Source organism: Bos grunniens, chromosome 27, assembly GCF_055505025.1.
Source record: "Bos grunniens cultivar Pamir isolate PY7600 chromosome 27, Bosgru_T2T1.0, whole genome shotgun sequence".
NCBI classification, from domain to species: Eukaryota; Metazoa; Chordata; class Mammalia; order Artiodactyla; family Bovidae; genus Bos; species Bos grunniens.
In genome coordinates, this window is record NC_141191.1 from 39366431 (window position 1) to 39508615 (window position 142185).

The following is a 142185-nucleotide window of genomic DNA, read 5'->3' on the forward strand; positions in this document are numbered from 1 at the left end:
TAACACACGAACTGAGGACACTGGGAGATGCTGAGGTGTGCGCGCATGTGTGTTCTGTGCGTTCCTGTGCACGGCTCAGCTGGGTGCATTTTTCTTCATTCACCTAGGGTTTTTCCAGGATGAAGCCACACTTTAACAAATGTGCACGCCCAGCATGGGCATCCTCGGAGGCCTGTAAAGCCCAGAGCGTTGGGCTCCAGCCCTGGGTCTGGGATGCAGGCCAGAATTTGCACTTCTAAAACGTTCCCTGGCGCCGTGAAGCTTTGGTACCAGGCTGGAAGACCACCCTTTGGAAGCCGGGCTTTTCGCTGGGCGGGTCTAGAGCGTACCGGTCCTCATTGCTGCCGCCCCGCCCTCGCATCACCAGCCCGCAGCCGCATCACCACCCTCGCACTTGAGAGCAGCAGCCGGAACAGGGGCCGGCCCAGTGCGCGGGAGCTGGTTCCGGGTGCGCTCTGACTCCTGCTTTGCGTTCCGGCCTCCGGCGTTTCCGCGTGCGTAGCGGGAGACGGAGCCCGTGGGGCAACCTGGCGCTGGTCCTACCGGGAGCGCTTCCGGCCACGCAGGCGCAGGAGCCCGCGTGCCTGGCAGGAGGAGGGGACCGCAGGTAGGGGCGGCTGCGGACTCGGGGGCGGGGGAGGGGACCGCAGGTAGGGGCGGCGGGCCGTGGGAGGGGACCGCAGATAGGGTGGCAGAGGCGCCGCGCCAGCCCGCTCCCGGAGCCGCGCGTGCAACCGGCGAGCGGCTAGGGGCTGCGGGCGAGAACGGGGGCAGCTGGCCCGCGTACTGCCCGGCGCCCTCGCTTGACTGGAGCCGACGGACACTCCGCCGGGACGGACACCTCCGGCAGAGGTGGTCGGCGGCGCGCTGCCCCTGCCTCCGGGGGCGGCTCTGAGTCCGGTGCAGTCGTCTGCTGCCCCCACTTTTAAAAAGCAGGGTTGAGCCGTGTTCTTTGGTGGTCTCGTCTTCTCCACCCTTGATCTCTGCTTTAGAACCTTAAGGCTAAGCAGGCATCCAGCATATTTAAAATAATTATATTGATGTGCCTGTGCTTTGTTGGCAACGTGGGGTACAACCAAAGTTGTGTTGTGGAGCACGAAATCGTTTCTTCTCTGGTTGTAAAAGATATTCTATAGATGGCAGAAACCAATTTTGTTCCATTGCTTTTCTTTTTCTTCACGCTTCTCCCTCCCACTGCCGTCTCTTTCTTTTTTAAAAATTAAGCTGTGAGTGTATAGCAGTAGTTTCCACTTTTCCTGTTACCAGTTTTTTATTATTATTGTCAGAAATCCAGTGTGCCTTAAGCAGTGCCTGATCAGTAGCTTTCGCTATCAGTTTGCTTTTTTCTGGGCAAGAACATTCCCTCAGCCATACAACCTTATCCCTTAACCCTGGGCAGCCTACTCCAGAAATATGCCTTTAAAACAAACAAACAAATCAGGTGATGGGGTGAGTGAAAGACTTCTTTAATAAGCGGATGGACAGTCTCAGGGTCTCAGCATGGGTCCCCTAATCCTTGCAGTGACCTAGCTGTATTCAGTTCAGTCCATTGTCTGAGGCTGTAGGATTTAGAGGAAGAATGTTAATTTGAGGCCAGAAAGTTTGACTTCTTTGTGTACAGTTTTAGTCACCTTGGGTAATTCGCTCTGCCTCAGTTTTTCTTATCTGTAAAATGGGGATAATAGCAGTTATATCTAGCTCACAGAATCCGTGTCAGACTGACACAAAATGGTAGCTGAACTTCTGGATGCATGTCTTTCTGAGATGGGATTCAGAAGTGCTTGAGGGGACTTTGGGATCATTGAAAGGCTAGTGAGGCGCACGGCTGTCACGTGGACAAGAAATGCATTAAAAGGGTGATGAGAATCCAGCGCAGATTCGAAGATGTGAACGTGTCCTGAGGTTGGCAGCCTTGAGTGGCAGAGAAGAAAGCGATGTCCCTCCAAAAGAAAACAAAGTAAGCTTCAGACCTTGTAAGATCTGACTCTACCCCTGGAGGTGCAGGGTAGGATTAATAGGAGGTGAGGGGCTGCTCCACTCCGCGGAGCGGGTGGTGGATGAGAGCGACAGGGCGCCGGCACCGCGAAGAGAAGGAGCACAGGCACAGACATGGGAGGAGTGACGCAGAAGAGGGAGGCGGTGCCTGAGCCTGTGAGGATGGGGGCGTAAGGGATCCTGCCGCCTGCCAGCCTGGGTACACGCAGCAGGCAAGGGGTCCTCGACCTCATACTCAAGGAGAAAGGAACCAGCATCCCGCAAGGGGGCCTGCAGGGATAAGGAGAGCGGGGGGTGGGGGGAGGGTGGGGGCGGGGGGTGGGGTCAGGGCTGGGTCTGGAGAGGGGCACGGAGGCTGATCTTCTGAGGGGTAGGTATCAAGAGTCTGGACTTTAGCCTGAGGGCAGAGAAAGTGAAAGTATTAGTTGCTCACTCATGGCCTACCCTTTGCAGCCCCCTGGACTCTAGGCCGCCAGCCTCCTTTGTCTGTGGAATTCTCCAGGCAAGGATATTGGAGTGGGTTGCCATTCCCTTCTCCACGGGATCTTCCCGACCCAGGTCTCCTGCCTTGCAGGCAGGTTCTTTACTGTCTGAGCCACCAGGGAAACCCCCTGAGGGCAGAGAGGGGCTGTCAAATGTTTTTAAAGCCAAGAGTAACAAAATTTGTGCTTCACTGTTTATACCAGAGAGGAGGTCTTCCACACGGGCACAGGAAGTGTGTGCAAAACCTGCTTCACCAGCGGTGGTATAGTCAGTCCACAAGAGTGAACTAGAGTTTCATGTATGCGCTTGGGTAAAACCTCGGAAACGTAAGGCTGGGCTTTTAAAAGAAGCAAGTTTACAAGGATGTACTCTTGGCGCTCCGTGCATTCCGCATCCCTGATATGGGACTCTGTGCTATTTCAGAGGAGGGACTTGAGCCCCCACAGACGGTGTTCACGGGAGTCCTGGAACCAGGCCCCTGCGGTTACAAGGACAGCGCCGCTTGTGTAAAGCTTGGAAGCATTGGTGCGTTCTGTGTTGTTACTTAGGGGCACACATCTATGTGGTGAAAATAAAAAGCACGCGTGGAAACTGAACCTTGGGCAGGTGCCCGAGTCACCTTTGTGAGCACAGATGTCTGGACTCCACCTCCGGGTTTCTGATTCAGAAAGTCCAGGGCGAGGACTCAACAACTTGCGTTTCTAAGAAGTTCTAGATGCTCCTGCTGCTGCTGCTGCAGGTGCAGGGACCTCAGTTAAGAACCGCTGACCCACCCACTTGAGGATGGGGGTTACTTCTTGGGAGGGAGCAGAACAGGACTGCAAGGGCTACGTGGCTTCAGCCCTGTTGGCATTATTTCTTTACAAAGGGGGACGCAGTGTTACCTGGCAGAGCTGGACAGCTGCTCATGGTCTCCGTTTTCACTTTTTCTGTGCTTGCAATGTTTCAGGGAAGAAAAGAGATCCTGTTTGCTGCGGGGAATGGATTGGAAAAGAGAAAGCAGTGTTAGAGCCCGTAGGAGAGTGTTGCAGAAGCGCAGGTAGGAGATGCTTAGACCGGGGTGGGGTGGAGAAGCGAGGGAAGGGGAGAGCGAGCAGATTTGGGAGCTTTCGGGGGGGAGAAGCGACTCTTGATGGTGACGGTCGGTCGGGCTTGAGGGGGAGACATCAAGTTCCCTGGTTGCGACCCCCTCACAGTGGGGACCCCTGAGTGGCAGGCATGCTGGCGACTGGAGGGAGAATTCAGTTGTGGACGTCCCAGACCTTGAAGGGTCCCCGGCTGAGTGATGCTTTAGGAGAAAGAGCCAGGTTACAGCAGAGGCTAGAAACCATTGACGTGACCGTGGCTGCCTGAGTCGTGTGCGTGGATGAGACCACGTGGAAGGCGAATGGAAGAGGGGCCCGCGACATCACTCGAGGGATGCCATCCCCTGAGGCAGGCCGACTAGCTGCTCTTCCCGCCACCCATTCTTGGGTGGCCCATGAGCTAAGGATTCCTTTCATGTTTTTAAATACTGGGGGAAAGAAATCAAAGAAACAGTCTTTTGTGACGTGAGGCTCGAATCCCAGTGTCTGTGAGCAGAGTCTTGCTGGAGGAAAGCCACACTCGCCCACTGGTGCAGGAGGTCCTGGCTGCTTCTGGCGGCCGGATGGAGGGACCGTGACTGTCCCCCGGTCGCTCTGCACGGCCGCTGCACGCCCCGCACGTCCCAGTGCTGTGGTCCCTCGATTACCGCTCTGGCCCCTAAAGCTGAACTTTTACTGTCTGGCCCTTTACGGGAAAAAGTTCTTCTGGCCTCTGACCTCAGGTCTAAGTTGAGACACTCTTGGTCGCTTTAAATGCCGCAGAGGAGAGACAGCAGGGGTTTTGCCTGTTTCTTGTAGGTCAGCTTCTAAGAATCAGGCACTGAGGGAAGACGCTCCGGAGACTGTGAGGCCGGAGTGGTGAATGTTGTCGTCGCGTCCACCGGAGTCCTGGGAGACGCCTGGAAGGAGGGCGCTGTAGAGAAAGATGTGGGCCCGGGATCTCGAGGACGGTGAGCAGACAATGCCCGGGCCGTCACTGGGCGCTGCTGGCAGGACCCGGGCCGTGGGTGAGCACCCCACCTCGTCCCAGAGAGGAGGGGCTTGAGTGAGCCTGGAGCAGAGCCAGGGGTCCCTGAACTCCTCGCAGTGACAGCAGAGATGATGGAAGCCCTGCATTCTCTTCCGATCAGGGCAAAGTACACTGACCCGTGGCAGAGTCCTCCCTTCTCCCATCCACCTACTAACCCAGCCTGACACCGCTTAGCTTCGGAGGGGAGATGTGGTCTGGCATGTCCAGGGTGGTGTGGCTGAGACGAGCCCCTCCCCTCTGACAGTCCCTGCTCAGCAGAAGCGCTGTCACTGCTGACGCCTGCAGCCTGGTCACTGGGAGGTGACAGCTGGCACTTATGAGATTGCGAGCACTGAAGAGAGCGGATCTGAGGGGGGAGGGTTGAGTTTGGGAAGTGTTTTTTTATCTTTTCATGTTAAGATTTTATATATATATATACATAAAAATACAGCATCTTCATTCATTCTCTGTTGACAGACACCGTTCCTTTCATGTCTTGACTATCGTGAATAATGATGCTATGGACATAGGGGTGCATGTATCTTTTCAAATTAGTAGGGATTTTTTTTTGGATATGCACCCAGGAGTGAGATTGCTGGATCATATGATGGTTCTAAGTTTAGTGTTTTGAGGCACCTTCACATGGCTTTCCATAGCAGCTGCACCAATTTATGTTCCCACCAACAGTGTCAGAGTGTTCCTTTTCTTCGCATCCTCACCAACATTTGTTATCTCTTGTCTTTTTTGGTGATGGCCATTCTGACAGGTGTGAGGTGATAACCTCAAATTTATAGTATGTGAATTACATCTCAGCCTAGATTTTCAATTGAATTATAGGTGATTTAAACTATTTTGTTAGTTTCAAGCATACAACATAATGACTCCATATTTTTAAAGCTTATGTTCCACTTAAAAGTTACTACAAAATAATGGCTGTATTCCTGTGCTCAACTCTGGATCAGAGACACAGACCAACTCTGGGTCAGAAGTGGCTTCTCCAGGCAAAGCGACTTAGTTGCTCCAGACAAGAGTGAAGGCGTCAAGCTCCCTGCCAGGTCCTGGGGCTGCAGACTTTCTGCTTGTCTGTACTTGCAGAGAACAGTTTGCAGTGAGAAGGCAGGCATCGTTCAAAGAGGGTGGCCTGACGCTTGGCAGTGCCCGCAGTAGGGCATGTACAGGCTGCCTAAGATGTGTGGGAGGAGTGAGTTCCAGGAAGGAGTGATGGGGGTCAGGGGAGCGGCCAGGGACAGAGGGTGGCTGGCAGGGAGGCCTGGGCTGCCGGCTCCCCTGTACCGCCCTGGAGATCGGGAGCCTGGGAGACCCCTGGCCGGGAGGGCCTGGGGAAGGGGGCTGCTTAGACTGTGGCCGTTTGTCTGTGTGCAGAGTCATGAGTCTTATTCAAAATTCAGCAGACCTCCTCTTTGGTACTTAGAGGCAGAGCGCTTTCAAACCAGCGCACAGGGCCAGCCGGAGCCTTGACCGACCCAGGAGTCTGGCCAGAAACCTGAGCGGGAAGGAAGGCCCTCCCGGCAGGTAAGGCTTCGCGTCACTGTGTCCTCGGCCCCGAGACCCAGGGTCCGTCAGTCACTGTGTCACATGCCCCATGCTGTGGCTAAGCCCGCTTCCTCTGCTCTGGCTGCTCCCTATGGGTGGCAACCTGCGTCCATCCCAGGCTCCTGGAGGGCCCCCCGCCCGACATGCAGGTTCGTTCCCGCCCCTCGCCGCCCCTCTGCGGCCAGGCAGCAGCTCCTGCCTAGCGCCGGACCCACACCTGCTCCCGGGCCGTCGAGAGTCACCTGCGCCCCTGCCTCACCCCCGTCAGGCCGCCTGCGTTCTCATCAGCGCTCATCCTGATTTCCGGCCAGGCCTCCCACCCAGCCTCTCCCACCACCGCCTCTCCCACCACCGCCTCCCCCACCAACCTCCCAGGGCACCCTTTCACACCTTTGCTTCTTAAAAGCGTTAGGGGGCTTCTGAGCACCTCCCAAGGAGCATCCCAGCCCCTCAGCATCCCAGACAGCCCCCAGCCCAGCTTCTCTCTCCCCTGCTGTCTCCAGAGCCACGGTTTGCTTTCCTCTTAGCATTGCTAGCTGCACGGTGCTAGCCTGTCCTCAGTGCAGGCGGCTGTGGGGGAGACAGAAACACGGCCGGACAGGCCCAAGGCTGCCTTCTGCTCGACCCTGCAGGTATCGGGCACGCGACCCGTGGCTGCTTCTCTCAAACCCAGATGCTCACGGCAGCCCTGGCCCCTCCGTCCTTCCTGAGACCGGCTGGGCTGTGACCGCACCTCGTGTCTCCGTCTGAGGGGCCTCCGTCTGAGGGGCCTGCGGAGTGCAGCGCCATGGAGACGAGGCCCCTGGAGGGCAGGAAGGGGCCCGCGCCCAGGGAGCTGCCGCCGGCCGTGGGGCTGCTGCTGTCCATGGCGCTCATGAACGTCCTCCTCTACCTCTGCCTCGACCGGCTCGTCACCACACCCCGCGGCCCCGCGGTGCAGCCCGGCCGCTGCCCGCCCGGCCACTTCAGCATGGGGCAGGTGACCACCTGCTCCCCGTGGCTGTCCTGCGAGCAGCTGAGGACAGAAGTGAGGCCTCTGAAGCGCGTCGGGGAGGGAGCCGTGAAGACGGTGAGTCGCGCCCACCGTCAAGGGGGCAGGCAGCCCGGGGGAGGGCGCCGGCTCACCCCAGAAACCTCACTGCGGGACGTCATCCCTGTAAAGGGTGGGCCCACCCCCTTGCAGGGTGTTCCGCGGTCAACAGGGGTCGTTAGGAAGCCTGTGTCACAGCGTGAGAATGCTGTCCTAAGTAGAAAAGCAAAATGGAAAGCTGTGCCAGAGGCTGTCCTATCTGCACGATTACATCCGTAAAAGTATAAAAATGATAGAAATCGTGCAATGCTGAAGGAGGGTTTGGGGCAAGTTTTTCTGGTTCTTATTTTTCCAGCTGTACGGTGCTGTTTTTCAAAACCTTTTCATCTTACCTTGGAGTGTAGACAATTAACAGCGTTGTGATAGTTTCAGATGAACACCAAAGGGACTCAGCTGCACGTATCCATGTATCCATTCTCCCCCAGCTCCCCTCCCATCCGGGCTGCCACATACCACTGAGCAGAGTTCCCTGTGCTGTACAGGAGGTCCTTGTTGGTTATCCGTTTTATGTGTTTATTATCTATGTCTTTTTTTAAAAATTCATTTTGTTTGTTTATTTTTGGGGGCTGCGCTGGGTCTTCATTGCAGGGCGTGGGCTTTCTCTCGTTCCGGTGAGTGGGGGCAGCTCTGGTTGGGGTGACGGGCTTCTTGTAGTGGCTTCTCTTGGTGCAGAACAGAGGTCTAGGCACGCCGGCTCTAGAGCACAGGCTCAGCAGTTGTGGCGCAACGGGCTTAGTTGCCCCGAGGCATGTGGAATCTGCCCAGACCAGGGATTGAACCCATGTCCCCTGCACTGGCAGATGGATTCTCTACCACTGATCCACCAGGAGGCCCCGGAGGTTTGTTTTGATGCCGTTAAGTGTCATGCGAGCAAGCTGTTTATAAGTTTTGGAGACTAATCGCTTGTCGGTCACATCATTTGCAAATATTTTCCCCCAGTCTGTGGCTTGTCTTTGCCTTTTGTTTATTGTTTCCTTTGCTATTCAAAAGTTTTTTGAGTTTAAGTAGGTCCCATTTGTTTATTTCTGTTTTATTTCCATTATTCCAGGAGACAGATGGAAAAAGATATTGCTGTGATTTATATCAGCATACTATTACATTGATTAAGAAAATTTTTACTTTAAAAAGAGAACCCAAAGGGGCCAATTCAGTTCTCATTAGAAGCCTCCAGAGCCTGGTCTCATGGGCTGTTTCAGCAGCGGTTGTGCCCATGTTAACTGAGGCAGGATGACTCTAGAAGTCAGTTAAGGATGTGGCTTGTTCATTAAAATGAAGGGTGACGAAAAGGCCATTGCCCTGAGATTTTGTTTCTTTGGCTGAAACTTGCCCTTGGGGCAAGGAAGAGAGCCGTGGGCTTGTCATCCCGGGGGGTCAAGGTGGTAGTGGGTATCTGGGGACAAGGCTCCAGCAGGAAACCCGGGGACGAGCTGAGGCCTTGCCTGGCTGTCTGGGGACCAGAGGCAGGATGCAAGGAAGGAATAAGAGGTGAGGGCCCCGGGGGGCTCCCAGCCTTGGGCACGCTGCTCCTGCATGCAGTGGGGGGGGTGGTGCCGGCCTGGGTGGGGAGCATGGGGACAGGCAGCTGCAGCCCGACCAGATCCGGTGAGGAATCAGTGGGTTCTGGCTGTCCCTGCCAGGAGGAGGCCGCGGGCCATCCCGTTATACTGGCCGTGGGGTGTAAGGGACAGGGTGACGGAGGTGCCTGGCCCGGGCAGCTGAGGGACAGGGTCAGTGGTGCCGGGAAGGTCCTGTGTGCGCTTGAGGTGGCCCGGCCGCTGGGTGTAAAACCTGGCACTCGGGGTAGGGGGAGGTATAGATTTGGGTCAGTGTTGACAGCAGTGGGCCGTGAAGAAGTCGCCAGGGAGGGAGGTAGTAGAGAAGCACCTGAAGCCGGGTAACTTCTGTCTCCTTCGAAGAAGGACCCTGTGGCTCCCCACTTGTTTCTGTGTTATTGTGCTCACTCAGAACATTTTCGGCATTGGTTTTTACCCTGAAGGATGTCTTTGAGTAGCTTTGGTGATGCCAGGTTGTTGTTTAGGACAGACGTGATTTCAGGGGATCTCAGCAGACTCCCACTAGGTTCAGCAGTGTGCAGTGTGGTTTGTTTGTTAAGGTGAAGGGCACTCAAGGGCTGTTACTGAGGCTTTGTTTCTTTGCCTGAAATTTGCCCTCATGGCACAAGTATCCTGAGTGCATCTGTCCTGCCCACGTTGGGACCCCAGGGCCTGTGTAGGGTGGGGCCCAGGGCGGCCTCCTGACCTTCCATCCACCGGCTGCCCCCACGCCTCCCTCGTGGGCATCCTCCTCTCTGGCAGCCTCCGTGTGCCCGCCTCACAGACCTCCAGTAGTTTTCACAGCTGCTGCTTTTGTCCTTTAAAACCAAGGTACTTTCAGTTCAGTTCAGTCATTCAGTTGTGTCTGACTCTTTGGGACCCCACAGACTGCAGCATGCCAGGCCTCCCTGTCCATCACCATCATGAGTTTGCTCAAACTCATGTCCATCGAGTTGGTGATACCATCCAACCATCTCATCCTCTGTTGTCCCCTTCTCCTGCCTTCAGTCTTTCCCAGCATCAGGGTCTTTTCTAATGAGTCAGTTCTTTGCATCAGGTGGCCAAAGTATTGGAGTTTCAGCTTCAGCATCAGTCCTTCTAATGAATATTCAGGACTGATTTCCTTAAGGATGGACTGGTTGGATCTCCTTGCTGTCCACGGGACTCTCAAGAGTCTTCTCCAACACCACAGTTCAAAATCATCAATTCTTCGGCGCTCAGCTTTCTTGATGGTCCACATCCATACATGACTGTGGGAAAAACCATAGCTTTGATTAAACAGACCTTTGTTGGCAAAGTAATGTCTCTGCTTTTTAATATGCTGTCTGGTTTTGTCGTAGCTTTTCTTCCAAGGAGCAAGCGTCTTTTAATTTCATGGCTGCAGTCGCCATCTGCAGTGATTTTGAAGCCCAAGAAAATAAAGTCTGTCACTGTTTCCATTGTTTCCCCATCTATTTGCCATGAAGTCATGGGACCAGATGCCATGGTCTTAGTTTTCTGAATGTTGAGTTTTAAGCCAACTTTTTCACTCTCCTCTTTCACCTTCATCAAGAGGCTCTTTAGTTCCTCTTCGCTTTCTGCCATAAGGGTGGTGTCATCCGCATATCTGAGGTTATTGATATTTCTCCTGTCAATCCTGATTCCAGCTTGTGCTTCATCCAGCCTCACATTTTGCATGTTATACTCTGCATATAAGTTAAATAGGCAGGGTGACTATATACAGCATTGATGTGCTGCTTTCCCAATTTGGAAGCAGTCCATTGTTCCATGTCCAGTTCTAACCGTTGCTTCTTGACCTGCATACAGATTTCTCAGGAGGCAGGTAAGGTGGTATGGTATTCCCATCTCTTGAAGAATTTTCCAGTTTGTTGTGATCCACGCAGTCAAAGGCTTTGCCGTAATCAGTAAAGCAGAAGTAGATGTTTATCTGGAACTTTCTTGCTTTATCTATGATCCGTTTCCCCCATAGTCAGTCTCTCCCATCAGGAAGCTTCCATAAGCCTCTTATCCTTCTCCATCAGAGGGCAGACAGACTGAAAACTGCAATCACAGAAAACTAATCAAACTGATCACATGGACCACAGCCTTCTCTAACTCAGTGAAACTACGAGCCATGCCTTGTAGGGCCACCCAAGACGGACGGGTCATGGTAGAGACTTCTGACAAAACGTGGTCCACTGGAGAAAGTAGTGGCAGACCACTTGATATTCTTGCCTTGAGAACCCCATGAATGGTGTGAAAAGGTCCTTTACAGAGGCAGAGCGCTTGGGTTGGCGCCCATCAGAAGAACCGATTCGGTTATTTCTCTTCCTCTGGCGCCCTCCAGCTTTGTGTAACCCCAGAAAGGGATGGATGTGATGTTTTTCATGTGGAAGGCTGGCTGGAGCACAGATGTGTGAAAACGCAGTGTCCACCCTCCGGCCGCCTCCTCATCTGGGACCTCTCTCCTCCTCTGTGCCGATGCCTGGGTGGCGTCATCCGGCCCCATCCCTACCTTTATCCGCTGGTGAACTCGGGCCTTTTCTATCCCCTGCCTCCCCCACACCTTGGCTGTTGAAAGACTTCTCACTCTAGGTGTGTCACAGACCATCCCCTCAGCCTCCTCCCTTCTCCCCACCACCCAGCTACTCACACCACGGCCAGGAGGCCCCCTTTTTCTTTTAAGTTCAATTTTAATTTTATATTGGGGTGTTACTGATTTACATTACGGTGTTAGTGTCAGTCGTACAGCACAGTGAAATCAGTTACTCATCTGTCCTTCAGGTTCTTTGCCCATATAGGTTATTACAGAATAGTGAGCTCTACGGTAGAGTCTTGTTGGTTATCCCTTTTATATTTAGTGGCACATGTGTGTTAATCCCAGAGTTTCTCTCTTCCCCACCCCGGGAGGCACCCCTCTCATGCCCCTGTGTCCATGTCCACGCGCAGCCCCTCAGCAGGGTGCAGTGTCTCTGCATGTGGGAGAGAGCTAGGAGTTGGCCTTTCCGAGGCTTCTGCCTTGTCCCCTCCCCAGCCAGGGCTCCGTGCCTGGTGCCTGCCTGTCTCCATATCCTCCAGATGGGGCTCTCTGCCTCTGCTGTGGCCCACTTCAGCTGCTCTCGCCGCCGTTGGAGTGGCGTGTGTGTGGCCACGGGCAGCGGTGTCCCTCCTCTGCTCTGGCTCCACTCCCCACCCCCTGACCCCTCGCTGCTCTATCACGGCAGGCTGTGGACGCATCTCCAGAGGCCATTGCCTTGCCATCCTTCCTGCCTGGGATGTGGTCCACAGAAGCCCCTTGGCTCCTTCCTCCACCTCTGTCAGCTTCCTGTTTGAGTATCACCCCAGCGAGAGCTTCCCCAAACTAATAAAGTTATAAATTCTCCCCCTTCCCTGCTTAATTATTCTCCAAAGCATATTTTACCTTCCAGTGGACTTTACACACTTCCTGTTTATTTTCTCTTATCGTGTGCCTCCTGCACTAGAATGTAAATTTCACATGGCCAGGGATTTCCTTCAGTTTTTTTAATTGACATAAGTACCTTGTTAAATGAAGACAGATTAGACTTTGTACTGCAAAGGACCATTATTTTCTAAAATTTGTCTTTACATTTAAATAAGGATCACATGAATAATATATAAAGAGCTCCTAGAAATTAATAAGCACGAAGCAAACAACCCTAGAGGAGATAGTATGAAGGACAGTGATCAGACTTTCCACAGAAGACGCACAGAAATGCCCAGGGATGAGTTAGTCAGGAGAATACAGTTGAAAACAGGGAAATGATTTTCATCCAGTAGATTGGTAACACTTAGTAAGGTTGAAGGAAATGGCAACCCACTCCAGTATTCTTGCCTAGAGAATCCTGTGAACAGAGAAGCCTGGAGGGCTGCTGTCCATAGGGTTGCACAGCATCGGACACAACTGAAGCGACTTAGCATGCATGCGTGCATTGGAGAAGGAAATGGCAATCCACTCCACTGTTCTTGCCTAGAGAATCCCAGGGACAGAGGACCTTGGTGGGCTGCCGTCTATGGGGTCGCACAGAGTCAGACACGACTGACGCGACTTAGCAGCAGCAGCAGCAGTGTGGTTGAGGCTAGAACGTAAGATTCATACATGATTGGTGAAAGTGCATGTTGGCCCAGACTCTGAAGGGTGCGATGGTACATAGTGTTCATTCAGTGATCCGTCTACTTCCCTAACTTATGAAAACATCTGCACATGTGCACAGAGATGTGAATATAAGGCTATTCACTGTAGCACTGTTGTTAACAGGAAATAAGTGGGAAATAATTTAGATATATATCAATTCTTTAAAAATAGATTACATAAGGTCATAGTAAATGCCTATGTAAAATTACAGAACTGTGTAGAAAAAGGAACCCAAGCCACCCTGACAGCATCTGTCCCAAATTTAATGAATTTTTATTATACTTCAGTTTAAAAAAAAAAGGTCTTCTGCAAAATCTTACCTAACATACACCAGTATAGGTTGTACACCCATACTATGAAATGTTATGAAGCTTTAAAAAGAATGACCTGAATCTCTCTCTCTCTATATTATAGTACCATTTTATATAACAAACTCAAATGCTATTTTATAAATGGATATTAATACGTGTAAAAGCATAGAAAAATGTCTGGAACATTACTAGTCAAACAGTTAACTAGTTTCCTTTGGGCTGGGGATTAAATTCAGAGGAAGGAGTTCTACTCCCTCCGTATTTGAACTTTTATCAAGAGTATTCATGATTATTTTTATAATATTTTTAAAAAGGTAGATTGCTGAGAAATGATTCTTAACCCCTGACTTGCAAGTATGTAATATTGGAGGTTTCAGATATTTGTGAGAGATCTCAAAGACTAATAATATTTGATAATAAACATCAGTAGTATTTCATCTTTTCATTTATCTGAGGCACAAAAGTGAATGAGATGTAAGCGAGGTTTGGGGGGAAGTCATGAGGCCTGTGGCTGAAGCTCTCCCGCATTTCTTGTGGAATAAATGTATAAAAAAACCATAGCGGCTTCTCTTTAGTGATCCCCATTTTATATGGAAAAAAAAAGCTAGTTGCCAGTGAGGGGAAGGGGAGCCCAAGGGAGTGATGGATCTCAACAGAAACAGGATTTTTATACTGGAGTCAGAGATCAAATTCAGTGCTTGTGCAGCTCTGTGAAGAGAAGAAAATGTGTTCTATATTAAAATTTAAGAAATGTATTCACGAAACATACAGTGATTCCAGCAGCGAGGGCAACTTGACTTCTTAGTAGAAATTATCTATAGTGAAATTTCTCAGATTTGGGTTTTGGAGAATGTCTTAAAAGACAACTGTTTGAATAAATGATCAACGGCGACAGTTTCGTAGGTTTTTCTGTTAATGAACCTTCCTTCTCAGGCCCACAGTAAATTTTTGTAGTCCTCCAGCCTACCTCCTCCATTTAATGTATTTTTTAGTTCCTTAAAAAAATGTTTTAAAATATTAGAGTATTATATATTCTTTCTTGTTATACCAAAAGATATAAAGTTGGGGGGGTGGCGGGAAGCATGTAAAGAGAACAGAAAACGTCCTTAGATTTCTGTGTAATTTTGTTTTATGCAGTTAGAACAATAATATAAAAACACTGTGTCCTTTTCATGTGTCACATTGCTTGTATCTGTGAAAACCCCATCCGATAGCATCTGCAGTGGGCTGCACCCATAACCTTCCCTGAGTGGCCCTGCGTAACTGGAGCACTTCCCAGTTGTTGATGGGTGGACAGGTTCCAGTTAGGCTTTGATAAATAATGCTGGATTTTTATTTCTGGAGCTTTTTATATATTTTGGGTTATTGCCTTTAATTTAAGTGCCAAAGTCTCTAGAAAACTACACCCCCGCTTGCTACCATAACCTTTATTTTAACTATGAAGACATGGAAGCCAAAGGGACATGGGCCACAGGGTCCAGCTCAGCCCGGGCAGCCGGGTCCTGACCTGGAGGCTGTTTTCTCCTCTCCAACCCCTGCCTTCCCTTTGGGGACTCGAGCAGCGGGTCAGTGGTTCTTACTTCTTTCCCTGTGATAGAAGTGTGAGTGCACAGCTGTGCGGGGCAGCTGCTCGCCGGCTGGCGGTGTCAGGACGGCTGGCCTAGGGTGGAGTGCGTCATTTCAGCTTCTGCTGTTCCAGCCAAAGTCATGGAAAACCATGACCGTGTTAAAGGCGTGTTCCCTACGTACAGCCATTCCTATCTGTGCTTTACTCTGCACCTTTTAAAGCGAGTGGCAGTGCTGGTGTGTGCGGTGGGCTGGCTGGACTCTCTCCCTACTCGGGGTTCTCCAGCTTTCCACTCGCCCCTTCCCCAGCCTTTCCCCTCCCCGTCTTTGCACGTGCAGCCCCCTCTCCGGGGAATGAACCCCCTTCTCCACATCTGCTTTGCAAGCCCGTCATCCCACAGACCCGCTCCCAGGCCAGCTGCCCCACCGCCTGCGGGCCGAGCCTTCACCCAGCATCTGGTCCGGCTCCCAAGTGAGTCTGTGGAACAGCCCACGCTTGACTCTGTGCATCCTCTGCACCGCAGCCAGCACCTCAAAGCAGCTGCTTCCCAGCTCACCAGCTGCTGAGGGTTCCGGGTTGACGTTTTCTGTGGCTTTGTTCCAGGTGTTTCTGTCCGAGTGGAAGGAGCGCAAGGTGGCCTTGTCACGGCTTACTAGGCCGGAGGTGAGAGACGACTTCCTGCACGGGCTGCGGATGCTACAGGCACTGCAGAGCGAGCACGTGGTCACGCTGCTGGGCTACTGCGAGGACGACGACACCATTCTCACCGAGTACCACCCCTTGGGCTCCCTGGGCAACCTGGAGGCGACACTGAACCTCACCAAGTACCGCCGCCTGAACACGTGGCAGCACAGGCTGCAGCTGGCCCTGGGCTACGTGGCCATCCTCGACTTCCTGCACCGCAGCCCCCTGGGCACGCTGGTCATGTGCGACTCCAGTGACCTGCCCAAGACCCTGTCCCAGTACCTGCTGACCGCCAACTTCAGCATCGTGCTCAACGACCTGGACGCCCTGCCCCTGGTGAACCACAGCTCCGGGGCCCTGGTGAAGTGTGGCCACCGGGAGCTCCATGGGGACTTCGTGGCCCCAGAGCAGCTGTGGCCCTTTGGAGAGGACGTGCCCTTCCAGGACGACCTCATGCCCACGTATGACGAGAAGAGCGACATCTGGAAGATTCCTGATGTCTCCAGTTTCCTTCTGGGGCATGTGGAAGGGAGCGACATGGTCCGATTCCACCTGTTTGACATTCACAAGGCGTGTAAGAGCCAGGTGCCTGCAGAGAGACCCACCGCTCAGGCCGTCCTGGACACTTACCAGAAGGTTCTAAATCTACTCAGAGACACCGCGACGTCTCAGTCAAGAGAGATGCTGTGAAAGCCAGTGTGGCCGCTGACAGATGAGAGTCAGGGAACAGCTGGAAGAGTTGCACCGGTTTTGCCCTGATGGAAGGTGTTGGTGGTTCTGCCCCAGGTTCTTCTTCTCCTGACTGCCTGGCAGGAGTTGCTAAGCAGGAGCACATGGGCTTGCCGTGAGCCTGGCTGCAAGCGAAGGTGGAGAGAAGCAGCGAGTCTGCCCAGTATCTGAAGGAAGTAACAAAAATGGAGCTACAAAGAGGAGTCCCTAACAGCTGAATCTGTGGGCTTGTAAGAAATGTGCGTGGAGAGGTTTTTAAGTGGCAGTGTGGGGAAGAGACAAGCAGTAGTTCTCGCTTTGTTGGGTGAGCATCTGCAGTGTGCCTCACGGCACCAAGGAGACGTCGCTGTGTTTCGGGTGACTGCTCAGGGCCACACCTGTGTCATCCACGCCCCAGTGAGCTAGCGTGCATGCTCTCTGAAGCCTTGAGTGGATAAGGAACATTGAAAATATCACATATATCGGAAATCCCATCTGTGTTACTACTGCCTCGGATGGTGCTTGTGAAATTCCCCTTTACCTTCCAGCTGGTTATTTATTCTGTGCTCAACATTAATTATCGTGAACATTTTACACCAACAGTGTCTGTCACTCACTCATTACTGGAAGGCGTTGAAGACCTTCCACTTGAGTTGCATGATTGAATCCTTCAGAAAGCTTTCCTTGGCCTTGTCATCCTTGTTTGCAGGGGAGGAAGGATTTGGTGCATATTCATCATTACCAATAAGGGGATTAAAGCTGGCATTGAGGGCAGAAAGGCTGTGCACAGGCCTCGTGGTCACTGGAATTACAGAGAGCTGGCCCCACGCCGCAGACTCGGACTCAGTGTCTGGGTGGAGTCTCTGCATTTCGCACTGGTTCCCTGGTGATGTGCTGCCGGTCTGGGAACCACATTTTGAGAACTAGTGTCCTTACCTATCCAGGCAGTAGACAGGGAGTATGCTCAGTATTATCCTTGTTCTACCTCCCATGGTGAGGGTCCTGTGGTTGGTCAGAGAATGTGCTTGCCCAGAGTATATTAACCGCTGCTCTTTGTTATAAGCATGCTGCCAGAACCCACTAGGACGGCTGTAATCAAAAGCATGGATGGTAACAAATGTCGGCGAGGGTGTAGAGGAGTGGAGCCATCATACGTTGCTGGTAGGAATGGAAAATGGCCCAGCTGCTTTAGGAAACAGTCTGACTGTCCTCAAAAGGTCAAAAATAGAGTTACCATGACCCAGCAGTTCCAGTTCCCAGTATTTACCAATGAGAATTGAAAACATGTCCATAAAAGAACCTGGACACAAATGTTCACAGCAGCATTATTCATAATAGACAAAGGCTGAAGATGTCCATTTGCTGGTGAGTAGATAGTAGAAATTGTGGTTCAATGTTCACAGCAGCATTATTCATAATAGACAAAGGGTGAAGATGTCCATTTGCTGGTGAGTAGATAGTGGAAATTGTGGTTCAATGTTCATAGCAGCATTATTCATAATAGACAAAGGGTGAAGATGTCCATTTGCTGGTGAGTAGATAGTAGAAATTGTGGTTCCTGCGTACAAAGGGGTAACATTCACCCATGAAGGGAGTGTAGCACGTAGTCATGCTCCAGCATGGGTGAAGGTACTGAGTGAACGGAGCCATCACGAAAGACCGCGTGCCGTGTGGTTGCATTTGTAGGAAATGTCCAGAATCGACAAACCCGCAGAAACAGAAGATAGACCAGTGGCTCCAGAGCGGCTGGCAGGGGCTGGAGTTGAAGAATGGGGGGCTTACTAATGGGTACAGGGTTTCTTCAGGGGAGATGGAAATTTCCAGAAATGGTGACGGTTGCACAACTCTGAATACACTAAATAACACTGAACTGTATAAAAGGGGGCAGCTCCATGTTGAGCTGCTGAGCTGATGTTGCCCTTTTCATGTTGTAATTCTGGATTGAGGGTTTTCCTTGATTTTTGGACTTTGCATTAGAACAAAATTTTCAGTTTCAAACGAATTTCTTTTTAAATATTGCTGATAGAGCTAAAATGAGCAGCATGGTATTTGGAAAGGGCACAGTGCCAGGATCAGAAGACATAGTTCCAGCTCTGCCTCTGACTCACATGTGGTCTCAGACAGACCGAGTTCTAAGTGAGAGAGTCGGCGAGGCATTTCCAGCTTCTGCTCCTCTGAGTTCTCCATGATGCTTTATTGTGCCAGTGCCAGGCACCAAGCTGGCCCTGGCCCTGCAGTTTCTATCTTCAGTAACAACAGAGCCGCAGAATCGTAAGAGGAAAAGAAAGACCCAACTTTCTGCTGTGTAAAAAAGACTCACTTCCACTCTAAGAGCACACACAGGCTCAGAGTAAAGGGATGGAAAAAGATATGCCATGCACACGGAAGCCAGAGGAGAGCAGGGGTAGCTCTACTTTATTAGACAAAACGGGCTTTAAGTCAGAAAGTGCAGTGAGACAGAATTCAGTATATGGTGACAAAGCGGTCAGCTCATCAAGAGGGTATAAAAATCATAAGTCTGTATGCACCCCAAAATGCATACAGATCTGATGGGAGAAGTAGACAACAATACAATAATAGTTATGGTAAAAATACCCCACTTTAATACCCCACTTTCAACAATAGATTATCCAGACAAAATCAAGAACAAAACCTTGGATTTTTAACTGTATCTTGGACTAAATGGACCTAACAGACATACATAGAAAATTCTACCAAACAGCAGCAGAATACACATTTTCCTCAAGCACACATGAAACTTTCTCCAGGACAGATTATGGTGTTAGGTCACAAAACAAGGATTAACAATTTTGAGAAGATTGAAATAACATCAAGCATCTCATCTCATTTTCTGACCACAGTGGTTTAAAACTACAATAGAAATCACTAACAGAAGAGTGAAAACAACAGAAACCAATGAAACAGAAAATAAATAGACAATAAAGAAAACTCACAAATGTGTGGAAATTAAACCACACACACCTAACAAACAGTGAGTCACAGAAGAAATCAAAAGGAAAATCTTAAGTTCCTTGAGACAAAAATGAAAACACACTGTACCAGAACTTAGTTGTTCTGTTCAGGCACGCAGTCATGTCTGACTCTGCGACCCCATGGACTGCAGCACACCAGGCTTCCCTGTCCATCACCAACTCCCAGAGTTTGCTCAAACTCATGTCCGTTGAGTCAGTGATGCTATCCAACCATCTCATCCTCTGTTGCCCTCTTCTCCTGCCATCAGTCTTTCCCAGCATCAGGGTCTTTTCCAATGAGTCGGCTCTTTGCATCAAGTGGCCAAAGTTTTCGAGCTTCAGCATCAGTCCTTCCAAAGAATATAAAGGGTTGATTTCCTTTAGGATTGACTGGTTCGATCTCCTTGCTGTCCGTGGGACTCGCAAGAGTCTTCTCCAGCACTGCAGTTCAAAAACGTCAGTTCTTTGGCACTCAGCCTCCTTTATTGTCCCGCTCTCACATCCATACATGACTACTGGAAAAACCACAGCTTTGACTAGATGGACCTTTTGTTGGCAAGGTGATGTCTCTGCTTTTTAATATGCTGTCTAGTGTTGTCATAGCCTTTCTTCCAAGGAATGAGCGTCTTTTAATTTCATGGCTGAAGTTGCTGTCCACAGTGATTTTGGAGCCCAAGAAAATAAAGTCTGTCAGTTTTCCATTTTTTCCCCATCTATTTGCCATGAAGTGATGGGACCAGAGATCAAATTGCCAACATCTGCTGGATCATGGAAAAAGCAAGAGAGTTCCAGAAAAACATCTATTTCTGCTTTATTGACTATGCCAAAGCCTTTGACTGTGTGGATCACAATAAACTGTGGAAAATTCTGAAAGAGATGGGAATACCAGGCCACCTGACCTGCCTCTTGAGAAACCTATATGCCGGTCAGGAAGCAACAGTTAGAACTGGACATGGAACAACAGACTGGTTCCAAATAGGAAAAGGAGTACGTCAAGGCTGTATATTGTCACCCTGCTTATTTAACTTATATGCAGAGTACATCATGAGAAAGACTGGACTGGATGAAGCACAAGCTGGAATCAAGATTGCCAGGAGAAATATCAATAACCTCAGATATGCAGATGACAAAACTCTTATGGCAGAAAGTGAAGAGGAACTAAAAAGCCTCTTGATGAAAGTGAAAGAGGAGAGCGAAAAAGTTGGCTTAAAGCTCAACATTCAGAAAACTAAGATCATGGCATCTGGTCCCATCACTTAATGGGAAATAGATGGGGAAACAGTGGAAACAGTGTCAGACTTTATTTTTTGGGGCTCCAAAATCACTGCAGATGGTGATTGCAGCCATAAAATTAAAAGACGCTTACTCCTTGGAAGGAAAGTTATGACCAACCTAGATAGCATATTGAAAAGCAGAGACATTACTTTTCCAACAAAGGTCCGTCTAGTCAAGGCTATGGTTTTTCCAGTGGTCATGTATGTATGTGAGAGTTGGACTGTGAAGAAAGCTGAGCACCAAAGAATTGATGCTTTTGAAGTGTGGTGTTGAAGAATACTCTTGAGAGTCCCTTGGACTGCAAGGAGATCCAACCAGTCCATTCTAAAGGAGATCAGCCCTGGGTGTTCACTGGAAGGACTGATGCTGAAGCTGAAACTCCAATATTTTGGCCACCTTATGCAAAGAGTTGACTCATTGGAAAAGACTCTGATGCTGGGAGGGATCAGGGGCAGGAGGAGAAGGGGATGACAGAGGATGAGATGGCTGGATGGCATCGCTGACTCGATGGACATGAGTTTTAGCAAACTCCGGGAGTTGGTGATGGACAGGGAGGCCTGGCGTGCTATGATTCATGGGGTCGCAAAGAGTCGGACACAACTGAGTGACTGAACCTGAACTGAATGGGACCATGATTTTAGTTTTGAACACTGAGTTTTAAGCTAGCTTTTTCACTCTCCTCTTTCACCATTATCAACAGGCTCTTTAGTTTCTCTTCACTTTCTGCCATTAGAGTGGTGTCATCTGCACATGTGAGGTACTGATATTTCTCCCGGCAGTCTTGATTCCAGCTTGTGATTCATCCATCCTGGCATTTTGCATGATGTACTCTGCATATAATTTAAACAAGCAGGGTGACAATATACAGCCTTGATGTACTCCTTTCCCAATTTTGAACCAGTTTGTTGTTCCATATCCAGTTTTAACTGTTGCTTCTTGACCTGCATATAGGTTTCTCAGGAGGCAAGTAAAGTGGGTCTGGTATTCTCATCTCTTTAAGAATTTTCCACAGTTTGTTGTGATCCACACAGTCAAAGGTTATAGCATAGTCAATGAAACAGAGATAGATGTTTTTCTGGAATTTTCTTGGTTTTCTATGATGCAGCAGATGTTGGCAGTTTGATCTCTGGTTCCTTTGCCTTTTCTAAATCTAGCTTGTACATCTGAAAGTTCTCGGTTCATGTACTGTTGAAGCTGAGCTTGAAGGATTTTAAACATTATCTTGCTAGCATGTGAAATGAGCACAATTGTGTGGTAACTTGAACATTCTCTGGCAGTGGAATGAAAACTGACCTTTTCCAGTCCTGTGGCCCCTGCTGAGTTTTCCAAATTTGGTGACATTGAGTGCAGCACTTTAACAGCATCATCTTTAGGATTTTAAATAGCTCAGCTGGAATTCTGTCACCTCCACTAGCTTTGTTTGTAGTAATGCTTCCTAAGGCCCACATCACACTCCCATGATGTCCAGCTCTAGGAGAGTGATTTTTCATCATGGTTATCTGGGACATTAAGACTTTTTTTGATATAGTTCTTCTGTGTATTCTTGCCACCTCTTCCTAATCTCTGCTTCTGTTAGGTCTTTATCATTCCAGTCCTTTATCGTGCCCATCCTTGCATGTAATATTCCCTTGATATCTCCTGTTTTCTTGAAAAGATCTCTAGTCTTCCCCATTCTATTATTTTCCTCTATTTATTTGTATTATTCATTTAAGAAGGCCTTCTTATCTCTCCTTACTATTCTCTGGCACTCTGCATTTAGTTGGATATATCTTTCTCTTTCTCCCTTTTGTGTCTATTCTTTCCTCAGCTATTTCTATAGCCTCCTCAGACAACGGCTTTGCCTTCTTGAATTTCTTTTTCTTTAGGATGATTTTGGTCACTGCCTCTTATACAGTGTTATAGAGTTCTTCAGACACTCTGTCTACCAAATCCAATCCCTTGATTCTATTCATCACTTCCACTGTATAATCATAAGGGATTTAATTTAGGTCATACCTGTACGGCTTAGTGGTTTTCCCTGGTCCCTTCAGTTATGCCTGTTTTGCAGTAAGCTTGTGATCTGAGCCACAGTCAGATCTGCCGTCTTGTCTTTGCTGTCTGTATAGAGCTTCTCCATCTTCAGCTGCAAAAGAACATAATCAATCTGATTTCAGTGTCTGGTGATGTCCATGTGTAAAGTCATCTCTTAAGTTGTTGGAAAAGGGTGTTGACTATAACCAGCATGGTCTCTTAACAAAACTGTTAGCTGTCGCCCTGCTTCATTTTGTCCTCCAAGGCCAAAGTTCCCTATTACTTCAGGTTATCTCTTGACTTCCTACTTTTGCATTCCAATCCGCTATGATGAAAAGGACGTCTTTTTTTGGTGTTAGTTCTAGAAGGTGTTGCAGGTCTTCATAGAATGGGTCAACTTAAGCTTTTTCAGCATCAGTGGTCGGGACATAGACTGTGATGTTGAATGGTTTGCCTTGGAAATGAACGGAGATCATTCTGTCATTTTTGAGACTGCACCCAAGCACTACATTTCAGACTGTTTTGCTGATTATGAGGGCTACTCCATTTCTTCTAAGGGATTCTTGCCCACCTTAGTAGATATAAAGGTCATCTGAATTAAATTCGCCCATTCCTGTCCATTTTAGTTTATTGATTCCTAAGATGTTGATATTCATTTTTGCCATCTCCTGCTTGACCACATCCAATTTACCTTGATTCATGGACCTAACATTCCAGCTTCCTATGCAATATTGTTGTTTATAGCATCAGACTGAACTTTCACCACCAGACACATCCACAGCTAAGCACCATTCCCACTTTGGCCCAGCCACTTCATTCTTTCTTAGAATTATTAGTAAGTGCGCTCCATTCTTCCCCAGCAGCATACTGGACACCTTCCAGCCTGGGGGGTGGGGGGGGGGGCTCATCTTCCAGTGTCATATATTTTTGCCCTTTCATACTGTCCATAGGCTTCTCTGGGCAAGAATACAGGAGTGGGTTACCATTTCCTTCTCTAGTGGACCACATTCTGTCAGAACTCTTCAATATGACGCGTCCATTTTGGGGCCCTGCGCAGCGTGGCTTATGGCTTCATTGAGTTATGCAAGCCCCTTTGCTGTGACAAGGCTGCAATGTATGAAGAGGAAGCTGCAAGATTAGGGGGCTGTTCATTGTGCATAAAGCCTTAACAGAAGGTTTTTGCCCTTAGGACAAACTCTTTGGTTCATGGAGTTCACCTTCTAATGCCATGGAAGCAGATAAACACATAATGTCAGGTAGAGACAAGTAGAAGAAAACAAGGCAGATAGAGCAGGAGACAGAGAGAAAGAATGTTATAGTTTTAGGTAGGGCTATTGGGAAGGGCCTCCTTGAAGAGGATACCAAGTGAGCTGAGAACAGAATGAAGTCAGGGAAGGGCTGTGAGGTGTCTGGGGGAAGGACATTCCAGGTAGAGGGACCAGCCATGCCCAGCCCTGAGACAGGAATTCCAGCTTCCCCCCAGGGCACAGAGGATTTTAACGGAGCTGGGAGTCCTGGAAGAGGAATCAGAGAAGGCACATCCACCCAGTGGGCACTATGGCCCGTCTGGTTGTGTGGGACCATAGAGGCTGTTGGACGGCAAGTTGGCAGTGGTCTTGTTGTGCCACTTAAGACACCAGCATCCACTGACTGCCGGCATTTTGAGCCGTGGGGCGGGGCAGGGAGGAAAAAAAGTATCACTCAACTTCCTGACCTTGCAGCATAGAGGCTTGTTTTCTCAGAGAAAAGCCATGTAATTGACCTTCATGAGATGGTTCGTGACCATGACCTTCCTGAAAGTTATTCTCCACCCTAAAACAGCTTGGTATTGTCCTTAAGAAGCCCTAAACTCAACTCTATCGTCAGGCTTACCTCCTGTCTCCTCCTTCCCCCTGACAGAATTCTGTTTCTATCACACTGAGTCTCTTCCAGTTCCTGCACTGAGCCATGCTTTCTCGGAGCCTTTGTACCTGCTGTTAGGATTGCCCTCCTCTCTTCCTATGGCTCACATCCCTCAGGACTCCGTTTAAATGTCAGTTCTCCTGGGAGCCTTCCCAGACTAGCTTAGGTGCCTCCATCAAATGCTGCCTAAGCATTTCGTCCTATGAACATAGCACTCGTCACACTGTACTGTAGCTTTACAAAATTATCAAGTCATTCAATATACAGAAAAGTATAAAAAATAATAACAGAGAACTCAAAAGCCTATCGCTGTACCTAAGCAATAACTCTGCTGGCTGAAGCCCTCTGTGAAGCTGGCCCCCAACACTGTGCCCCTCCCTGTTCCCAACTTCAGCTTAAATTCAGCAATTAGCTTACCATATGTATCTTCATACTTTTATTAGGCATGCACATAAGCTTAAACAACACACATTATTTTGCTTGGCTTTACACTTTATGTGTTATTAAAGAGATACTTCTGCAGCTTGCATTTTCCCCTCAGACTTACTTTTGAGGTTCATCTGTGTGGATAGAGGTAGTTCTAGATCATTTCCACTGCTGTATACATACACTGCCGTCTATGGGTCGCACAGAGTCGGACACGACTGAAGTGACTTAGCAGCAGTAGCAGCAGCATACATACATTACACCACAATTTATCCATTTTCTTCCGTGGACATTAGATCGCTGGCAGGTTTTTGCAATTTCAAGCCACTCCGCCTCAAACATGACCGGACCTGCCCCTCCTACATATGACAGTTACGGTAGTTTATCCCAGCGCATAGCTGAGTGTAACCGCGGGGTCATCATGCCTGCGCGCATGATGGACTGGAACCAGCCTTTGCAAGTGGGGGGCAGCACGCGGTGGCATTTAGGTCGCAACTCTGCCTCTGGAGCAAACGCCTCCAAACGGGGATTTGGAGGCAAACGGGGGCTGGGACTCGGAACAGTGGACAGAGAACACTAACGCCCGTTTTGCAGGGCGAAGAATTCAGAATGTGGTTCAGAGTGTGGGGAGGGACCGCGGAGCACCGGCTCGGGGCCTGCAGTGCCCTCTCTTCCGGATGCGTCTCTCCTTCGATCTCGGGACAAAAAGCCCTGCACAGCTGGAGCGCTCTGGACTCTGAGAGCGTCCCCATCCCCCGGAAGGCAGGTCCCGCCCACGACCGGCCCACGTCCCGCACTGACCCCGCCCTCGCTCCTCCCCGGTAATGCCCCTCCGCACTCGCCCCGACCCCGCGGCGACTCGGCCCACAGCCCCGGCCTCGCCCCGCCCCCAGGCCTCGCCCCACCCCGCCGCCCTCGCTCCGCCCCCGCTCCGCCCTCGCCCCACCCCTGCAGTGACTCGCGCGGCGACTCGGCCCGCAGCCGGGCGATGACGGGCGCGCGGCTGCGCGCGGTGGAGCGGCGCGAGCCCCGGGAGCGCGGCGGCGGCGGCGGCGGCGGCGGCGGTGGCGGCGCGGGCGCGGCGGGCAGCATGGGCGGCGCGGGCAGCGCGGGCCGAGCGCTGGCTGCGCTGCTGCTGGCCGCGTCGGTGCTGAGCGCCGCGCTGCTGGCCCCCGGCGGCTCGTCGACGCCAGGTGAGTGCGCCCTCTGACCTGGCCCGCGGAGCCCGCCCGGGAGGCGCGGCGCCCGGAACTCGCGCGTCGTTTCCGCCGCGCCGCCCGTTGCGGGGCCGGGGCTCGCGCGCAGAGGCCGCCCCGCATCCCGCGGGCTCCCGCCGCTCAGCGGGAGGACGTAGGCGGGGAAGTGGGGTTCCCAGGGCTTCATGGAGAGCCTTCCGCCGGGGGGCCGGCGCGCCCATCCGTCTGCCACATGGAGGGGCTGCGGGACACCGGCCGGAGCCGCAGCCCTGAGCACGGCGGACTCAGGCCGGGGCCACGGGGCTGGGTCACCGCGGCCGGGGGCGCAGCGGCAGCGCAGCGGTCGGACACCGAGGAGCCTCCCTGGCCCGCTGGGCGGTTCCGTTTCCATGGTGACGGGCCGGGCGCAGCCGCCACGGTCTGCAGGGGATTCCGGGCCGGGTCTGCGGCCCGAGACCGGTCGAGTGGCGGGCGGTGCTGCTGTCCGGCCGAGAGACCGGGCAACTGACTCTTACTCCCGCGGGCGTTTCCCCGGCTGTCCGGGTCTCCGAGCTCGCCAGGGAAAGGGGAGGGGGAGGCAAATTCCAGAGCGTTCCCCCGGACCCCATGGACGAAGACTCGGGGCCCTCGAGGATCTCAGTCCAGGCCCCTTCCAAGGGGGTGCTGGTCGGGGCTGGAGAGATCGGGGGTCACCTGCCTCTCCCCGCCGCTCCCAGCCCCTCTGTATCCGAACACAGGGGGTTGAGGCCGGCGGGTGTGGTTCAGCCTTCCACCCCCTCCCCAGTCAAGATGCTGCAGGGCGGAGACAGCATGGATTTTGAAGTAGCGACTTAGCGGATTGCGTTTGGTAAACGGTCTCCCCGCCCCGCGTCCATCTCGTCCACTCCCCCTCTACGTTGTAACTGAGGAGCCCACCTCGCGCGTTATGTAATCTGCCCGGTCCCAATTTGTGAGGGCAGATTCCGCACAGCGCTCTACTGGTTGTACTTCAGCATCCGTTGATAATGATCATTATCGCAGGGAATCGGTGGTTTCTAAATGGCCCTCGCCGCAGCACCTTCACAGAGCCGTGCTGCCAGGCTTCCAGTGCTACCTGGAGCCCAGGTTTGGGTGGGCAGATTCCTACCATAGGAATAAAGAACTCCACCTTCATATGAATTGAGGACTTGTTTGAAAAGGAAAAAAATAGTAGAATAAGTCTTTTAAAATATGCTCAGCACAGACACGTATGCGCTGAGAGGGAGAACCAGAAATTAAGTATTTGGAAATTCAGTAAAAGCCCGATATATGATCACTATTGAAAGGCGATTTGTTTGCCTTACTGTGTGGACAGGAAGAGGAGGAGGGAATTGTTTTTGTGTGTCAAACTCCTTGAGGCTGCCCTGGGATTTCTAAGGTCAGCTGTTTGGAAGTTGGCAGCTTTTTCTAGAAACTGAGCATCGGTTTCAATTTTGGTGTCATATTGGATAGCTTAGGAATTTTGTCCTTTGTGTGTGTTTGTGATTCAGATGCAGACTTATTTTAAAAATTATTTTATTGAAATATAGTTGATTTACAGTGTGCTAATTTCTGCTGTACAGCAAAGTGATTCAGTTATATGTATATATACGTTCTTTTTTCATATTCTTTTCCTTTATGATTTATCGCAGGATACTGAATATGATTCCCTGTATTGTACAGTAGACCTTGTTGCTTTATCCATTCTGTATATAATAGTCTGTATCTGCTAATCCCACAAACTCATTGCTTTTTTAAAAAATGTTTGAATAATGCAAAAAAGGTACAAAGGTATCAGAATCCCCTGGCCTTGCGCTCACAGCGTCTTCAGCTGTTGTCTTCAACCTTGGCTGCACGTTAGCATTCCTTGCGAGCTGTTTTTGCTGCTGTTGTTGTGAGGAGGATAGAAAGTGTTGATGAGGTTGTGGAGATGAGGGAACCCCCCGCAATGTTGGTGGGAATGTAAATTGGTACAGCCATGATGGAAAACAGTATGGAGCTTCCTCAAAAGATTAAACATTGATCCAGCCTTTCTACTCCTGGGTATATAACTGAAGAAAATGAAAACATTAATTCAAAAAGATACATGCACCCCAGTGTTTATAGCAGAATTATTTACAGTAGCCAAGATATGGAAGCAAGGTAAGTGTCCATCAGCAGATGAATGAGTGAAGAAGATGTGGTGTGTGTGTATATATATGTGTGTGTATACACACCCACCCACACACATACAGTGGAACACTGCTGCTGCTACTGCTGCTAAGTCGCTTCAGTCGTGTCCGACTCTGTGCGACCCCATAGACAGCAGCCCACCAGGCTCCCCCGTCCCCGGGATTCTCCAGGCAAGAACACTGGAGTGGGTTGCCATTTCCTTCTCCAATGCGTGAAAAGTGAAAGTGAAGTCGCTCAGCCGTGTCCAACTCTTAGCGACCCCACGGACTGCACCCTACCAGGCTCCTGCGTCCATGGGATTCTCCAGACAAGAGTACTGGAGTGGGTTGCCATTGCCTTCTCCACAATGGAATACTACTCAGTCATAAAAAAGAATGAAAATTTTGCCATTTGCAACAACGTGGATGGACCTAGAGGGTGTTATGCTTAGTGAAAAAAGTTAGAGAAAGGCAAATACTGTGTAACTTACACGTGAAATCTAAAAATGATTGAATGTAACAAAACGGAATAGACTCACAGATACGGAAAACAAACCAGTGGTTGCCAGTGAGGAGAGGGAAGGGGAGGGGCAAAGGTAGAGATGGGGGTGGGCAGTTAAGAGACCAAACTGCTGTGCCTAAAATAAACAAGCCACAGGGATATATTGTATAGCATGAGGAATACAGCAAGTATTTTATAGTAAGTTTAAGTGGAATATAGTCTATAAAAATTTCGAATCACTTTGTGATACACCTGAAACTAATACATTGTAAGTCAGCTATCTTTCAATTTTAAAAATACAATAATTAAATCATACTGGTTAGGCAAGGAGGCCTGGCATGCTGTGGTTCATGGGGTTGCAAAGAGTCGGACACGACTGAGCGACTGAACTGAACTGGTTGGGCAGAGATTCTGATTTAATTGGTCTTGGTTGGGGCCAGGGCGTTGGGGTGTTTTGTTTTTTTTTTTTAAGCTTCTCAAGTAATTCTGATGTTCAGTTAGCATTAACCTTCCATACAACCTTTTATAAAATAAATAATGTTGATTATAATTAAGAGCTTTTAAAGTCTGAAATTCACATGGAAAAATTAAGCATGAAACAAGAACCTTCTTCTACCTACCACTGGAGACTCATAGAAATATGAGTAAAAACAGCAGTCATTACAACTCTAAAGGGATGATGCTATATAGAACAATTACGAAGGAAATTGTCAACAGCTAGTGACTGCAAATTTGCAAATGGGAGCTCTCAAACCTGAATAAAGGAAATGAAGGGTAATAGTTGAAAACACGACAAGTATGACAAAGGATTTACTATCACAGGGGCCAAGTGGTTAAGTAAACATTCCAACTATCTACAGGAGCGGAAAACAGTGATGGTCAGCATTTGGAGACATGTTCAAACTTGCTAATTGTTCATTCAAAGCAGAATAATATAGAAATTATATTTTCTATACATCAGGTTAAATAGCAAGGGGAAAAAATTAAGCTGCTAGGGAACAGTTTTGCTAAGTGTCAGGAGACTGGAAGCACAGAGGTTGGGTACCGGTCAGACTGGTGGGTCTCTGCAGGTCTCACCCCCCTCATCAGGCATGTCGTTGCTTGAGTCACTGGGGAGCTGGTAAACACCACACCTGCCTTTATAAATTGTCACAGCTCAACTGAGGGAGAACTTTGGCTAAATGTATCAAAAACTATTAGAAAGGCTATTTTTGGTTAAGAATTTCACACCTGGAAGTTCATTCTGAAGGAACTATGTCAAAAGACAATGTTGATTTTCAGATGGCTATAGTACCATTTTTGTGTAGGATATAGCATCATTTCTTTTAAGATTTTTTTTTTAATGTGGACTGTTTTTGAAGTCTTTATTGAATTTTTTACAACACTGCTTCTGTGTTATGTCTTGGTTTTTTGGCCACGAGGCATGTGGGATCTTACCCTCTCAATCAGGGATCAAACCCATACCTGCTGCCTTGGAAAGTGCAGTCTTAACCACCGGACTGCCAGGGAAGTCCCCAGCCTCATTTCTCATAACGGGAAGAAATGGGGAGTGAAATGTAAATAAGGTTAAACAAAAAAGAAGAAACAGTTTTAAAATAAAAAAAGTTTAACCACATCGTTGTCCCCTGCTTTGGTTGGATGTGGTCCAGACCATTATAATCATTTGTCGAGCACCTATGCCAAATACTTATGCATGTTATCGATTTTAGCCTCTCCAACAATCCTCTGAAGCACATACTGCTGTAACCCCTAATTTATTGATGAGGATGCTGAGGGTGGTGGAGTTCAAATTCAAGTTGGCTCATCTTGGAGTCCACACGCGTAACCCACCACGTTGTACTCCTGGTCCCAAACACCACTCCCACTGGCTGCTTTTGAGAGGGCCGCCAAAGAACAGACAAAGCTACTGGTAAAGCTTTATTTAGCCTGGGGGAGGAAAAAGCTTCAGTAGATTATTAAAAGATACATACTGTGTATTTTGTCTTCACAGGGAGCTAAATAAGGGTAAATTTGAGTAAACTCTAAAAAATGAGAGATTTATGTTGGCTGTAGTGAAGAATTTTCCAAATTAACCAGATGAGATACTGCATAGTCCTGAATTAAGTGTTCACATTACAAAAATAAGAGAGGTTAGATTATTTCCTTTCTAGTTGTGTTATCAAATAGGTTCCCTTAACCCTCGCACACAGTTGGTAGAAATGGAAGTTGGTGCAGCCACTGGGGAGAACAGTATGCAGGTTCATTAAAAAACTAAAAATACGACCCAGCAACCCCACTCCTTTGCATATACCCAGTTCAGTTCAGTTCAGTCACTCAGTCGTGTCCGACTCTTTGCGACTCCATGAATCGCAGCACGCCAGGCCTCCCTGTCCATCACCAGCTCCCGGAGTTCACTCAGACTCATGTCCATCGAGTCAGTGATGCCATCCAGCCATCTCATCCTCTGTCGTCCCCTTCTCCTCCTGCCCCCAATCCCTCCCAGCATCAGAGTCTTTTCCAACGAGTCATCTCTTCACATGAGGTGGCCAAAGTATTGGAGTTTCAGCTTTAGCATCATTCCTTCCAAAGAACACCCAGGACCAATCTCCTTTAGAATGGACTGGTACCCAGAGAAAACCATAATTCAAAAAGATGCATGCACCCCAATGTTTATTGCAGCACTGTTCACAATAGCCAAGACATGGAAGCAATCTAAATGTCCATCAAGAGAGGAATGGGTAAAGAAGATATGGTACATGTATACCAAGGAATATTACTCAGCCATAAAGAAGAATGAAATAATGTCATTTGCAGCAACATAGCTGCAACTGGATATTATCCTCTTAAGTGAAAGAAGTCAGAGAAAGATAAATATCATATGATGTCACTATATGTGGAATCGAAAATAAAAGAATGATACAAATGAACTTATTTACAAAACAGAAACAGACAAACTTCAGAAGCAAACTTAGAGTTACCAAAGGGGAAAGGTTGGGGGGTTATAAATTAGGAGTTTGGGATTAACATTGCAAACTATACATAGATAGAGATATAGATATAATAGTTAACAAAGTCCTGTATAGCACAGGGAACTCTACTCGTTTTTCTATAATAACCTGTATGGGAAAAGAATCTGAAAAAGAATGGATTTATGTATAATGAAATCATTTTTCTATATACCTGTTTGCTGTATACTAGCACAACATTGCAAATCAACTATATGCCAATATAAAAGTTTAATTAAAGTTTTTTCTTTTTTAATATTTTCATTTATTTTTTTGGCTTTGCTGGGTCTTAGTTGCAGCATGCAGGATCTTTAGCCGTGACATATGAACTCTTAGTGGCGGCATATGGGATCTTGTTCCCTAACCAGGGATCGGACCCAGGCCCCCTGCACTGGGGGTGTGGAATCAGCCATTGGACCACCAGGGAAATCCCATGCCTTTTTTCCTTTTGCCTGGAAGCTAGAGGGTAATTTCTCTTCCATCTCACAGATAATACGTGCCAATAACAGGTGACCTTGTTTTCCTAGCAAATGGGCAGAGTGAGGTGGAGAGTGTGCATCACCCTCATGGAACCCAAAGAGCATCTGGTGAAGTGATGAGCTCTAAGCCAGGGAGCTCTTCTGTCCTTCAGACTTAAGCTCTCTCCTTCTCCGCCTCACATCTGCCATGGGAACCAGTTGATCCTGAACCCCAGACCGAAGTGACCTCAGGCAGAGCTCCTCAGACTGTGAAGGATGTGCAGATCCCCAAGGGATGCTGACGGGTCCTGCAGGTCTCACGAGCTGCCCGTCCCGGCTCAGAGCCGAGTGATGTGGACCAGGAAAGCTGGGGCTTGGGAGTCACACATATGGAGTTCCAGTGATTTCACGGAAAAACTCTGGCTATGGGTCGTGATGCAATCCTTGTGAGCTGTAATTTCTTCATCTGTAGGGTGGAGGAAATTCCCAGCTCTCGAGGTTGTCAGTATCATAGAGAAGGTGCGTGGAAACTACCAAACCGGTGCCCCTCACACCTTAGCAGTTGTCGACTGTAAGGTGTGGTTGGCGTTAATTGAACCCTCGTTTGTAGTAGAGGCACACGTGTGGAAGGGGAGGGGACTGGGTGCATGTGTGTCCGTGTGGACAGGGCATGAGGGACAAGAAGCCCCGGCATTTGAGAAGCGTTCCTGGGAAGCCGCTGTTCACTCCAGTGCCGCTTTCTGACACAGCTTTCAAGTGCCTCGTTTTTCTTTTTTTCTATTTCTTATCAGACTTAGACAAAAAGAAGCCCGTGGAGCTGAAGATGGACCAGGCTTTGCTGGTCATCCATAATGAACTGCCCGGGACAAACCTGACCGTCTACTGGAATTTCGATCGCTGTTACCATGTAGGTGCCACGTGTGTGCTCACAGTTATGTTTCTTCTGAGGCTAGTCTCGTGACCTTTGTGCTGTCATGAAGCCAACAAACATGTTAGTTTGTTGGTTTTTTTTTATAATTTTATTTATCTGCTTATGCCTTTGCTGGGTTTTCGTTGCTTTGGACGGGCTTTCTCTGGTTGTGGTGCTCAGGCTTCTCGTTGCAGTGACTTCTCTTGTTTCAGAGCACAGGCTCTCCATCCACGGGCTCGGTAGTTGCAGCTCCCAGGCTCTAGAGCACAGGGTCGGTGCACAGGATTAATTGCTCCATGACACGTGGGATTTTTCCAGACCAGAGATCAAACCCATGTCCCCTGCATTGGCAGGCAGATCCTTTACCACCGAGCCACCAGGGAAGTCCCCACATGTTAGCTTTACAGGTGAGGAAGGCTAGATAAAGATTCAGAAGGAATGCCATCATGGAGAATGCCTGGCAGTGGGCCACATCTGTTCACCTTCTCTTTTCCGTGCCCATCTTTTTCAGACCAGTGAGATAAGCAAATCGATAGATCTGTTTTGGGGGTTTTTGGTTTAATGTGGCAAGTGCTCTTTCATGCCACAGTAAGAGCATAAGCCAGGTCTGGGCCGCTTGCCCATTTCTGCCACCTCTTAGAGCCTGTGCCCTTAGAAGCACTCTCCAGGGGCCTAGGGTGTGACAGGTTTTCAAGTTGTTGAGGAAAGATGCGCTAGGACTGGAGTCTCAGCAGGGTGTGCATAGTTCCCTTTGCAGTTGGTTCAGTTTGACCCTTTATGAAGCCTGAACTAATGGTGTTTTATTTGACTTCTCTACCTACTGCATAACCCTCTTGCTGGACCAGAGAAGGAAGGGATGAGATTCGGGGTTTCTCCACTGAGGGGTGGTGAGGGAGGCCCGTGCTGAGGCCCTTCTGATGATAAAGGATTTTATATGAAGGTGTTACTCCTGTGCTAAACCTTATTGCTTTTTCGGGACAAGGCTATTCTTCCATGTAAAATGAAATAGCCTACTTCCAAATTGAGAGCTTCAGTGTACCACCTTCAGAGGAGGAATTTTCCTGGATAGTGATCTGTTTAGTGTTGTTGTTTAGTTGCTGAGTCGTGTCTGACTCTTTGACACCCTATGGACTATAGCCCGCCAGCCTCCTCTGTCCATGAGATTTCACAGGCAAAAATACTAGAGTGGGTTGCCATTTCCTTCTCTTGGGGATCTTCCCAACCCAGGGATCGAACCCACATCTCCTTCATTGCAAGTGGATTCTTTACCTCTGAGCCACCAGGGAATCCCCTATTTAATGTAAATAGCTTTTTTAAAAAAGGCAAATTTTTAAAAGTCCGCAGTATGGGCATCAGCTGGAAGGTGATGGAGCAGTATGTGATACCTTCTGTAAAGTGGCATGAAACAGAACATTTGTGATAATAAGAAGGTAGGTCAAGACCAAGAAAAGGTTTATCATACAAGAAAGTTTATGTATTTAACAAAAGATCAATCATGTCTTGTCAAAAGAGACTAAATAAACACAACAGGCAGAAATGATACTTTCTGCAATTTCATCTCTCTACACACCAAAAATATAATGGAAGAGAGAATACAAAGGTAAATATTTCATGGAAAATCTTTGACCTGGCCAAAGCAATTCTTATGAAAATTTGTTTCTAAATGTTTCAAACAATAAAGATGATGTTAATACAATTAATATAAGTTGCAGCTTCTGTTTAATGAGGGCCTGCTCTTTGTTATGTGTGTTACAGCTCATGTAATCCTCACGCAATCCAGGATGCTACAGGCAGTGATGCTGAGATTAAGGGCAGGAAGGGGACTTTCCTCTGGGTGCCCCAGCAGTCACGTGGCAATGCTGGGGTCCACACCCCTTGTTCTAGCTTCAGAGTCTGTCCGCTTTCCATATTCTGCTGTATGTTTATCAGGAAGAAGAGGGGAAACGCAAAGCTAGTGAGTAAGGATCTCAGGGTTTTGGAAATCGGTGTCATCATCCAAACAACAAAAAAAAGGAAGCAATAAAAACAGTAACTATGGAAACTGCAAAGTGAGAAAAAAATGGGGATAAGAATGAGCCAAGTGATTTTTTTAAAAATAAAAGTCACACATACTCTGTAATGGTCTAGATGGGAAAAGAGTCTTTAAAAAAAAAAAGAGGATATATATACATATATAACTGATTCACTTTGTAGTATAGCAGAAACTAACACAACAGTGTAAATCAACTCCAATAAAAATTTGTTTTAAAAATCACACAATTGATAAATTACTGATATATTTAAAGAGCAATGGAAATTAATAAAATTAGAATTTGTATGTCAACAGAGATTAAAATAATTATGGTTCAATGAACAGTTAAAACTGATCAATTTAAAGTAAAAAAAATTCAATTTCTTTAAAAAATGTAATATGAAGATTAATCCAAGAAGCTGAGGACATGCGATTTCCCTGGTGATCCAATGGTAAAGACTGCCTGCTTCCAATGCAGGGGGCTTGGGTTCAGTCCCTGGTCTGGGACATTCCACATGCTGTGCGGTGTGGCCAAAAAAAAAAAGAAATTGAGGACATAAACAGATCAGCAACTGATTAAGAAATCTGGAAAATTATAGTAAATTTCTCCACATAAAAATAGATCATTTTTTCCTTCATTTTCAAATAATAAATAATTCTAAATCTATATAAGTGAAAGAGAAAGTGCTAGTCGCTCGATCGTGTCCAACTCTTCGAGACCCCATGGACTGCAGCCTACCAGGCTCCTCCCTCCATGGGATTCTCCAGGCAAGAGTACTGGAGTGGGGTGCCATTGCCTTCTCCAGGGGATCTTCCCGACCCAGGGATTGAACCCAGGGTCTCCCGCATTCCAGGTAGATGCTTTAACCTCTGAGCCACCAGGGAAGCCCACCTATAAATCTGTATAAACCCACCCTAAATATAACAACTATTAAAAAAATGATGGCTTGATACCTGATTCATTCTGCAGGGCTTTAATCTTAAAACCTATTGAAGAAATGAGAAGAAATGCAGGTCAGTGTTTCACCCTAACCCTAACCCTTAAACTTGTATCAGGTAGAATAAGTTAGCATACTGAGAGATTTAGGATGACTTATATTGTCATCCTTGAGGGATCTATAAGAAGTCATATATATGGACAACAATCAAATTTTAATGGAAAGATTATAGTCTAAATGGGGAGATAGCCATCGCACAGTGATGTGATGATTAAACATAGGAAAAATGGCAGAACTTCCCAAATTAGTTTATACAGTCAACACAGTTGCTGTTAATACATCAATGGATACTTTATAGAAGCTCCATAAAAAGAATTCCAAATTATATGAAAGAGTTTAAGTGGGCAAGTGAATCAGAGGATGGCCCGAAAGTGAACAGATGGTCCAGAGCCTTGCTCTGCCCTATGAGGTGCCTCGCAGAGCACAGTGGTGAGTGCAGCCAGAGAGAGAGAAACGAGGACCAGTGGGCCAAACTGAGTGTGACAGGTAGACTCTAACTTACGTATCAGTTTGACATACTACAGCACAAACCATGGGAAAGGCATCTGGAGTTATCTGATACCATCTATCAAATACCCCAAGTAGATTCAAGTAAAAAAACCTACAAATTAAAGAAAAAACGCAGAATACATCTTTATGCTCATGAAGCAACAGAAGAAATAACACACCAGAGTAGTGTGAGTGTATAGAGCTTTATAGACAACAGAATGTAGCAGCATGAAAGCGCTAGAGTGGGGAAGTGTTTGAGAGAGTTAGAAGCTTAATGTTGCAGTACGTGAGGAGAGATTTCTAAGATTATGTTTGAGGGAACTAGGTGTCTAACGTGGTTCACACCATAGGGAACATAAAAGAGTCAAAGAAAATTGAATTATTTAATGTACTGATAGAGGCTTCCGTGGGGCTCAGCAGTAAAGAATCTGCTTGACCATGCAGGAGATGCGGATTCAGTCTCTGGGTTGAGAAGATCCCCTGGAGAAGGAAATGGCAGCCCACTCCAGTATTCCTGCCTGGGAAATCCCATAGACAGAGGAGCCTGGTGGGCTACAGTCCATGGGATCGCAAAGAATAGGACACAACTGAAGCAACTAAACAGTAACACATCTACCGATAATTAAAAATGTAATCTGAATGCTGTGGTATTATAAACTCCTAAGGCACTGGCACCCCACTCCAGTACTCTTGCCTGGAAAATCCCATGGACAGAGGAGCCTGGTGGGCTAAGAGTCGGACACGACTGAGCGACTTCACTTTTCACTTTCATGCATTGGAGAAGGAAATGGCAACCCACTCCAGTGTTCTTGCCTGGAGAATCCCAGGGACGGGGGAGCCTCGTGGGCTGCCGTCTATGGGGTCACACAGAGTCGGACACGACTGAAGCGACTTAGCAGCAGCAGCAGCAGTGCCTGAACAAAAGGAAGAAGGATGTGACGTCCTGGTCAGGCTCTGAGAAATAAATCTGTTTTAGTTTTTTATTTTATGTGAATGTTGTTTGGCCACGTGTAACAAGAACCATTAAAATGATTTTTTTTTTAAGCCAATAATCTCATTTTTGGAAATTTATCCCAGGGAAAGAATTTAAAGGAATAAGAACATCATGTGTAGGTCTTTAAAAACAATATAATTTTTATAAATTATAGGTATACTTATATGTCATATCATTAAATTAGATCTTTCAAAACTATAATTTATATGTTATATACAAAATGATAAAGAAAAGCTTTGAAAGCAGCCTAAATATTCCTGACTATAGTATGTGATGGAACATGATGTATCAATTAATGCAACCTTGATAAATGTGCAAGTTGGCTAGAATCATATAAGTTTATTTGTTAAACAATATTAGGCAAAACCATAAAAGGCAATATTTAATGGACGCTCTGTTTGTTAATAACGTGAAGAATTGACCTGTGAATAAAGGTTTGTGTAGTTCTGTAGCAACACCTACTTACATAGACAAATTTTACCTAAATTATTGAAATTTAAAAATTATTTACAAGCATGAAGATGTTTTCTCAGGCCCTTCAGTTGGATATCCGACTACCGCAGACTGCCAGATCCCTAACCCTGGCCTGTGCTTGGATCTCTAGTGTCTGCTCCAGGTTCTGGCCACCGTCTCACAGAGCAGGAAGGCCGGGCGGCCGGGCATCGCAGCCGTGGCCGTGAGCACCCAGCACGGGTCCATCCTGCAGCTGAACAACACCGCAGAGGACAAGGAAGTCTGTAGGTTCGTACCCGCTTCGATGTGACCTAGTGAAATCCGCAGTTCTCTCTGCTTTTTTTTTTTCCTGTTTGGCTTCTAGCTCTTCCTTCTTTCAGAACATCTTTCTGTGTCTTCCCTGGTCTCCATCCAGAGACGCCGCTCACTCTGTCTGGACAGCATCACCAGTATCCAACTCCTTATTTCCTAACCTAATGGTGTTTCTTCATTTTACCTAATCTCTGTAGGCTGGAGTACAAATTTGGAGAATTTGGAAACTATTCTCTCTTGGTAAAGCATGTCCGTGACGGAGTCAGTGAAATTGCGTGTGACCTGGTCGTCAACAAGGAGCCAGTCGACAGTAACCTTCGTACGTACATGCTCTTGCTTGATTTCGAGAGTTTGCATTTTCAACCATTTCAGTTTTTGAGTATTGTTTGCAACATGTTGTGTAATTCAAACCCTGGATTACAGATTGTCTGTCTCATTATGGCATGTTTATAGTGTATTTATTGTGCCAGTGGTATATACTAAGAAAATTACGTGATACATAAAAATATTTGATATATCCACATATTCTCATAGTTGGTTTAATTTTGAAGCATAAATGAGCCAAAAAAAGTTAATGCAGTGGAAAGAAACTAGAAATTGGCTAGCAATCTGGCAGTTGACTGTCAAGTATCTTTCCTTGTTTTAGGATTTAGAATACAGTGTTTTCTGTATGTGTCTTTGACAGTTCAGACATCCTGTTGGGTTCTGAAGGAGTTGTTCAGTCTCTAATAACTCCTCTGGAGGAAATGAGTCATTCCGGGTCCCCAGTAGATAGTATCAGAAGTCCCTGGGGCTGTTCCAGACAGTAAGTACTGTTCGCAGTGATGCTGTTGAAGACTGGTTGGTTGTGTCAGAAGAACATTAGTAAGAGGCAACGTGAAAGGGCCAATGTGGGAAGATTCAGTCATTAAAAGAATAATGAAGTAATTGATGGAAGCACCCTGAACATAACAAAAACCAATGAGTTCACTATGAAGCTAAAAAGCACAAAGCCCCCATCCCCAAACAGAAACAATATTTTGGTTGCCTTTGGGAGTGACAGGGACACGTGGTGTTAACTGCTGCAATTAAAATAGTGGAAAAGCAGGATCATCTGTTCTGCCTTTCCTGTTTTTGACTGTATTTTAGGATAACGGAGTAGTCTAGGTGAAGAGGGTAAATTCTTTACAGAAGAATCCAGCTAATAGTGTGACAGAATATTTTGCAACACCCAATGAAATCATCTATTTAGGCAAAAACTGTGAGTGGATGGAACCATGCGATGAAAGGGGGACTTTACACGGGAGGGGTCAGGCCTCCACCCCCTGAATGTGGGCATCAGGTGCTACACGGGAGGGTCAGGCCTCCACCCCCTGAACGTGGGTATCAGGTGTACGGTGGGCAGCAGGAGTTGCTACTGATGGGACACGTTGGTGAAGACGCCGCACCTGTGGAGCATCCCTGCCGGGAAAGTGGGCCTTCTCGACCAAGGCTGAACAGGTGACTTCACATCTGCAGAACACTCAGAGGACAGAGGAGCAAGATCAGTGACACCGGGTGGAAGCGCCCTGGCAGATCTAGACCGAGAATGAGACGCCTGATAGGAGACGGCCAACCTCGTGTCAGTCAAGTCCGTGACTGTGGACGAACGCACAAGACTTAAGAAACATAACATGTGCAAGGTGTGAGCCTCGCCTCGGTCCTGATCTGAACACACGGACTACAAAATGTGTCTTCAAGACAACTGGAAAAATTTGAATATGGAGTCAGTATTAGCCAGGGAGTTATTAATTTTGTATCACATTGTGCCTATACAGCAAAAGGTCCATTTTTAAGAAACTTTTCATTTTGAAATAGCTTTAGACTCATGGAAACATTGCAAGGAAGCGTTCCCATATGCCCTTCGGCCAGCTTCCCCTCAGCCCCTGAACTGTATAATCACAGTACTGTGATCCCTCGTATAGTTTCTGAAACCAGGCGCCTAACGAGCACCCAGTGCTGTGAGCTGAGCTTCGGACTTCACAGGCTTCTCCAGCTGTCTTCTAGTGTCCTTTCCCCATCCAGGGTTCCAGGGCACTTAGTGGTCAGGTCTCCCAGGCCTCCTCTAAACCAGTCTCGTCTCTTCTAATCAGGCTTTCTTGATCTTTGACCACCTTGACGCTTTTGAAGAAGACTGGCCAGTTGTCTTCTTCCTTGGGTTTGCTTGCTGCCTTCCTGTGACCAGGGAGAGGCTGTGTGTCTTCAACAGAGTCCTGTGGAAGTGACGCTGTGTCCTCTCGGGGTGGGGGGGTCAGGTCAAGGGTTGCATGATGTTAAATATGTACATCCCAAAGATGTGGGAATGAAATAACTGACGTCAGGGATTTGCCTAAAAGACTTCAGGCAAAAGAAAAAGGAGAATGAAGATGAAGCAAGAGTGGCAATGCTTGGAATTCTAGAGTCTAGGCTAAAAGTGTATGTGGGCTTATTATACAGTTTTGAGTATGTTTGCTATTTCTCAGGATGAAAATTAGCACTTTAGTCATGAATCGTATTCTCAATTGTTAGTAAGAAATTTCACATAAGGGATATAGGCCTTCTCTTCATGTTGCCATTTTTATTTGTTTGCATTTTTTCTTTTTTTAACTTTTCCATTTATTGAAGTACAGTTGATTTACAATGTTAATTTCTACTGTACAGCAAAGGTGACTCAGTTGTACGTATAAATACATTCTTCTTCATATTCTGTTTGCATTTTTCATTCACAGATAACTGCAATGACACGATAGCCTTGCTGCTTGTGACCACACTTGTGGTGATGACGTGTTTCCTTTGATTTTTGCAGCTGTGGGTATCGCGTTCCTTGTCGGCATGGCGCTCGCCATCGTGGTGTCCTTCCTGAGATTCCTGCTGAGGTAAGTTGCTGCAAGCATGCTGGGGAAAGTAGTATAGAAAAAATGTGTTCAGAAAGGGTAGTTTGATCATTATTCCTGGATTAAATGAAAATTTACTGTGTCCACCACGCCATCCTAGGTGTTAGGGATTCAGTGTCGAGTAAGAGATGGCCTATGACTTCAAGGAAATAATAACCTAGTTGGCATGGATCTTTACCTTCAATTCTCCCACGTGGCTGAAACGTAGAAGAAAATGCTTGAGCAATCACTGTTTCCTGGAGGACTCACATCCTGCTTCGTGGCATGTGGAAGTGGCCTGTGATGGTTTTGGGAGATGCTGACACCCTGACTCTCTTCTTCCTCTCAGCTCTGAGCCCTGAGGCTGTGCCTCCGGCCCCAGCTCCTGCAGCCAGGACCTCCCACCTCGGGGTAGACTCTCCCTTGGTTAGGGTCAGCCAGCTTGGAGAGGGAATTCCTTCCCCTCTGCTGGTAAACGGCCATTCTGGTGAGTGGATCTGTGAACTGGAGAAGAAAAAGAAAGTGAACTAGACTCAGGCCCAGCATAGCTTCTTTCCAAGGGAAGGTCTTTCCTCTTAGAAGGAATAGGATTGCATTTTTGCATGCTCAGCTGGTGAGAGTCTCAGGAAACACCACATGATTCTCTTGGTGAGCTGGATCCAATCTGGAAGAAAGAACTTAGAAAGCATGTGCTTCCATGGCAGAGAACCCTGGCTGTGCAGGAGAGCTGCCTGCCACCGAGCAGATGGTTAGCCTCACTGCCTTTCAGGCAGCGCAGTCCTCGCAGAGGAGGTGCATCCCTTTGAATGTTGATGAGATACAAATAATGTTCCAGTTTCTGAGAGTGTTTTCATTTGGTGTGGGTTTTTTTTTTTTTTGGCGAGCTGGGTCTTCATTGCTGCTCGTGTTGCGACAAATGGGGGCTAATCTCTAGTTGCGGCACGCAGGCTTCTCACTGCGGTGGCTTCTCTTGTTGCCGAGCACTGGCAGGGTGTGCGGCCTCAGTAGTTGGGGCTCACGGGCTTAGTTGCCCCACAGCCTGCGGGATCTTCTTGGACCAGGGACCGGACCTGTGTCCCCTGCATCGGCAGGTGGATTCTTAACCACTGGACCACCAAGAAGTCCTCATTTGCTGCGTTTCATGTGAATGTGTCTGTTGCATCAAGTTTGAAGTAGTAGCTAGCTGGCATCAGGCTCCTGCAAAGACAAGAACTTCCCCTGCCCTGTAGTGGAACTGAAACTCCTTTCGCACTTGATTCTGCCTTTGCAGCCTGCGGGCAGATGCTCCTGTGGGCAAAGCAGAAGTTCCTTGTGTCTCTCCCATCAGCTTCCAGCTGCCCCTGGAAGCCCCAGAAAGTTCAGATGTATGTGAACTAGAAAAGAATCTGAAAAAGTAGTCAGAAAAGAGTATATTGTCTGTTTCCTTTTCACTTGGGGGAACAAGCATGTATAAGAAAATAAGTGCTTTATCTTTTTCAACTTTAGTTTTTAAACATCTTTGTTGTTGTTGCTCAGTGCTCAGTCGTGTCTGACTCTTTGCGACCCCATGGACTGCAGCACACCAGGCTTCCCTGTCCTTCACCATCTCCTGGAGTTTGCTCAACTCACGGCCATTGAGTCCGTGATGCCATCCAACCATCTCATCCTCTGTCGTCCCCTTCTCCTCCTGCCTTCAACCTTTTCCAGCATCAGGGTCTTTTCAAATGAGTCAGTTCTTTGCATCAGGTGACCAAAGTACTGGAGCTTCAGCTTCAGCATCAGTCCTTCCGATGAATATTCAGGGTTGATTTCCTTTAGGATGGACTCGTTTGATCTCCTTGCTGTCCAAGGGACTCTCAAGAGTTCTTCTCCAGCATCTCAACTTCTCCTTTTTTACCCTTAATTATATGGTTCTCTTTCAAAGTTTTTCATGTGACAGTGATATTATTAGTGCTGAATAAACGAAAAATGGGAGTTGACTTGTAGTGGGAAAAAAGAAGAAATTTAAAATATATGCATTGGATACATGGATCATATTTGGATACTGTTTTGAGCAATTAATTTGCAAAAAGGATAGGAAAACTGAACTGGCTGGGGTTTTTTTGGGGTGGGAGTGCTTGGCTTACAGAATCTTGATCTTAGTTCACCCACCAAAGATCAAACCCATGCCCCCTTCAGTGAAAGTGCAGAGTCCTAAATCACTGGCCTGCCAGGAGATTCCCTGTGTCCTACTTTAGACTTCCCGTAGCAGTGATAACCGTGTTGGGCTTTCTCTTTCTGAGCTCACTTCGAATGATCGTCTCTAGGTCCCTTCATGTGGCTGCAAATGGCTTTATTTCATTCATTTTTGTTCTTTCACGGCTGAGTGGCATCCACTGTGTGTATGTTCCACAGCGTCTTTATCTGTTCCTCCGTTGTTTGTTTCTTTGTTACTGAATTGTAAGAACTGCCTGTATATTTTGGAAATCAAGCTCTTCTCAGTCACGTCATTTGCAAATATGTTCTCCTAGTCTGTAGGCTGTCTTTCACTTTGTTCGTGGTTTGCTTTGCTGCGCAAAAGCTTGTAAGTGTAATTATTTTTGCTTTCATTTCTATTGCGTTGGGAGAGTAACCTGAGAAAGCTCGGGTGCAATTAATGTCAAAGAATGTTTTGCATATATTTTCTTCTAAGATTTTTATGGTGGCCTGTCTTATATTTAAGTCCTTAAGCCATTTTGATTTATTTTTGTGAATAGCCTGAGGGTGCCTCTAGCTCCATTAATTTACATTTAGGGTGGAGAAATATCAATAAAATCAGAATTGAGAGAAAGTCACCCGTTCACCTTGACACTCTTGTTTTTGCTGGTTTTCTTTATTGATATTTTTGAAACTTAAATTATTGAAGTATAATTGATTTACAGTGTGTGTTAATCTTTGCTGTACAGCAAAGTGACTCAGTTATATATACACACGCATATATAGACATTCTTTTTCATGTTCTTCTCCATTATGGTTTATCACAGGAGGCTGAGTGTAGTTCCCTGTGCCCTACAGCACTCCTTGCTGTTTCTCTGTTCTGTATACTGTGTACCAATTTGCATCTGCCGCTGCATCCCTCCCCTGCCCTCCATCCTCCTTGGCAACCACAGGTCTCTGTCTGTGAGCCTGTTTCTGATTCAGAGATACGTTCCACGTGGAAGTGGGGCCCCGCGGCGTTTGTCTTTCTCTGCCTGGCTTCCTTCACTTGGTGTGATCACCTCTGGGTCCCTCCTGCTCCCGCTCCGCTCCTGCGGCTCTGGTCACGGTGCCTCAGCCTCCCAGGGCCGCAGACGCTGAGGTCCAGTTGCTGCCTTGAACACGGTCGGTTGTTGCGCCCCCTGCTGTTCTAACTTTAACCAGAACTCCAGCCGCGGGGACTAGCGATGCCGTTTGCCCTCACGACGTTCTAGGAAGGCTCTTTTTTTTTTTTTTTTTTAACTTTACAGTATTGTATTAGTTTTGCCAAATATCGAAATGAATCCGCCACAGGTATACCCGCGTTCCCCATCCTGAACCCTCCTCCCTCCTCCCTCCCCTACCCTCCCTCTGGGTCATCCCAGTGCACCAGCCCCAAGCATCCAGTACCGTGCATCGAACCTGGACTGGCGACTCATTTCATACATGATATTATACATGTTTCAATGTTATTCTCCCAAATCTTCCCACCCTCTCCCTCTCCCACAGAGTCCATAAGACTGATCTATACATCGGTGTCTTTTTTACTGTCTCGTACACAGGGTTATTGTTAGCATCTTTCTAAATTCCATATATATGCGTTAGTATACTGTATTGGTGTTTTTCTTTCTGGCTTACTTCACTCTGTATAATAGGCTCCAGTTTCATCCACCTCATTAGAACTGATTCAAATGTATTCTTTTTAATGGCTGAGTAATACTCCATTGTGTATATGTACCACAGCTTTCTTATCCATTCATCTGCTGATGGGCATCTAGGTTGCTTCCATGTCCTGGCTATTATAAACTGCTGCGATGAACATTGGGGTACACGTGTCTCTTTCCCTTCTGGTTTCCTCAGTGTGTATGCCCAGCAGTGGGATTGCTGGATCATAAGGCAGTTCTATTTCCAGTTTTTTAAGGCTCTGTCTTTACTCCTGCTTCCTCCCCGAGGCAACCACGCTGCCCTGCACTTGAAAGAACCGCTGCTGTAAACTTTGGTTTCTACTTCTGTTTCGTTGAAAACAGAAAATGTTTGATTCTTTGACTTTATAGAATATGAGCTTTCATTTTCTTTCAGCATAATATTCTGAAAATTCTGCCCAAGAAAATAAATTAACCAGGCCTTTTATCTGTTGACAGTTTGGAAGACTTTCAGAATTGGATTTCTAAAGCAATCAATTCTCGGGAAACCGATCGCCTCATCAATTCTGTGAGTGATGAGAATGTGTCTTGTGCACTCTGGGTGTCTTCCTCGATTTGGAATTTACAGTCCCTCATGTAGTCATCTAGACTGTCTTACGTGTGCATGGCCAGGCCGAGTGTCCTGCGTTCTTGACCACCAGAAGGCCCCTCCAGCCCCTGTGAAGGGCGCCCCGTCTTCTTTGTGAGACTGGAGCTCGGGCTCTATGGTGATGCTCGGTGTGGACACTGTCCACTCCGCAGGCGGCACTGTTCAATGGACCCAGTTAAGTAGAGAGTGTCAGGATTAAAACAGAAGAATGAGAGACACGAGTATTAACTCTGTACACGAGACGGCCAGCCGTGGTGATGAAATGTCCTGTCCCGTGTTGATGAGTCCCTTATGGATGCATCGAGTCCGCTTGCGGGCATCCCCATGGGTGTTCTTGTCCCAGACATCCTTGTGGTTGTTTATCAGCCCAGCCTCTCAGTAGAGGTGCGAAACCCTCATCTCTAGGTGGGTCTTTACAGAAGCAAGTGAAAGCATCGTCCAGCCACAGTGATCCTCGGCTTTCACTCTGCTGATTTCTGCCCTAAAAGCAGAAAAGTCTGGTTTACTCTTTCACATCATGAACTGTTTGCATTTTTCTCCCCTTTTCTGGAAGGAGCTGGGGTCCCCGAGCAGGGCGAGTGACCCCCAACCAGAGGCCTGGCGTCGGTTGGCGGCCCCGCTGCGCCTCCGCTGCGTGGACACATTCCGAGGGTACGTGGGCTCCTGGTGGCGCGTGGCCTCCGGTGGCACGTTCACACGCACACACACTTGCCGTAGGAGGTATTTCAGGCAGCCTTTGCTCTTGAGGCTGGGGAAGGTCTCCTGCTGTAAAGCTACATTGGCAGCCTCTCCCAAAATGAGAGTGTCATGAGAGCCAGGTGGATGGGTCACTCGGAGCAGCGGGGGGAGAGGCCGAGACCCACCTCCTGGGGGCCCGGGAGCTGCTGGGGGTCACTCCTCCTTTGAGGAGCTGCCCCGGGCACCCTTGTCCGCTCAGCAGCTGCACAGATGGGCCAGTGCCCCAGGCTGGAAATGGAACGCGGGGCAGCCTCGTCCTCCTTCTCCACTCGCAGAACAGCTCAAACATCAGGCCCTTTTGATAGCAAACCCAGAGTCACGCGTTCCAGAATGGCAGCCAGGACCAGACGCTGACAATAAAGGCCTGAGACCATGTGGCCAAGAAGAAACCTCTAGGTGTGAGGTCTGGTCTTCTCTTGCTCCCCACTGAGGCCTTTCAGAACCCTTTCAGGGCTCCCCTGACCTCGCCTCCCCAGGGCTCTGAATGCCCCTCTCTGTGTGTCTGCAGCCAGGCAGCAGCGACAGTAACGATGCTAATAACCATCGTAACACGGAGTCCTCCCGTGCGCCAGGCCCGGTTCCAACTTGTCTTTATCTTTTCATCTCTCAGCAGTCCTGTGAAGTATATACTTCCTAAAACGTCCCTGTTTCTCATGGAGCAGTTGAGCCTCAGAGTTGAGTAATCTGTCCGAGGTCACACAGGGACCACGTAGGATGTGAATGCAGTCGGCCAGGCTCCAGTGTGCTGTGCTTCGTTGCTCAGTCGTGTCTGACTCTTTGTGAGCCCATAGACTGTAGTCCCCGCTAGGCTCCCCTGTTCATGGGATTCTCCAGGCAAGAATCCTGGAGTGGGGTGCCATGCCCTCCTCCAGGGATCTTCCCAACCCAGGGATCGAACTCAGGTTTCCCACCTTGCAGGCGGATTCTTTACCAGCTGAGCCACCAAGGAAGCCCAAGAATACTGGAGTGGGTAGCCTATCCCTTCTCCAGGGAATCTCCCTGACCCAGGGATCAAACCAGGGTCTCCTGCATTGCAGGTGGATTCTTTACCAGCTGAGCCACCAGGGAAGCCCAAGAATACTGGAGTGGGTAGCCTATCCCTTCTCCAGGGAATCTCCCTGACCCAGGGATCAAACCGGGGTCTCCTGCATTGCAGGTGGATTCTTTACCAGCTAAGCCACCAGGAAAGCCCAAGAATACTGGAGTGGGTGGCCTGTCCCTTCTCCAGGGGAATCTCCCCGACCTAGGGATCGAACCAGGGTCTCGTGCATTGCAGGTGGATGCTTTACCAGCTGAGCTACCTGGTGATTTCTGGGCTCCAGATTTCCCACAAATCACCCCGCTGACACACTCCTGTCTTTATTCCCCACATTCTGGGGAACTGGCATCAAACAGCAGCATAGGCAGAATCTGCCTTACTGCATTCCTCTCTCTTCTGGAGATGTGCCCGGGTGTTCAGGGCCGACACTGATTCAGTGTTGAGATGTTTCAAGCACGGGTTCGGCGCGGTGATGGATGTAACTCTCTGTCAGGGTCCCCGGTCGGGTGTCCTGCCTTCTCTCAGAATTGATGGGAGGCTCACCCGAGGTCCAGTGGATCCAAGAAAGAGGAAGCCAGGTCTTGACCCGAAAGACTCTCCCCTCGCACTGCAGTTCCTTAACCTGAAACGCTTAAGCAGTTAGCACGAAACGGAGTGACGGGGAATGTTTGCTCCGTTTTCAGATTCCAGGGTGTAGTGGCGCTTTTTCTTCAGGCATCGTGTCGGAAATGGCAGAGAGGACTTTGGTGCGGGGTCCTCCCTGCGGTGCTGAGAAGCGGGAGTTTCTCGCTCTTGAAGGGTCTGCCCACAGTCAGGGCGGCACTGCGTCCTGCAGCCAGGCGTCCCAGGCACACGCCGGGCCCTGAGCGCGTGTCTGTCGCTTTGCAGGATGGCACTCATCCTCATGGTCTTCGTGAACTATGGAGGCGGGAAGTACTGGTACTTCAAGCACTCGAGCTGGAATGGTGAGCCCCTGCCCGGGGTCGCCTGGCTGACTCGGGCCCCTCCAGCGCCCCCCAGAGGCCCCAGAGATGCGTCCCCACGGACGGCACCTTAGACCATTGCCTCAGCCTTCAGTTTCCTTCTCCCTTTTGTGTACCCTGGCTCCACAATGCTTCCTTGTCATCCCAGAGGTCTGCAGAGGTTGGTGCCAGGATGTGGCCTCTGCAGAGGGTGTTAGAATGTGGGTATAAGGTGCTCATCCTATTCTAGGTGCGCCTTATGCCACAGCCTCGTGGGCGCTCCGCCCTGAGACACATGGTCCTCTTGGGGACGCCGTGGATCTGGGGGTCTGAGTGATGCTGCCTCGTGGCTGTGAATCTGGCTGGGAGGAGGTGGGTTTAGGATGAGTTTTGAGTAGCACTCCCTGAGATCATAGACCGTCCGCATACTTCTGTCCAGGCTGGAAGTATGGAAGCGCCCCCGGCCAGCCCCCAGCCCGAGAGTCAGGGAGCCCGGTGCTGCTTGGAGGGGTTTTCCTGGGGACGTGCCCGGGCAGTGAGAGATGGACGCCGTCCCGGGTCGGGGAGCGCCACAGCTCCGGGCCCTTCCTCACTTTCACGCTTGTGTCCTTCTGCAGGGCTGACGGTGGCCGACCTTGTGTTCCCATGGTGAGTTGTAGACCCACCGCCCGCTCTTCGTGGCCCAGCCGCCAGCTTTGGTTTCCCGCTGATGCTGGACCTTCCTGACCCTGGCCCTGAGTTCCGGCGGCGGGCCTGTGCTGCCCCCGGCCTCCGTGTGATGAATTCCTCCCGAAAGCTGGGTTCCCGCACAGTTCTAACACCTGGCGTAGTGCTGTCTAAGACACGTGCGCATAAAAGATGGGTGACTTCAGAGGGAACATTTCGTTAGTGTGCATATGATGTGGGAGATGCTAGAATCTTGTGGAAAGTCATAAATTCTGAATATTCCACTGATCCTGAAAATACATGTGAAAATCTTATTTCCTAAAAGGTACGCAGTATATCGGTAGCAGGGATTTCTGATAAAGTCTGCTAATGTGTATAACAGTTAACGATAGTAGTGAATTAAACTCTAAAATGATAGTGGAGTAAGCCTGGCTGTCTGCAGCTGTTCCCTTGGTTGAAGGACCCTGACTTCCCGTACAGCGCGGGTTTTGTGTCTCCCGACACTTTGAACGACTTCCCTCCATCATTTGGAGGTGTTCGTAGAACCGGTCGTGGGTTCCTCTCTTTGGTCCTCGGTGTTTCCTTGCTGATATGAACGTAGGTTTCTCTGGGCTGGTGAAGAGTTCCTTTATGTTAATTTTTTAAAATTGAAGTGTAGTTGATGTTCAACATGATATAAGTCTGTGCTGTATATGTGTATACTATATGTACATATACGTGTGTATAGTACATGTACATATGTATATACATCTATATACTATAGGGATTCACAATTTAAAAATAGAGGCATGATAAAACACTGGTCACATTCCTTATGTTGCACAGAATATCCTTGGAGCTTATTTTATACATAATCATTTGTTTTTGGTGACCGAATGGGGGGATTGTCCATTGTTCCAAAGCGTTTGCTCCTAAGTCAGCATGAGAAGGGGTACAAACCTTTCAGCCCGACACTGGGATTCTTCCTCCAGCTCTAAGCTGATGTGGTTTCGAGAAATCATGTGTTGCATCTCTTACATCTTAGGTTATAAAATACTAATGATGTAGAGATGAAAAAGTTGGAAGTGGCCACCTAGTAAGAGCTGTTGTTTTTTCAGGTTTGTGTTTATTATGGGAACTTCGATTTTTCTGTCGATGACTTCCATTCTGCAGCGGGGATGTTCAAAATTCAGACTACTGGGGAAGATCGCATGGAGGAGTTTTCTGTTAATCTGTATAGGAATTTTCGTTGTGAATCCCAATTATTGCCTTGGTCCACGTAAGTATTTTTCCCCTATTAAAATATATTCAGGTTGAAATAGGGAAAAGATGTGTTATACTTTGAAAGAAACGCAGTTCCTCCGCCTCAAGTTTTGGCTGCAAAAAAGAACAGTACTCGAAAAGTATATCTAATGCTTGCATGACGTTGGGCGTTGTTATTTGTTTGTTTATTTGGCTGCACCACATGGCATGCAGGGTCTTAGTTCCTTAACCGGGGATGGAACTCGCGCCCCCCTGCAGTGAAAGCACAGAGTCTTAACCACTGGATGGCCAGGGAAGTCCCTATTATTATTATCTTGGAATTTTAGGCCTGAAAGGTGCCTCCAAGTCCAGGCAAACCCTTCTGTACAAAGGAAGGCCTTGGGGTGGGGAGAGCGAGGTGCTGTGTCCGAGTGTAGGGAGGGGCAGGGTCGGGCCAGACCAGCTGCTGGTCCCCGTTGCCGCCCTCCTGCCGCTTCGGTGTCACCCGCTCTCACGGTGAGGCTGCCCTTCCAGGGCTCCACCTGCGTGTGGCCGCGCCTCGCTGCGAGGAGGCAGTGACGCCTCTGCCGTGTTGGAGAGGTGTGAGAGGGGCAGGACGGCGGGGGAAAGGGTGTGAGCCCTGTGCTGGGGCAGCGCTGGAGCAGAGGCCGCGGGCTGCAGAGGGCTCACTCTCACTCGCGGAAGGGGACACACTCACCCAGCAGCTGGCAGGGGAACCCTTGGCAGGAGGCGCCGAGGCTTTGGGCGATGGGAGGAGGTGGAGCCCCGAGGGACGTGGGCTCAGTGGGCTCAGCGGGGCTCTGCAGGGCACACACCTGTGGGGCAGGGAGAGCCCGGCCCGTGCCAGGGCTGCAGGCCCCCCCAGGCTGGCAGTTGGATCCTCAGCCCTGACGGGAGAAGGTCGGGAGGGGGCCTCCCTGTGTCCCCACGCCGAGCGGGACCCTCAGCTGCTCTGCGCCCAGCCTCCCTGCTTGGTGCGAGCGGAGCCCCTGACCACCTGGGCTCCCATCTCTATAAGCTGAAAAAACAGACTTCCTTGGGTGCAGGAGAGGTCTGTCTGCCCCGCGGGAGAAGGTGGTGGTGTGTGGGGTCAGCGAGCGGTGCTGGCTGACGCCCCTGCCCGGTGCCCCACAGTGTCCTGGGAGAAGGCGCGCATCCCCGGCGTGCTCCAGCGCCTGGGGGCCACCTACTTCGTGGTCGCCGTGTTGGAGCTGCTCTTTGCCAAGCCCGTGCCTGAGACCTGCGCCTCGGTGAGCAACCCTGTCTTTATAAAGAAGGAAGGGTCCCTGTATAAGTGCCAGAACCTTCTTTAGTTCTCAGCACCTTACCAAAGAGAACGAGACTCTAACTCTGTTGCAAAGCATATTTTTTCTCTTCAAGTAGTTATTTTTATTTAGTCTTTATATCCCTCTTTTTTTTAAATTGCGATCAAGAACACATACCATGAGCGCTACCCTCTTAATAAATGTTCAGTTTCCATTAATCAGTGCACTTTGACGGCGTTGCACAGCAGCACCATCATCTGCTGCACCAGCCCAGCCTCTCGGGGCATCGCTGCCAGCGTTTCAGTCTCCTCGTGGAAACCTCATAGAACGTTCTCTGTCCACACAGAGGCTGCAGAGGTTCGACCTGGAAGGTGCCAGGTCTGCCCTGGGCTTCTTCCTGTTTCTTCTTTGTAAGGTGGATGTGTCTCGCCTCCTGCAGTATTACTTTCTGTCTTCTTATACATTGCCGAGTTCAGTTTACTCAGATGACAGCTATTTTTTTTGTCCCCCCTGGTGGAGGCAAAGCTGTAGGTGGAAATGTTTAAATCTTTCCATGTGGCTCCTACTTCCCAGTAAGCGTATTAGCTGTATAAGCTGTATTTGTTCCCGCTCCTTCCTATGTAACTAGCAAACGCATCCCTGAATCCGGGCTCTCTGGGTTCTTCCTGTAAGGCTTCCTCGGTGTGTGTTGCTGGAGTGCGTTTACCTGGCACTCCTTTACCCCACTCCCCCCAGCGGCCCCCTGCCCACGCCCCGTGCCCTCTGCTGCAGGCTCCTGAAGACACAGTGGGGCTGCCGTGCTCGCCTGGATGTGACCTTGGTAGCCTTGGGGGACTTGAGGGTCTGTGAGGCTCATCCAGGCCCCCGTGGTAGAGCCAGGAGCTGTGGGTACACCAGGAGCAGGTGGGCTGTACCCCTTGTTCCTTCAACCAGCAGAGCTCCCAAAGCTGAAATTTCATTTTCCTTTTTAAAATTCAGTTGTATTTCTTTTTAAAATAATAACTTTATTGAGATATAGTTCACATCCCATAAAACTCACACCCTCGAGGTGTAAAATTGAGGGATATTTGGTATAGTCACAGAGTTGTGCAGTCATCACCACTGCCTGATTCTGGAATAGTTTCATCATTACCCCCGGAAAACACCCTGTCTCACTCCCAGCCACTCCCCAACCCTAGGTCCCCCGGCCCTAGACAACCCCTAATCTGCTGTCTGTCTGTTGATCTGCCTGTTCTGGACATGTCATAGACATGGAATTACATGTCATAGACATGGAATCTCACAGTACGTGGCTTCTCATGTCCGGCTTCTTTCACTTAGCAGAATATTTTTTGAGGTTTATCCATGTTATGCCATGAGTACTTGACTCCTTTTTACTCCTGAATAACATTCTGTTTTCTGAATGTAACATATTTTGTATTCGTTCATCAGTTGATGGACAGTTGACCTGTTTTCAGTTTTTGGCTGCTATGAATAATGATTCCGTGTCCATTCGTGTACATGTTTCTGTATGAACATCTCTCTTTAAATTGCTTGGATACAAGAGTAGAATTTTCCACTAATAACTTCTCCACTAACATTTTACTGTGACATGTCATATGCTGTGCTTAGTCACTCAGTCGTGTCCAACTCTTTGCAACCCCATGGCCTGTATCCTGCCAGGCTCCTCTGTCCATGGGATTCTCCAGGCAAAAATACTTGAGTGGGTTGCTGTGCCCTGCTCCAGGGGCTCTTTCCCACCCAGGAATCGAACCTGGATGTCTTGCATCGCAGGCAGATTCTTTGCCAGCTGAGCTACCAAGGAAGCCCATGTCACAGAGGTGGCGTATCTGCGTTTGGAATAAACACACATCTGTTCTGTGTTACCACCATCAAGGCCACGAAGAGCCTCCCAGGAGCGTCCTGAATACATGTGCAGCTGCACCTTATTTCCCATTCTGCCTGAGTTCACACGTGTTCTTTATGTGCGGCCCCTCCCCCCAGGAGAGAAGCTGCTTTTCTCTGCTGGACATCACGGCCAGTTGGCCCCAGTGGCTCTTCGTGCTGATACTGGAAGGCGTCTGGCTGGCCTTGACCTTCTTCTTACCGGTTCCCGGGTGCCCCACGTGAGGAGCCCTGCGGGGAACCAACCCCGTTTGCACGGCTGTTTCTGCCAAGTCGGAGCCTCTGGGTTCTAGCTGTCAGCCTGCCCATGTCGGGACCTCCTTCCTCTCTGTCCTCCTTGAAGACTCCCTGGTGTCAGGGCAGGGGAGGAGGGGGTGGAATGCGTGTCCAGAGGCCCGTCTCTGGCAGGTCTCCCAGGGTCAGCGGGAGTGCGGATGGACTTTGGGCCGCCGCCTCTGTCTCACCCCTGGGGCGGCCAGGGAGTCAGGGGCTTTGCAGGGGTTGTGCACAGCACTCAGGGCGGGCGGGAGTTGGCGGCGCTTCGGGGGTGTGGTGGGCACGCACATGGCCCGTGCGCAGCCCTCCCTCATGCCTGGCGGGTGAAGCCCGTGTTCTCGCCTCCTCAGGGGTTACCTGGGGCCCGGTGGCATCGGAGACGGGGGCAAGTACCGGAACTGCACGGGCGGCGCCGCGGGCTACGTGGACCGTCTGCTCCTGGGTGACCAGCATCTCTACCAGCACCCTTCCTCCGCTGTGAGTGGGCGCCGCCTGGACAGGATGGAGCCTGAGGGGCGGAAAGGGGGCGGCCAGCCCCCAGCTGCAACCGAGGAGTAGACTAGGGCGGAGCCAAGCTGTGTCTGAAGTTGGCTGACCTAAGAGACCTCACTGTGTTGGCCGTGGGCGGTGTGTTTCTTTGGCTTTTAAAGGGGGGCTCCCCGGCACCAGGTGTGCGCGAGGTGCTTTCCCGTGGGTCTCAGGTCCAGGGTAGGGTGGGCGGTTCCAACAGGGGAGGCCTGGAGGAGCTGGAGGAAGTGTGGGGCTGGAGGAAGCAGGACCGGGCAGGGGGACTGTCACACGCAGACCCCGCTGGTGTCCTGGGGGCCGGGACAGCCCCTCAGAGGTGTTCTCAGTGGGGTGTGCGGGACCAGGCCCTTGACATCCCTGGTGGGGTGTGGGTGGCCCAGCAAGGGGGTGACTCTCCAGAGCTGGCTCCCTTCAGGGACAAACCCAGGAGCAGCTGAGAGCTTTCCACCATTACTACTTCGGGATGCTCTCCTCCCCAGAGGGGTGGGACGAGCTGGGGCGGGAGAGCTGGGTGATGCCCCCAGCATCCATGACAATAACTGGCTCCAAATTTCTGCCTTTTCTACAATAACCATTTCTTTTATAATGAAATAGTACAAATGTATTTTTAAATGTTATTTGCCTTGAAAGAGGAAAGGAAGAAGTCAAAGTCACAATAGGCTTGATCCCAAAGGATAAACCTGAAAAGTAAAAGATACCATAGTGTTTGAAGCTGGCTAGGGATGTGTTGTGTCAGGGGCATGGGTCCCAGTATCATCTCCTGGACCACCTGAGGTCAAGGCGGCTGCCCTGCACCAGGGCTCACATCTGCGTTTCCTTCCACACAGCACACACTTTCTTGGCCAGAAGTTGGCCACAAGTTGGCAGTGAATTTCTGACCACAAGTTGGCAGTGAATTTCTGCAGCAAAACCAAACACATTGACTGCTGGGGTGTATTGAAGTTTGTATTTCGTCTGCGAGTTGTTTGTGTGTGTTTTCGGTCAGTTAGTGAGTCCTGCCTTCTCGTCCTGTTCAGGTGCTTTATCACACCGAGGTGGCCTATGACCCAGAGGGCATCTTGGGGACCATCAACTCCATCGTGATGGCGTTTTTGGGAGTTCAGGTATTTGTTCATTTCATGAGAATGCGTGTTCCTGACAGTTTGTGACTATTGGTTCATCACTCAGCCACATGTCTGTTTGACTAAAAGAAGTCGTTGGAAGCACGATCTTCTGTGTAATTCAGGCCTAATAAATTCTGCTTTTGTTTGGCAGATCATCACAACTAGAGGGCGCTAAAAGTTAGTGCGCTCATATAATTAGGTGTCGTTCCGGTGGTCTCAGAAGTTGTTACTCACATGGCTCGTCTCGGCCGTGGGAACAGCAGCCCCACGGTGAGAGGTGTCCCTGCTGGGCTGGACCGCGTCTGGAAGGTCACCTGTCAACCTTTCTTCCGTGTGCACGTCACACAGTTTCAGATTACGCATACTCTTTGCCCGAGCCAGTACCCGTGGCTCTCGGTTTCTCAGAGACAATTATGTTAAAAGATTCTGAGCAGCCCAGACTTTCCTTCCTGAAATTCTCCTGATTTGGTGTCGGAAACCATTATTTGAGAGGAGATGACTGGGAGGGGAAAGACCACGTACCCCTTCCTGGGGGACCTCTGTGATGCTTAAACTGTTCTGTGTGTGGCTGCAGAGTCCTCCAGATGTGGCGGAACTGGTTTTTTATTTCATTTAAATTTACACTTGAACAGTCACAGGGGGCCACAGGGGGCCACAGGGGGCCAGTGGCTCCCGGGTAGGACAGTGCGGGTCTGCAGTATTTACATTTTGGTGGTTCAGTAATTTCCTGGGTGGGGATGCTGCCTACTGTAGAGTTTACATTGCTGCTTTTATTAGTAAATGCATTTAACCCCCCCATATGCTCTCCAGGTAAATCTGTGCGTGCCCTAACTCTGGTAAGGAGTGCTGACCGCCACCCGTGCCTGGACCCTGCACACCCACTGGGCCGTCCAGGGAGTGTTTCTGTACCCCATGTGCTTCAATAGCATTTATATAAGTTAATAGCACCCAAATAAGTTAATTCACATAAGGCTCCAAGAACAGGACATTCATAAGTTTTAGCTCTTATAAATTATTAACGCTTTCTTCAGTGTTGTCAGAAAATCCTAATTTGGGGGGTGGTTTATGCAAAGTGCAGATTTTTCTGTTTTTAAAGTGTTCCCTGCCTCTGGGTCCACACTGCCTCTGTCCCCCTTCTCTACCCCTGACAGACGGGGCCATCCAGCAGCCCAGCCTGAGCTGGTCTCTGGTTACGTGGCGGGGGGAGTGACTTTGCTTGGCTCCCATCGCCTGTGGGAGAAGGCTCGTGCCGCCTGCTCCCTCCTTCCCACCTCTGACCCCCTGGGCCTTTCCGAACCACCTGCAGCCCAGCAGGGCGGCCGTGTGTTTTCACCGTGCAACACGCTGCGTGCCTGCTGTTCCTGCCTCGCGCTCGTGGCCTCAGCCCGGCAGCGCGTCCTCTGCGCGGCCCCCTCCCCAGTGGTCCTTGCGCCTCTGGCCCCCACTAGCCAAGGGCAGGGGACCATTCATTCCCTGGTAACCGCAGTGCCTGCAGGCGAGTCTGTCCTGGAACACTGGGTGAATATGAAATAAGAATCCCCTCAGCTGGTTCTCTTGGACACCTGCATTTTCTTCCCCAGGCAGGGAAGATACTCCTGTATTACAAGGACCAGACCAGAGGCATCCTGATCAGATTTGCTGCCTGGGGTTGTCTTCTTGTAAGTCACCCCCTCCCTCACTGAAGTTCCTTCCCTTCACACATTCACGTTTCAAAGAAAGAAAACATTTAGCTCTGGGGTCGCAGCCGTCGGGCCAGAACATTCTTCACTTCATCATCCCGAGGCCTAAATGCTCAGGTTGGTTTTCTTAGAAGTCTCTTTAAGGAAGTCAGTGAACCCATGAGGTAACAGAGCGGAGGGGTGGATTCTGGGGGGGCCTTTGCCAGTAGGACCTGGCCCCCGATAGCAGGTCGGCAGGTGGCAGAAGAGAAGCCTAGCGTTCCTCTCCCCTCTGACCCTGCGGTTGTGTTTCCTCCGAGGATTCACTCCAGCTGATCAGCTCGTTTACCTTCAACTCAGGGCAGTGCTGAGAAGGCGCTTTGTGGAGAGTGTTTTTAGCTCTGTATCTTGTTTGGTTATGTAATTATTAGTTTTGTTCTGGCTGTGCTGGGCTCTCATTGCTGTGCTCAGGCGTTTCTCTAGGTGTGGCGGGTGGGGCTACTCTAGTTAGCGTCTCATCCCGGGGACTTCTCTTGTTGCAGAGCGCTGGCTGTAGGGTGTGTGGGCTCAGTCGTGTGGTGCGCAGGCTTATTTGCTCCACGGCATGTGGACTCTGCCCGGACCAGGGATCGAACCTGTGTCCCCTGCATTGCAAGGCGGATTTGTAACCACTGGACCACCAGGGGAGCCCATACTGATACCTTAAACATGTTTTTCTAGTTAAAAGAATAAAACGGAGGGCACACTTTCCAGCTTTCCCTAAGCGAGGAAGTCACTCCTGGTTTTCAGTTTGGAACCACCGTTGTTTCTGGAGATGAGGGAAAAAACTTTTAACATTTTTCTCCCCACCCCATCCCCACCTCCAGGGGCTTGTTTCTGTGGCTCTGACGAAAGCATCTGAAAATGAAGGCTTTATTCCAGTAAACAAAAACCTCTGGTAGGTGTGGAAGCCCCGCCGCCATCACACCTGGGGGTGGGGCGGGCGTCCGCCGCGCTCTCCGGGGCCCTAAGACGCCCGCTGTCCCCCAGGTCCATCTCCTACGTCACCACGCTGAGCTCCTTGGCCTTCCTCATCCTGCTGGCCCTCTACCCCGTGGTGGATGTCAAGGGGCTGTGGACGGGAGCCCCGTTCTTCTACCCGGGTGAGCCCCCCCGCCCCAGGCTGCGCGGAGGAGGGCACCCAGAGGACCGGCTGGAGGCCGCGAGTGGCCGGTGCGGAGCGTGTCCCGGGGGCCCAGGCAGGCATCGCTGGCTCTGTTCCCAGGCAGCCCCCCATTTTACCGTTTCGTTTGTGGGGTCGTAAACGCACCCGGCTGGCCTCCTCAGGCAGGTCATTGGTTCGGGGCGCTTCACAAAAGGGGCTGTGCCTTCTCATGGAACAACCACCCCCACACATGCACCCTAGAGATGACGCGTGAGTGATGCTAGGCGCCGCCTGGGGACGCTGGGGCCGGTTTAGACACGCTTCCACCCAAGACGAGAGGCGGCAGACGATTTCAGTGACTCGTTTCAGCCCCGAGTCCAGTAACAGCTACTCTGTCTTGTCCTCGGGTTTTCTGGGTAGAGAAGGTAAGTTAATATTTCTGACTTTCAGGTTTAGTATTCCAGAGTCACACTTGACAACAGGAGTATTTTCTAACTTTCGGTTGTAATTTACACTCAAATCCTTAACATACCCATCCCTTATATCTTTGGGCCATAGCCGATAGCAGAAGTGGGTGCTTTTTCTCTTTTTCCACTGAACCAAAGTCAAACGTCCAGAGTTAGGCGGATGACCACTGTGTCTCCCCAGGGATGAACTCGATCCTGGTGTACGTGGGCCATGAGGTCTTCGCCAACTACTTCCCCTTCCAGTGGAAGCTGGGGGACCAGCAGTCACACAAGGAGCACCTCGTGCAGAACATGGTCGCCACCACCCTGTGGGTGCTCATCGCCTTCGTCCTCTATAAGAAGAAGGTGTTCTGGAAAATCTGAGGCCCCAGCCGAGATGTGTTCCTGGCAGAATGGCTGGGCCCCAGGGATCACTGACAGGAGTCCTTGCTTATAAAACAGATGGGCTGTGTGTTTCCCAGCTAAGGGGGCGATGCGGACATGCTCAGGCTGGTTGACTGGGACACAGCTCGTCCGACTCGGCCTGTGTACACAGAGCTCAAACAGCTGAACCATAATTGTCTTTTCTCTCCATCTGCTGTGTGCACAGCTGCCTCTGGAACTTCATTCTAAGGCTGTGTGGTTGAATTTTTCACAAGGGATGACCAGGCGCCTTTGCTTCTGTGCCGGATGAAGCTGCCTCATCCATGTTTCCCTGCAGCCTTGTCTTCCCACGCTTGTCCACAGAGACCAAGATGCCACCATCGCTGCCGTGTCTGACTGTGAAGCTCACTGGGTGTCACGTGTAGTAACATAGTCTACTATATTTTGGTTACGTAGTTTAATATTCCAAGAAAGTCCAAGTAATATCCTTTCAGATCCGTAAGGTATGGGTGGGTCCAAAAAAATGCCTTTCCCTCAGAAGCCAATGTCTGCATTTCCCCACTTGAAAAATAAGTGAAACTGTAGACGTGTGATTCCTGGCCATGCTCACCAACAGTTATCTACTTAGGCACCTCCCTGAGCTCATCACCTCTCCATCTGTCTGCCCACCCGCCTCTCACCCGTCCGTCTGTCTGTGTATCTGGAGGGGGAGGGTCCCCTGAGCCATCCTCTGTCTCTAGGAAGAGAGGAGCCCGCTCGCTCTGCCATCCTCACCAGGCAGGTCCGCTCTAGCCCTGAGACCCAGTGGGGTGGGAGGCATCAGTGGCTTTCCTGAAATCCTTAGAAGAGATCATTTTGTTACCGAAAATGCTTCAAAATAAATGATGTTTAAAAAGCTCTCACTGGAGTGACTCCTTTCAGAATGACCCTCCACGGCAGAGGCAGCTTTCTTGCTTGGAATCACCAAACTAAAGCATCGTTTGTCGGGCGCGAAGGCGGAGAACACAGAGGACCAGCACTCCCGTGATGCAGGGTCCTGTGTCCAGGGCTTCTCTGTGGCAGAAAGGTCGCACTGTGGAGCATCCTCGTGTGATGAAGTGGGCTCACCTCAGCCCGTCCCCTGGCGTCAGCTGTCGCCCCGTGGATGACGTGTTTTCCAGCTACCCTGTCTCTGCCCCAACTTACATCCCAACTTGTACCTGCCCGCCCGAGGATGCCTCCACCTGCATGACCGCCAGCATCCGGGCACCCCCCGCCCCCGTCTTCCGCAGAACTTTCCAGCTCGGGCTGCCCCAGCTCTGCACACAGCTGACCCTCCGTCTCCCGGCTTCACCCGCCTTCCCTCCTGTCTGCCCCTTTCCCGCGTTCAGTCGTCGCAGTCTTCTCAGGTCTGTCCCCGGCTCCCACCCGGAAGTCCTCATTCTCATGGTCACCGCCTGCTCCTCTTGCCCAGACCCTTGGAATCATTTCTGAACTGGCCTCCCTCCCTGGGTCCCTCCTGTAAAGTCACTGTTCACTGCCCCAGGCCGTGCTGCACCTCACTGTTGGAGGCCCCGGCAGCATCGTGGAGTGGGCTGTGCTGGGAGGAGGTGGACAACTTGTCAGGAGGAAAACGCGAGCAGTGTAGGTGGGAAACTGCCATTATCAAGTGTCCCCCTCAGTGTAAAGCCAGGGCTGCCCCTCAGTCCTGTTTACCATATCTGTTCCCGCAGCATCAGAACCAGGTTCCTGTTACCCTTTGCGGTGTAGCCAACTGTCAGCCCCGGGTGGTGGAAATTCAGAAACTGGCACTTAGATGACCTGTTTGCAGAGTTGACTTACATTATTTTTTCACAAGGCCTGATCAGTTAGTTCATAGAGCTGTGATTGCTTTAATTTTCCAACAATAAAAGCCTTTTGGCGTTTGAGGGGTGGGGGGAATGGATTATACTTCATAAAGCAGTGTCACGGTGCTTAGTTGCTCGGTCGTGTCTCACTCTTTGTGATCCTGTGGACTGTAGCCCACCAGGCTCCTCTGTCCGTGGGATTCTCCAGGCAAGAATACTGGAGTGGGTGGCCATGCCCTCCTCCAGGGGATCTTCCTGACCCAGGGATCGAAACCGTTTCCTGTGTCTCCTGCATTGGCAGGCAGATTGAGTCATGGGGGACGCTCTCAGATCAAATGCCTTCCTTGCAAGAACTTCCCCTGGAGCTGGAACAGCGCTGTGGGCAGGCAAAACCGTCCCTGGCTGAGCCCAGAGCACCTGCCTGGCTTCCTCCCAGCCCTTGGATGTGCCTCCTAGTTCCAGCACCACTTCCCACCTCCTCAGGGAGCTGGGCCTCTGGCGTCTGACTGTGACTAGTGGTCCTGTTCTACTTTTTTCTTCTTCATTTTCTGTCGACATCTGAGCTGTCACACTCACCCCCTGCCTCTAGGGTACCTTCTCTCATCTCCTGTTCTTATCCCAAAGTAATATTTTTTTCCTCTGTGTCCTCTAATATGTGACTGGGGTCAACCTCGCAGCGTGATCGCTTTCTGCCCTGCACGACAGTCATCTAGGCACTGAACCGGCCTCCCGCGCTGGACCATAGCTCGTGGAGGGTGAGGCCTTGCCCATTTGCACGTTCTTCAAGTGCAGACGCCGTGCCCGGGCCCCATGCCCACGTGGAACAGGTGCCAAATCAACATTCGTGGAAGCAAAGCGGTGGTGGTGGGTGTGTCCTTAGTCTAAGTGCTGAAAATGTAGCGTATACCTGGCATGCACGTGTGCGTGCAGGGGTAAGGGGTGGTCCTCGCTGAGGAGGCCCCTCTCTTGCAGGGCACCTCTGTGGGTGGTCACGGCTGTGTCCCCCCCAATCTCAGTGGGTGTGGCTGAGCAGGGCCCCCTGCAGAGGCAGTGCACCCAACTGGGGAGAACACCAGTTAGGGTGTCTTGAGCTTGAAAGCACAGGAACTCCGGCTCCAGCTGGGTTAGCAGGAGAGCATCACCCGGAAGTAGTCCTGGGGCGAGCAGGCCCCAGTTCAACCCCAAGGCCCAGATGCCGCCCCATCGCCATCGGGAAGGCTGCACACAAATCAACTCCACGCGGGAGGGAGCAGGCGTTCCCTCGATGGCGCCTAATGTTATTGTCCAGAAAACCCTCCCCAGACTGTGCAAGACCAGCCATGACAGGGAGCTTGGCCTGGCTGGGCCCGGGCTGAGTGGGGACAGCTGGCATCTCCCTGGGGAGGGGTGTGGACGCCCCTGGGCAGCGCTGCCTGCAGAAAACACCCGTCACGGGGCATCTTTGGGGGAAGTCGGGTGGAATCCTTGAGGAACAAAGCAAAGCGTGCTGTTCTGTAGTGGGGCTATCGTAAGCTAACATCGTGTCTTCATTTGTGCACGTAGATTCCTAATTCCTCTTTATAATGAAGTTAGTAGGCTGCTGTTCTTACACTTTACCTCCATCACGCTGGCCCATAAAAGGCCTCTTTCATGATGCACAGCAGTCGAGTTTGTGTCACCCAGTATCAGCTTAAATAAAAGTCAGCATATTAGCTTCTTTCCTTTAATGTCATCCCAAATAAACAGGGGTGGCAAACGGACTTTGAGAAATTTTCTCAACATCTCAAACTGCCTTTCAGAAGAGGTTTCCATCAATTGTGAAAATCCAGGGGAAGAGCTTTAAAAAAGACACTAAGCAGTAGAGCCACAACCCTAGAACAATGCAGTGCGGGATTTAAACACAACTTTTGTTTAGAGTTTGAAATTAGGCGGGAAAACGCACTGCCAGGGTGGTCTTCAGTTGTGTGTTTGTGTAACCTGTTTTCACGGATGAGGCGAGCCAACATTTTTCTCCTGACAATCAGTTTTTCTTGGGCATTAATTCCCATACATTGTTTTTCTCCAGGCTAAATGCATTTCCAAATTCAAAGTTGATTAGACACGCTACATGTTAACGCCTGATTTAATTGCGGATGTGCAGACACGCAGAGGCAGCCAGCCTCCCCCCGGCTCTCCTTGGCAGAATCCAGCCTGAGCACAGCTGTCAGGACAGCTGGCCTCCGTCCCACAGGGCCAAGCACATGGCTTCCCACAGAGTCTGTTCCCATCTCAGGGCCAGTGGGATTCTGTCCTGATCTCCAGGACTCTCTACAGAGGTCAGTTCTTTTCTGTTTTTCCCACCTTTCATGGCTTTTCAGTGTTGCGTTTTACCTTGCCAGTGGTCACACCTTTCCACTTGATACATAAGAAATTTTCTTCTATGTGATTAAACTCCATATGTTGTTTGGCTTGTTAAGTCGTGTGTGCATGCCAAGTCCCTTCAGTCATGCCTGACTCTTTGCAACCCCCTGGACTGTATCCTGCCAGGCTCCTCTGTCCATGGGATTCTCCAGGCAAGAATGTTGGAGTGGATTGCCATTTCCTCCTCCAGGGGATCTTCCCAACCCAGGGATTGAGCCCGCCCACGTCTCTATGTCTTCCTGCCTTGGCAGGCGGGTTCTTTACCACTACTGTGAAGTGGCACCAATTCCTGCCTGCCTAGGAGACAGCAGCTCACATCCGTTTAACAAACCCCAGGCACCACTGAATTAAAAAAAAAAGATGATTGGTCCCTTTTATCTGGGGCTACACACGTGGGTGTTAGGAAGTCTTGATGTGTGCAGCCCCCAAACACTGATCTGAAGAAGGGATTATGAAACCAAAAAGTGTCTACGGCGTTTACTGTGAAAGTTGCTAGGGGCAACACACATGATGGTAAAAACAACAGGATGATTTAAAAAAAAAAATTTTTTTTGTTTGTCTTTGGCTGTGCCGAGTCTTCATTGCTGCACATTTCTCTTTTTTGCTGGGCTTTTTTCTAGCTGCAGGGAGCGGGGGCTACTCTTCGCTGAGGTGCTTGGGCTTCTCATCGCGATGCTTCTCTTGTTGCGACTCCCAGGCTCTAGAGCACAGGCTCAGTGGTGCTGACACACGGGCTTAGTTGCTCCGTGGGGATTGCTGGGTCGCATGGTAGCTCTGTTTTTAGTTTTTTAAGGCGCCTCCACACTGTTCTTCATAGCGGCTGCACTAATTTACATTCCTACCAACAGGGAGGAGGGTTCCCTTTTCTCCTCACCCTCTCCAGCATTTATATGTAGACTTTTTGGTGATGGCCATTCTGACTGGTGTGAGGTGATACCTCATTGTAGTTTTGATTTGCATTTCCCTAATAATATGTGATAATAAGCATTTTTTCCATGTGCTTCTTGGCCATCAGTCATCTTCAGAGAAATATATAAGTCTTCTGCCCAGTTTTTGACTGAGTTATGTGATTTGATATTGAGTTGCGTGAGGTGTCTCTCTATTCTGAAGATTGTCAGTTGTTATCATTTGCAAATGTGTTCTCTGGGTTATCTTTTCCTCCTATCTATGGTTTCCTTTTGTGTGCAAAAAGTTTTAATTAGGTCTCATTTGTTTTTGTTATTCTAGGATATAGATCCAAAATATATTGCTGATTTATGTCAAAGAAATATCCTGCCTATATTTCTCTCTGAGAGTTTTATAGTATCTGGTCTTACATTTAGGTCTTTAATCTATTTTGAGTTGGTATTTCTATATGGTGTTAAGAATGTTCTGATTTTGTTCTTCTACATGTAGCTGTCCAGTTTCCCAGCACCACATATTGAAGAGACTGCCTTTTTTCCATTTCTGTTTCTTTGCCAGTACCATACTGTTTTGATGACTGTAGCTTTGTAGTATAGTCTCAAGTCAGGGAACCTGATTCCTCTAGCTCTGTTTTTGTTTCTTATGATGGCTTTGGCTTACTTGGGTGGGGTCTTATGTGTTTCCATACAGGTTTTTAAAGCTTTTGTTCTAGTTTTGTGGAAAAGTGCCATTGGTAATTTGATAGGGATTGCATTGAATCTGTAGATTGTCTTGAGCAGTATGGTCATTAAAAAAAAATATTTTTAAAAACATTTGTTTATTTGGCTGTGTTAGGTCTTAGTTGGGCTTGTGCAGTGAGTAGGCTTAGTTGTCCTGTGGCATGCAGGATCTTAATTCCCCAACCAGGGACTGAACCTGTGTCCCCTGGCACTGCAAGGTGAAGGCTTAACCACTAGACCACCAGGGAAGCCCCTTTATATAAACTTCTCATGCAAGGTAATGAAGCCATGCTCTAGTCAGTCAAGTCAGTTCAGTTGCTCAGTCGTGTCCAACTCTTTGCGACCCCATGAATCGCAGCACACAAGGCCTCCCTGTCCATCACCAACTCCTGGAGTCTACCCAAACTTATGTCCGTTGAGTCGGTGATGCCATCCAGCCATCTCATCCTCTGTCATCCCCTTCTCCTCCTGTCCCCAATCCCTCCCAGCATCAGAGTCTTTTCCAATGAGTCAACTCTTCGCATGAGGTGGCCAAAGTATCGGAGTTTCAGCTTCAGCATCAGTCCTTCCAATGAACACCCAGGGCTGATCTCCTTTGGGATGGACTGGTTGGATCTTCTTGCAGTTCAAGGGACTCTCAAGAGTCTTCTCCAACACCACAGTTCAAAAGCATCAATTCTTTGGCGCTCAGCTTTCTTCACAGTCCAACTCTCACACCCATACATGACCACTGGAAAAACCATAGCCTTGACTAGACGGACCTTTGTTGGCAAAGTAATGTCTCTGCTTTTGAATATACTATTTAGGTTGGTCATAACTTTCCTTCCAAGGAGTAAGTGTCTTTTAATTTCATGGCTGCAATCAACATCTGCAGTGATTTTGGAGCCCCCCAAAATAAAGTCTGACATTATTTCCACTGTTTCCCTATCTATTTCCCATGAAGTGATGGGACCAGATGCCATGATCTTAGTTTTCTGAATGTTGAGCTTTAAGCCAACTTTTTCACTCTCTAGAGGGGTGACCAAAACTGGTGACTAACAAGTTCCTGAGCTTCTCTCACAGGACTCCAGTGAAGGGAACAGGTTAAAACTGCTCCACCTGCAGCCTGTTTTCACTCAACAAGCTCAGTTTGGTTATCTGTTTTCTGTTCTTCCTCTTTAAATGCACAGCCTCCTGGCCTCTTGCAGCCTGGGAGCCTGGAGTTAGCTCCTGCCCAGCACAAGGTGGCTAAGCGTGGTTTGGATCCCCAACCCTGAAGGTGGGGCCATGTGGGGTTCCTGTGAATGGCCTGCTATCAGAAGCCTCCACCCTCAGATCACGTTTGGGGCCTCTGGTGTGAATGTGCCGAGGCAGGAGCCCAGGTACCCCGGCACAGAAGAGCCATCACTTCATCTGTCCCTGTGCCTGCAGCCACCCTGCTCACACTACAAGTGCCCCTCACCCTCGGCGGCGGCTCCGAGACTTGTTCTCGTGCCTCACTTGGCTGCAAACCGCTGCACCTCAGCATCTGGCTTGCTGCACGTGCAGGCAATGGACCCGCTTCGCCAGCAGTGACTGAACTTCTTAGCTCTTTCATTCTTCAGGCTCCTGAGAAACAACTGTTCATGTGATGCTTACCTAAGGTATTTCAGAAACAGTGACAGACACCAGCCTGACACCCATGCTGGACTCAGAGGTGGGAAGCCCTGGGCCAAGCTTGTCCCTCTCCATCTTCACAGCCACCAGGGGAGGGCCCATGCCTGCTCCCACGGACTCAGAGGTGGGAAGCCCTGGGCCAAGCTCATCCCTCTCCATCTTCACAGCCACCGGGGGAGGGCCCATGCCTGCTCCCATGGACTCAGAGGTGGGAAGCCCTGGCCCAAGCTCGTCCCTCTCCATCTTCACAGCCACCGGGGGAGGGCCCATGCCTGCTCCCACGGACTCAGAGGTGGGAAGCCCTGGGCCAAGCTCGTCCCTCTCCATCTTCACAGCCACCCGGGGGAGGGCCCATGCCTGCTCCCACGGACTCAGAGGTGGGAAGCCCTGGGCCAAGCTCGTCCCTCTCCATCTTCACAGCCACCCGGGGGAGGGCCCATGCCTGCTCCCACGGACTCAAGAGGTGGGAAGCCCTGGCCCAAGCTCGTCCCTCTCCATCTTCACAGCCACCCGGGGGAAGGGCCCATGCCTGCTCCCATGACACGCCTGAGGCAGAGGCAGGAGCTTGTCCCTGGTATCAGAAAGGAGGGGCCAGCTGGAGCTGGGCTGGTGGGTGGCTGCAGGGCCGGGGACACGTCCTCCACACCCTTCCCGGACCTCTGGGCAGGACCCACCCTGGCCCCCACAGCACCTTCAGTGGAAGCTCACTCTCGTTCATTCTGGCATGAAGGTTTTCGATATTAAAACTTGCTGAAGGAAAAGGTCTAGGTGTTGATACCTAATAGTCACCAAAGCCTAACTATGCTAAAGAAAATCTTGAGGTCGTGGAAGCAAACGTCTTTCTAAATAAAGGACACTCTCGTTCGTACACTTAAAAGAATTAAAAAGTAAAAACAAAAAAACACCCCAATTTATTTACAAAACAAGTTCTTTTGTTTTACAAAAATTACCCCAAAAAGTGACAAAAATAGAAACAGCTTCTCAGACTCTTGGGAACTGCTTCTAAGTGACGGAGGAGTCAGACCTGGAGGCTCCCTTCCGGGAGGGCCCTCAGGCCAGGGTTTGGAGCAGCAGGATCTTCTCGTTGACGCAGAACCTGTGCAGCACCAGCATCAGGCTCTCCCCGCAGCGGGACACCTGTCGCTCCATGGCCAGGCGGAAGTCCTCCTTCACGCCCTTGGTGATGCCCCGGGTGACCGTGTGGTGCCTGGCGGGGCGGCGACAGGGAGACAAACGGGCGGTTGGTTAGCACGGCCGCACAGGTCCGCGGTCCCCGGGCAGGAGAACGGCCTGCCTCAAACTAGCGGAGAGCTTTGGAAAGAAAAACGCCCTGACCAAACAGCCCCCCGCCTGGTGCTTCTTGGAAAGACTCAGAACCGGAGTGTCACCTTCCCCACTCGGGACAAGGCTGTTCTACGTGCCTGAGCAGTTCCAGCCAGATGCCGGCTGCCTGCCTCTGGCTCCCGCAGCTCTGACGCTGGGCTCCCCCGACTCGCACACAGTTCAGTGACGCGGGGCTCACTGCTCAGGCCACATGGCTCTCGGGCCCAGCCAGGCCGGCCTCGGGGGGCAGGTCGCCTGAGTGGGCAGGACTGTGGCCGTGACCCCTGGCTGGGGTCTCCGCACAGCCTGGGTCACCAACACGACTCTGCTCCCCACGATGCCAGGCCTATGTGCGGGAAGTGGGCACAGCTGGGGTCCTGAGATGCGGGTCTGGCACGGACACGGGAGCAGAGTCCCTGGAGGAGAGCCTCCTCGAGGTCTGGGGGGGCCCGGGAGCCCCTGGTCGGGGAAGCAAAGGCGGGTTGCTCAGGGTGCCCTGGAGGGTGTGCCTCAGAGAAGGGGGTCACAGAGGGAACCCCGGACACCAACATGAAGAAAGGAAAAGAAACACCTAGCAAAGTTCAGTGGGTTCAAGTCAGAGGAAAGGAGTTGTAACCAGCTGCTCAGTGATGGGGTGGATTCAGACCAACACAAGGCACCTCCATCCCCAGCCCTCTGCCTAACTCCCCTCAGACAGGCACAGGGATGTAAAACTAGACTGTGAGGGTACTGGCCAAAATTAAAAGGTTTGAGACCACTTTTAAAAATGTTTCTGTTTTTAAAACCTGAATCATATCAAGTAAGAACAACAGAAGTGGAAAGTTGCAGGGTAACAGAAGGGGAAATAAACCCAGGCGTGGTTAGACGAGCACTGTACTACCGGCCACTCCACGTGCCCGTGGGCGGCTTACAGAACTACGCAGCGTTCGCCAGCACAGCCACAGACAAAACTCGGGTCTCCGTGGACACTTCTAGCCGGGTCCGGCTGCTGACCTCGGCAGGGAGGACACAGGGTCAGTGAGCCCCACTGGGGGCACAAGCAGCCCCTCTGTGCTGCCCTGAGATACGGCTCTTGGGGACCCAGCCTGCAGCCCCACATGAGAGCCCGCCCTCTGACCCAGTGAAAGACACTGGTGTTGGCAGACCCTGAGTGAAGGGCATGGGAGCCTCCAACCAGAGGCGCCCCTTCATGCTGGTAATCACAAAACGCCATGTCCCGCTGGGCATGGGCCCAAGGCCAGACCGTTTCCACACATGAAGAGCAGTGCAACTCAATTATATTTCTATCAGAGTTTCTATTGCTCTGGTAAGTTTGGATGAAGAAGAGAATGAATTAGCTTCTGTGGTTTAAGACCAGGATAAACCAGTTAATAAACGTGGTGTCCTGCCTACCAGTTATTTTCAATTCAGAAAGGTGAGGTCAGTGTCACGAAAATAACTCTGCTAAAGCCAGCTCATTGAGGCTGAACCCTCAACCCTGGGCACGAATTTGGAAATCCCAGGATAAAAATTCACTTCTGAGTTTTGCTATCCTTAAACATTTATCACCAAATGCCTTATGTTTTATGAAAAGAGAATCGTAGTTCAGTGCCTGATCTGATGTGTGCTTAATCTGACACACTTTCATATAATGTTCACTTATTTCCAGATCCATAATGATTTTTAAATTGAACACAAAAACACTGGCAACTTATGGAAAAAAATAAGAAATGTTAACAATATTACAACCAGATGGCTTGCCAAGGAATGCGGAACAAATTAAAAAATTAAATAAAGCATGAAAAAGGGCACCGAGGAACGAAGAGCTGAAAACCATGGGCGGTAAGACATGTCAACGAACAGCACACTATGAGCAGGCGTGTCCGCGCGGTACCTGTCGGCAGTCTGTATGCTGGGCTGAAGCACAGGGAAGAATTCCTGCTGCAGTAGCCCCATGGGAGGGCTAGAAGGCCTTTAAAAAACAGCAAACAGCGGCATTCAAACACCCACACCGACTCAGCCTGCACTTAAAAAACAACACTCCAGAGAAAACGCATGAGACGGGGGGCCGGCAGCCCTGGGCCCTGCGTGGCGGCTTCGGGAGGACGGGGCCCCCCGGCTGCACGTGCGCCCGGGCCCCGGCTCAGCCCGCTGAGATCCGGTGTAGAAGGGGCGCCGGGGAAGAGGCTGGTGCGGTGCCCCGGGACGGCCACGGAGGGGCAGGGCCCCACGCCTGTCGTGACCACACCAGTCCCACAGAGCAACCTGGCGACGTTTCTGAACCATCGCTGATGGGACTGAAGCCCCACGTGGAAGAGGCCCTTCTGAGAAGACTGATAGGACTGGCGTGTTTTTGGTAAAGGCTGTTTAAAGTTCACAAGGTAGTGAGAAAAGGAACAGGAAGGGGGATGACGCGAGTCTGGGCCGCAGCTTCGTGGGGTGCTGTGACAATCGCACGTGCTCTGAGAGCACGGGCCCGCGCCCAGCTCAGGGCACCCGCAGGGACGGAGCGTCTGGGTCGCTCAGCCGAGCGCCTCCAGGGCACGGCCAGCATCTGCGGGGAAGCATTTCTCTCCTTCAGATACGAGAGGGCAACCCGCAGAGCGCAGACCCAAGCTGGTCCCTCCTGCCGTCAGGCCCCGGCGCCCCGGCACTCGCCCCACACCAGGATGGACAGGTGGCCTCGCCCAGGCCTGGGCTGGCCTGGAGGGGCTGGCCTCTGCTCCCCACATCTCCGCACTCAGCTGCGGGTCTGTAACGGCTGCGGGTAATTTGTTTGCGAACCAAAAGGAAAAGGAATGGGATAGTTTTACTCAAGATTCTAACTGTACCTCAACTGGCTCAGGTGGCCCGCTTCTCTGCAGGAGTTTCTCATCAGAAATTTGTCAGGCAGGTTTCAGGCAAACTCTGAGACTCACACAGTCAGCTCACTAAGCAGGAGCCCCTGTGCCTGCTTCCAGACTGACGGAGGAGCAGGTTTCCTAGGAAGCTGAGTGGTCTTCTACTGGGCATAGGGCGTTAGAAGAGACTAAAGGTTATACTAACCGTGGGTGGGGAGGGGGGGCACAATTAATCCTCAAAAGCCTAGAAATGCCTGCTGTGTCTCTGCCTCGCCCTGAACACCCCACAGTCAGTCACGCTGGCTGTCCAACAGCCCCGGCCTTCACCCTTGTCCGAGAGCTGGTCTGCACATCCCCGTGTCTTGAGCAGCTCAATAAAACTGGCTGAAGAAGGAAGGGTCAGTCTTGATTGTCTGACAACCCCATCTGTCACCTTCCCCAGCTGAGCATCAGCTTAGTGGTGGGAGGATTGTTAAACTTAGGTTTAACCTTAACCAAATGGAGTTGATCCAGCTGAGGCTGTCTCTCTATTATGACAGTTTGTATGGTGTGCGTTCATGGGAATTAAAGGAAAAGTTATTCAAAGTTATGTTTGTGAATCCAGCCTCAAAACCGGGCAGCCACAACACAAAACGGCTTACCTAGGTTCCCATGTCAAAAAGCCATCTTTGTTCTCAAACACCGTTAAGAATATTTTGAACCAGGCAGTTATCTTCCCCAGGTTCGAGGGAAGCTAACGGAGCAGGAAGATAAGCGTGCCTGGCGCACTTGCCTAAGCCAGCTAATGTGTACAGGTCTTCTGTCTGCATGTTAAATCTTCAGAATATTTAGCAACATCTGCAAGATGAAGGAGAAGCACACCCCCTCGCCGTATATTCCCATTCCTGACAGGACGCCATGTGGGCTGTGCCCGACCCTGAGGTTTAGGGAATCCAGAAGGAATGCCTCTCACTTCCCTCTCCTGACATTTCTAACACCCTCCATGGATGGAACAAGATGCAAATTCCTGCTTTCAACCGGAAACTTGTCCCTCTCACGAGGCAGGAAAAGGAGCTGGTCCGAGCCTCAACAGCACTGGGCTCTCCCTCGGGTCTCGGTCTCCTGCAGAGACAGTGACCCTGCCTTGCACACGAGGACCGTGCAGGACGCGGAGGGGACCACACGTCACACCATGCGTGGCCGTCCACAGCAGGGAGGATGCACTGTCCACACCGCGATGAGGACTGGAGGGCAGAAGCGGGGGTCATGAGCTATTTAAAAATCATAAATGGTCACTGACTTCATCCAGGTGTAGGGGGGCTTGGCCAGACCAAGCCCCAGCCTCGCTGCAGAGGCTGGGGGGGGCCACCTGATGTGAGCAGGCGGCTCGCTGGGGAGGGCCTGAAAGTGCAGTGTGTAAATCAGGTCTGCAGGTTTTTCCTAATCCAGCACAGCTGTGATGAAGCATGGCTTTTCTTAATGAAAAGTGTTCTAATCAGAAATTATAGAATCAGTCTGTATGTTTTAGAAAGGAAAAAGGTTCTGTGAATGAGACTTTCGTCTGGTGAAAAAAAGTATCAAAAGTGACAGAACTACCCCAATTTAAACACGCTTCCATCAGAAATGTAGTTAAGGGAAGGCCAAGTTCAAAAGGATCCCTGGAGTCAAACCTTCTTAAAAATACAGTTTGGATTCCTTCCTACTAAATGTCTGAAAGCTACAGATATTTACAAACATTTCTGACACGCACAGAGAGCGGGAGATGGGGGGGCTTACTTGATCAGCATTCCTTGATTGGGCAGCAGTTCCAGATGGATCTTCCCACCTTCCTGAGTTCTCAGGTAGGCGAACTCCTCCAGCATGTCGATATCTGAGGCCAGAGTCAGGGAACCACATGTGGGAGCCAGGAGCCCTGCTCTCTCGGAGGCGGACACGGGCTTGCAGCTCCTGGGTAACACCCGCGGCCACCCCACCAGCAACCCGGGCCTGCCTGAGTCCAAACCAACAATTTCTACGCCAACCAAACTCCTTCCCAAAGAGAATTACGGTTTTCATATGGGTGGTTAAATGGCCTGCATGGTCGTGAAAGCAACACCTTTGGCTTTCCTAATAAGAAATGAAAAAAAAAGGGGGGGGAGGGTGGTAGGGGTATTATTTCCACCCCTCTGCCTCTACCCAAAGGTTAAGAAACACTGCTGTAGGCACCTCGCAAATGAAAACTAGCAGGTAAGAGAAGCAAGTGTGAGCACCAGACCTTGGATTCTAAGGTGGCTTCTCCCTGTTCAGCAGTACCAAGTCCAACGCTCCCCGTCATGAAAGCAGGTGCCGGTGGGGCAGCATCTCTGGTGGGTGCTCAGCACACCTGTGACACCTGCTGCTGTGACCACGACCCCGGGGCCCCTCCCCAGACGGAGCCCAGTGAACGACTACGTCCCGCGGCCCATCCGCCACCGGGGCCCTTCAGCATCCCGGGCACCTTCCAACAAGTCGCTCCAAGTGGGAAAGGGACCGGGGCTGCTGACATTCCTGGCCCCTCTCTGAGGTCTCTCCTTTCACAAGACTGACAGCCACGACCCCATCTCAGAGCTCCACTCCTCCTTTCTCCCCACATCACTGACACCACTATCTCTCCCCCAAAGGGTTCACTCATTTTTGTCCCAGCAGTTTCTTCTGCTCAGACAGGGCAAAGGATACTTGTGACGTAATTGAAGAAGTTCTCGTACTGGAAGTTCCCTTGCTGGCAGATCTTGCTGACGGCTTTCAGGAAGAGCGCCTCCCCGCGCGGCCACTCGTGCTGCAGAAGGACGATGGCGTGGCCCAGCGCCATGTCGTCCCTGCTGTCCGTGAAGGCTCTCAGCTGCGGACACGGGGCGGGGGCGTGGGTCACAGGGTGACCGAGGCCGGCGGCGAGGGGCCCGGCCAGGGGACCCGGCGCCCAGGCAGCGTCCTGGTGGGAGCGGGTCACGCAGGTGGGGACGGAAGCTCTGAAGGTGGGGTGAGGCGGGAGGAAGCTGAGCACCAGAGGAAGGATCGGGGGCTGCTCTTAAGGAGCTGGGCGGGGGGTGGAGGGCGGGCCAGAGGCGCCCTTGGAGAGAAGTCTGAGGACACCCGAGGACGAGGACGAGGACGGGGCAGGCGGGGAGGAGGCAGGAACGTGAAGTGAGAAATCGTCACAGGGCTTCCTGGTCAGGATCGGCAGGCACCCTGCCTAAAATCACTCCAAGCTGCTGCTGCCGCCCAGTACAGACCAAGAGCAGGGCTGGGGACTGGCGTCCCGAGGCGGAGCCGCCCGCTCAGGGGCCGTGGGGGTTCAGCCTGTCCGCCCCGGCCGCCCCAGCCCTGCGTTCCGTCAACCGTCCTGAGGCGCCGCACTCTAGGATGATAAACTCACAGCCCTCTCTGAGCCCAAGAGCACCTCTGCTCCATTCTGCGGCACCTAGTACATCCTGACTTGCAGGCTAACTCATAAAACACTGGACATCACGACAGGCGAGGCTACGTGCGTGTCTGCCTCACTGGTACCTGGACTAATAGGTAACATTGCGTCTCAAGGACGGAGGTTATTGCCTACTCTTCTCTGCCTAATGCAGCTGACATTTAATAAATATTTGTTTATTCCTCCCACTGCTTCCCTTGCTATACCAACGTGCTCTCAAAAGACTAAACTAACGTGTGCTCAAGGCTCTCAACTTGAGTCACTCCAGATCTTCAGAACAATCCTCTGAATTAAATTCCTTTCATGCTAATCACGAAACAGTGGAAGCAGTGACAGACTTTATTTTTCTGGGCTCCAAAATCACTGCAGATGGTGACTGCAGCCATGAAATTAAAAGATGCTTGCTCCTTAGAAGAAAAACCATGACAAACCTAGATAGTGTATTAAAAAGCAGAGACATCACTTTGCCATCTAAAGTCTGAAGAGTCAAAGCCGTGGTTTTTCTAGCAGTCATGTACGGACATGAGAGTTGGACCATAAAGAAAGCTGAGTGCTGAAGAACTGACGCTTTAGGACTGAGAGTCCCCTGAACTGCAAGGAGATCACAGCAATCAATCCTAGAAATCAACTGTGAATCTTCACTGGAAGGGACTGATGCTGAAGCTCCAATACTTTGGCCACGTGATGCAAAGACCCAAATGACTGGAAAAGACCCTGATGCTGGCAAAACGAGAGGGCAAAAGGAGAAGGGGCGGAGAGAATGAGATGGTTGGATGGCATCAACGACTCAATGGCGTAAGTCTGAGCAAACTTTGGGAGACAGTGGAGGACAGAGGGGCCTAGCTACTGCAGTCCATGGGGTGGCAAAGAGTCAGCCTGAGTGACTGAAGAGTAACAGTAACGAGCTGATCAACGTGAAGCTTACCTTAAAACAAGCCAACATCAAGTGCAGACAGTAGGGCATGATGGCCTTGCTGGTACACGGCAGGAGCTTCAGATCCGAACCTAAGAGAAGCCCGAGGCAGGCAAAGAAGAGAGCTTAGAGGGGCAAATGATTGAGGTGCTTTCCTTAAAACAAAAAGGGTAAGCCCCAGTCACACGGTCTCAAACACAGTTAAACCACAATTACATTTAGTGAAGGTAAAAATTGGTTTTTGAATCGTCTCTGGATTTCATGTCTCAATCTCAATTTCTAAAATTGCTTAAATACCTTTTATTATGAAACCTTTGAAATGTACAGAAAATGACAAGACAATATCACAAACACCAGTGTGCTTTATCACTCAAGTTTTATAAAATGTTGACACTGGGTTTAATTTTTAGATTTTCATACACAGCATCACAAATCCGGTCTGCCTTCTGTGAGCCCCTTCTGATCCCTGCCTCCCTCCCTGGAAAGAAAGTGAAAGTCGTGCAGTCATGTCGGACTCTTTGTGACCCCATGGACTGTGTCCATGGCATTCTCCAGACCAGAATACTTGAGTGGGTAGCCTGTCCCTTCTCCAGGGGATCTTCCCAACCCAGGAATTGAACCGGGGTCTCCTGCACTGCAGGCGGATCCTTTACCAACTGAGCTATGAGGGAAGCCCTGGAGGTAAGGGCCATGCTGAATGAGGGGCTCAGCATTCCTACATACACTGCGCACTTGTCGGGCAAGAATCTGTATCCGTACACCTGAGAGGAACGTTCCTCGTGTTTCCAGTCTGTGGTGTAAATGGTGTCTCAGCCTGCACATCCCTCCGCTGATCGTGTGCAGTGCGACACCTGTGACTCCAGCTTGCTGGTTTTCCATGTTACATAATGTTCTATTGGTAACACAGACCACCACTGATTTATCTATTCTTTTCCGTTTAACCCTGGGGTTTCCCATTTTTCACCATTACAAACAGTGCTGAAATAAACATTCTGATATATTTCTTCATACTTGTAGAGAGCAGTGGCTGTTTTTCACACCAAGATTTTAGTCCTTTCCTTTATGGTGTGTGCTCCTTATATCCTAAATCCTTCTCTACTCCAAGGGCAAGCAACAGCAAAGAACAGAGACACTGCCTTCGTGTGGCTCCTATGCACACGCACTCACACACGTGCACACTGCTGGCCCTGGACCAGCACAAGTTTGAACTGCACGGGACCACTTGTGTGTGGACTTTTCAGTAGACAGTACCGGCGTTTTCACTTTACAGATCTCTAGATGAACTAACTGCGGGATTACAGATCACAGCATGTGCCATCAAAAGAACTAGGGTTTGAGCCCTGATTCTGCCCAAACTGTTGCAGCTTCCTGCCTGTGGGTAAGTCATTTGCCAATTCTGGGTGCTGAGGCAGAGAGAGAAAAGTACCTGGATTTTTGACTACTGGGGGCAGCAGGAGGAGAGAGGGGGTCAGAGCCCTTGGGTTAACTCCTGCATTGTTCAAGGGTCAACTGTATACCTAAAACAAAAGGTTAGTGAAATAAAATTTATCCATTTTACTGGAGGTACATTCATTTTAGTAATATATTTACAGTCTATCTCACTAAAAAAGAAAATTTCTAGTTGAAAATCCACGACCCAGGAGGTGAGGGCCCACGTTTGGAAATCACTGATAGGTCTGCATCCAGAAGGGGCACATAGCCAGGCAGTGAGATGTGACCTGGTCTGCTAAGCTGGTCTCAGACATGGCCAGGCAGTGAGATGTGACCTGGTCTGTGAAGCTGGTCTCAGACATAGCCAGGCAGTGAGATGTGACCTGGTCTGCTAAGCTGGTCTCAGACATGGCCAGGCAGTGAGATGTGACCTGGTCTGCTAAGCTGGTCTCAGACATGGCCAGGCAGTGAGATGTGACCTGGTCTGCTAAGCTGGTCTCAGACATAGCCAGGCAGTGAGATGTGACCTGGTCTGTGAAGCTGGTCTCAGACATAGCCAGGTAGAGAGATGTGTGACCTGGTCTGCTAAGCTGGTCTACAAACCGACCGCATGAATCTGTGCCTTCAGAAGCACATGGGTGATGTGGATCTTCACGTCCTGATGGTCAGCACAGCCACCCTTTACTCTCCACATCCTGATGTAAAATGACAGCTTATTGTTTTAACCTGAATTTCCTGTACTAATGGTAGTAGTAGTTCTGGGCGATATTTCATTGAATTTATCTCTAAGTATTTTATGGGTTTTGACGTTATTTGATCTAGAGAGTCCTCAGGCTTTGCTACATGGCCAAATATGTAGCTGTGGATAAGGACGGTTCCTTTCTGACCTTCCTTTTTCTTGCCTATCGTGCTGGCGAGAATCCCAGGATGCTGCACTGAGGAGCTGGGGGTGGACGCCAGCACCGCGGCTAGTCCTGGGGAAAGCACTCAGTATTTCATAGCTAAGAATGATGTTGGGGACGTTTTCCTCCTTTTTCTAGTTTACTGAGTTGTTTATTTGTTTTTAATTGTGAATGATAAATGCAGACATAATTAAATTCTGTCTGCATCTATTAAGACAATCTTATGATTTTTCTCCTTTAATCTGCAAATGTGATGATCTGTGCTGATCGGCTTTCCTGGGTTAAACCGCCTCTGCGTTCTCTCAGCTGTTATGTCTTATCTTTCTTATAAACGGCTGCATTTGCTCATATTTTGTTAAGAATTTTGGCATCTATGATCGTGACAGACCCTGGCCTTTAATGTTCTTCTCTTGTGATGCTCCTGTTTGGTTGTGCTGTTAGGGTTAATGCTGGTCTTAAAAACTGAAGGGTAAGTGTTCTCTCTTCCTCTATTTTCTCAAAAACTACATACAGGATTGAAGTTATTTCTTCCTAAATGCTTGACAGGATTCACAGTGAAGCCAACTGGACCTGGAATTTTCTTTGTGGGAAAGTTTTTGATGACAAATTTGATAGATATAAAAATGTTCTGATTTTCTATTTCATCTTGTGTCCATTCTGGTAAGCTGTGTTTTTGAAGGACTTTTTCCATTTCATCTAAATTGCTGAATTTATTGGCATAAAGTTATTTACAACCTATGCTCTTACTGCCCTGATTTCAGCAGGATCCGGGGTGATGTTCCTTCCCTCTTCCATCCCTGATACTGGTCATTTGCAATCACTGTCATTCTGGTCAGTCTTGTTAGGGGTTCATCCATTTCATTAACTTTTGGCTTTATTAGTTTCCTTCCATTTGTTTCTATTTCACTGATCTCTGGTCTTGTCTTTATCACTCCCTGTTTTCTACTGGGCTTGGGTTTGACGGCGCATCTTTTTCCACCTCTAAGACGGAACTGAGATCCGGACAGTGGGGCCCTTTTCCTTTCTTGTGAAGCATCACAGCTCAACTTATGTAATTTTTCAACAAATGAGCAATTTGGAGTGAAGCTCAAAGCAGCCTGAGATACGCTGAGCGATCCTTCTCCACTAATCATGACAAAGTTTCCTGGAATTGGTAAAGATTGGAAAAGGAGCTCTCTGATATTCTTTGAAGAGAGCACATTCAGGAAAGGAAGAGAATATCTGAAGGAGGACAGACGCACAGCTGCTTGTGAACCCAGAGCCCAGAGCAGCCTGGAGAGCACTCTGCTTCTTACACATCTTGCCAACTCTGCAGACCTCAGGGTGTCACCTTGTCAGGAACTGTAGGAACTATTTCAAAAAAAAACTCCCAGTGGTGGGTTCTAAAGCTATTTCTAGAAAATAAAACTAGGATTTGCCACTGTACCTTTTCTAAACTTGGGCTTTACTTTGGAGGGCTCCTCCTGGGACTTGCCTCCATCCTGGATGGGAAGGACCATGTAGCACATCAAATCAAGGACCTTCTCACACGTCATCTGAAGAAGATGAGACCAGAAGGAAGTAACTGTGAGTTTCTGATGGAAAGCATGCCTCCGTAACTACAGTCTCTGCAGCACACAGCGGGCCACCTGAGCACAGAGGCTGGGGAGCAGTGGTCACTGCCGCTTGCCTGACAGTGAACACGGAAAAATAACTCAGATTAAATCCATGCACTAGACCTTTCAGGGAACACGGACCCACTGTCTGCTGTTAAACAACAAAAGAACAAAACTTAAAAACTAATTGAGTATTAACTGAACTACTAAAGCGTTTGACAGCACCGTGGAGTCCAAAAGAAGTACAGCCCTGTCTTAAAGACATTTACTAGCTCACTGCGTAGAGAAATGAACAGAACGGGACAGGCGGTAAAGGAGCACAATTTAAAATGAAGCAGAAACACACACAGGGTAATAAACCAGCAGGAGGAGTTTTAGGCTGGACGGTTATCCTGATGTAAGCCTTAAAGCCGGGAGGGTTTGATATGTAGAAAAGAGAAGGAAGGGTTTTCAGAGGAGAGAAAGATGCGGGGACGGCTATGCACTGGCCTTGGAGAGTCACCTAAGGGCGTGGTTTAGAAGACGGGTGTGAAACCGGACAGATGACGCACTAGTGGAGGAGAGGCGGCCCCCACGCCCCACTGAACAGGTGGTCTCGACTCACAGAGAGCGGGGCGTCACCCTCGGTCCCCCCATCAAACTCCAGGAGTGACAGGGTCGCGGAGGGAGCATTTCCTGTGTGTCAGGCACAACCCTCCTATTACCTTCATTTTACAGACGAGGACGTGCAATCTTAAATCCCTGCTTCCCAGCCTTTTTCGTATCTTGGCAAGTCCAGAAAATACTCGTAAGGCTGCTCAGAGCTGGAAGCAGATGACCCCGGGGCTCAGCTGCTCAAGCCCTAGCTAACACCTGGGCTGAGGGGCTGGCATTCCAGCACGTCCAGAACCACCCATGGCCACAGGGTCCTGAGGCTCCAGCTTCGAGAGGTGGGCATCTGGGCAGTTAAAAACTTAAAACTCTGGAGGTAGACAGAGAGCCAGTTAAGCAGTGGGGCCAAGAGTGAACTCAGAATCAAATGCCACCATTCCTCAATACCCATCTCTTGACTTCAGGTGCGCGATGGAAAGTAGGAAATTAAATAAGATAGAAACGCGATGGAAAGTAGGAAATTAAATAAGACAGAAACGCAATGGAAAGTAGGAAATTAAATAAAATAGAATCACTGTTCTTTTTCACCAGCAGATCAGGTAATAAAACCTAGGCAGAAAGAGCAAGTTTCAAGTAAATATGCATGGAATTAAAAAGCCACTCTGGGAAAGAGAGGAAGGCCCAGGGTCGCCGAGGGCGCCCAGGAGGGTCCCCACACCCGCCAGGCACCCAGGACTCACTTTGTAGTCCCCTAGAGCGAAGTGGCAGGTGGCCAGTTGGATGAGTGCCCTCTGATGCTCCAAGGTGCCCTGCCCCGAGATCTGTGGCTGAGGAAGTGATCCCTGGAGAGCTGCCAAGTGGTGCAAGCTGGCGATGGCCTTCTTATATTGACCCTGAGAAAGTCGCAACAGCAAGAGAAACACAGCCATCAGAAAAACAACTTCCTTTTTGCTCTTAGATTCCATGTGCCTTCATAAGCTGTCCTGAGAAAGTACTCTTTTATGATATGCATCTTCGCAAACGATCTTTACATCCTTTTAAGATCAATACAAAGTAAAATAAATAAATGAATAAGAACAAGTAAATGAATACTACTACTAATAAAACCTTCCAGAGCCACTAGCAAGCGACTCCAAATCAGGTACTTCTGCTGAACCAAGTGAGAAGGGGAAGGAGACTCAGCAACAGGATCAAACCCACTTAGTTAAAGCCAGTGACGATCTGTATGGAGGTACCTTATAAACACAAAGATTTTTCTTTCTGGTCTTAATTCTTGAGAGGAAATAAAATAACACAAGCTCTCTGATTAAAGTACATTTTTGATATGCCGTTTCTTTATAAATTGGAGAAGGAAATGGCAACCCACTCCAGTACCCTAGCCTAGAAAATCCCATGGATAGAGGAGCCTGGTTGGCTACGGTCCAAGGGGTCACAAAGAGTTGGACATGACTAAGAGACTTCACTTCCTTTCTTTCCTTATAAATATTTGACTATTTCTCCTCCATGAAGGCTGGAGGCAGCAACCGGCCCATTTTCACAACGGAGGCCCGAAGCCCCTCTGTCTTGGGACTGAGTCCTCTGTCTCCTCTGGGCAGGTCCTGCTCCAGGACAGCAGAGCCGGGCGGCAGGCTCCACCAGAGCAGAGGGGGCTGAGCAGGGCCCGACTTTCATTGAAAAGTAAACTCTGACGTCTACAGACAGGTGTGACCGGCCACGCCACACGTGACAGGAGACGCAGGCCTGTCGCTGGGAGCTGTTCTGAGATGATAGTGGAGCACAGGCCCCGCCAGGGAAGACAGGGTGCTGGTCTTCAGAGCGGGAGGGAGCACACACTCCTCCACGCTGAAGATGCGCTCAGGGGATCACAGTCTTGTCTGCACACAGGCACTTATAAACCCACGTTACCTGATAGATGATCATATCGTTGAGGAAGATTCTCAGCCAGAGCCAAGTATCCGTCTTCCAAGCCAAACAAATTCTCGTAAATTCTGAGCAAGAATTCAAAGACAAATTTATCAAAGATATGTAACATCATACCCATCAAGAGAACAACAGTCAGAGAGACAAATTATCAAGACATGGATGTAACTTTAGACTTTGATTCCTAAAACACTGGTCTGAACTTTTTTTTTTTTAATTTATTTTGGTCTGGACTTTTAATCAGAGGGTAAAGTTAGGGCAGAATCACAGTGACGGTGCCAGTCGCTCAGTCGTGTCCGACTCTGTGCCCCCATGCACTGCAGCCTGCCAGGCTCCTTTGTCCATGGGATTCTCCAGGTAAGAACAGTGGAGTAGGTAGCCATTCCCTTCTCCAGAGGATCTTCCTGACCCAGGGATGGAACCTGGGTTTCCTGCATCTCCTGCATTGGCAGGTGGATTCTTTAACAACTGAGAAAGAATACTTACCAGTAATACGTAAGAAATATTATTAGGCACTGACACTCACTAAGTACATATCATGTGCTAAGAGCTGTTCAACGTGCTTTTCACACGTTACTTCGTTTATCTTTTAAGCTACTTTGCTTTCACCTAGTTAAAATAATCAACACATGACACTAAGAGTTTTATTCATTTTTTAAAAAGCCTACCTATAACTAAAGAAAAAAATCCCCTCCAAAAGTCACAAACCTGTTCACAGCTCTAGATGTGACAAGGTCACAAACCTGTTCACAACTCTAGATGTGACAAGGTCACAAACCTGTTCACAACTCTAGATGTGACAAGGACAAATTGGGCAACGCGATGCTTTCTAGAAAACACGACGACATGCCAGACAAAGCATCGGGAGAGGCGCGTGACAGAAGCAGCCAGGGACCGATGCCCACTGGCCAAAAGGAAGGTCAGGGTCTTGATCCCAAAGCACAGAAAAATATGCTGGTTAGCCAAGTGCCAGTCATTTCTAAGTAACGCTGAAATACAAACTAGTGCAAATATTACACAGAGAAACTCCCTCTTATTTACATCAAAACAGGCTTCCTGCAGGGTTTGCAATTTGAGCTTTTCACATTCAGGCAATGGAATTAATGCAGACAGAACAGCACTAACTCCTGTAACCTTAGTACGTGTGGCTGGAGGAAGATACAACACAGGGGGAAAGAACAACTGAAAGCCCAGAACAAACCCTGCAAGCAAAGAAAAAGTCCAGTAATATAAGTTTTAAAAGGCCAAAAACTCTCCTTGCCACTCCACCCCAACTCTGATTAAAATGATCCTAAGACGTGTGAACTACCATAATCAGTTTACTTAGCCATTAGTGACTTGACATTTCGAGTAGAATAATGAGTCTTTTTTGGTGTGATGATTCCATATAAAAACTGAAATATCCCAACGGGACAAGTACGCCTTACCCTTGTCCAGGAATTCCAGGGAATAGAGCAGCTCCCAGCTCTCTCTGGCAAGCTTGAAGCTCTCCAACACCTCAATCGAGTTAGCAAGTTCTGCCTTGTTGATGACAATGTGACGGTTCCTTCCTTTTGCTGAACAGTCTTCGTCATCTGAACTCTGCTCAGAGAATGTGAAGAACACGATTAAAGTTACAGAAATAGTCACTGCTGCTTCTAAGTCGCGTCAGTCGTGTCCGACTCTGTGTGACCCCATGGACTGCAGCCCATCAGGCTCCACCGTCCCTGGGATTCTCCAGGCAAGAACACTGGGGTGGGTTGCCATTTCCTTCTCCAGTGCATGAAAGTGAAAAGTGAAACTGAAGTCGCTCAGTCATGTCCGACTCTTAGCGACCCCATGGACGGCAGCCTACCAGGCTCCTCCGTCCATGGGATTTTCCAGGCAAGAGTAATGGAGTGGGTTGGAAATAGTCACTATTTGAATATTATTATGTTTATTGCTGATGACAACTCTGATTACTGTATGAATTTTATATCAAAGGATATGATCATGAGTATACTAAAATATTTTGAATTTAACAATTTTAAAACACAATATAATATAAAATAACAGTATTAAAAGATAATATAAAAGTTCATCCTTTCATGCATTCAATTTTTATTTTTAAAATTATGGTTTTCTCATATGATTATCTCAATAGATGCAGAGAAAGCCTTTGACAAAATTCAACATCCATTTATGATAAAAACTCTCCAGAAAGCAGGAATAGAAGGAACATACCTCAACATAATAAAAGCTATATATGACAACCCACAGCAAACATTATCCTCAATGGTGAAAAATTGAAAGCATTTCCTCTAAAGTCAGGAACAAGACAAGGGTGCCCACTTTCACCATTACTATTCAACAGAGTTTTGGAAGTTCTGGCCACAGCAATCAGAGCAGAAAAAGAAATAAAAGGAATCCAAATTGGAAAAGAAGAAGTAAAACTCTCACTGTCTGCAGATGACATGATCCTCTACATAGAAAACCCTAAAGACTCCACCAGAAAATTACTAGAAATAATCAATGATTCTAGTAAAGTTGCAGGATATAAAATCAACACACAGAAATCCCTTGCATTCCTATACACTAATAATGAGAAAACAGAAAGAGAAATTAAGGAAACAATTCCATTCACCATTGCAACGGAAAGAATAAAATACTTAGGAATATATCTACCTAGAGAAACTAAAGACCTATACATAGAAAACTATAAAACACTGGTGAAAGAAATCAAAGAGGACACTAATAGATGGAGAAATATACCATGTTCATGGATTGGAAGAATCAATATAGTGAAAATGAGTATACTACCCAAAGTAATTTATAGATTCAACGCAATCCCAATCAAGCTACCAACGGTATTCTTCACAGAGCTAGAACAAATAATTTCACAATTTGTATAGAAATACAAAAAACCTCGAACAGCCAAAGCTATCTTGACAAAGAAGAATGGAACTGGAGGAATCAACCTACCTGACTTCAGGCTCTACTACAAAGCCACAGTTATCAAGACAGTATGGTACTGGCACAAGGACAGAACTATAGATCAATGGAACAAAATAGAAAGCCCAGAGATAAATCCACGCACATATGGACACCTTATCTTTGACAAAGGAGGCAAGAATATACAATGGATTAAAGACAATCTCTTTAACAAGTGGTGCTGGGAAATCTGGTCAACCACTTGTAAAAGAATGAAACTAGAACACTTTCTAACACCATACACAAAAATAAACTCAAAATGGATTAAAGATCTCAATGTAAGACCAGAAACTATAAAACTCCTAGAGGAGAACATAGGCAAAACACTCTCTGACATACATCACAGCAGGATCCTCTATGACCCACCTCCCAGAATATTGGAAATAAAAGCAAAAATAAACAAATGGGACCTAATTAAACTTAAAAGCTTCTGCACATCAAAGGAAACTATTAGCAAGGTGAAAAGGCAGCCTTCAGAATGGGAGAAAATAATAGCAAATGAAGCAACTGACAAACAACTAATCTCAAAAATATACAAGCAACTCCTACAGCTCAACTCCAGAAAAATAAATGACCCAATCAAAAAATGGGCCAAAGAACTAAATAGACATTTCTCCAAAGAAGACATACAGATGGCTAACAAACACATGAAAAGATGCTCAACATCACTCATTATCAGAGAAATGCAAATCAAAACCACTATGAGGTACCATTTCACACCAGTCAGAATGGCTGCGATCCAAAAGTCTACAAATAATAAATGCTGGAGAGGGTGTGGAGAAAAGGGAACCCTCTTACACTGTTGGTGGGAATGCAAACTAGTACAGCCACTATGGAGAACAGTGTGGAGATTCCTTAAAAAACTGGAAATAGAACTGCCTTATGATCCAGCAATCCCACTGCTGGGCATACACACTGAGGAAACCAGAAGGGAAAGAGACACGTGTACCCCAGTGTTCATCGCAGCACTGTTTATAATAGCCAGGACATGGAAGCAACCTAGATGTCCATCAGCAGATGAATGGATAAGAAAGCAGTGGTACATATACACAATGGAGTATTACTCAGCCATTAAAAAGAATACATTTGAATCAGTTCTAATGAGGTGGATGAAACTCGAGCCTATTATACAGAGTGAAGTAAGCCAGAAAGAAAAACACCAATACAGTATACTAACGCATATATATGGAATTTAGAAAGATGCTAACAATAACCCTGTGTACGAGACAGCAAAAGAAACACTGATGTATAGAACAGTATTATGGACTCTGTGGGAGAGAAAGAGGGTGGGAAGATTTGGGAGAATGGCATTGAAACATGTATAATATCATATATGAAACGAGTTGCCAGTCTAGGTTCGATACACGGTACTGGATGCTTGGGGCTAGTGCACTGGGACGACCCAGAGGGATGATAGGGGGAAGGAGGAGGGAGGAGGGTTCAGGATGGGGAACACATGTATACCTGTGGTGGATTCATTTTGATATTTGGCAAAACTAATACAATTATGTAAAGTTTAAAAATAAAATAAAATTTAAAAAAAAATTTTAAAAAATAAAATTATGGTTTTCTGATGATAAAATTGTAAGGCTAAATACTAAGGATAAAATACTAAGGTTATGGCAGCTTCAGAGTAAAGCTACAGACTTAGAACTTCTAATAACTTAAAAACATATTAATGCTATAAAAGCCAAAACCTACATTATTATGTTTAGGGATACAGCTTAATTAAGTAGTACCTATTTTATAGTTTACTTTTTTCCAATAGGTGACATTATTTAATTTGCTTCCAAAACACAGTTTGTTGTGCAGTGGAATAAAAATTAAAGCCTGAGTCTTCTGAGAAATAACTGAGAGAAACTGACTTATTAAAAGTGAGCTTCTGTTCACTGCATATACCTTCTCCACAGTCACCCAGTGCAAGGCATCTGGCTAGGAGTCCTTTTGTCTGCACTTACTCATTTTATTTAATAGTAAAGATTTGTAACTTGCTTTTCATCTCAAATAATATAATGAATAAAGAAGAGGGCCTCGGGGAAAGGCCACTATTGTAAATGCCACTGAGCATGGTCAGACTTTTTGCTGAAAACAAGTAAAGGTAAAACAGCTCCGCTTAATTTTCCTGAAAATTTCTTGAATCTTTTATTCCACCAAAGTCACTGTTATTAATTCAATGACCCAAATTAAATTCTCCCTGTAGATTTTTACCCCACTGAGATCATTAAAAAATACATAGAAGTAAACATGTCTATGAAACAAAAACAGACTTGGGCTCTCAGGAGAGAGGCTGGGGGAGGGAAGGACTGGAGTGTGGGATTGACAGATGCGTGTCACATACAGGAGACAGATAACAACAAGGTCCTGCTGTGCAGCACGGGGGACTCTATTCAATATCCTGTGATAAACCATACTGGAAAAGAATCTGAAAAAATATGTGTAACTGAGTCAACGTGCTGTACAGAAGAAATGAATCCAACACTGTAAATCAAATATGCTTCAATAAAAAAAAGTACGTATATTTCAGCTAAATATATCCAATCCTCATTTAAAAAATAGAACAAAGCTCAGTCAGGCTCACTAAGTAGAAAAAAAGAGGACCCAAATAAACAAGAAATGAAGGAAGAGAAATATCAACCAGTATAGCAGAAAGACAAAAAACCTTAAGAACATACCATGAAGACATCCTGTTGGCATGAATACACACCAACAAATTGCACAACCTACAGAAATGGGCGCACATCCAGAAACATACAGCCTGTCAAAGCTGAATCAAGAACAAACGCAATTTGAACAGACTGATCACTAGAAATGAAATAGAATCTGTAAAAAAAAAACAAAACAAAAAAACTCCCTGCAGACGAAAGTCCAGGACCATATGACTTCACTCTGGAATTCTACCAAACATACAAAAAAGAACTTACACTGATCCTTCTCAAACTCCTCCAAAACACTAAAGAGGAGGGAACACTCCCAAAGTCATTCTAGGAAGCCAGCATTACCCTGATACCAAACCAGAGACACTCCAAAAAAAGACAATTACAAGTCAGTGTCTTTGATGAATACAGATGCAAGATCCTCAACAAAATACAAGCAAACTGAATGCAACAACACATATTAAGGATCATACACCATGACCAAGCTGGATGCATCCCAGGGTCACAGGATGATTCAACATATGCAAATCAATCAACGTAACATACACATTAACAAAAGAAAAGACAAAAGCCACATGATCATCTCAACAGATGCAGAAAAAGCATGTGATAAAACTCAACGTCCATTCTTGATGAAAACTCTCACCAAAGTGGGTATAGAGGGAACATATCTCAAATGTAATAAAAGTCATTTACAACAAACCCGCAGCCCATATAATACTCAATGGTGAAAAACTGAGAGCTTTCCCACTTAAATTTGGAACAAGACCATTTGCAACATTCTCACCACACCTATTCAACACTGGAAATCCTAACTATAAAAATCAGACAAGAAAGAGAAATAAAAGGCATCCAAATTGGAACGGAAGAGGTAGAACCGTCATTCTATGCAGATGACATGATACTCAATATATAGAAAACCCTAAGGACTGCACACAAAAACTATTAATTAACAAATTCAGCGAGGTAGCAGGATACAAGATAAATAGACAGAAATCTGTTGCATTTCTTTACACTAACTATGGAATATCAGAAAAGGAAGTTAAAAAAAGAATCTCATTTAAAATCATACCAAAAACAAACAAACAAAAACCCCAGCAACGTAGGAATAAGCCTAACAAAGGAGGTGAAATAGCTGTATGTTGGGAGCTCTGATAAAGGAAAACTGAGGATGATTCAAAGAAATGGAAAGATATCCCATGTTCTTGGAATGGAAGAATTACTATTGTTAAAATTGCCACACTACCCAAAGCTATCTACAGATTTAATGTGATCTCTATCAAATTACCTATGATATTTTTCACAGGGCTAAAACAAATGATCTTAAAATTTATATGGAACCACAAAAGACCCAGAATTGCTAAAGCAATTTCGAAGAAAAAGAATAAAGCTGAAGGCATACCCTCCCAGGCTGCAGCCAATATTACAAAGCTGTAGCACAAAACAGCCTGGTACCGGCACAGAAGCAGACATGCGGCTCAGTGAACGCGAGCGGAGAGCCCAGAAATGAACCCACACGCCTCCAGCCAGTTACCTTCAACAAAGGCGGGAAGAATATACAGTGGGGAAGAGACAGTCTCCTCAGCAATGGTGTTGGGAAAGCTGGACAGGTACGTGTAAATCAATGAAGTTACAACTCTCCCTTGAACCATACACAAAAATAAAGTCTAAACGGCCTAAAGACATATATTAACACATGACGCCATAAAACTCCTAAAAGAGAATATAAGCAAAACATTCTCGGACATTAATCACAGTTAATATTTTCTTAGATCAGTCACCCAGGGCAAAAGAAATTAAAGCAAAAATAAACAAATGGCACCGAATCAAACTTACAAACTTTTGTGCAGCAAAGGAAACCATAAACAGAACAGACAGACCGCCAATGGCCTGGGAGAAAGTATCTGTATACAGTGGGACCGATAAGGGATTAATCTCCAAAATATACAGCTAGCTCGTATAATTCATATCAGAGAAACAGACAACCCAATCAAAAAACCGGCAGAAGACCTAAAAAGACATTTTTCCAAAGAAGACATACAGATGGCCCACAGGCACATGAAAAGATACTCAACAATGCTAATTATTAGAGAAATGCAAACCAAACGACAATGAGGTATCACCTCACATCAGGCAGAACGGCCATCATCAAAAAATCTACAACAATAAATGCTGGAGAGGGTGTGGAGAGAAGGGAACCCTGCTACACTGCTGGTGGGAATGCAAATCGGTGCACCCACTATGGCAGTCAGTATGGAGGTTCCTTTAAGAGACTAAAAACAGAACTGACGTATGATCCAGCAATCCCCCTCCTGGGCATGTATCTGGAGAAACCTCCACCTGAAAAGATGCATGCACCCCAACGCTCACTGCAACACTATTCACAGCAGCCAAGACACGGAGCAACCTAAGTGTCCGTCCACAGGTGAGCAGATAAAGAAAAAGACGTGGCACACACGCACACTAGAGCGTGTGTGAATGAAGTAACGCCGCACCAACGTGGATGCACCTGCAGATCATCACACCACGTGAAGTCAAGTCAGAGAAAGACAAACACTGGAAGACATCGCCGGTACGTGGAGTCTAAAAAATGACACAAGTTACTTACAAGACAGACTCACAGACACAGAAAACTTACGGTTACCAAGGGGAAAGTGGGGGAGATGCATCAGGAGGTTGGGGTTCACACATGCATACGACTATACATAGAATAACCAACAAGGACCCACTATATTGCACAGGAAACTATATTCAGTACCTTATAAAACCTGGGATGGAAAAGAACCTAAAGCGGTACCTCTGGACTAACGTAACATTGTAAATCAACTGTAGTTAAAAAGAAAAGTTCTACTCCTTAAGCGAATCTTGGAAAAAAAGGCACTCCCCTCCCACTCCCCACCTTTCTCCGCATTCCTTGACATCCAGGGACCCTCCCCGCCTCACACTATTTAGCTTCATCTCCTTATCCCCCTCAGTGATGACATGCTCCTCAATCTCTTTCAAAACCAAAACCTATCTCTCGGGCATCCTGGCTCTCCAGGGTCGTCTCCCGTTCACAGGTGGGCAATCTAGTGAGACAGAGAAACACGAGCAGTGCGTTCATTGCTGTGGCAGCTCATGGAATACATTCCTGCCTCAAAATGAGATCAGGGGTTTACGGAAGGGACCTCAGATGCGGGGGGTCGGAGCTCATGGAATACGTTCCTGCCTCAAAATGAGACCAGGGGTTTACGGAAGGGACCTCAGATGCAGGGGGTCGGTATGGAGTTCCAGATGGTATGCAGAATTTACAGGAACACAAAAGCACATTCTGAGAGAAGACTCTGAGGCCGGAGTCCTGACCACGGGGAAAGCACACGAGTGTGTGCGGGCGGGAGGACCCTCCCCCGCCCCCACCTCCAGTCGCCTGGCCGGTCACGTGAGCAGGCACTCCGGCTTCGGGCAGAACGTCCACCCCACTCCAGGGGTGGCCGCCCCCAGGGACCAGCGTCATAAGACATCAACCAGTAAAGGGACGTCCATCTGGATTGTGATGAGAAAGCGCCCACGTTTTAGATGCTGGGTTACTAAAAAACAAACACTGAATAAAACAGACATGTGAGCTGAGCTCAGGGGCCTCCAGGGCCCTTAACGTATGAACATATAATCTGTGTGTTCCCTGCCGCAACGTGACAGACAGAGCTGGCTGGACCCATATCAGGTGGGGCGCACTGGGGTCTGGAGCGTGCGAGCAGAGCCTGCTGGTTCGCACACGACAGGTGAGGGCCAGGACACTCAACAGCTGTCCCAGGCCTGGACCCACCCACCCCGGGGAGGGCACAGTGGAGCCCCCCGGCACCAAAGGCCCAGGACATGGGGTGGGCAAGACAGATGCTGCTGACAGCCCCAAAGACCTTGTGCTCCGGTAAAGAGACACGGACAGCAAGGCAACCAACCAGGAAAGACTTAAGAACAGACCTCACTAAGGGCCACACAGAATTAAAATACAGGAAAAAAGAGAGAAAACGGAGGGCCATTCGGAGGCAGCCTCAGCGGGGAGAACATCCAGGCTGAGCGATGAGTGGCGGGACCCAGAGGGGTGGCCGTGAGCTGGGCGGAGGCCGGGAAGGGGCCGCAGGCGGCCGGAGGGTCTGCAGCACGGGGGCCTGCTCGTGCCTGCTCTGAAGCCAAAGGAGAGGGTTGGGATTTTATTCTGAGAGTGGAGGGAAGCCGTCAGTGGCCGAAGGGACGTCTGGTTCACGTTACAAAAAGGGAAGACGCTGTGGGCGCCGGAGCGGGAGCAGGGAGCAGGCAGTGACCAAGGGGACCTGTGTCTGGCAAACCGTAAACGTGTCATCTGCTAATAATTCTATCTGAGAGAATTACCATGGGTTTTTCTCTTCCCTCGGCTAGTTTCCTCTTCTTATGTATGTGCTTACTGCGATCGATCTCGACGTCACCGTACACGTTCGATACGTCCTCCAGGAGAACCAGCGGGACTTGGCTCGGGGCGTTGGGACCTGCGGATGGAGCGGAAAGATCGACACTTACAATGCGGGAGGAAGAGAGTACTTAATACCAGAGGAAACCTACTCAAGTACCGTGTGAAAATATGACCACTATCGTCTCAATTAGCTAAACAAATAAGCAAACATATACAGAAATAAAAACTGTGCAGGTATACACCCGACTGTTAATAAACGTCTCTCTCAGTGGACAAAGCAAGTTCCTTCTTTGTGTTCGTTCTTACGTTATTTACCAAGTTTTTTACAATGATCACAAAGCACAGAACTACCAACAACAGAAAAACTACAAAGATACACATACATTATTTAAATATATGATAATCTAACATATAAGATAATCTAAATGTACGAAATACTATAGGCAATATGCAAAATTGAGAGTTATGTTAGACTGGAAGCATCATGGGTATTTCACCCTGTGATATTTCTATTTTTCACATTCTCTAGACTTGATATGCATACATATTATTTTTTAAAAATCTTTGTCTGTTGAGAATTTACTGTGAAACCTAAGTCAACACTCTGCTACATCTGCTGCTTTTTAAAAAGAGGCATTCAATATCTGTATTTAGTTTCGAATACCACACATCCTTTGATACAGAAGTTTTTAGTGAAAACATACATGAAAACCAACAACTCATAAAAGCACTGGCAGTTACTTGGACCCAAGAACAATGTTAAGGTGAATATTTTCATCGTCTTCACCACCCTCAACGAAGCCAGTGGTCCGGGACACTCTAAAATTCTTAAACCAACCTTGGAAGAGAGATGGCTGTATGCTGTTGACATACTGGAATGCGTTCTTAAAGAAGACCAGCATCGTGGAATAAACCACTTGGTTTTTGTATTTTGCATGAGCTTCATTATCGAAGTTGTTCATGTATCTGCAGAGATCCTTCATTCTATGCAAAATGTCACCATAGCTTCTGAAAGATGAACGACAACAAAAATTATTTAATTACTCTGAGCTTGTCAGCAAAACGTCTACGAGAGAAAAGTGCCCATAGAACCGTTACAACTACCAGACGTGGCTCTGGGCAGGTAGAATTACTGTCCACTGTCTGCAGATGGAGGCAAATTCCCCTTCTGAATCAGAGCAGCATCAGGACAAGAGCTCCTGACACGAATGTGCCAAGTAAGTTCTCTTTCCTCTAAGCACCGAGGAGAACTCAGACTCAACAGCACCTTAAGAGACCATGCTTCCCCTGGGAATCTTTTAATGAAGTGAAAAACTACACTCCTGCATAAATACTGAGAGTTACAGAACCGCCCCTGACAGAGGTGTACCCACATACTATATGCTTCTAGAAAAAAGTATTTTGCTTTTTTAGAGATTATGCTATCAAATGATCTGTTGTGCAGTCTTGGAAATGAATGCGTTTTTACCGTCTTCCTTTATCCATCTGCCAGTCACACCTCATTCCAACAACGTTCAAAATCTTAAACAATCTCTCCCAAGGGTCCACAATCTGGGACGATTTTTCTGTCAGCCCTTCTATTATGTACTTCTGAGAGCTACGTTTGCTCGGTGACATTAAATCAGATGTTTCCTGAGCACCTGAGATGTGAAAAAAAAAATTTACAATTAATTAATGTGACTACTTACTTAAAAAAAAAGCCTTTATTATTTATTTTTGGCAATGCCCCGCAGCATGTGGGATCTCAGTTCCCCGACCAGGGATTGAACCTTCACCCCCTGCACTGGAAGTGCCGTCTTAACCACTGGACCGCCATGGATACCTCACTACTTACTCTTTATGTGGCTGGTACTTAATAGAGAAAAAAAAGGTCTGACTTCCCATGCAAGAGGCAAGAACACAGAACCTCAACACGCTTGTGTCCACCCCTGGGGGAGCAGGAAGGGACCTGTGAGCTGGGTCCACGTACGAAGCTAACCTTACAAGTTCAGCAGCTTCACTCTTTCAATCGAGGGGTAAAGCTGGTTCCAGAAAAGTCTTCTCTCTTAAGCGTAGTGTTTGTTTTCTAGGAACCCTCTTTTAAAAAGACTATCAAACTGGTACATATCCAGAGGAGAATAATCAAAACACTGAGGGATTTCTGAGCTGGAAATTTTACAAAATGAAAAAGGACAAAAAAATAAATTGCAAGCTATTCCCACTTACCTTGATGCTGATTCTCTATCTGAGTCGATCTAGTAACATAATTTATGTAAAACTCAGCTGCTTTGTTTAAGTACTTATACAGCAAATTGGCAGGCAGCCGAACGTCATGGTTGTTAATTATTAGCGGAAGGACATCACACACTGTTGAGAAGGAAAAACGAGGAAAAACTGATTAAGCTGTTTGGCTGCTCTTGGGTTCTGGCAAAAACCAAGTTTAGTTTTTAGTTCACTTGGCCAAAAGTAGATAGGAAGAAAAGAACTCCCTTATGGCACAGTTATTTGAAAACTGCAATGTAGAGGGACGCTAGTGGACGGAGTCAGCAAGGAGACGAAGACGCTACATCACGAGTGACAGGTGTTTATTATTATTTCTTATTATTCACACCCCAATACATGGTTACATGTATTCTTTCAGAGGTATTAACTATTACATAACAAAAATTTAGAAGTTGTTTAAAATGCTTTCTGAACCAAAAAAATTAACAAGGATTTAAATCCCACAATATGAAGAATTCCTTTGCTTTCTACAAATGACCTTATTTCTGAAATGACACCCCCAGCACATTCTACTGAGCATAAGGAATTAATACGAGATGCAATTTTTCTTACCGAATAATTTTCTAAAGCAGTTGACAGGAGATTCTTGTTCCTCAATAGTCTCAGCCTCTAAGAGTGCCTCCCCAAGGCCAACCTGTTTCAAAACACACCTCATCATTTAAACGTGTTAAGTTTCAGATGTCCAAATTACAGGAAGAAACAGTGCATCTGATTTACTGATTTACAACATAGTTTGTATATTCAAACTTCCCTGAGAAACAAGAATTCTCACTTTAAAGACTAGAAAACAAGAGAATCCATCAGCAACCTTGCCCGGAAGGGAATCCCACGTTCATCTGTCATCTTATTCTCCTCTGAACCAGTAAAATTAAAACACCAATCAAATGTCTAAAAAACTTAATGGAAGCACTGGAGTTAGACAGAATGATAACAGAGATGAAGAGATTTTTCTAAGAAATTCGGAAACTGACTTTATTCCCTACACCAAGATGTATTATGTAGACAAAACTTCGCACTTGCAAGAGTTGCCAGGAGTAGCCAGTCGCACATCCTGGACTAGGTAGGACAGAGCGGTTTGGGTCTGCAGGCCACCGTCCCATTCTGACACCCTAGCCCAGTGGAGAGCTGGCTTGCACAAACCCACCAAGACCTCCACACTGTCTTCCCTGCAACCTGATGACATGGGGTGAGAGGAGGGGTTACCCTGTGAATGATTACACGAGGCCCGAAGTTAAAGTCAGGGAGGACTCTAGGTTGAACATTGCCCCCTGCAAAATTTATGTCCACTCAGAACGTCAGGATGTGATCTTGCATGTTTATCTTATAAAAAAGGTCTTCATAGAGGTAATCAGTTAAGATGAAGTCATTCGGGATCAGGGTGGGTTGTAATCCAATGACTGGTGTTTTTATAAGGTCGTGCACAGACACAGGGACGATGGCCAGATGACAACAGGGGTGGGAACCAGATGATGAAGCCAAGAGCCAAGGAACAACAAGGATTGATGGTGCCCTGGGAGCCAGGAAGAGGTGGGCATGAGTCCTCCCCAAGCCTTCACAGGGAGCACGGCCCTGGCCATGCCTTGATTTGAGACTGTGAGAGAATACATTCCTGTTGTTTTAAGGCACCCAGGTTCTGGTACTTTGTTACAGCAGCCCCTTGAAACTAACACACAGAGATACAGAGAAGGTTAACCGGGGCAGCAGCCAGGAAAGTGGAGCCAGAAAGAATAAGCCAAAGGGTTTGAATTAAGAGTTAATCATCTGAAGCCCAGCTCTCCATTACAGGCGATGGGAAGTGACGAACGCAGCTGCAAAGCAGGATGCTGTCCACCTCCAGGAGCGACCGCACGCTGACTAGTGTCTGCCAACAACACTCAGTAATGACTGGACGTATGAGGAAAGGGCAGAGCAGGGAAAAAGTGACCACACAGCAAAACCATGTGAAGAATGTGCCCGTTCACACTACCAACTATGGCGCGCCTTTAAATTCAAACACAGAGTTGAAAACTATGAAATAGATTATTTTAAAAAACTCTACTATACTTTACAAATTGAAAATAATTAGCACTTTGGCCACCTGATATGAGAGCGGACTCACTGGAAAAGACCCTGATGCTGGGAAAGATTGAAGGCAGGAGGAGGAGGGGATGATAGAGGATGAGATGGTTGGATGGCGTCACCGAGTCAGTGAACATGAGTTTGAGCAAGCTCCGGGAGATAATGGAGGAGGGAAGCCCGGAGTGTTGCAGTCCATGGGGTTCCAAGAGTCGCGCACGACTGAGCGACTGAACAAGAGCAACAACAATAAAAGCACTGTCATAGCTTGGTGCTTATTTCCTTACTCTGGTAAGACAATTTCTACTGGAATTTCAGAGTCCGGTAACAGTGACATCCTTCTAGCTTTACCAACAAGGATTCCTTTGATTTGAGTTCAATCTTTCCTGGCACTCCTCAGAATGAGAATAATCTACTTTAGAATAATACACACATTCTAGCTTTTAAACGTACTTGTGACTCCACTGATCAACTTTATCTTACCCCATGTTGCACCACGGTTTCAGGGAAGCGTCTCAGAAGTAGAAGCAGCATTTCTGAACGTTCCAAAGTGTTGAAGCATTGTTCCGTAACCTTCAGTAACATTTCACACTGGATTCGCCCAGGAAGAGTTTCAAATAAACCTGTACACAATACATTTCACTTTGTGAAGTCTTTCAGAAAGAAAATGCAGAAGCGAAAGAGGACAGAAGGCGTCGTCATGCACAGAATGGGATATACTGAGTGAAGAACCGCTTCTTAGTATATAAGTGAAGTATCTTTGGGATTCATTAAGTAAAAGAACTGCTACTGCGGATTTCACCCACAACCCGGAAGGCTTCCAGGTCAGGGTGTTGGGCATAAGATGTTTGTGGAATGACCGCGAAATATCTGGAGGCCGCACTGGATCTAGAAGAGAAGAATGACGTCTGGGAAGGGTCACAACAGTGCTTGCTGCCGGCTGAGATAAAAAGCATGCACATCAGCTGAAATGGCGTGAACCATCTACTTCCTTTTTCGTCCAGAATCTGAAATATTGGATTGGCTATGGCACCCAACACAGAATGAAGGTCAATGAGAAAGGTCATAAATTACTAAAAGATTCTCTCCTGTTCTTTGGAGGTCTGCATAATCTACATATGCTTTCTGATGACTGCAGAATCTGTGAAAATATATTCAGTTCCCAGGCTAATATCCACATCCATTAATAAATTTAAAGGGTTCTAAGCAAATGCTCAAGGGACCAAGTGACATCTGTAGAGGCCAAGAACAAAACACATACATGGGTACCAATACCACAGATGTGGCTTTTTTTGTGTGGAATTACTACAGACAATTTGACATTCTGGAAGTAGTAAGTTATACACTATTACATTATCACTTTGCTCTTACTTCTTAAGAATTGGGTTTGTTTATCCTGTGAATCGTTTCTTAATGCTGAGGTAATAATGCTGATCTCTCTCCACACCACCGGCTGATCTGGGAAATTCACAAACCTATTTTTAAAAACGAATGCATTAAATTAAAATGTCAGATTCTATATAGCATCCAAAAAAGAAAGTAAAAACAGTAGCATCACAGAAAAACACATTTTTTTTATCCCAAGTGAATACATAGATAAACCAAACCAAAATAAAGATATAAAAATAAAAACTAAGAAAAATGAGGGTCCTTACAATAGACTTAAGCTTTTATAACAAGTGAAAAGACAAATGACCATAATATGTAAAGCACTCCTGAAAAGCAAACAAGGAAAAAAAAAAACCTCCCCAAAGAAAAAATCAGTTCAGTTCAGTTCAGCCGCTCAGTCCGACCCTTTGCGATCCCATGAATCGCAGCACGCCAGGCCTTCCTGTCCATCACCAACTCCCGGATTTCACCCAAACTCATGTGCATCCAGTCAGTGATGCCATCCAGCCATCTCATCCTCTGTCATCCCCTTCTACTTCTGCCCCCAATCCCTCCCAGAATCAGGGTCTTTTCCAATGAGTCAATTCTTAGCATGAGGTGGCCAAAGTATTGGAGTTTCAGCCTCAGCATCAGTCCTTCCAATGAACACCAGGCCTGGTCTCCTCTAGGACGGACTGGCTGGATCTCTTTGCAGTCGAAGGGACTCTCAAGAGTCTTCTCCAACATCACAGTTTAAAAGCATCAATTCTTCAGCATTCAGCTTTCTTCACAGTCCAACTCTCACATCCATACATGACCACTGGAAAAACCATAGCCTTGACTAGACAGATCTTTGTTGGCAAAGTAATTTCTCTGCTTTTCAATATGCTATCTAGGTTAGTCATAACTTTCCTTCCAAGGAGTAAGCGTCTTTTAATTTCATGGCTGCAATCACCATCTGCAGTGATTTTGGAGCCCCAAAAAATAAAGTCTGACACTGTTTCCACTGTTTCCCCATCTATTTCCCATGAAGTAATGGGACCAGATGCCATGATCTTAGTTTTCTAAATGTTCAAGCTGATTTTAGGAAAGGCAGAGGAACCAGAGACCAAATTGCCGACATCTGCTGGATCATGGAAAAAGCAAGAGAGTTCCAGAAAAACATCTATTTCTGTTTTATTGACTATGCCAAAGCCTTTGACTGTGTGGATCACAATAAACTGTGGAAAATTCTGAAAGAGATGGGAATACCAGACCACCTGACCTGCCTCTTGAGAAACCTACATGCAGGTCAGGAAGCAACAGTTAGAACTGAACATGGAACAACAGACTGGTTCCAAATCGGAAAAGGAGTACGTCAAGGCTGTATATTGTCACCCTGCTTATTTAACTTCTGTGCAGAGTCCATCATGAGAAACGCTGGGCTGGAAGAAGCACAAGCTGGAATCAAGATTGCCGGGAGAAATATCAATAACCTCAGATATGCAGATGATACCACCTTTATGGCACAAAGTGAAGAGGAACTAAAAAGCCTCTTGATGAAAGTAAAAGAGCAGAGTGAAAAAGTTGGCTTAAAGCTCAACATTCAGAAAGAAAAAATGGGCAAAGGCAAATCATAGAAAAAATACGAATAGCCAAATATCATTTGAAAAGATACTCAGTCTTACTAGTAATATACTGAACACACGTTTTTAAAAATAGCAAGATGCTGTTTTCTCCTGCGCATGAGTGCTTGGTCACTTCAGTCGTGTCCAACTCTCTTGCGACCCTATAGACTGTAGCCTACCAGGCGCCCCTGTCCATTGGATTCTCCAGGCAAGAATACTGGAGTGAGTTGCCATGCCCTCCTCCAGAGGATCTTCCTAACCCAGGAATCGAGCCCACATCTCCGGCATTGTGGGCAGATTCTTTACTGCTGAGCCACTGGGGAAGCCCTTTCTCCTGTGGCACTGGCGAAAATTAACAGCTGATGGAAAGACTGATAATATCCAAGTGCTGGCAACGCTATTGGAAAGCAACACTTTTACACACTGGCCATGGAGATGTAAACAGGAATGGCACTTTTTGGAAAGCAGTCTGATAGTACATCAAAATTTAAAATCCACGCACCCTTTGACTATGCAAACCTATGTTGAAGAATCTAAAGAAAAACACCAAAACCTGAGTACAAAATTACTTTCTGACACTCTTGAATATAATCTCAACCAACTGGAAGCTCCCTAAATGTCCCCCAATAAAAGAGGGGTGAAATGCTCTGCAGACGTGAAAAAGAACTAAACAGATCTTTACATGTTGACCTGGAAAAGGGTCCATCGCGGTGGGTGAGCAGTAGCGCTCACTGCGGCCACCGCTCCCCCAGAACCTACTCATGTGTGGTGTGTGTGCTGAGGCCAGGAGGGACTTCCACTCATTATTCTCTATGCTTCAGTACTGTCTAAACTTCTGAGAAGAGCGTGTATTATTTCCAAAATAAATGACTGAATAGAAGAGTTTTAACAAGAACAAGACCTAGTTAGACTTCTCTGCAGCTAACGGAAGGCCTAGACCCATGAAAAAGTACGCTTTAGGTACCGGACCCGCAGAACTTCAGACCTCCCCGCAACTCCCTCTTCGACAGACAGAAATCAACTCCCCACCCCAGGAGGTCGGGGCAGCTCCCCACTCACATGTCGTATAGCAGCCTGCCGGCGGTGGCCGTCCGCTCCGCATTCCGCTCGATGGTGTACATCTCATACTGCAACACAGCCGGGGCGGGGTCAGGCCCTCTGCCCCGCTCCCGGCCTGCTCCTCCACCGTCCCCACCCCTGGAGGGCCTAGGATCTGGCACCACCTGCTGACACTGACCATCAGAGGCCCCCACCCCCTCATTCCGCCCCGTCCCTGGAGGTCCTAAGGTCGAGCATCACCTGGCGACACAGACCCTCAGAGCCCGCCCCGTCCCGCCCCTGGAGGTCCTAGGGTCGGGCAACACCCGGTCAATGAAGCCTCAGGGCTCGGTCGCTCACAACCCGGGCCCAGGTTAGTGCAGGCACGGGATCCGAGGTCGCCGGCGCCCAATAGGCCGCCGCCTTCATCATCGGGTTCCCGGGAACGGTGTGTAGGTTTCTGCGGTTCATGCTACTCTGATACCTTTACGCACAGCGGCGGTGACTGCAGACCCGCGGCATTCCCCCCTTCACACAGCCACCGCCCAGGTGGGCTCCTGTGGTCAGCACCCCGCGCCCCAGCTCGCCCGCGCAGGCACCCAGGACACCCCCATCCCGCCTCCGCCCCCGCGGGCGGCCCTTCCCCCGCGGCACCCGGCGCGGGCCCGGCTGCTGGGCAGCTGAGGCTCCCGTGGCCCCAGCCCGGCCGGCCGGACCCGGAGTCCCCAGGCTGGCTTCTCGGGGAGGATGGGAGGCTGGGGGGCGCAAGTCAGTGGGAGCCGCGCCCCCCGCACGCCCGCCCGGCCTCACCTGGATGTTGAAGTCGGCCGGGTAGAGGCTGCGCGCCGTGATGAGCCAAGCCTTGGCGGCCCACAGGTCCTGCGGCACCAGCTCGCGGGCTCGCTGCACCAGAAACTCGCAGTCGCCCTGGGCGGACATGACGCGGCCCGAGCCCGCCGGACCTCGGGGCTGGGGACGCCGCGGGCCTGGCCGCCGCCGGGGCCGCTACTACGCCGGCGCGGGACGCACCGAGCGCTTCCGGGTTTGCGGGCGGCCTCCGCGCCTGCGCCTGGCGGGGCCTCGGGCGGGCAGCTCCCCTGGAGCGTCCCGATCTCCGAGGCCGCGGAGCAGCGGGAGCCTGTCCGCGGGTTCGGGGCGCAACCCCCGTGCCCCCGAGGAGCCTGCGCGCTCGCAGCCCGGGCGGCCACAAGACGCCGGAAAGGCGGGGGTGGGCCCAGGGCGGTGCCAGGAGCCCCTCGGCCGGGGGTCACCGGCGGAGTGGACGCTCCCAAAGGTCTGCGCGGGTTGTGGTCCCGCGGTCCCGGCGGCGATCGGGCTGCTTGTTAGGACCTTCCGCTCGGCCACGTGTCACTGCCGCCGCGCCTTTATTCTCTGGTTTCTCCCGCGAGCGTTTCTTGAGCTATTGCAGCGTGAACGCTTTGCCAGTGCTTGGCTGCGGGCTGGGAGCTACTGAGTCGTTTATACCTGTTGGCGCCCCGGGTTTACAGTGTTAGGGACCTATGACCTGCAGAAAGTAGCTGTTTTAATTATCCTTTCCAGCCGGGATCGATGTCATTTTCGCCAGATCAAAACTAAACAGTCTCCCGTGCTCTCGGGAAGGGAAGCCGCACTTAGGAACCGGGGGAAGCAGTATTTATTTGCCGAACAGGAAGAATGTGCCAAAATTTGGGTTGTGAACCTTCCTTTGGTTTTCAATCCAGGGTCTATATACAAAAGTTTAAGCAAGTTCTAGTACCACTGATATTTTGGGTTTAAAACCAAGGTTAGGGATTCAAAACTGATCTGTTTGAAAAAAAAAATTACTATACACTTCATACATGGAAAAGTTATAGATATGTTAAATAAATATGAATATATACATCACTATTGTGGACAGGGGATGTCGCCTGCCATTCCGATAAACAATGCATATTGTCTGCCAGTACCCCCAGCCGGACTTATATTAGTGCCCCAGGAGGGGCATTTAGGATGGAGAAAAAAAAGCATACTGTCCCTACTAAAGATGTGTATCTGAAGAGTAATTTCAATGAGCCCAGAGTCTTGGGTCTAACAATGTGTTTTGTTTTTTTGTTTTGTTTTGTTTTCAGCAAAAACTCCTGTATATCCTGACGCCTGCCTTAGCTCTTTGGAGCAGTTCTGCAGAGCTGGAGGCCATCTCCTGGGCTGTGGTCCCCAATAAGGTCCCTGAATAAAATGTAACTAGCAACTTCAGGTTGTGTATTTTTCTCAGGCAATGCTATGGTTATGTGTGAAGCCTAATATAGGTACTTCCTAATTATAATAACTGAAAAACAATTGTAAAGTTAGTGGTGAATTATCAAGTTAGTTTTAGAGGAAAGCACCAAGAGGACCAGGCCTTGCAACACCATGTAAAGCGCCAACCTTACCGAATCTGTCAAGGTTGGGATTCTTTTGTTTTGCTATGTTGCTCACAGGTACCATTCTACAAACGGCAACTTTAGTATCTCCCCACTTACCCCTAATTTAAAAAAATTATTTATTCTTGGTTGCGCTGGGTCTTCGTTGCTGCGCTGGGCTTTCTCTAGTTGCCAGGAGCCGGGGTACTCTCTCCTTGTGGAGCACTGGCTCTAGGCTTGCAGACTCAGGAGTTACAGTGCGTATAGGCTTGGTTACTTCCTGGCGTGTGGAATCTTTCTGGACCAGGGATTGAACCTTAGTGCCCTGCATTGGCAGGTGTACTTTTTTTTTTTTTTTCCTTTTTCAATCAGTGGGCCACCACGGAAGTCCTACCCCAAATTTTAAAAACTTGGTTTTGTTTCATTAGCATCCTCAGTGATATCTTTAGGTAAGAGCCACTGCTTTCCCCTCAGCTCCTCCATACCTGAACTGTACTAGCGCTTTAGAAAGCATTATGGTTCCTAAAGCTGTTTCATGTCCTGTGATTATACACAGAAACAGCCTGCTTTTCTGTTCACTCTGTAGGCCGGGATGGATTGCTTGATGATAGAATTCTGTTGGCTTTGTAGAAAAGAAGAAGGTATGAAATTGATAATTTTTATGGTATAAAGTGAAGATCAAAAAAAATTGAGGGCTTGAACATTTTTTCATTATTTCATAGATTTGCATGTATAAATTGTGTAAGGTTTTCAAATGGCAAAGTGAAGTGAAAGCCGCTCAGTCGTGTCCAACTCTTTGTAACCCCATGGACTATACAGTCCATGGAATTCTCCAGGCCAGAATACTGGCGTGGGTAGCCGTTCCCTTCTCCAGGGGATCTTCCCAACCCAGGGATGGAACCCAGGTCTCCTGCATTGCATTGCAGGCAGATTCTTTACCAGCTGAACCACAAGGGAAGCATATGGCAAAAATGACTGATTAATCATTAAACACTATGTTTTGGGTCTAGGATTACAAAACAGAAACCAAAACAAAGCTGTGTACCTGTTCTTGAGTCTTCAGTTCTCTAGTGAAAGCTAGGGGCTAAATAAGGGAACTAGGGCAGGCTATAATTTAGATGCCAATTAATTTAGAATGCCTCTGACTTTTTGCCAGTTTAACATAAGACTTCTAGCTATTTTCTAGCAAACTTACTAATTTTGAAAGGTCTCCAACTAAATACTGGGTTAACCAATAAGTTCGTTCAGGTTTTCCCAAAAGATGTAACAGAAAAACCTGAACAAATTTCTTGGCCAATCCAGTATTTGTCTTCAGTTCAGTTCAGTTCTGTTGCTCAGTCGTGTATGACTCTTTGCAACCCAATGGACTGCAGCACGCCAGGCCTCCCTGTCTATCACCAACTCCTGGAGTTCACTCAAACTCATGTCCATTGAGTTGGTGATGCCATCCAACCATCTCATCCTCTGTCATCCCCTTCTCCTCCCACCTTCAATCTTTCCCAGCATCAAGGTCTTTTCAAATGAGTCAGTTCTTCACGTCAGGTGCCAAAGTATTGGAGTTTCAGCTTCAGCATCAGTCCTTCCAATGAACACCCAGGACTGGTCTCCTTTAGGATGGACTGGTTGGATCTCTTTGCAGTCCAAGGGACTCTCAAGAGTCTTCTCCAACACCACAGTTCAAAAGCATCAATTCTTTAGCGCTCACCTTTCTTTATAGTCCAGTTCTCACATCCATACATGTCTACTAGAAAAGCCATAGCTTTGACTAGACAGACCTTTGTTGGTAAAGTAATGTCTTCACTTTTTAATATGCTGTCTAGGTTGGTCGTAACTTTTCCTCCAAGGAGCAAGCGTCTTTTAATTTCTTGGCTGCAGTCACCATCTGCAGTGATTTTGGAGCCCCCCAAAATAAAGTCTGTCCCTGTTTCCACTGTTTCCCCATCTATTTGCCATGAAGTGATGGGACCAGATGCCATGATCTTACTTTTCTGAATGTTGAGTTTTAAGCCAACTTTTTCACTTTCCTCTTTCACTTTCATCAACAGGCTCCTTAGTTCTTCTTCACTTTTTGCCATGAGGGTGGTGTCATGTTATTCATATTTCTCCCAACAATCTTGATTCCAGCTTGTGCTTCATCCAGCCCAGTGTTTCTCATGATGTACTCTGTGTGTAAGTTAAATAAGCAGGGTGACAGTACTCCTTGATGTACTCCTTTCCCTATTTGGAACCAGTCTGTTGTTCCATGTCCAATCCTAACTGTTGCTTCCTGATCTCCATACAGATTTCTCAAGAGTCAGGTCAGGTGGTCTGGTAGTCCCTTCTCTTTCAGAATATTCCACAGTTTATTGTGATCCACACAGTCAAAGGCTTTGGTATAGTCAATAAAGCAGAAGTAGATATTTTTCTGGAATTCTCTTGCTTTTTCAAAGATCCGATGAATGTTGGCAATCTGATCTCTGGTTCCGCTGCCTTTTCTAAATCCAGCTTAAACATCTGGAAGTTCACGGTTCACATACTGTTGAAGCCTGGCTTGGAGGATTTTGATCATTACTTTTCTAGCATATGAGGTGAGTGCAATTGTGCGGTAGTTTGAACAGTCTTTGGCATTGCCTTTCTTTGGGATTAGAATGAAAACTGACCCTTTCTATTCCTGTGGCCACTGCTAAGTTTTCCAACTTTGCTGACATACTGAGTGCAGCACTTTCACAGCATCATCTTTTCCAGCTCAACTGGAATTCCATCACCTCCACTAGCTTTGTTCGTAGAAATGCTTCCTAAGGCCCACTTGACCTCGAATTCCAGGATGTCTGGCTCTAGGTGAGTGGTCACACCACTGTGATGATCTGGGTCGTGAAGATCTTTTTTGTGTAGTTCTTCCATGTATTCTTGTCACCTCTTCTTAATATCTTCTGCTTCTGTTAGGTCCATATCATTTCTGTCCTTTATTGAGCCCATGTGCATGAAATGTTCCCTTGGTATCTCTAATTTTTTGGCAGAGATCTCTAGTCTTTCCCATTCTGTTGTTTTCCTCTATTTCTTTGCATTGATCGCTGAGGAAGGCTTTCTTAATCTCTCCTTGCTATTCTTTGGAACTCTGCATTCAAATGGGTGTATCTTTCCTTTTCTCCTTTGTCTTTAGCTTCTCTTCTAATCATAGCTATTTTTAAGGCCTCCTCAGACAACCATTTTGCCTTTTTGCATTTCTTTTTCTTGGGGATGGTCTTGATCCCTGTCTCCTGTACAATGTCATGAACCTCCATCCATAGTTGTTCAGGCATTCTATCTCTGTTTTGGGGGGACACAATTCTACTTCTAACAGGTATTGAGATAATTTTAATTTTTATTCTTGTAGTTTTTCTGTAAGTTTGAAACTATTTCCAAATAAAACATTTTTAAAAATAAATTTCTACATGGCCTAGAGTGAATCACAAAACCTACTCAAAGAAGAGAAAAAGTATATCCCAAAAGAATGCAGGATTCTCCTAACTCACGTACACAAGATGCTTGGAATGGATAACAAGGGCATTGACCAAACAGGACAAATTACAAAGCTAGATGGGACCAGGTTTATCAATGTGGATGCACTTACCAAGAATTCTAGATTCAACATGTCCAGTAAGTCTAGGACTGCTCAGTCATGTCTGACTCTTTCTGATCCCCTGGACTATAGCCCTCCAGGCTCCTCTGTCCATGGGATTCTCCAGGCAAGAATTCAAGAGTGGGTTGCCTTGCCCTCCTCCAGGGGGTCTTCTCAACCCAGGGATTGAACCCGGGTCTCCTGCATTGCAGGCAGATTCTTTACTGTCTGAATCACTAAGGAAGCCGAAAGTGAAAGTGAAAGTGAAGTCGCTCAGTCCTGTCTGACTCTTTGTGACCCCATGGACTGTAGCCTATCAGGCTCCTCAGTCCATGGGATTTTCCAGGCAAGTGTGCTGGAGTGGATTGCCATTTCCTTCTCCAGGGGATCTTCCCAACCCAGGAATTGAACCCAGGTCTCCTGCATTGCAGGCAGACACTTTACCGTCTGAGCCACCAGGGAAGCCTAGATCAGATCAGAGCAGATCAGTCGCTCAGTCGTGTCCAACTCTTTGCGACCCCATGAATCACAGCACACAAGGCCTCCCTGTCCATCACCAACTCCCGGAGTTCACTCAGACTCACGTCCATCGAGTCAGTGATGCCATCCAGCCATCTCATCCTCTGTTGGCCCCTTCTCCTCCTTCCCCTAATCCCTCCCAGCATCAGAGTCTTTTCCAATGAGTTAACTCTTCACATGAGGTGGCCAAAGTACTGCAGTTTCAGCTTTAGCATCATTCCTTCCAAAGAAATCCCAGGGCTGATCTCCTTCAGAATGGGCTGATTGGATCTCCTTGCAGTCCAAGGGACTCTCAAGAGTCTTCTCCAGCACCACAGTTCAAAAGCATCAATTCTTCGGCGCTCCGCCTTCTTCACAGTCCAACTCTCACATCCATACATGACCATAGGAAAAACCATAGCCTTGACTAGATGGACGTTTGTTGGCAAAGTAATGTCTCTGCTTTTGAATATGCTATCTAGGTTGGTCATAGCTTTCCTTCCAAGGAGTAAGCGTCTTTTAATTTCATGGCTGCAGTCACCATCTGCAGTGATTTTGGAGCCCCCCCCCCCCCGCCCCGGCCAAAATAAAGTCTGACACTGTTTCCACTGTTTCCCCATCTATTTCCCATGAAGTGATGGGACTAGATGCCATGATCTTCGTTTTCTGAATGTTGAGCTTTAAGCCAACTTTTTCACTCTCCTCTTTCACTTAAATCAAGAGGCTTTTTAGTTCCTCTTCACTTTCTGCCATAAGGGTGGTGTCATCTGCATATCTGAGGTTATTGATATTTCTCCCTGCAATCTTGATTCCAGCTTGTGTTTCTTCTAGTCCAGTGTTTCTCATGATGTACTCTGCATATAAGTTAAATAAACAGGGTGACAATATACAGCCTTGACGAACTCCTTTTCCTATTTGGAACCAGTCTGTTGTTCCATTTCCAGTTCTAACTGTTGCTTCCTGACCTGCATATAGGTTTCTCAGGAGGCAGATAAGGTGGTCTGGTATTCCCATCTCTTTCAGAATTTTCCACAGTTTGTTGTGATCCACACAGTTAAAGGCTTTGGCATCTGTATCTCTCAAGACCCAGCACCTATAAGATCTTATCTTTGTCTTTGGTTTTCAGCAGTTTGACTATGATGTGTGTAGGTGTGATTTTCTTTGTAGGTGTATTTTCTTTTCTGGTTGGGATTCACTGATTTTCCTGTCTGTGGGTTTCTTTTTTGATCAAATTTGGAATTTTGATTAAAATTTCTTCAAATATTATTCCAACTTTGTTTTCTGTCTCCCTTTTTCTGGAATCCTGACCACACATGTGTTAAACTCACAGGCCCATTGAGGTGTTCTTTGTTTCCCTCCTAATATTTTACTCTTTGTGTTTCAGTTTAAATGATTTATTTTGAGCTATCTTCAAGTTTACTAATCCTTTCTCTGCTGTTGTGTCCAATCTTCCCCTTCTATACATAGGATCATTTTCCTTATACATTCATACTTTGACAGACACTAATAGTGTTTTCATGTTTCAGCCTTTGTAAATAATGCTGTAACGAACCTGGAGTTGTCAATATCTTTTTGAGTTAGTGTTTTTGCTTCCTTAGGATAAATACCCAGAAGTAGGATTGCTGGATCACATGGTAATTCTACTTTTAATTTTTTGAGGAAACTCCACACTGTTTTCCCTAGTGGCTGTACCAATCTACATTCCCACCAACAATGCACAGTGATTCGCTCACCCCCACCAACACTCGTTAGCCCTTGTCTTTTTGAGAGTAGCCAGTCTAACAGATGTGAGATGATGACTTATTGTGGTATTGGTTTGTATTTCCCTGATGGTTAGTGATGTCAAGCAACTTTTCATGTACCTACTGCTCATCTACATGTCTTCTTTGGAGAAATGTCTATACACTTCCTCTGCCCATTTTTAATCCCATTGAGTTGCTTGAGTTTCTTTATTTTGAATATTAACCCTTCATCAGGCACATGTTTGTAAATATTTTCATCCTCTCAGTGTGCTGCCTTTTCATTGCATTGGTGATTTCTTTTTTTGTTGTTTGCTGTGTAGAAGCTTTTTAGTTTGATATAGTCCCACTTTTGTTGCCTTTGATTTGGTGTCAAATCCAAAAAGTCATCACCGAGACCAAGGTCAAGGCGCTTACTGCCTATTTCTTCTAGGATTTTTATGGTTTCAAGTCTTTAATCTATTTTGAGTAAGTTTTGTGTAACTGTTTGGTATAAGATCATGGTTCAGTTTTCTTCTGCACGTGGCTTGTTTCTCCAGCATCATTTACTGAAGACAGACTGTCCTTTCCTAATAGTAAACTTGTTGTAAATTAATTGAACATATATGCATGGGTTTATTTCTGAGCTCACTACTCTGTTCCATTGATCTATATGTCTGTTTCTATGCCAATATCATAGTGTTTTGATTACTAGTACTTTGTAATATTGGAGAAGGCAATGGCACCCCACTCCAGTACTCTTGCCTGGAAAATCCCATGGATGGAGGAGCCTGGTAGGCTGCAGTCCATGGGGTCGTGAAGAGTCAGACACGACTGAGCGACTTCACTTCACTTTTCACTTTCATGCATTGGGGAAGGAAATGGCAACCCACTCCAGTGTTCTTGCCTGGAGAATCCCAGGGACGGGGGAGCCTAGTGGGCTGCCGTCTTTGGGGTCGCACAGAGTTGGACACGACTGAAGCGACTTAGCAGCAGCAGCAGCTTTGTAATAGAGTTTGAAATCAGAACGTGTGATGCCTCCAGCTTTGTTCCTCTTCTCAAAATTGCTCGGGCTATTCAAAGTCCTTTGCGGTTCCATACAAATTTTAGAATTTCTTGTTCTTTTTTTTTTTTTTTTTTTTAATTTTTTTGTGTGTAGTTGTCTCTGTGTTAGGGATCAGCTTGAAGCATATAAACTTAAAGTTTTCTCAGATCTAAGGAAAGCCTGCACACTGGGCATAAGTGGTAACTTTCTAAATATCCCCGTATGTGTAACTAATCCTTAAATAACCCAAAAGGGGGAAAATGGAAAAATAAAGGGCATAAAATAGCGATTGTCTCTTTAAATCCCCTGGAAGGTGCTTCAGGTAGAGGGGCATGAAACAATGATGGTGGAAAATGCAGCTGCCTGCCCGCCTGTGTCTGCCCCTCCGCGACCAGAGGCAGCTGTCGGTGATCAGAACCCAGACCCATTACTTGAAGGACGAAGTCCTTATCATCACTCTGGCTCCAGCAAGCCCCTCTAAGAGCGCTGGTCCAGCTGGCGGCCGTGGGCTGGGGCGCGGGAGGATGCAGATCGCCTGTTGCCCGAGGCTGAAACTGACCAAAATTAAGCACAATTTACCAGGCTCGTCTTCCCCCACGAAGCTGCAAGCCTTTGAATAGACTCTGAAATTCTAAAATAATTACAGAAGACAGACTTGGCCACTTCCACGTCGTGCAGGTTGGGAGACAAATTCCTAGCACTTCCTACACTGCCATCTTCCCGGCCCTCCCAGGCTTATTTCGTCTTACCTTCTGTACAGTGCATTTTAAATTCCCAGTGTCAACTCCCTCATGTAACAGTTAGAAGAACTGACTTCAGGGACTTCCCTGGTAGTCCAGTGGCTGAGACTTCATGCTCCCAATGCAGGGAACCCGGGTTCCAACCCTGGTCAGGGAACTAGATCCCATATGCCACAAATAAGAGTTTGCATGCTGCAATGAGGAGAAGGCAATGGTGCCCCACTCCAGTACTCTTGCCTAGAAAATCCCATGGGCAGAGGAGCCTGGTAGGCTGCAGTCCATGGGGTCGTGAAGAGTCAGACACGACTGAGCGACTTCACTTTCACTTTTCACTTTCACACATTGGAGAAGGAAATGGCAACCCACTCCAGTGTTCTTGCCTGGAGAATCCCAGGGACGGGGGAGCCTGGTGGGCTGCCGTCTGTGGGTTCGCACAGAGTCGGACACGACTGAAGCGACTTGGTAGTAGTAGTAGTATGCTGCAATGAAGGCCTGGGGCAGCCAACCAAAAAAAAAAGAAAAATATATATATAAAACCGACTTCAGGTTGCCAAGTAGAATTTAAAATTATTGACAATGATAGCTGGAAATTAATTTATACACAGATTTTAAGGTCTTCTTCATGATATACTCCAGATTATGCAAAGGCATACTCGGAACTTTGTTCAAAAGAAAGCACGTTTGTGTGTATGAGAAAGATGTAGAGCATAGCAAAGCAGTAGGGAAAGGATTGGGATCCCGGGCTTAGGGACTATCCTAAAACCATCTTATCTTCCATTATGAAAACAGTAAGAAGGTAGCATAAATTTAGAGTAAAAAATCTCATACTGCTGTGCGTTAACATCTTTTGTGGGCTTCCCGGGTGGCTCCGTGGTAAAGAATCCACCTGCCAATGCAGGAGACACGTGTTCATTCCCTGGGTCAGGAAAATCCCCTGGAGAAGGAAATGGCAGCCCATTCCAATATTCTTCCTGGGAAATCCCACAGACAGAGGAGCCTGGTGGGCTACAGTCCATGGGGTCACAAAAGAGTCAGACATGACTTAGCGACTAAACAACAACATCTTTTGCAGGCCTCAGGCAGAGTCCCAGTGATGAAATGATTCTTCCCCATGGTCATGTTCCTCTCATATTAGGCATTCTCTTAAGGCTTCATCCTACTTTTAAATGTTTTCCTTGACTCACTACATCATTTATACATCATCATGCATTTTGTTATTTTCATAAGGGTTTGATTTATTTCTCCAATTAGATGGCAGGGTTTTTGAGGTCAGGCATTATGCTTTAATTCTTTTTAATGCTACGCAGTACTGGAAACAGTTGTTATTCAATTACTATTTTATAATTAATTTTTCAGAGCATGAGCCATCTAAGGCCTTTTCATGTGTGATTTTGGGATGCAAATAATTGTATCTTGGAAGTTGCTACATTAATAGGAGTTCTGATGGGAGTGAAAGCAGAAATTCTTCTTGATAGAGGACTGTGACTTCCTAATTTTCGCTTAAACTTCTCTCATAACTTTTTTTTTCTGCTGAATCCTACTTGGAGTATTAATAATTCATTGATGTGTATATAGATGGATAGCTTGATATATTAAATTTGGTTGTAGGCATTAAACAAAATAAATGAAACCATGGCAAATTGGAAGAGAACGCAATTATTCAAGTTTAGCTGTAGAACACCTTGGAATGGTTAAGAATCACTACCATAAATCACCCAAATATCCCATAAATTTAACAGTTAGCATTCAAAATGTATTCCCCAGATAATATCTTTTGCAAAAGTCATTGTTTTTATTCATTAGAATTGTGAAACACTAAGTGTCCTGAAAATAATGTATAATTGTTATAGGAAATTATAAAAGGGCAGAAAAGCATGAGGAAGAAAACGTAAACCACTTGTGATTCCAACGCTCAGAAATAACTGATATTACCAAGATCTATGCAGTCATTAACTTTTTCCACTTGCATTTTGTTATTTTAAAGAAAAAGATAAATAATCCAATAGAAAAAAACGGGCAAGTGGTTAGAACAGACCCATCATAACAAGACTATGTGTAAATGGCCAATAAATCCATGAGAAACAAGAAAAATGCAAAGTACAATCATGAGATACTGCTCTGTAACAATATAGCTATGCAAATGAGGAAAGACTGGCGATATCCGGTGTTACTAAGGATGTGAAACAACGGAAGCTTTTCACCACTGATGTATCAACTGGTGGCAGGAAATTAGGAAAACTGACATTATCTACTAAAGTTTCATGGCAAATAGATGGGGAAACAATGGAAACAGTGACAGACTCTAAAATCACTGCATATGGTGACTGCAGCCATGAAATTAAAAGATGCTTGCTCCTTGGAAGAAAAACTATAACCAACCTAGACAGCATATTAAAAAGCAGAGACATTGCTTTGCCAACAAAGGTCTGCCTAGTCAAAGCTATGGTTTTTTTCAGTAGTCATGTATGGATGTGAGAGTTGGACTATAAAGAAAGCTGAGCACCAAAGAATTGATGCTTTTGAACTGTGGTGTTGAAGAAGATTCTTGCGAGTCCCTTGGGCTGTAAAAAGATCCAACCAGTCCATCCTAAAGGAAATCAGTCCTGAATATTCACTGGAAGGACTGATGCTGATGCTGAAGCTGAAGCTCCAATACTTTGGCCACCTGATGCGAAAAACTGACTCATTGGAAAAGACCCTGATGCTGGGAAAGATTGAAGGCTGGAGGAGAAGGGGACGACAGAGGATGAGATGGTTGGATGGCATCACTGACTCGATGGAGATGAGTTTGAGTAAACTCCAGGAGTTGGTGATGGACCGGGAAGCCTGGCGTACTGCAGTCCACGAGGTTGCAAAGAGTCAGACACAACTGAGTTGAAATGAACTAAAACCGAAGATTCATGTATCATTGACTTAGCAATCCCACTCCTAAATATTTGCTCAACAGAATGTGTGCTCCTATGGAATAAAAGGCTTGAAGAAGCATGTTCATAGGAGTATTATCCAAAATAGCCCCAAATGTCCTTTAAGAGCAGAATGAATAAAAATGTCATGGTCTATTCACGCAGAAACTTAGAAAGGCTTTCTCCATCCGATACACAGCAATAAAAAATAGTTATTTCATGCAATGTGGGAAGTGGAAAAGGCCAGATGTAAAGTGTAATTCCATTTATGTAAATTTGAAAACAGATAAAAGTAAAACAAAGTGTTTATAGATATACAACAAGCGGTAAATCTACAAAGGAAAGTAAGGGAGTAATTACACTCATGTGTTCATTCAGGGAGAAGGGAGAGGTGAAAGCTGGGAGGTGGCGGGAGGACTCTGGGAGGCGGCGGGAGGACTCTGGGATGCTCGAACCTTTCTATATATTGGGTTGGCCAAAAAGTTTGTTCAGATTTTTCTGCAAGATGTTACAGAAAAACACAAAATAAATTTTAGGCCAACTCAACATTTCTGGTTATGATTATACAGTGGAAGTGAGAAATAGATTTAAGGGACTAGATCTGATAGATAGAGCACCTGAAGAACTATGGACGGAGGTTCGTGACATTGTACAGGAGACAGGGATCAAGACCATCCCCAAGGAAAAGAAATGCAAAAAAGCAAAATGGCCGTCTGGGGAGGCCTTACAAATAGCTGTGAAAAGAAGAGAAGCGAAAAGCAAAGGAGAAAAGGAAATATATAAGCATCTGAATGCAGAGTTCCAAAGAATAGCAAGGAGAGATAAGAAAGCCTTCTTCAGCAATCAATGCAAAGAAATAGAGGAAAACAACAGAACGGGAAAGACTAGAGATCTCTTCAAGAAAATTAGAGATACCAAGGGAACATTTCATGCAAAGATGGGCTCGATAAAGGACAGAAATGGTATGGACCTAACAGAAGCAGAAGATATTAAGAAGAGGTGGCAAGAATACACAGAAGAACTGTACAGAAAAGATCTTCATGACCCAGATAATCACGATGGTGTGGTCACCGACCTAGAGCCAGACATCCTGGAATGTGAAGTCAAGTGGGCCTTAGAAAGCCTCACTACGAACAAAGCTAGTGGAGGTGATGGAATTCCAGTTGAGCTCTTTCAAATCCTGAAAGATGATGCTGTGAAAGTGCTGCACTCAATATGCCAGCAAAGTTGGAAAACTCAGCAGTGGCCACAGGACTGGAAAAGGTCAGTTTTCATTCCAATCCCAAAGAAAGGCAATGCCAAAGAATGCTCAAACTACCGCACAATTTCACTCATCTCACATGCTAGTAAAGTAATGCTCAAAATTCTCTACGCCAGGCTTCAGCAGTACATGAACTGTGAACTTCCAGATGTTCAAGCTGGTTTTAGAAAAGGCAGAGGAACCAGAGATCAAATTGCCAACATCCTCTGGATCATGGAAAAAAAAAAAAAAGTCCCAGAAAAACATCTATTTCTGCTTTATTGACTATGCCAAAGCCTTTGACTGTGTGGATCACAACAAACTGTGGAAAATTCTGAAAGAGATGGGAATACCAGACTACCTTATCTGCCTCCTGAGAAACCTATATGCAGGTCAGGAAGCAACAGTTAGAACTGGAAATGGAACAACAGACTGGTTCCAAATAGGAAAAGGAGTATGTCAAGGCTGTATATTGTCACCCTGCTTATTTAACTTATATGCAGAGTCCATCATGAGAAACGCTAGGCTGGAAGAAGCACAAGCTGGAATCAAGATTGCCAGGAGAAATATCAATAAGCTCAGATATGTAGATGACACCACCCTTATGGCAGAAAGTGAAGAGGAACTAAAAAGCCTCTTGATGAAAGTGGAAGAGGAGAATGAAAAAGTTGGCTTAAAGCTCAACATTCAGAAAACTAAGATCATGGCATCTGGTCCTATGACTTCATGGCAAATAGATGGGGAAGCAGTAGAAACAGTGTCAGACTTTATTTTTGGGGGCTCCAAAATCACTGCAGATGGTGACTGCAGCCATGAAATTAAAAGACGCTTACTCCTTGGAAGGAAAGTTAGGACCAACCTAGATAGCATATTCAAAAGCAGAGACATTACTTTGCCAACAAAGGTCCATCTAGTCAAGGCTATGGTTTTTCCAGTGGTCATGTATGGATATGAGAGTTGGACTGTGAAGAAAGCTGAGCGCCAAAGAATTGATGCTTTTGAACTGTGGTGTTGGAGAAGACTCTTTCGAGTCCCTTGGACTGCAAGGAGATCCAACCAGTCCATTCTAAAGGAGATCAGTCCTGGGTGTTCTTTGGAAGGACTGATGCTGAAGCTGAAACTCCAATACTTTGGCCACCTCATTCGAAGAGTTGACTCATTTGAGAAGACTCTGATGCTGGGAGGGATTGGGGGCAGGAGAAGGGGACGACACAGGATGAGATGGCTGGATGACATCCCCAATCGATGCACATGAGTCTGAGTGAACTCCGGGAGTTGGTGATGGACAGGGAGGCCTGGCATGCTGTAATTCATGAGGTCACAAATAATCGGACACGATTCAGCAACTGAACTGAACTGAACTGAACATTTCTGGACCCAGGTGGTGGTTACAAGATACTCATTTTGTGACAAGTCAAATGTACCTGTTTCTTATGTGCATGCTCAGTCATGTCTGACTGTTTGCAACTCCATGGACTGTAGCCCGCCAGGCTTCTCTGTCCATGGGGATTCTCTAAGCAAGAACACAGGAGTGGGTTGCCATTTTCTTTTCCAGGGGATCTTCTCCACCTGGGGATTGAACTGAGTCTCCTGCGTTACAGGTGGATTCTTTACACCTCCCTGAGCCATCAGGGAGCTTTCTTATGTTATAGTGAACAATAAAAATGTTTAAAACAACACAAAAGTATTGTTAATATTTTCTCTTTATTTATGTTCCCAGGTTGGGTACACAAGTTTTATAAATATTACAATATCTTGTTGGAGTGATCCCTTTATTAATACCCAATAACCTTCTGTATCTCTTAGTATATACAGTCTTTGGTTTAAAATCTATTTTGTCTGATACAAGTATAGCTATTCAGCTTTTAATGGTTTTCTTTTGCCTGGAATATTATTTTTCATCCCTACACTTTCAGTCTGTGTGTGTGTGCTTAAAGCTGAAGTGAGTCTCTTCTGAGAGCATGTAGTTGGGTCTTATTTTGTTTATCCATTTAGCCACTCTGTGTCTTTTGTGGAGAATTTGGCCTATTTAAATTTAAAGTAAATATTGACAGGTGTGCACGTTCTATTGCCATTTTAAAATTGTCTTCTGGTGCTTTGTCATTCCTGTGTTTCTTTTTTCCTCTCTTGCTTTCTTTGTGTTTGGTGATTTTTATGTAGTGGTATACTTAGATTCTCTTTATTTTTTTTTGAATCTACTTAAGGTTTTGCTTTGTGGTTAGCATGAGGCTTACACAAAACATCTTATTTATAACAGTCTATTTTAAACTGTTAACAACTTAACTTTGGATGTATACTAAATCTCTACATTTGTACTCTTTTTGTTAAAACCTTTTATGTTTTTGATGCCAAAGTTTATATCTTTTTGTCTTGCTCATCCATTTACAAATCACTGTGTGTGAAAGTGTGTGTTAGTCGTTCAGTCGTGTCCCACTCTTTGCACCCCCATGGACTGTGGTCTCTCGGGCTCCTCTAGTCCATGGGATTGTCCAAGCAAGGATACTGGAGTGGGTTGCCATTCCCTTCTCCAGGGATCTTCCCAACCCGGGGATTGAACCCGGGTCTCCTGTATTATGGGCAGATTCACAGATTCCTTACCATCTGAGTCACCAGGAAAATCCCTGCAGTTATAGTTATTTTTGCTAATTTTTCCTTTTAAGCTTTAGACTAAATTTAAAAGTGATTTACACATTCCATTACATGAGTATTCTGCACTTAACATATATTTACTTTTACCAGAAAAATTTATGCTCTCCTATGTTTTCCTGTGGCTAATTGGTGTCCTTTATTTCACCTTGAAGAAGTCACTTTAACATTTCATGTAAGGTTGTCTAGTGGTGATGAACTCTCACATTTTGCTTGTTTGGAAAACTCTTTATCTCTACTTCAATTCTGAAGAACAACTTTTCCAAGCAGAGTATTCTTGGTACAGGTTTTTTTTTTTTTTTTTCTCTTTTAGCATTTCAATATATCTTACCATTTCATTATAGCCTGCACAGTTCCTCTGAAAAATCTGGTTATAATCTACAGAGTTTTCCTCGTATGTTGCAAGTTGTTTTTCTCTTGCTACTTTTAAAATTCTCTGTCTTTAATTTTGGCAATTAAATTATATTGTGTCTTAGAATGGGCCCCTTTGGAATCATCTTATTTAGAACTCTCTAGATTTCCCGAATCTAGATATCTATTTCCCCAGGTTAGGGAAGTTCTTAGCCATTATTTCTTTGAATAGCTTTCTGCCTCTTTCTCTCTCTTCTCCTTCTGAGACCTCAGTAATGCGATTTTTGTCCTCTTGACAGTGTCCCATAGGTTCCTTAAGCTCTCCTCACACTTTTTCGTTCTTTTCTCTCTTTGCTCTTTTTGTTGAATGACTTCCACTGCTGCCTTCAAATTCACTGATTCTTTCTTTGCTACACCTAGTTTGCTGTTGAATCTTTCAGTTCAGCTATTGTATTCTTCAACTCTGTGATTTCTGTTTGGTGCTCTGTTTTCTTGGGTTCCAACACTGGGTTGGGAAGGTCCCTTGGAGAAGGGGAACAGCTACCCATTCCAGTATTCTGGCCTGGAGAATTCCAAGGACTATATAGTCCACAGGGTTGCACAAAGAGTCAAACACGATTGAGCAGCTTTCACTTTCACTCTATTTTCTATCTCTTTATTGAAATTCTCACTTTCTTCATGCATTGTTTTCTTGATCTTGGTTAGCATCTTTAGGACCATTATTTTGAACTCCTTATAGGGTAAATAAACTATTTTAGTTTCATTAAGACCTATTTCTGGGGTTTTATCCTGTTGTTTCATTGGAACATAGTCTTCTATTTTTAAAAATTTTTCTTGACTCTCTGTTGGTTTCTATGCATTAGATGAAACAGCCAACTTGCCCAGTTTTGGAGGAGTGGCCTCCTGTAGGAAATGAAACTTATTCCTCAACCCCGTCCTCACTCTTGGTTGTCTTGCAAATCTTTGTGATTGTCTAAGCAGACTACTTTGTTCTTAGTGGCTTCCAGTAGTTGAAGCCGTGCCAAGACCTGTCAGTGTCCCAAAGGAGAGGATCTCAGTCAACGCCTAGATTCAGGCTGAGCGAAAGCTGGATCAGGCCTCCCTGGGGGCTCAGTGGTAAAGAGTCTGCCCATCAATGCAGGAGACGTGGATTCGATCCCTGGGTTGGGAAGATCCCACATGCCTTGGAGCAGCTAAGCCCATGCACTATAACTATAGAACCCGTGCTCTAGAGCCCGGAATTCACAGCTACTGAGCTCATGGGCCACAACTACCGAAGCTCACGAGCCCTAGAGCCTGTGTTCCCCGACGAGAGAAGCCGTCACAGTGAGAAGCCCTCCACACCACAGCTAGAGAAAAGCTCCCGCAACAATGAAGACCCAGCATAGCCAAAAATAAATAAATAATTAATTTAAAAATTTTTAAAGGACGCCCCCCCCACCAAAAAAAAGCTAGATCTTCAGGCAGCAGCTTGTAACATATGGAAATAGACATCTTACGGGAAAAAGACGGGGAAGAATTTTCTGTGCTCCTTCTGCACTGACCTCTAAGAGCATAGCCACTGAAGAACTGTTTCTTTGCTGCAGTCCCATTGAACCTGGGGACACAAGCCTCCCTAGCCATCAGAGCCAGGCTATCAGGGGAGGTGCCCTCTTGATGGCACCGCAAAACCCAGGGTGCCAGATGTGTGCACCAGTTCTCCTCTGCCACGTCACAGGCACTGCTGACGTCAATGGGGCACAGACAGTGTGGAAACTGTTCCTGCTGTGCTCCCCCGTCTCCGCGGAGCGTCGTCCTTGGTCTGTAGATGTGTGCTGGATTAGAAGCCTGACTCTCAGACCGCAGGTTTTAGGATAAGCATACAGGCCTTTTTCAGAGAAAGCCTGGAGGTTGGGCGTTTCTGATTGGCATCTCTGCACTGAGCCTTGGGGGGATCGTCTCGTAAGAATTCTTTCTCTGTCTCATCCAGTCCTGTGGGATCTGAATGTACAAGTCCTGCTGGCAACCAGAGACAGGCAATGAAGGAGCGTGCCCCCTGGGTGGCGGCACACCAGCTGGGGCACCAGACGTGTGCACAAGCTCCTTCTAGGGAGATGCTCATGACGTAGATCCGGGCACAGGGAGGCACAAAGGTGGGACCCGCTGGCCTCCCTGGTCTCTGGGGGTGGCGGTGGCAGCTAGCCCCTCTCTTGTGTTAAATTAGAGGCCTGAGACAGGCTACAGCTTTCAAAACACGCAGAGAGGCCTTTTTCAGGGAAAGCCTGGGCATTGCCATGTGCTGTCTCTGCTCTGAGGCCTGGGGGGAAAGCTGGGAACCCTCACAAGCCCTTTTGAAATGGGTTCTTTAAAAGAGAGTTGTGAAGCACTGTGGAGAACAGTATGGGGGTTCCTTAAAAAACTAGAAACAGAGCTACCATGTGATCCAGCAATCCCACTCCTGGGCATATACCCTGAGAAATCCTTAATTCAAACAGACACACATTCCCCAGTGTTCACTGCAGCACTATTTGCAATAGCGAGGACGTGGAAGCCACTGAAATATCCAACAGATGAACGGATAAGGAAGATGCGGTCCATATACACAGTGGAATATTACTCAGCCATCAGAGGAACGAAACTGGGTCTTTTGTAGTGATGTGGATGGACTGAGAGTCCGTCATACAGAGTGAAGCAAGTCAGAAAGAGGAAAAGAAATCTCACATATGAATGCATTTTTGCAGAATCTAGAAAGATGGTGCGGATGAGCCTATTTGCAGGGCAGGAAAAGAGACATAGACGTGGAGAGTGGACGTGTGCACACAGCTGAGTGGGAAGGGGAGGGTGAGATGAACCCAGAGGTTAGGATTGACGTAAATACACTACCACGTGTGAAACAGACAGCTAGGGAGAAGCTGCTGCTGAGAAGTCCCTTCAGGAGGACACCCCAATAAATAAATAAATGCATACATAATTTTAAAAGAGGGAGAGAGCTGGGAGTTTCTCCTGATTGCAGGCTATTAGGCCGGAGACGGGGTCTAAGGTGGGATTGCATCTTACCCTCTCCGACCCGTTTGGATGTGAGTCCATCCTTGTTCACTCAGGGTATATCAGTGGCTCACTCAGCGTCCTGATTTCTTTCCGAAGAAACCGCAGCACACAGAGCTGTGTCTCAGGAGCAGGTGTGCTCAGGGGCCTCCTGTGTCACCGCCTGGGACTGGAAACAAGGTCCAATCTTTTTAATGCTGTGACAGCTTCCTTTTCACCTGGAGCGTCAAGATATTCCAGCTTTATCTTCTACATCATCAGCCCTTACTTCAAGAGGCCTTGGGGTTTTCATTTGTTTTGCCTCATCTTGTGATTTAGTGGGAAATGGTGCTTTGAGATCACAATCTGGGTTTGATGGATTCCCAGGGCCACTGGGATGGTTATTGTTTATAAGCCTTTTCAATGGACAGATCTAGGAATTACACCTATTTATTTATCTGTTTGTAAACTATGTTCCACTTGAAACTATTGGCAAAATTAAAATTTTTACTTGGTCTCATCTATATGGCTATGTTTTCTTTCTTCTGCATTGAGTATCCCAATTTTTGCCTTGTTAGTATAGCCTTCAAACACTAAACTTTGGCTTTTTACCCCCATTTAGACTTAGTTTAAAAGTAGCCATGCATTTAATGCTCATGACTAATTATTTTTATTTATTTATTTTTCTAATTAATTAATTTATTTTAATGGAAGGATAATTACTGTACAATATTGTGTTGGTTTCTGCCACACATCAACATGAGCTAGAAACAGGCATACATATGTCCCCTGTCTCTTGAAGATCCCTCTCACCTTCCCCCCGTCCCACCCCTCTAGGTTTCAGGCATATGTGTGTGCAAATTGCTTCAGTTTGTCCTAGGCTGCATGACCAATTCTTATGTCTAAGACTCTTAAGTATTTATTTGAAGCTTATTTTCTAGTAGATATTTCTGGAGAAACTCACGAGAAAAACATTCCCCAAGTTCTTGTATGTTTTGAGAATAATCTTTCTAACTTTTTGTACTTAAAAGTTTATCAGATTTAAAATTTTTGGTTCACGTTTTCCTTCCTTGAGGATCTTAAATTTACTTCTAGCATGAAGTGTTGCTTTCAAAAAGTGTGATAATAAAAAAGAAGAGTCATGATAAAAATGTAACTTTCTTACCCTTGTTATTTAGTCAGCGGCTCCATTGCCTAGATTTCCAAAGAGCTTTGACATTTTTCACTTATTATGAAGCAACGGGCAAGAGTCTTGGTGTGTTTTGTGGGCAAGTCTTTCTGGAATACTTTCATTGGTGTTATTCTGTCCCTTATTTTCCTTTGAGATTTTATATGGAATTTAACCTTAATCATTGTCAGCTGCTCATTTTCTTGTGCAATTAGTTTTCCTGAACTTTTTGAAGGAGAAGTGATTTAGTCAAGGTTTTCTAACTTCACAGGGCTCCCTCTTCCGTGTTTTTTTGTGTCGTATTGACAAAGTATGATAGTTCACCTTTGGAAATTGCCTGGCTTTGTTCTCCCTCCCAGTTTTATTTATGCTTTGATTTTCCTTCGCCTATGTTGTCCTTATCCTACTCAATTTTGATTCTATTTCCAATCATTTCTTTTTAGCCTGTCATCCAGTTTGTGTCTTCCCTGGTGGCCCAGCTGGTAAAGAGTCTTCCTGCAATGCAGGAGACCCGGGTTCAGTCCCTGGATTGGGAAGATCCCCTGGAGCAGGAAATGGCAACCTGCTCCAATATTCTTGCCTGGAAAATCCCATGCATGGAGGAGCCTGGCCAGCTACAGTCCATGGGGTTGCACTTTCAATTATCACTCTCCAGTTCTGGAAGGGAGTACCAGCTGGTCAGTTTTGAGAGTACAAAGGGTCTGGAAAGATCTAGCCCTTTCAGACCTAAACATGGATTCTTGCTCTCACCTACATTGGATTGTATGAAATCCCTTCAGTTTCAGCTTTGGTTCTCATGGAGATCTGCTGGAGTTTACAGGGAATATCTATTGGCTGTTTTATGATGTTGCTGTTCTCAGATCAGTGAGATGCCTCATGACTTCCCTCTGCTTCCTCCTGCAAAGATGCTAGCAAGTGCATGCTGAACTGTTTCAGTTGTGTCCGACTCTGTGTGACCCCTTGGACTGTAGCCCGCCATGCTCCTCTGTCCGATTCTGCAGGCAGGAATACTAGAGTAGCATGCCCTCCTCCAGGGGATCTTCCCAACCCGGGGATCGAACCCACCCATATCCTTCATGTCTTTCTCCATGGGCAGGCAGGTTCCTTAGAGCCCCCTGGGAAGCCTGCTTGTGGTTGTTGGGGGTTTGTCTTCCTCTGCTTGTATCTGCATCATCGACTAAAAAAAGTCACCACGTGAGGGTTGCGAGTTACGCTTTCTTTGGGAGAATGAGGGCTATAGCCTGGGAGACAGCTGCTCAGACAGCTCTAAGGAACTGTCCTGAAGAGGTAGGGGGGCAACTCAGTATACACATGATTTTGGTGAAGGGGGTATAAATGCAATCAAGTACACATTTTGGCAGAGGGTTGATACTAGTCACAAGGAGCAGATACTTCTGTTAATGATTCTCTAGATATGAGAAGATGCAAGAAATTGGGCTCATGAAACCTTCTCCTGAAAATATCTATCTGAAGGCTTGTTTTGCCAGATTTCTCAGAGCACAGAGGACCTTATTCCTGGTTCCATCCTGAACTTGTTTCAAGGTGTGTTGAAGGTCAGCAACTGCAGGGCCTAGTGACTTCATCCCTGTAAAGGCAGACTGGGTCCATGGCAACTTTTGGCCATGCGGGGGTCTGTGGAATACCCCCTCTCCTGGATTTGTTGTAAATGTTAGCCATGACTTTGGCTTTACTATCTAGTTTCTCTTTCTATTATTACATCGAGATTCAGAAAGTTCCCCAAATTATGTCATCTCTGCTACCGTGATCTTTCCAGAATCTATTATGGTGTTTTCTGACTTGCAGAGGTCTTTAATTTTAATGGTGTAAAAGTTATGACTTCATTGCTATGGTTTATGTTTATGCTTGTGTTTCTAGAAGGGATTCCTCCATTCTAAACTCAAATAAATAGCCTCATATATGTATGTGTATATATATATATATATATATAAAACATATATATGTGTATGTATATCCATATATATGGGCTTCCCTGGAAGCTAGCTGGTAAAGAATCCACTTGCAATGCAGGAGACCCTGGTTCAATTCCTGGGTTGGGAAGATCTAATGGAAAAGGGATAGGCTACCCTCTCTAGTATTCATGGGCTTCTCTGGTGGCTCAGATGGTAAAGAATCCACCTGCAATGTGGGAGACCTGGATTCAATCACTAGGTTGGGAAGATCCCCTGGAGGAGGGCATGGCAACCCACTCCAGTATTCTTGCCTGGAGAATCCCCAAGGACAGAGGAGCCTGGCAGGCTATCATCCATGGGCTCTCAAAGAATTGGACACAACTTAATGACTAAACAACAACAACAACAACATATATATACACATATATATAATTATTGTATATGTAATGTATATAACTATTGTATAAAGTATATATTATATACTATTGTGATTATACAGTGGAAGTGACAAATAGATTCAAGGTATTAGATGTGATAGAGTGCCTAAAGAACTATGGACAGAGGTTTGTGACATTGTACAGGAGGCAGGGATCAAGACCATCCCTAAGGAAAAGAAATACAAAAAGGCAAAATGGTTGTCTGAGACGGGCTTAGAAATAGCTAAGAAAAGAAGAGACACTAAAGGCAAAGGAGAAAAGGAAAGATATACCAATTTGAATGCAGAGTTCCAAAGAATAGCAAGGAGAGATAAGAAAGCCTTCCTCAGTGATCAGTGCAAAGAAATAGAGGAAGACAATAGAATGGGAAAGACTAGAGATCTCTGCCAGAAAATTAGATATACCAAGGGAACATTTCATGTAAAGATGGCTCAGTAAAGGACACAAATGATATGGACCTAACAGAAGCAGAAGATATTAAGAAGAGGTGGCAAAAATACACAGAAGAACTACACAAAAAAGATCTTCATGACCCGGACAACCATGATGACGTGATCACTCACCTAGAGCCAGATATCCTGGAATGCAAAGTCAAGTGGGCCTTAGAAGCATCACTACAAACAAAGCTAGTGGAGGTGATGGAATTCCAGTTGAGCTACTTCAAATCCTGAAAGATGATGCCGTGAAAGTGCTGCACTCAATATGCCAGCAAATTTGGAAAATTCAGCAGTGGCTGCAGGACTGGAAAAGGTCAGTTTTCATTCCAATCTCCAAGAAAGGCAACACCAAAGAATGCTCAAACTACCGCACAATTGCACTCATTTCACACACTAGTAAAGTAATGCTCAAAATTCTCCAAGCCAGGCTTCAATAGTACATGAACGGTGAACTTCCAGATGTTCAAGCTGGTTTTAGAAAAGGCAGAGGAACCAGAGATCAAATTGCCAACCTCTGCTGGATCATCAAAAAAGCAAGAGAGTTCCAGAAAAACATCAACTTCTGCTTTGTTTACTATGCCAAAACCTTTGACTGTGTGGATCACAACAAACTGTGGAAAATTCTGAAAAAGATGGGAATACCAGATCACCTTACCTGCCTCCTGTTAGAACTGGACATGCAACAACAGACTGGTTCCAAATTGGAAAGGGAGTACGTCAAGGCTGTATATTGTCACCCTGCTTATTTAACTTACATGCAGAGTACATCATGAGAAACACTGGGCTGGATGAAGCACAAGGAAAAATATCAATAACTTCAGATATGCAGATGACACCACCCTTATGGCACAAAGTGAAGAGGAACTAAAATGCCTCTTGATGAAAGTGAAAGAGGAGAGTGAAAAAGTTGGCTTAAAGCTCAACATTCAGAAAACAAAGATCATGGCATCTGGTCCCATCACTTCATGGCAAGTAGATGGGGAAACAATGGAAACAGTGACAGGCTTTATATTTTTGGGTTCCAAAATCACTTCAGATGCTGAATGCAGCCATGAAATTAAAAGACGCTTGCTTCTTAGAAGAAAAGTCATGACCAACCTAGACAGCATATTAAAAAGCAGAAACATTACTTTATCAACAAAGGTTTGTCTAGTCAAAGCTTTGGTTTTTCCAGTACTCATGTATGGATGTGATAATTGGAGTATAAAGAAAGCTGAGCACCGAAGAACTGATGCTTTTGAAATGTGGTATTGGAGAAGACTCTTGAGAGTCCCTTGAACTGCAAGGAGATCCAACCAGTCCATCCTAAAGGAAATCAGTCCTGAATATTCATTAGAAGGACTGATGCTGAAGCTGAAACTCCAATACTTTGGCCTCCTGATGCAAAAAACTGGCTCATTTGAAAAGACCCTGATGCTGGGAAAGATTGAAGGTGGGAGGAGAAGGGGACGCCAGAGGATGAGATATTTGGATGACATCACAGACCCAGTGGACTTGAGTTTGAGTAAACTCCGGGAGCTGGTGATGCACAGGGAGGCCTGGTGTGCTGCAGTCCATGCGGTCACAAAGAGTCAGACTGAACTGAACTGAATATTATTGTAGTACATATATACACACACACACAGTATATATGTACTGTATATATATTACTATTATTGTTTTTTACCGCCTACTTCATTCTCAGGACATCAAGTGCTCCAGTACTGTGAAAGTTTAAATTATAATGGGAATCCAGACAATGCTGTATGGACCCCTGTCTGGGGAGCGTAAAAAGCTCCCATATTTTTTAGTACTTTATTTCTTTTCCTTTTGTACATTAACAAAAAACATTCCTCTGTAATTCTTTTGGTGTTTCATGAAAGTTAGGGACCTGGTTTTATTTTTACAAATAGTCATTTCAAAACCATTTACTCACTTATCTCTGTGCAGATTTAAAAGGCTTTGTTCATCACAGACTAAATATTCTTTGTACTTAGGTCTGTTGCTAAGCCCTCTAATAATTTCCATGTGTCTATTTCTGTGACCACATCACGGTATCTTCATGACCAAACGTTATAGTTTTCTGTATCTGTTAAGTGCAAAAACCTTCCTTGTTATTTATCCTTTTCAACATTTCTTAACTACTCCTTCCCGTGTATTCATTAAGATGATATTATGATTTCATCAATTTCATGGGTGTTGTGAATTGTTTTTTCCAATAATTTGAAATAAATTATATTTTTATAATCTAGAACTGTTTCATGCAGGAGAAGAGTCTATTTTTTTCCTTTATTCCAATCTTCTCTTGTAGTCCTTTTGAAGTTCTGTCAATATTTTCCCATAGATCCTCCAAACTTCTTTTTTCGGATGATGTAAAGATTTCTTTTTATTGTTCTCTGAAAAGACTGTAATCATATGCCCGAGTCACAGCACGGAGCCCACCCAGTGGGCCCATAAGCCCTGGTCCCTGGCCATTCTGGTCCATCTTATGACGCAGTGACCCACGCTTTCACTGACAGAGAGAGGTCCTCTGGCAGTCACAGGGCGGACTTGAGTCCGGAGCAGATGCTAAGCAATGGGGTCATCATACAAGCGTGAGTGAACACTTGGCCCTTTGCCTTTAAGAAATCTAAAGACAAGCATGCGTGTTAAATTGCTTCAGTCGTGTCCAACTCTTTGCAACCATATGGACTGTAGCCTGCCAGGCTCCTCTGTCCGAGGGATTCTTCAGGCAAGAATACTGGAGTGGGGTGCCAGTGCCCTCCCTCAGGGGATCTTCCTGACCCAGGGATCTAACCTGCCCCTTTTATGTCTCCTGCATTGGCAGGTGAGTTCTTTACCACTAGTGCCACCGGGGAAGCCCAGAAAACAGGCATAAATGCAAACAAATATGACTTTAAATGTTGTAATTTTTATGGAAGACAATAATCATTTGCCCATCTGAGGCCAATAGTCTTTGTATGTGGGGGGGGGGGCGGGGGAGTGTAAGGAATTTATTTATTTTCATTGGGGATATAGTTGCTTGCCCCTTTAAAGGAAAGATAAGACAAATCTAGCAGAGTATTAAAAGCAGAGACATCACTTTGCCAACAAAGGTCATATAATCCAAGCTATGATTTTTTCATTAGCCACGCACAGATATGAGAGTTGGACCATAAAGAAGGCTGAGTGTCAAAGAACTCATGCTTTGGAATTGTGGTGCTGGAGAAGACTCTTAAGAGTCCTTTGGACTGCAAGGAGATCAAACCAGTCAATCCTAGAGGAAATCAACCTTAACTATTCGTTGAAAGGACTGTTGCTGAAACTGAAGCTCCAATACTTTGGCCACCTGAACTGACTCACGGGGAAAGACCCTGATGCTGGGAAGGACTGAGGGCAGGAGGAGAAAGGGGCAGCAGAGGATTAAAAGGTTAAATAGCATCACTGACTCAATGGATATGAATTTGAGCAAATTCTGGGGGATAGTGGACAGCAGAGGAGCCTGGTTGCTGTAGTCCATGGGGTTGCAAAGAGTTGGACATGACTTAGCAGCTAAACAAAAAATAGCTGCTTTATAATATGTTAGTTTCTGTTGTACAATGAAGTGAATCAGGCATATGTATACATATATCCCCTCTTTTTGATTATAAAAATGTAATAATTTCTCTCCTTTCCTCAAGAGGCAAGATTGGTTCCAAAGTATGGATTGCTGACTCCCCAAATGAGGTTTGTGTTGTTGCTCAGTCGATTAACCATATCTGACTGAACAGTGGTGATCATTTTACTAATAGTGATTCTATGTTTGTGGGTGGCAAGGGAATTTGGCATTTCAGAAGGCAGTTTGGCAATTTACATATACAAAAGTATCAAATGAATGCCTTTGACCCAGAAACTCCACATTTACATATTTGTCTTAAAAAAATAATTAAGAGTATATTCGAATAGATCATTATGATAATACTCAATGATCATAGTTTGGAATAATGCAAAGTTGGAAAGAATAAATGTCTGATAATGGAAGATTTGGTTAAATATGCAATGTTATTGTTGTCCAAATCTTTTTCGAGCTTATGAACTATAGCCTGCCAGACTCCTCTGTCCATGGGATTTCTCAGGCAAGAATACTGGAGTGGGTTGCCATTTCCTTCTCCAGGGCATCTTCCCAACCCAGAGATTGAACCCGGGTCTTCTGCTTGGCAGGCGGATTCTTTACCACTGAGCCACCTGAGAGCCACCAGGGAAGCCAATTCAATACTTGCAGTATATGAAACTGTTTACAGTGATGTTACAGAAAAGCATCTGTGAATGTGAAGAGTACTTAAATATACTTTTTTAAAAGCTGCACTTTTGAGTTAAAATTTTCTTTTCATTTTGAAATAATCCCAAACGTGCAGCAAAGAATAGTCAGTCTTTATCTTTACAGGAGATGTAGGAGACAAGGGTTCTATCCTTGAGTCGGGAAGATCCCCTGGAGGAGGAAACGGCAACCCATTCCAGTATTCTTGCCTGGGAAATCCTATGGACAGAGGAGCCTGGCGGGCTACAGTCCGTGGGGTCGTGAAGAGTCAGACATGACTAGTACCACCACTGCCATCTGCATCTTTGGCAAGAAGGTCTCAGAAGTGATGATTCTTGCTGCCTTCCATATCAGTTGGGGAAAGTATGTAGCTTCCTTTGTCTCATTCCTGGGACACTTGATTAATCTGCTCAGTCTTCTCCCTGATTAATCTTCTCAGTCTTCACTGTAAAGTGACTCTTTTTTTCACTTTGTAATTGATAAGTATTGTGTGGAGAGGTCCACTGAGAGTGTGTAAACTTTCATTCTTTATCAAACTCCCAATTTGTTCATTTATGTCTACATGGATTCAGGCATTCTTATTTCATTCCCTGCTTTGCAATCGGTCTCTCATTGTTTATTTGGTGTGCAATTTGTCCCATATTTGAGCAGGGGGAACATTTTCAAATCATCTGTGCTCTTTCGACACATCACCATCAATCTTTGGGTTCTTTATTACTTTCTGGCACAATAGATATTCCAGGATCATTGTGTTTAGAGCAAGTTGAGTGGTAACCCCCTCCAAAGATCTATCTGTGTCCAAATCCCCAGATTCAGTGAGTTAAAAAGTTGACACTTTTTGGAAAAATGATTTTTTGTAGATGTGATTAAATTAAAGATCTTGAGATAAGGAGAGCATCCTGGATTATCTGGTGGGCCCTAAATCTAATCTCAAGTGTCCTTACTGGAGATAGAAAGGAGAAAACAGAGACAGAGAAGGTCGTGTGAGACAGAGGCAGGAGCTCGAATGGTGCAGCCGCAAGGGACGCCTGGAGCCAGGAGGGGGCAGAGGTGAGGACGGGTTCTCCCCTGGAGCCTCCCATGGACGAACAGCCCTGCCCGCATCTTGGTGTTGGACTTCCGGCTCCAGATCTTGGTGGAGAGATCTGACAAAGCATGGTCCACTGGAGAAGGGAATGGCAAACCACTTCAGTATTCTTGCCTCGAGAACCCCATGGACAGTATGAAAAGGCAAAAACATATGGCACTGAAAGATGAACTCCAGAGTCACAGGAGGAAACATTTCTGTTGTTTGAAGCCACAAGGTCTGTGGTCATTGGTTAGAGCGGCCTCAGAAATGACCACAATGTCCTCGCCTTGCACTAGAAATGGCCCAGAATCAGCCACTTCTGCAGGAGCCCTGGCTACTTCTACTGTGGAACGGTACTTAGAAACCAACATCTGAGTGCCCGGTGTGCTCATGGTTATCTGGAGTCCCCTGTTCCCAGAGCTAAGGAAGACATACATTCACACACATTCATAAACATGTATTTTTAAAATCAGAAATCTACACTGATATCCCCATTCCAGTCTACTCTTCTCCATTTCCACAGTAGGATCTTGCCTCCCTGACAGCAAGACGCCTGGTTCCCGACACCCTTAGCACACTGGAGTCTGTTGCTGGAATCCCCGTCTGTGTGCAGACATGCTCCCCTCTGGGTCAGTCACCCCTGGCGGCTGCCCTTGCCGCTCCGCCAGGACCTCTGTGATCAGGCTGCTCCCCCGCTGCAGCGCCCTCGCCCACGTGGGTTCCGATGACTTCCAGGGCTGCCCTCTCCTCCCCAGTCAGACCTGCTCCCTGCCCCCTGCCTTCACCCCAACCACCACCGTGTGCCCCACGTCATGATGTGATGAGCCATGGCCCAGCCTGTCAAACAGGGGAAAGGAAAAGGGGAAGAGGAAACACAACATACATTTGTAATTGCAAAAAATTGTGAATTAATGTCATTTGAGGGAAAATTTGTATACATGAGGCAAAGAATCTGGGCATGCCCACAGCAGGAGGGTTCCAGGTGATTGCTGCTGGGACACCCCTCCCAGATTTGTGTTCTTTTCTCTTTTTGCTTTTTCTTGTCTCACTTTTCTTTTGTCCTCCTCTTCCTCCTCATTTTGCTCCTTTTTTTCTTTAGGAAGGGAGGCCAATGAGCACACTTTTTTTTGTAACAAGAAAAATGATTGGAAACTTTATTTTTAAAAACTAATTTATTTTTGAGATATAGTTAGTTTCAGGTGTACAACATAAAACTTTGATATTTGTATATATTGCAAAGTGATCACTACAATAAATCTAATCAACAGCCTCTGGAGACTTAATTTTTTTAAAAAGCTTATAATTAAACTCAAAGTTTTTTCTTTGTGGGTAGAGAGTAACTCAAAAAGTATGGTTCTCAGGATGACCTGAGGTTTCTTTTAACTTAAAAAATTGTTTTGAAGCTAACTTTTCCAGATGATTGTGCAACTGATTTAATCTGCTCTCTGCTTGAGTCTGAGGATTTCTGTCTCTAAGATTGCTGACATTTTCCCAGCTGGTTTGTGGATGCAGTAAAAGAGAGATCATCCATCTGTGCTGGGCAAAGTGGAGAGCAAAAAAAAAAAAAAGTGGAAAATAAGGTCCCTGATCTTTTTTTAACACTCTCAAAGTCTAGTAAAAACTTGTTACCATTTCCAATTGCATCAAGTTCAGCTGACTTGAAAGTAGCCAAAAATCAAGCCCAACTAAGAGCAATCCATCTCTGTGTAAATTTCGACTTCACGGACCTCGGTGGAATCTATGTGGCCGATTATAATTGATCTGTTTTAGGACAGTGTGTACAGGTACGTGGGCTTCCTTTACCTGGCGGTGAAGAATCTGCCAGCCTATGCTGGAGATGTGGGTTTGCTCCCTGGATCAGGAAAATCCCCTGGAGGAGGAAATGGCAACCCACTCCAGTATTCTAGCCTGGAAAATCCCATGGACAGAGGAGCCTGGCCGGATACAGTCTACGGGGTTGCAAAGCGTTGGACATGACTGAGTGACTGAGCCCGCACGCACAGGCACGTGTCTTGTGATGCATTCTCGTTCTGATAATACAGCCCGGGAATGTTAGTTGCATACAGATGTCCCAGGGTTGTTTTCTTAATTGAGGTACTTCTGGTAGAATTAATTTCTCAGTTTACTTGTGGCTGTTGAAAACAGACTCTGTTTAGATGGACTTAGCCCATGAAGTCATCCTCTCTCCGCTTTGGCGCTTTCACTAGTGCGCGTTTTATCCCTTTGTATTAGTGACTTTGGCCCCAGGATGCTTTTTCCCACTCTGCCTGGTTTCTGAGCAAGCTTGCCTGGGCCTCCTTAGATTCCAGCTGTAGAGATTTTTGCCAGTTGCAAACTCTTTCATATTACAGTATAAAGGGAACTAAATGTGTGACACTCCATGGCTTTAGGCTTTCATTTTTCTGGTTCTTTTGTTTAGATTCATTTTTATCCTTATGTCCACGGACGTTATTTTAATGGGCCATTTTCAGGGAGATTAATTATACCCTTGGCACATCTGCTTTCCCATTTGAAAATTTTCTCTCTGTGACAGGATTGGAAAATAATAGGAAACAGTTCATACAGCTGCCTTAGTTACCAAGACAACAAACCGGAGAAATAACTGGCTTCTCTCTGTTTCTCTGAACTACCTTCCAAATACAGTAATCTTCATCCTAAAAGCTGTGTATCTGTTTGAGATTACTACTTGAGTAGTTACTGAAATAATGTTTTAGCAAGAATATTACTTGCCCTGATTATTAGAGAACAAAGCAGTTTTTGTTTTATCATCAAGTTTTATTTTATGTTATTTTAGAACTTACACAGGTAATTTGTACACACTAAGTTTAGGAACATAAAACTTTTTGGAAGGATCTGGGGGTAAAAAGGGCTTCCCAGGTGGCACTAGTCATAAGGTAATCTGCCTGCCAATGCAGGAAATGCATGAGACGTTGGTTCAATCCCTGGGTTGGGCAGCTCCCCTGGAGAAGGAAATGGCAACCCACTCCAGTATTTTTCCCTGCAGAATCCCATGCACAGAGGATCCTGGAGAGCTACAGTCCATGGGTCATAAAGAATCGGACACGACATGGCAACTGAGCACAGATGCACACACACGGGTAAAAAGTCTAAGTCTCAATATCCAAGATACTTATCTTGATCGTTATCAACATATCAAAGTGAATGTGATTCAGTAAATTGTCTTAGAATGAATTTTAGAACAATATATCAGATTAACAAAAACCACATGTTAAATGTGTCAAAAATAAAAAAGTTTTAAAGCTCTTTAAAATTTATATAAACAATATGTACTTCTTTGAAATTCAGAAAAAACAGGCAAGCAAAAAAGAATAAATTGCCCACAATTCCACTACCCTGAAATCACCACCAATAATATTAATCTTTAATGCTTTTCAAAATAATTAATTTTTATTTTAAAGTGACACATGTTCATTAAGTAAAAAAAGTGCTTAGTCTCATTAATAATGATAATAAGAACAGTAATAACAGCTGGTCTTTATTGAATGTTCCCTATACACCAGCCTGTGGTCTTAGCTTACACGCAGGAAAACACAACCGTTTTCTGAGTAATTGTTAATTTCTGATCCTTTCTTTCCTTCTGTATATAGACATTTAAAAAATTATGTAGTTATAATTGTACCATATGAACAGTTTTGAATTCTGTTTTTTAATAACAATTCTTTTCTGTGATGCTCCATTTTCTTTGATGTCACTTTCGTAGTATGTTATCAGACAGTGTTATAAAAATGCCCTTTTACTGGTTGTTCACTATTTCACAGAAGGCATGTAAACAATTCATTTAACCATTTCCATGTTGTTGGACACAGTATTTCAACTTTTTCGTATAATGCTCTTTTTACGTTATTTCTTAGAATAGATGATTTTCTTAAAATGGGTCTATCCGAAATGAAATTATTGGCTCAACTTAAGGAATAGTTTTAGATCTCTGAAATGTGTTTTCATATTGCTTTGCCAAAAGGTTGTGCTTACTCATGTTGGCATCATCATTATATAACAATACCAGGATGCTTCTTGTTCTTTTCTAGTTTGAGAGAAGCGAAATAATAGACTGTATTTAATTAGTTTCTCTTTGATTATGACTGAGTTTGATGATTTAACAGTATCATTCCCTTTTTTTAATGAATTACCTGTCGTGATGTTGCATTTTATCCTCAAAACTGTAATATCTTTTTAAATCACGAGTCCTATATACTGATTGTAAAATTAAAACAATATAGAATGCAGTTAGGAGCAGATGCTCCTTCCCATCTGCTCCATCTCACTCCCGCAGGACCGTTGGCCAGGTGCATCCTCAGACCTTTCTCGAAGATTCAGGAGTTAAGCTCTTTTCGTTTGCAGTGTTGGGTGGGAGGGAGATGAATTTGATACGCGTTCTTTGTGAAGCAAAGATATTCCCCTTCGTCTTTTATACTTGCTAGCAATACATTCTGTTCATTAGCTTCTCTTTCTTTTTTAAAATAGCTTTATTTATTTTTGGCTGTGCTGGGTCTTTATTGCTGTGTGGGCTTTTCTCTAGGGAGCAGGGGCTACTGTCTAGGTGACGTGAGCGGGCCTCTCATTGTGGCGGCTTCTCTTGTCGTGGGGCGTGGGGTCCCGGGCGCATGGGGCTCAGTAGTTGTGGCACATGGGCTCAGTGGGTGTGGTGCCCAGGCTCTAGAGCACAGGCTCAGTAATTGTGGCGCATGAGCTTAATCGCTCCATGACACGTGGGATCCTTCCGGCCCAGAGGTCGAACCCGTGTCTCCTGTGTTGGCAGGCAAATTCCCAACACTGGACCATCAGGGTAATCCTAAATGCCTCTTTTAAAAAGAGCTAGGTTCTCTTATTTCCTAATGAAAAATCACATCTTTTTCTTTTAAAGATTAGTAAATGCCTAAATTTTGCCATCTAAAGGTTTTAAAAGAACATGGGGTGATGGATCATGGCTAGATCATGTAAGACCAGGGTTTAACTACAGTCTGCTGAACTACTGGTGAGTAGATTTTCAAATTTTGGTTTATCAATTAAAATGATTTTATTGTTTCACCGTGATTTCGATTTCGATTTTGCTTAATTGGGCAGCTGACTTCTCAAACTATCTGTTCATTCTTTTTTTTTTCCTACTGTGTCAAGGGTTGCCATTTCCTTCTCCAGGGGATCTTCCCGACCCAGGGATCGAACCCAGGTCTCCTGCATTAGAGGCAGATGCTTTAACCTCTGAGCAACCAGGGAAGCCCTTAGAATTTGTTAATATCATTTCAATCATTTTAAGTGTTCACTTCAGTGGCATTATATTCATGATGTGTAACCATTACCATATGTCCATTTCCAGAACTTTTTCATCACCTTGAGCAGAGACTCTGTACCCATTGAACTGTAAGGGGTACCTCCCTCCCCCTTCTCTTACCCGTGGTAACTTCTATACTGCGTTCTGTCTCTGAATTTTCCTTGTCTGTGAGTTTCATATAAGTGGAATCATAAAATATCTGCCCCTTGGTGCCTGACTTATTTTACTTAGCATAATGTTTTCCAGGTTCATCCAGGCAATAAAATTTTGTTTATCTATTTACCTGTTGATGAACACAAAGATGTTTCTGCCTCTGGCTATTCTGAATAATGCTGCAGTGAACATTGGTGTACAGATATCTGTATCTGTTTGAGTTTCTGCTTTCAAAGGTATATGCTTAGAAGTAGATTTGCTCAGTCACATGATAATTCTATGTTTAACTTTTTGAGAAACTGCTAAAATGCTTTCCACCACATCCTCACCATTTAAAATTCCCACTACAATGAACAAGTGTTCCAATTTTTCATATCCTGGCCACTGCTTGCTATTTTTCTTTTTCTTTTTTTAAAAATAATAGTCATCCTGTTGTGTGAGGAGTAACAGCACACTGTGATTTTGGTTTGCATTTCTCTAATGATTCATGATGTTGAGCATCTTTTCATGTGTTTATTGGCTGTTGCAGCTCTTTCTTGGAGAAAAGTCTATTTAAGTCCTTTGCCCATTTGGGAATCAAGTTGTTTGTTTTTTGTTGTTGACTTGGAATTCTTTATGTATTCTGGATACTAATCCCTTATCAGATTTGCAAATATAAATATTTTCTCCCATTATGAAAGTGAAAGTCACTCAGTTGGGTCCTACTCTTTGCAACCCCATGGACTATACGGTCCATGGAATTCTCCAGGCCAGAATACTGGAGTGGGTAGCCTTTCCCTTCTCCAGGGGATCTTCCCAACCCAGAGATCAAACCCAGGTCTCCCACATTGCAGGTGAATTCTTTACCAGCTGAGCTTCTCTTTTTACTCTCGGTGTCCTTTGATGTACAAAAGATTTAAATTTTGATGAAGTCTATATTATTTATTTTTCTGTTGCCTCTGCTTTTGGTGTCATATCCAAGAAATCATCATCAGATTCAAAGTTATGAAGGTATTCTCTTATGTTTTGTTCTAAAAGTTTTATGGTTTTATCTCTTAAGTTTAGTTCTTTCATCTTTTTGGTTAACTTTTAAGTTTTGTGTGTGGTGTGAGGATATCCATTTTCCCAGCACCGTCTGTTGAATAGATCATTCTTTCCTCATTGTATTGTCTTGGCATCTTTGTTTAAAATCCAACTGACCATATATGTGAGAGTTTGTTTTTGGGGGGCTTTGTGTTCTAACCTATTGGTTTATACGCCCATCCTTATGCCGATACGTCACTGTTTTGATTACTGATGTTTTGTGGTAAGTTTTCAAATTGGAAAGTATGAGAACTTCACTTTGTTCTTAAAGTTTTGTCTGTTTGGGGTCCATTGAGAGTCCATACAGATTTTAAGTTGGATTATTTTTATTTTTGCAAAACATATTACAGGGAGTTTGGGAGTTTGGTAGGGATTACACTGAATCTGTGGATCACCCTAGACACAACTGTCAACTTTAAAATATTAAATTTTCCATTCCAGTAACACAGGCTGCCTTTCTGTTTATTTACATCTTCTTTAATTTCTTTCAGGAATGTTTTAGTTTCAGCATACAATTTTTTGCCTCCTTAGTCAGACTTATTTTTAAGCGTTTATTCTTTTTGAAGCTATGGTAATTGAAAAAATTTTTTTTCTATATTTCCTTTTCAAATTGTTCATTGCTAGTGTATAGAAACTGAATTGATGTTCATGTGTTGATTTTGTATTCTACAACTTTGTTGAATTCACTTATTTGCTCTAATAATTTTTTAAAAAATTTATTCAATTTGATTTGGAGGGTGGCACATACCCCTTCCATTCTCCAGCTAGTATAATGTGTGGCAGGACTTTTTTTATTTTTTTAAATTCAGAATTTATTTAATTACTTATTATGGCTATGCTGGGTCTTAAAACGCTCGCGCTTTCTCCTGCTGCAGAGCACAGGCTCTAGGGCCACAGGCTTCACTGGTTGCGGTGCACGGACTCAATTGCCCCTCGGCACGTGGAATTTCCTGGATCCAGGATCAAATCCATGTCCCTTGCATTAGTAGGTGGATTCTTAACCACTGGACCACCAGGAAAGTCTCTAACCTGTTTTTTTGCATGTGGAATCTTTAAAACAAATCTTTTTTCATGTGGCATAGATGATCATGCCATGTGCTAACAGATAGTTTCACTTCTGTGAAATTTTTATTTCTTTTTCTTGCCAACTGCTCTGGTGAGGCCTTCTAGTACTACATTAAATAGATGTGGCAAAAGTAGGCATGCTTGTTTTCTTCCTTATTAGGGAACAAGCTTTCACTCTTTCATTATTGAATGTGATGCGTCCTGTGGGTTTTTGTGTATTGCTTTCATCATGCTGAAGAAATTTCTGTCTAGAAATTAGGCTTCTAGAATTAAGCTTCTAGAAATTGGAAACCATTTCAAAGAATTGAAGAAGCCAAAATCCTCAAGAGGGATGGAAAAAGTCTTACCGTCTTAGTAGGGTTCTCCAGTCAATGGTATTGTTTAAAACCAGGCGTGATGGTACAAAATGGTACAGTCCTTTGTTATTACATTCAAGAGCTCTAAAGCTATTCATAATCTTGAGCCAGTAATTTTATTTGAAGAATGATTTATCCATTCCAAGGAATGGACTTATTTTAAATATATAAAGAGTTTTATGAAGAAGCAGAAAAGTTTCTGCATTGTATTTTACATTCTGTGCCATGATCGGGAAAGTTTAAGTCAGAGAATGGATTTGTCTTACTTTGCCAACAAAGGTTCGTCTAGTCAAGGCTATGGTTTTTCCTGTGGTCATGTATGGATATGAGAGTTGGACTGTGAAGAAGGCTGAGCGCTGAAGAATTGATGCTTTTGAACTGTGGTGTTGGAGAAGACTCTTGAGAGTCCCTTGGACTGCGAGGAGATGCAACCAGTCCATTCTGAAGGAGATCAGCCCTGGGATTTCTTTGGAAGGAATGATGCTAAAGCTGAAACTCCAGTACTTTGGCCACGTCATGCGAAGAGTTGACTCATTGGAAAAGACTCTGATGCTGGGAGGGATTGGGGGCAGGAGGAGAAGGGGACGACAGAGGATGAGATGGCTGGATGGCATCACTGACTTGGTGGACGTAAGTCTGAGTGAACTCCGGGAGTTGGTGATGGACAGGGAGGCCTGGCGTGCTGCGATTCATGGGGTCGCAAAGAGTCGGACACGACTGAGCGACTGATCTGATCTGATCTGATCTGATAGAAGGTTAAAGTTTACAGTTTGCTACCAGGACAACACAGAGAATTTCAGACACCTTCTCTTCACTTTGCATGCACAGTTCTTTTGTGAAGTGAAACATTACAAAAAAAAAAAAATAATCCAGTGTCTCCATGTGATAATGTGGTCAACACTGCGTGGCTAAGGTAAGGTAAGGTAAGGTGAAGTCGCTCAGTCATGTCCGCCTCTTTGCGACCCCACGGACTGTAGCCTGCCAGGCTCTTCCATCCATGGGATTTTCCAGGCAAGAGTACTGGAGTGGGGTGCTATTTCCTTCTCCAGAGGATCTTCCCGACCCAGGGATTGAACCCAGGTCTCCCGCATTGTAGGCGGACGCTTTACTGTCTGAGCCACCAGCTAAGTAAGATCTTAACGTTAAGGAACAAGACAGATTTATTTGGCAAGACAGAACAGTGGAGTAAGGGATGAAAGTGATATTTCCAGTGTGGTTTATGTGTCCTTTGCATCAGGAATGCTCTAGAACAGTGGTTCTGAAGGAGGGGGATATTGTCCCAGGGGACCTTTGGCAATGTTTGGAGACATTTTCTTCTCCTGACTGGGGGTGCGGGCAGGGGATGGGGGACCTACTGACATCTAGCGGTAAAAGCTGGAGATGCTGCTCAGTACTCTGCAAGGGTCTTCCCTTGTAACTGGTAAACAATCTGCCTGCAATGAAGAAGAACAGGGTTCGATTCCTGGGTTGGGAAGATCCCTTGGCGTAGGAAATGGCAACCCACTCCAGTATTCTTGCCTGGAGAATCCCATGGACTACAATCCCTGGGGGGCTACAGTCCATAGGGTCACAAAGAGCCGGATATGACTGAAGGGACTTAGCATGCAAGAGGTGTTTTTAATACTTAACATTACTAGATAATATTTGATATATACAGAAGAATAATCTCAGATATGCAGATGACACCACCCTTATGGCAGAAAATGAAGAAGAACTAAAGAGCCTCTTGATGAAAGTGAAAGAGGAGAGTGAAAAAGTTGGCTTAAAATTCAACATTCAGAAAACTGAGATCATGGCATCTGGTCGGATCATTTCATGGCAAATAGATGAGGAAACAATGGAAACAGTGAGAGACTTTATTCTTTTGGGCTCCAAAATCACTGCAGATGGTGACTGCAGCCTTGAAGTTAAAAGATATTTGCTCCTTGGAAAAAAAGTTGTGACCAACCTAGACAGCATATTAAAAAGCAGAGACATTACTTTGCCAACAAAGGTCCGTCTAGTCAAAACTATGGTTTTTCCAGTAGTCATGTATGGATGTGAGAGTTGGACTATAAAAAAAGCTGGGCACCAAAGAATTGATGCTTTTTAAGTGTGGTGTTGGAGAAGACTCTTGAGAGTCCGTTGGATTGCAAGGAGATCCAACCAGTCAATCCTAAAGGAAATCAGTCCTCAATATTCATTGGAAGGACTGATGCTGAAACTGAAGCTCCAGTACTTTGGCCACCTGCTGTGAGGAGCTGACTCATTTGAAAAGACCCTGATGCTGGGAAAGATTGAAGGTAGGAGGAGAAGGGGACGGCAGAGGATGAGATGGTTAGATGGCATCACTGAGTCAATGGACTTGACTTTGAGCAAGCTCTAGGAGTTGGTGATAGACAGGGAAGCCTGGTGTGCTGCAATCCATGGGGTTGCAAAGAGTTGGACACGACTGAGCGACTGAACTGAACTGAACTGAAAGAATATGTATAGGTGATTATATACATTTATATATGTGAATATTATATATATGATGATACAGAATACAGTACAAATAACAATGAATTAAATGAATTCCCACAAGCCCACCACCCAACTTATGAATTAGAACATTATCAGTAATGTGGGCTCCTCACAAGTTCCACCCCCTGCTTCTTCCCATGAAAAATTCCAGAATTCACCATCTTCAATTTTATATTTATCATTCCCTTGCCTTTTAAGAATAGTGATAGCATGTGCATACCACCCTAAATTATATACTTTTTAAATCTTACTTTTCCTTTATTCAAATGGTATTGTAATGGAGGTCATCTTTTGTGACTTGTTTTCAACATTCAAATTATCCATTTTCTCACATGTCCTTGTAATTCATCCATGTTACTGCTGTATAATATTAAATTATTCCAAAATGTATCTCTTCTCCTATTGACATACACTTGGGATTTTTATGGGCTGACCTGTGTTTCCGCAAACTCCTAAGTTGACAGCCTGACTCCCAGTACTTCAGAATGAGACTGGATTTGGAGATTTTTAAGTAAAGTAGTGGTTTACTTTAAAGTAAAATGGTGTTAAGTTAAAACAAGGCCCTTGGGATGAATCCTAATCCAATGTGACCAGTATCCTGACAAAAAGAAGAGAAAAAAGAAATATGATCTTATTTGTTAGAAAAAAAATTTTTACTTCGTACTCAATTAATTTGCAAACTTATCTTTTGACAGTTATGTTTATAACACTGGCACTACAAATCCTGATCTCATTTCCTCTTTCATTTCATACAAATCATTTAGCTTTGAAGTCAAGGGTTTACCACATTGCTGGGTCTTTTGCTAAAAAGTTCATGTTAGAATTAGTGTCAGAAGTTAAGGAACTTCAGAGAGCCTGTATGTATTTCTTACATATGTATTTCTTATGTATATGTAAATACTAATGTATTTCTTACATAAGTCTTCAGATAGTGCTTTATTGCTTTTTGTATTGGTTGAAATTGTACATTTGGAATTGCTATGTTATTATTTTCTACAGTTAACAATAGTTTGTCTATTTTTCAATAAATTAGTTGTTAAGAGTAAAAGAAAAGAAAAAAAAAAGAGGAGATTGGACACACAAAAAGACACTGGAGGTAGACCCAAAGTGAGGAAAGACCATGTAAAGGCGCTGCAAGAAGGCAGCCATGCGCAAGCCAAGAGGAACTTGCAGCCTCCAAAGCTGCAAGAAAATAAAATTGGTTGTTCAAGCCACCCCGTGATATCTTGTTATGACAGCCCTAGCAAGTGTATATATATACATATATATATATATATATATATATATATATATATATATTTGTTGTTGTTTAGTCACTAAGTCGGGAGAAGGCAATGGCACCCGACTCCAGTGCTCTTGCCTGGAAAATCCCATGGATGGAGGAATCTGGTAGGCTGCAGTCCATGGGGTCGCTAAGAGCCGGACATGACTGAGCGACTTCACTTTCACTTCTCACTTTCATGCATTGGAGAAGGAAACGGCAACCCACTCCAGTGCTCTTGCCTGGAGAATCCCAGGGACGGGGGAGCCTGGTTGGCTGCTGTCTCTGGGGTCACACAGAGTCGGACACGAATGAAGCGACTTAACAGCAGCAGCAGCAATAGTCACTAAGTCATGTCTGACTCTTTTGCGACCCCGTGGACTGTAGTCCACCAGGCTCCTCTATTCTTCGGATTCTCCAGGCAAGAATACTGGAGTGGGTTGCCATTTCCTTCTCTAGGGGATCTTCCCAACCCAGGGATCAAACCTATGCCTCCTGTACTGGCAGGCAGATTCTTTACCACTGAGCCATGAGGGAAGGCATGTATATGTGTTATATATATGTAATGTATGTTGCTGAAAACATCCTTGTTCCTGTGCACGTGTGTGTGAGTTTTTTACCATGTACACTGGAGCAAAATGACTGGGTTCTACAGGAAACACATCTCACTTTAAGATGATGCCAAATATATTTCCAAAGCACGTAAAAAATTCTCGTAATTCCGCAGTCTTGTCAACACTTGCTATTGTCAGAACTGTTATTGTTCTTTTTCTTTTTTTAATTGAATTTCCTTCTTGTCCCATGTTACCTCTTCCACTGGTTTGGCAGTGACATGCTTTATTTCCTTTATTTTAGTGGTTACCCCCAGTATTATATCACGCACGTCTCATCTAATGTTAATCAGGAATTTTCTCTCTGAGGATCTTAAAAGAGCTTTTGAACATATGCTTGGGATCACTCTTTCCCAAGCATTTCATCTTTTTGAAAATTCCTTTGAGACGTTACCATTTTATACAGATAAATTTGCTTTAGACACACACACACAGATACACACATACCATTCCCTTTATTGTTTTGGTCATTCATTCCTCCTTCCATCTCACACTTTGTTCCTGAAGCAGGTTTTGTTTTCGTTCTTGTCTTTTCCCCTCTGAAGTTCTTTTATAAATGTCTCTAGTGGAGACGCACTGGAAACAAAGACTGAAAAATTACTTTCTGTCTGTAAACGTCTTTATTTCAGCTTGATTCTTGGAGCGCAGCCTTTCTGATTCATGATTCGAGATCCATAGTAGTTGGCGTTTAGCGTTTTTAGCTGTCAGCACTCCTCATTGTCATTCTGAGGAGGTGATCTCGTCTCACTGGCTGCTTTAACAGGGTGACCTTGCATTTGCCCAGAGAGCCCAGTTTAATTAAGACTGATGCCTTAGATCAGTGATGAAGAATGCCTTCTTTGACTCCAAAAAAGTGTCCCTGTTTGGACAAGAAACAACACTGTCCAACAACATGGCAACCATTGTG

At 46.5% G+C, this 142185-nt stretch overlaps 3 protein-coding genes and 2 long non-coding RNA genes across 27 annotated transcripts; 4 read left to right on the forward strand and 1 right to left on the reverse strand.

Annotated features, from left to right (window-relative positions):
- The first annotated feature begins 550 nt into the window (after positions 1 to 550).
- Positions 551 to 16854, forward strand: POMK (protein O-mannose kinase). 16 transcript variants are annotated; one of them, XM_086380503.1, is made up of 7 exons: positions 551 to 1957; positions 2902 to 3003; positions 3428 to 3517; positions 4362 to 4513; positions 5985 to 6105; positions 6759 to 7195; positions 15383 to 16854. In XM_086380503.1, the coding sequence occupies exons 6-7, from the start codon at positions 6914 to 6916 to the stop codon at positions 16151 to 16153; spliced, it is 1053 nt and encodes a 350-aa protein (XP_086236629.1). In that variant the 5' UTR covers positions 551 to 1957; positions 2902 to 3003; positions 3428 to 3517; positions 4362 to 4513; positions 5985 to 6105; positions 6759 to 6913; the 3' UTR covers positions 16154 to 16854. The 16 variants fall into 16 exon arrangements, with proteins under 16 accessions (XP_086236629.1, XP_086236621.1, XP_086236624.1 ...); XM_086380495.1 differs by having other exon boundaries at positions 6005 to 6105; XM_086380498.1 differs by having other exon boundaries at positions 551 to 650; positions 6005 to 6105.
- Positions 16855 to 25725: 8871 nt separating this feature from the next.
- On the forward strand, positions 25726 to 59778 carry HGSNAT (heparan-alpha-glucosaminide N-acetyltransferase). 4 transcript variants are annotated; one of them, XR_015156245.1, is made up of 19 exons: positions 25726 to 25949; positions 32835 to 32950; positions 38050 to 38186; positions 38408 to 38529; positions 41014 to 41083; positions 45394 to 45463; positions 46098 to 46195; positions 48210 to 48286; positions 48901 to 48931; positions 50047 to 50207; positions 51326 to 51441; positions 53440 to 53561; positions 53967 to 54093; positions 55161 to 55247; positions 56828 to 56905; positions 57772 to 57842; positions 57935 to 58047; positions 58311 to 58474; positions 58698 to 59778. XR_015156245.1 is itself a non-coding variant. In XM_086380490.1 (18 exons), the coding sequence occupies exons 1-18, from the start codon at positions 25745 to 25747 to the stop codon at positions 58877 to 58879; spliced, it is 1983 nt and encodes a 660-aa protein (XP_086236616.1). In that variant the 5' UTR covers positions 25728 to 25744; the 3' UTR covers positions 58880 to 59778. The 4 variants fall into 4 exon arrangements, 3 of the variants coding, with proteins under 3 accessions (XP_086236616.1, XP_086236618.1, XP_086236617.1); XM_086380490.1 differs by lacking the exon at positions 58311 to 58474 and having other exon boundaries at positions 25728 to 25949; XM_086380491.1 differs by lacking the exons at positions 25726 to 25949; positions 58311 to 58474 and adding an exon at positions 31490 to 32562.
- Positions 59779 to 61382: 1604 nt separating this feature from the next.
- Positions 61383 to 63139, forward strand: LOC147343850 (uncharacterized). Its single transcript, XR_015156246.1, has 2 exons — positions 61383 to 61532; positions 62750 to 63139. It is a non-coding gene; the product is annotated as an uncharacterized LOC147343850 (long non-coding RNA).
- Positions 63140 to 67233: 4094 nt separating this feature from the next.
- Positions 67234 to 100616, reverse strand: INTS10 (integrator complex subunit 10). 5 transcript variants are annotated; one of them, XM_086380489.1, is made up of 18 exons: positions 100417 to 100616; positions 99628 to 99695; positions 96965 to 97051; positions 96077 to 96216; positions 94091 to 94172; positions 93482 to 93622; positions 92745 to 92916; positions 92115 to 92284; positions 91219 to 91352; positions 82678 to 82831; positions 81236 to 81318; positions 80071 to 80223; positions 78571 to 78679; positions 74824 to 74903; positions 73157 to 73319; positions 72239 to 72332; positions 69538 to 69615; positions 67234 to 67548 (listed from the first exon to the last, which is right to left on the reverse strand). In XM_086380489.1, exons 2-18 carry the CDS (start codon positions 99692 to 99694, stop codon positions 67392 to 67394), a joined length of 2064 nt encoding a protein of 687 aa, XP_086236615.1. In that variant the 5' UTR covers position 99695; positions 100417 to 100616; the 3' UTR covers positions 67234 to 67391. The 5 variants fall into 5 exon arrangements, with proteins under 5 accessions (XP_086236615.1, XP_086236610.1, XP_086236612.1 ...); XM_086380484.1 differs by having other exon boundaries at positions 96965 to 97068; XM_086380486.1 differs by lacking the exon at positions 96965 to 97051.
- LOC147343852 (uncharacterized) lies at positions 99983 to 101838 on the forward strand. The gene is made up of 2 exons (XR_015156247.1): positions 99983 to 100155; positions 101715 to 101838. It is a non-coding gene; the product is annotated as an uncharacterized LOC147343852 (long non-coding RNA).
- The last annotated feature ends 40347 nt before the right edge of the window (positions 101839 to 142185 follow it).

Coding starts and splice junctions, on each gene's coding strand:
- INTS10 (XM_086380484.1), bottom strand. CDS start 100,545: ATGTCCGCCCAGGGCGACTGCGAGTTTCTGGTGCAGCGAGCCCGCGAG. Junction 93,623..94,090: donor CTGCTTTAGAAAATTATTCG/GTAAGAAAAATT, acceptor CCTTCTCAACAG/TGTGTGATGTCCTTCCGCTA. Junction 78,680..80,070: donor TCGCTCTAGGGGACTACAAA/GTGAGTCCTGGG, acceptor CATCTTCTTCAG/ATGACGTGTGAGAAGGTCCT.
- HGSNAT (XM_086380490.1), top strand. CDS start 25,745: ATGACGGGCGCGCGGCTGCGCGCGGTGGAGCGGCGCGAGCCCCGGGAG. Junction 41,084..45,393: donor TTCCTGAGATTCCTGCTGAG/GTAAGTTGCTGC, acceptor ATCTGTTGACAG/TTTGGAAGACTTTCAGAATT. Junction 58,048..58,697: donor AGCCCCGTTCTTCTACCCGG/GTGAGCCCCCCC, acceptor GTGTCTCCCCAG/GGATGAACTCGATCCTGGTG.
- POMK (XM_086380503.1), top strand. CDS start 6,914: ATGGAGACGAGGCCCCTGGAGGGCAGGAAGGGGCCCGCGCCCAGGGAG. Junction 7,196..15,382: donor GGGAGGGAGCCGTGAAGACG/GTGAGTCGCGCC, acceptor GCTTTGTTCCAG/GTGTTTCTGTCCGAGTGGAA.